The 144,179-nt window shown below is 42.7% G+C and overlaps 5 protein-coding genes and 1 long non-coding RNA gene across 8 annotated transcripts in view; 3 read left to right on the forward strand and 3 right to left on the reverse strand.

Annotated features, from left to right (window-relative positions):
* LOC146368943 (uncharacterized) overlaps positions 1–752 on the reverse strand; it is a 1,228-nt gene extending 476 nt beyond the window's left edge. The window contains exon 1 of the long non-coding RNA XR_014797453.1: positions 439–752. This is a non-coding gene — a long non-coding RNA (uncharacterized LOC146368943). The remainder of the gene's footprint in view (positions 1–438) is intronic.
* A 24,471-nt stretch (positions 753–25,223) lies between these two features.
* Positions 25,224–80,503, forward strand: arhgef39 (Rho guanine nucleotide exchange factor (GEF) 39). Its single transcript, XM_084911029.1, has 12 exons — positions 25,224–25,289; positions 26,525–26,679; positions 31,744–31,838; positions 39,617–39,737; positions 42,338–42,456; positions 50,412–50,482; positions 57,285–57,413; positions 66,236–66,465; positions 72,133–72,221; positions 76,061–76,178; positions 77,797–77,894; positions 78,556–80,503. Exons 2-12 carry the CDS (start codon positions 26,530–26,532, stop codon positions 78,584–78,586), a joined length of 1,251 nt encoding a protein of 416 aa, XP_084767155.1. The 5' UTR covers positions 25,224–25,289; positions 26,525–26,529; the 3' UTR covers positions 78,587–80,503.
* An 800-nt stretch (positions 80,504–81,303) lies between these two features.
* On the reverse strand, positions 81,304–102,983 carry tmem121b (transmembrane protein 121B). Of its 2 annotated transcripts, none has more exons than XM_084911031.1 (2): positions 99,506–102,983; positions 81,304–84,996 (listed from the first exon to the last, which is right to left on the reverse strand). In XM_084911031.1, the coding sequence occupies exon 1, from the start codon at positions 100,813–100,815 to the stop codon at positions 99,637–99,639; it is 1,179 nt and encodes a 392-aa protein (XP_084767157.1). In that variant the 5' UTR covers positions 100,816–102,983; the 3' UTR covers positions 81,304–84,996; positions 99,506–99,636. The 2 variants fall into 2 exon arrangements, with proteins under 2 accessions (XP_084767157.1, XP_084767156.1); XM_084911030.1 differs by having other exon boundaries at positions 81,304–84,999.
* Positions 83,887–92,651, forward strand: il17ra1a (interleukin 17 receptor A1a). 2 transcript variants are annotated; one of them, XM_084911027.1, is made up of 11 exons: positions 83,887–83,979; positions 84,887–84,911; positions 85,248–85,394; positions 85,935–86,056; positions 86,718–86,844; positions 87,277–87,324; positions 87,407–87,564; positions 88,238–88,309; positions 88,448–88,538; positions 89,465–89,569; positions 89,717–92,651. In XM_084911027.1, exons 1-11 carry the CDS (start codon positions 83,887–83,889, stop codon positions 91,108–91,110), a joined length of 2,382 nt encoding a protein of 793 aa, XP_084767153.1. In that variant the 3' UTR covers positions 91,111–92,651. The 2 variants fall into 2 exon arrangements, with proteins under 2 accessions (XP_084767153.1, XP_084767152.1); XM_084911026.1 differs by having other exon boundaries at positions 88,238–88,538.
* Positions 102,984–103,095: 112 nt separating the features above from the next.
* mkrn1 (makorin, ring finger protein, 1) lies at positions 103,096–118,341 on the reverse strand. Its single transcript, XM_084911028.1, has 8 exons — positions 118,143–118,341; positions 117,399–117,530; positions 108,632–108,813; positions 108,078–108,301; positions 106,565–106,779; positions 105,731–105,841; positions 105,158–105,302; positions 103,096–104,692 (listed from the first exon to the last, which is right to left on the reverse strand). Exons 1-8 carry the CDS (start codon positions 118,214–118,216, stop codon positions 104,480–104,482), a joined length of 1,296 nt encoding a protein of 431 aa, XP_084767154.1. The 5' UTR covers positions 118,217–118,341; the 3' UTR covers positions 103,096–104,479.
* A 10,789-nt stretch (positions 118,342–129,130) lies between these two features.
* Positions 129,131–133,869, forward strand: LOC146368948 (toll-like receptor 1). The gene is made up of 2 exons (XM_084910807.1): positions 129,131–129,317; positions 129,603–133,869. Exons 1-2 carry the CDS (start codon positions 129,304–129,306, stop codon positions 132,070–132,072), a joined length of 2,484 nt encoding a protein of 827 aa, XP_084766933.1. The 5' UTR covers positions 129,131–129,303; the 3' UTR covers positions 132,073–133,869.
* Positions 133,870–144,179: the final 10,310 nt, after the last annotated feature.

A 144,179-nucleotide genomic window follows, 5' to 3' on the forward strand; every position in this document is an offset into this window, starting at 1 on the left:
TCAAAATCAAGTACACTGTTGTTTTAACATTGTTCTGTCTCTATGAATTCCATTTGTATTGCTTTACAGCATTACAATCAATTGTATTTATATACCCCTTTTTAAGGCATATGTAATCACATCATGAAATGTTTGTAACGTAAGTAGTTTTAAATAACTTATTTACATGAATTAACCTATAACTGAAATGACAAAGTGCAGAAAAGGCACTGGACAACATTTATGGCTAAAAGAAAAGTGCATCCTCCATTAGTTTTGCGCATTTGTGAAGATGCCCAATCAAATAGACAACAAAATAAAATACGACATTCCATTTCACACACAATTCAAGTACTCCGACTGGTTTTAGCTTTTTTTTTAGACAATACAGAATTCGCACTGTTGCAGTGTAAAATTAGCATAAGTTTTCCTGCTAACTTATCATCTCTAGTAACTCACCGGAATTCCCAAGAAACAAATACACGCTCTGCCTGGTTTTGGTCAGAGTAAAACACATAAAGGCCTCTGAAAAGTACATAACTTTAAGTTAGAGACTGTTGAAAATACTTTATAACACTTATTTTATACCGAAAGACTCACTGTGTAGCTTGTTAATTGCTCTCCGGTGTCTTGCTCCGTTTTGCCTAGCTTAATGCAGCAACGTGCTTTTGTTGCATTCACTGAACTACGGAAAATCAAAGTGTGTTCAAGGGGTGTCGGAAATAATAATACCAGGTAAAAACAAGAAAATACTAGTAACCATGTCTATAGGGGTTACAATAAGATTCAGAGTAAAGTGCTGTAATGGATATTTGCTATAAAGCTGCATTTCAATGAGTAAAACACTCGAGACTAACTCAGTCGCTCTTGTGTTGTTTCATAGCAACTGATGAGAATCATTAATCTGCACTATAGAAACTGAGCTGTTATTTCAATAACCAACAATGAGTATGCTTTGTTAAACTAATTTCATCATTTTATTATGGAATTAGGTAACATAGTATAAAGCCAAATAAAAATTTTCCAAATTTATTATAAAGTTATCTTATTATTTGTTTTGTATCTGATCTACAAAGTAAATTATGTTGGTGCTTTGTTTTATGAACGTCTCATTTTATCTTTCTGATGTAGATATTACTGATAACAGGTGATCAAACTTGCAAGAAACTGAATGTCAAAATAACAATTAAATACATCAATAAATCGATACAGATACTCATCAGTTACAGCTGATGTCAACATGCTTAAATGATTGCATCATACATCACTGCAGGACCCTTTTTGATCTCTGGCCCACTTTAGCTCCTGTTTCTTTGAGCTCCTCCCAAAATAGTCCAATCAGAAACTCACCCGTGGGTGATGGGCCATTTAAAATGACTCATTTTTATCTTTTTAGATACTGGCAGCTACCAGTTATCAGCCTAATTAGTAGGTTTGTTCAAAAACCCGATAACATAATGTGAAGAATTAAATTTTTTTTCTTAAGAATTGACAATTGGGTCTGTGCATTATACTATGTAGCATGATTTCAGGAAAGATCACATTGTTGTTGTTGACATGTTTTGGGCATAAGATACACTATGGCAAACCTCATATCACAAAACAAGCGGCCCAGGGCTGATATCAAGTAAGTCTGATCCCAAAGGGATTTCTAAGGACTAATTCAAATTTTAAAGACTATCAAAATCACAAAATAGCTATAAAACTAGCATTTGTATAATACTGTTGCGATATAATGTGACAGACATAAGCATCAGAGAGCTAGGATTTATTCTTTTTTAGGAACATAAAATTAGCTTGAATCAATAGATTTCAATCAATAGTCCACAACAGCTAACGTTCGTCTCTGGAAAGATGTGGGAAGCAAACAGAAACAGGTGAAGCTGGACAAATGGGCATCATCACTAGGGCACATGTGTACATGGTTACTTTGGGATAAGCACTGTGGAAGCTAAGATTGCTGTCGTAAAAACAACCATAGTGAATTTCAAGGGAGATCAAAGCAGCATTGACAGTCAGAGCAATGGGCACAACAGTTAATGTTAATAGCATTAGATGGCTAATACACCACAAGGTCTTTCATGCAACTTGGCAACATTATCTCCAAACCATAGTATATATGTATGAGATCTCACTACTGTCACAGCTGAAACTCATTTCAATTCAATTTTATTTAAATAGCACTCAATCACAACAGTCACCTCAAGGTGCTTTATAATGTAAGGTCGACCCTACAATAATAGATACAGAGAAAAACCCAACAATCATATGACCCCCTATGAGCAGCACTTTGGCGACAGTGGGAAGGAAAAACTCCCTTTTAACAGGAAGAAACCTCCAGCAGAACCAGGCTCAGGGAGGGGCGGCCATCTGCTGCGACCGGTTGGGGTGAGAGAAGGAAGACAGGATAAAGACATGCTGTGGAAGAGAGACAGAGGTTAATAACAGATATGGTTCAATGCAGAGAGGTCTGTTAACACATAGTGAGTGAGAAAGGTGACTGGAAAGGAAAAACTCAATGCATCATGGGAATCCCCGGCAGCCTACGTCTATTGCAGCATAACTAAGGGAGGATTCAGGGTCACCTGGTCCAGCCCTAACTATATGCTTTAGCTAAAAGGAAAGTTTTAAGCCTAATCTTGAAAGTAGAGATAGTTTCTGTCTCCTGAATCCAAACTGGAAGCTGGTTCCACAGAAGAGGGGCCTGAAAACTGAAGGCTCTGCCTCCCATTCTACTTTTAAATACTCTAGGAACAACAAGTAGGCCTGCAGTGTGAGAGCGAAGTGCTCTAATAGGGTGATATGGTACTACAAGGTCATTAAGATAAGATGGGGCCTGATTATTTAAGACCTTGTATGTGAGGAGCAGGATTTTGAATTCTGGATTTAACAGGAAGCCAATGAAGGGAAGCCAAAACAGGAGAAATCTGCTCTCTTTCTAGTCCCTGTCAGGACTCTTGCTGCAGCATTTTGGATTAACTGAAGGCTTTTCAGTGAGTTTTTTGGACATCCTGATAATAATGAATTACAGTCGTCCAGCCTGGAAGTAATAAATGCATGAACTAGTTTTTCAGCGTCACTCTGAGACAGGATATTTCTAACTTTAGAGATGTTGCACAAATGGAAGAAAGCAGTCCTACATATTTGTTTAATATGTGCGTTGAAGGACATGTCCTGGTCAAAAATGACTCCAAGGTTCCTCACAGCGTTACTGGAGGCCAAGGTAATGCCATCCAGAGGAAGAATCTGCTCTCTTTCTTTTGTTTGTTTCAAAGTTAGGTGGATACAACTGGAAGCTGTTTGCTGATGAACTCACCAATGTGCAGTTAGCCATCACATATTTGCTTCCTAAGGCTGAATCTCTGTTGTCGCTGAATCATTGCACTTACTGCACTAGTGTTGTTCGGCTGCATGTTTTGTGTTGTTTCTCTGGACCACTGGAACATTTTTGCCAAGACTAACAAGTTCTCCTCTGTGCAGACTTCCTCAGCGGGTTCAGAGGATCCCTGTGAGGTAAGGACAACGTTACGTGACTGTGGATTTATCAGGGTTAAACTCTATGAATATCTCTCCCAAGCCAACCACTAGCTCTGTTCTTTTACAACTGCCGAACTCATTTCCACTATGAACCTGTTGAACTTTCATTATTGTGCCGGCCTCCTTCAGCACAGCAGCTGTACTTTCACAGTCATCTGGTAACTGTTCTCTCCTACACAGTGCCTGTCTTATCTCCTTCCTCAAGTACTGTATGTTCAACATTCTTCCTTCTTCAACTTGCACCACTTAATCATTGCCTCTGCCTTCACCTGCTTCCTCTTCTTGATGTCCAAACTCATCCTTCAGACTGCCGTCAGCTGCTGTTACCTGCACTCTACCCTGCCCCCCTTTGCAGACTCTTCCAGACTGCATTGTAAGCTACCTGTGAGCACCTTCCTCTCCTATTATACATCACCCAATTTTCATTGCTCTTTTATGAAATATGTGTTCTCTATAGCAATTTCCATCCTTGTTGTAAAATCTGCTACCATCTGGCCTTCTTAATTTCTCTCCTACCTAACACTTCATTACCTCTGTTCCTTCAAGTACATTTTTACTGAAATATGTTCCAGTCACTCTCTCTCTCCTGCCTCAGGACACTCCACCACATCCTCCAGTTTACTCCTCGATTCCTCTCTCTCTCTCTCTGTCTTTCTTCTTCTTAAAAACTAAAAAACTACACGTGTCATAGCTGCAATATTTCTGTAAAACCCTAAAATGTTATGTACATCAAGGGCAAGACAAAATGAAGCATATTACCAGTGTGCAGGTTGTATAGCAAGTTGCAAGTTTCACTTCAGAAATGTCAAATTTCATGCTGTGTTTACTGCCATCATCAGGCTTGTGTCACTCTATGCAATGACTATTCGGCTCTTTAAGTAAAATGGTAATGCACTGGTTCTTTCACTTTTCTACTCCGATCACTCAAAATGCTTTAGACATCTTGCCTTATTCACCCAAGCCCTTTTTTCTATGTTTCTATGACCTCCTCGACCTTCTACAGCCAACCCATCAAAGAAAGTTTACACACAGCATCATGATTTCTCATCATATTCATATTTATGACTCCACAATTCTTCTAGCAACTTGATATTAAATGTTTTCAGTGCCCATAACGATTAACTATTGAACCCTCTCTTATGGGAATGTTTGAAATGGCAGAAGGTCATATATTCAGATTTCCAGTAAGCATTTTATTTCAGTAAACACTTAATCCATACGTGGATTTGGATTTCTATAGCTCTGGGGAAACTGAGAACTTTAAAATATAACTGTCTCACGTGACGACTACTACATGCTGGTTCTGGACACAGTTTCTGGAAGTATCCTCACTTGCAGAGCAGTCGTTTTACCGACCACTTTAAGACTAAAAGTGTCAGAAAAAGAAATACTACCAAGTACCATGGTATTTCTGATTTTAGGTCTTTACTTTTCCTCAACTGAAAATCTTGTATTTACTCTTTGACTAGAGACAAGCTGGGTGACTTTATTCTGCAGCTGCTCTGATCTCAAATAATAATGAAACCACAGTTTCAGTTAAATCCTTTTCTAATATATGTTAAGATTCCAAATAGATGGAAAAGAGAGTTTCTACTGTTTATAATATTTATAATGCAGAAATAAATTAGTGCTGCTATGAAGTTGAAAATTCCTGCTGCTGCTGAACCTATCTGTGCCTGTAGGTGATAAAATGTGAATCTATCATGTAAAATCTTCTTCAGTACATCGCCTGTACGAAGGTCAGGCAGTAATTGTTGATAACTGAAGCAGAGTGTTGATATAAGAAAACAATGGCAACAAAATCTCACCTTAGAGGGCCCTTCACTCTTAAAACTTCTGACCCACAGCCAACAATCGAAATTGCCAACACACAACATACACACATCCATGTGTGCGTAGATCAGAAAAGGTCAGATGCAGCACTTCCCCAAACCTTTTGTGTGTGTGGGGGGGGGGGCTGCTTTGCCACTGGGAGAGCCGCATGTTGAGGGACTGACAGAATTATGAGGATTCTGCCAGCAGAGAGGTGTGTAACCTTTACTCTCTTGGCCTTGAGGAGTACCACCCTTCTCACCTTAACATTGTTTTAAAGGCCATGTGTACTATTTACACGCTACATTTACCCTTTAGGTTACTGTCTTCTCAGCTGGAGCTATGAACAGCATTTTTATAAGCAACCTGAGAGCCCATATGAAACAGATTAGATGATATATAGTTAAGCATGCTGAAGTACCAAAAAGGAGGAAGGAAAAAAACAACCTTTAAATCAATATGGTGTGATTGAGCATTGTTATTGTCTGTATCTGAGTAAAGACATGCTTGACAGACATTGATATTTATTGAGTCAAAACAACTTTCATTCAGTATGAGTTCAGTTCTGCTGCTGCGTGACTTTTACAAACGCACAGCTAATTACAGTACAACGGAGCATCCCACTGAATTTCTATATGTATAAAAATTGCCCTCTCACTCCTGCAGACGGTCTATCCTTCAAGCTGAGGTCCTCTACCAGAGGCCTGGGAGCTTCAGGACCCTGCAGTATCCTAGCTGTTCCCAGGACTGCGCTCTTCTGTACTAGTACTCCGATTATCACTGGGCCCACTGTTACCTTCACCCTCCACATCTTCTCCAGCTTCTCGTGTTCCTTCTTCCTGATGTTGCTGTCATTGGGAACCGCTACATCGATCACTACGGCCGTCTTCTTCTGTTTGTCTACCACCACTATGTCCGGTTGGTTAGCCATCACCATTTTGTCCGTCTGTATCTGGAAGTCCCACAGGATCTTAGCTCGGTCGTTCTGAACTCTTTGGTTCATCACACAGGATCTTTGTACACCGTCGAGTAGGTGAAAGTTCCACAGTGTGTGGCATCAACTGTCAAACTTGGAGGAGGAAGTGTGGTCTGGGGCTGTTTGCTGGATCCAGGGTCGGTGACTGGTACAGAATGAGAGGCTCCCTAAACCAAAGCAGCTACCACAACATTCTGCAGCACCATGCAGGACCTTCTGGTATGGACCTAGTTGGTCAGGGCTTCGTCCTACAGCAAGATAATGATCCAAAACATAAGACAAAGCTGTGCCAGAACTACCTCAGGAAAAAAGAACAAGATGGTGAGCTTGAAAACACGGAGTGTCCAGCACAGTCTCCAGACTTAAACCCCATCGAGCTGATTTGGGATGAACTGGACAGAAGAGTGAAAGCAAAGCAGCTACAAGGTCCACATTCATGGAACTTCTGCTACAGATATGGGAGAAGATTTGATTTCTGTTGTAGACAGAAGCCACGGCTGTGTTCAGCTGTTATATCTATGAATTGATAAAAAAAAAAAAGAAATAATGGAATCAATTTATAACTCAGTTGCTTATTTGTACTATACTTTAATTTCAGAGTGCAATGAGACATTAAGCTGTGTAACTTTCAACTTTGTGTGTGTGAGAGTGTGTGATTATTTTTGTCCCCAGTAGGAAGTATATTTCTTAGCTGTAATGCATATGTCGTCCAGACTGGCTTGAATTGGCCTATTTCATGAACTTTGTAACACAGATAAAGGGAATTTCTGACAATTCAATTCAATTTTATTTATATAGCGCCAAATCACAACAAAGGTCGCCTCAAGGCGCTTTATATTGTACAGTAGATCCTACAATAATAGATACAGAGAAAATCCCAACAATCATATGACCCCCTATGAGCAAGCACTTTGGCGACAGTGGGGAGGAAAAACTCCCTTTTAACAGGAAGAAACCTCCAGCAGAACCAGGCTCAGGGAGGGGCGGGGCCATCTGCTGTGATTGGTTGGGGTGAGAGAAGGAAGACAGGATAAAGACATGCTGTGGAAGAGAGACAGAGATTAATAACAGATATGGTTCAGTGCAGAGAGGTTTGTTAACACATAGTGAGTGAGAAAGGTGACTGGAAAGGAAAAACTCAATGCATCATGGGAATCCCCGGCAGCCTACGTCTATTGCAGCATAACTAAGGGAGGATTCAGGGTCACCTGGTCCAGCCCTAACTATATGCTTTAGCAAAAAGGAAAGTTTGAAGCCTAATCTTGAAAGTAGAGATAGTGTCTGTCTCCTGAATCCAAACTGGAAGCTGGTTCCACAGAAGAGGGGCCTGAAAACTGAAGGCTCTGCCTCCCATTCTACTTTTAAATACTCTAGGAACAACAAGTAGGCCTGCAGAGCGAGAGCGAAGTGCTCTAATAGGGTGATATGGTACTACAAGGTCATTAAGATAAGATGGGGCCTGATTATTTAAGACCTTGTATGTGAGGAGCAGGATTTTGAATTCTGGATTTAACAGGAAGCCAAAACAGGAGAAATCTGCTCTCTCTTTCTAGTCCCTGTCAGGACTCTTGCTGCAGCATTTTGGATTAACTGAAGACTTTTCAGGGAGTTTTTAGGACTTCCTGATAATAATGAATTACAGTCGTCCAGCCTGGAAGTAATAAATGCATGAACTAGTTTTTCAGCGTCACTCTGAGACAGGATATTTCTAACTTTAGAGATGTTGCACAAATGGAAGAAAGCAGTCTTACATATTTAATATGTGCGTTGAAGGACATGTCCTGGTCAAAAATGACTCCAAGGTTCCTCACAGCGTTACTGGAGGCCAAGGTAATGCCATCCAGAGTATGAATCTGCTTAGATACCATATTTCTAAGATTTTCAGGGCCGAGTACAATAACCTCAGTTTGATCTGAATTAAGAAGCAGAAAGTTAGCGGCCATCCAGGTCTTTATGTCTTTAAGACAAATGGTAGCTCTGCAACTGCTACTGATTATTATGGAGTTCTTTATAAATTTCTTGATTTTGTGTGGGTGTGTGACAAGGGAAATTTACAATCATACATTAAAAGAATTGCCCAAGTACTAAAGGATAAATGAATAATAATACATGAATATTTTTTAAAATATAAATCATAAAGCTAATTTTTGATGCAGTGAGATTTTGCTTCTGGGTTTGCCCCAGATAAGAGCATTTCCTTACATGATATCTTCAGGAAATTATCCACTTTACTCGTCATTACCGCTCTTTCCATGATCTTTAATGAATAGTAAAGCATGTTACATTACATCTTTTACAGACAGGCAAAGTCACGTCATGTCCTATCATACCAGCTCCAGATCAGAATACTTTATTTATCCCAAAGGAAATGATGTTGGTTACAGCTGCTCCAAGACAGTAACTATTTAAATCATACAATATGTTACAGAGTTTACAAATTTAAGAAATAGCACTAATATATACAAATCACTCCATTATACATATCAAGATTATGACAGAGATATTACAGATGGTCATTGATGGGCCACTGCTTTAGTTATATTGAAAGGTCAGTATCAGCAGAGTGATGAATGGCTTCAGCTCTAGTTTAGGTGGCCCTGCCGGTGGCTCTTTTGGAAGAGGAGCTGCATACAGAGTCCAATCCCATCTGTCTGCAGCAGAGTTGAGAGTCAATGCTGGTGCCACAAACAGTCATCCGTGACATTTGCAGTCGGCTATGAGACACAAATCATCCTGTGGGGAATTAGGAGTGTTTTGCATGATTTAATCGATCAAGAGTAGAAAACGAAAAATATCCACAAGGTATAATTATGGGTGTCGTGATTTTCTGTTACCGCATCCAGAATTCACTCAAGTGGGAGAGGGGAGGGGGGTAAACTTAAAGTCTCTCTGCCCATAATGAAACATGAACGATCACGTAGGATGGTCCCAGCTCACACCATGCCCCGAGCCAGTGCCATAGGCAAGGCATTCCTCTGCCTGCTTTCCGTACAACATCCCTCTAGCCAAGAGCCTTTGCCTTTTCAAGTGTGTTACAGAGTGGAAATGTTGAATATGAGCAGGAAGGAGGATTGCACAAACAGATACATGAATCATGGGAGGGGATACACACACCTAATTTAAGAAAAGCTTGGTATTTCATTTATTGCCTATTTTATACTGAGCATATATCACACGTTAACAATTCAACAAATTCTCCTCTCTGACACATTAGATCCAACACGTAGGGGTACATTTTCACATTCATTTTTTTCCTAAAGTATCTTTGCTAACATTAGATCTCAACTTTCTTTTAGTGCCCTCGGGGCTTTTAATTCATAATTTAATCATTAATTCCTCCAAGGTGACAGAGGACTTACACCAGTCTGCGCTTTGCTTTGGTAATGTAATTAGCCATTAAACAGACACTGAGACATTTTAAAGGTGACATGATCTATCTATGTCAGACTTCATCACATCCACCCTCAAGGCGTTCAATCAAATGAGGATATGTCCAAGTCAAATTATACAGATTACCAGTGTAATCACGGGCAGTGTGGTGGTGGCAGTGCTGTCAATCAGCAGTCTGTAATAAAGGCTGTCATCAGGTGGTTATATTAATCTCCAGTTGCTCTTAGAGCACATGAGAACTGAATAAACAGTGCAGCTGTTAATTAAAGCTGTGACATTATATCATAAATACGAGAAACCTAGTTGGGATGAAATAAGCATCATGTAATTATCATAACTAGATTTAATTTCATGCTTTGCAGAAAATGAATTGAAAATGGTGGAAGGTGTGTGTGTGTGTGTGTGTGTGTGTGTGTGTGTGTGTGTGTGTGTGTGTGTGTGTGTGTGTGTGTGTGTGTGTGTGTGTGTGGTCAGGGCCATTACAGTTTACTGAGCTTGTAGCCATCCTCTACCAGTGCTAACAGACAGGAGCCAAATCCAATTTCACCTCTCGTGTCACACGTCCGTCCACTCAGTCATCCTTCAGACTTCTGTCACCCTCTTCATCATCATCCTCACTGCAAATTTACCCATTGTGAATGAGCGGGGATCTCTAGGATGCCCGGGGAGGCACCTGGCAGGCCAGCATCTCCTGGTTTGTCACTTTACCTACAGATGCTCGATTTATTCACCTACACTTCAACGTCAAGGTCTTTGTCTGTGAGTTTAATACACTTTTTAAATGACCACGAGGGTATGTAAATGTGTCAGTATTATAGCTGTTTTTAAAAAAAACTTACCACATTTTGTTTAATTCAGACAAATGATGAGCTTAACCACAAACAGTGAGCAAGAGAAAATGCTCAGATGAAGGCTGATTGCTGATTTGCTTGTGGAGGGGTTAGGCTTCTATGAAGTAGGTTCACAGGTGTGAACAAGCCAAACATCTAAGGAGGCTTTGAAGTACTCCTCAAGGAACCCCAATAATGGCAAGTGGGAGAGGACCACATGAAGAACAGACACGGTGGTCACACTGAGCCAAGAGGTGAAATTTCCTTCCTGTATTGCAGGAGCAAAGGATTAAATTCAATTTTATTTATACACCAAATCACAACAACAGTCACTTCAAGGTGCTTTATATTGTAAGGTAGACCCTGCAATAATACATGCAGAGAAACCCAACAATCATATGACCCCCTATGAGCAGCACTTTGGCGACAGTGGGAAGGAAAAACTCCCTTTTAACAGGAAGAAACCTCCAGCAGAACCAGGCTCAGGGAGGGGCGGGGCCATCTGCTGTGATTGGTTGGGGTGAGAGAAGGAAGACAGGACAAAGACATGCTGTGGAAGAGAGACAGAGGTTAATAACGGATATGATTCAGTGCAGAGAGGTCTGTTAATACATAGTGAGTGAAGAAGAAACACCCAATGCATCATGGGAATCCCCCAGCAGTCTACACCTATTGCAGCATAACTAAGGGAGGATTCAGGGTCACCTGGTCCAGCCCTAACTATATGCTTTAGCAAAAAGGAAAGTTTGAAGCCTAATCTTAACCTCCTATTACCTGCGTCCACATATGAAGACATCACATTTTGGGTTATTTAGACCAAAATACTCAATTTTGCTCTACAAGGGCCTGATATCCACTTTCGAGGACGTTATACTGCTACTGTTCTATCGAAATTTTAAATGAATATCCTCCTATGTGGCTCTCATTTTTCTTAGAAACAAAAATTAAGTAAAAAAATATATATATCTGGTAATTCTTTGTTTTTCCATTCATCAGGTCCCAATCAGCCCAAATATCAAAGAGAAATTAAAAATGCTGTGGAAGAGTTCAGGTCTTAGGAGGTTAAAAGTAGAGATAGTGTCTGTCTGCTGAATCCAAACTGGAAGCTGGTTCCACAGAAGAGGGGCCTGAAAACTGAAGGCTCTGCCTCCCATTCTGACACATCATTGCCAGATGTTTCTACAACTTAACTGGAGTCGACCTGTGAGCACAGTAAATTTATCTGTAAGTGGAAGGTTTGAAACCACCAGGACTCTTCCTACAGCCAACTCTGAGAAGTTGGGATAGAAGGGCCTTTTCATACTCGACCACCTGTTTGACCCGCTGCCCTGTGGTCGGGGCCTCAAGTGAATCAGGTCCCACACCTCCAGACTCACCAACAGCTTCTTCCTCTTGGCCATTTGGACTATTAGCAAACACTATCCCCCCCCAACCACCCCACCAATCTGAGCCATGGTCTGAGTAATGGTCAGATGGTCATTCACAGTGGACATACATGGCTTATTTCACTCCTCTTCCAAACTATCTGTCTACTCGGTCCAAAATGTGTCCTTGATCCAACACAGCTGATTTAAATGGCTAAATGACCTCCTCAGCGTGTCTTGAAGTTCTCCAGAGGCTGGTAATGAACTAATCATGTGATTCAGGTGTGCTGACCCAAGGTGAGATCTCAAACCTGCAGGACACCGGCCCTCAAGCCTGGAGTTGGACACCCCTGTACAGCTGAGTCTTGTTGTCTTTCTCCTCAGTGTGCACGGCACAGTCCAGGAATGGCAAACAGTTATCCTTTGTGTCTTCCCTGTTGAATGTTTCTATCCACTGAGCTGATGTGAGCAGTGAAGGACTCTACTTCTTGGGTTTCGACTTGTCATTATGGGGATATTGTGTGTGAAATTTTCAGGTGAAAAATGAATTTTATCAATTTTTGGATAAGGCTGTGGAAAGGTTCTGAATAAAATGTGGAACAAGGGCTGTGAACACTTTTTGCACTGTATGAATAAGAATTTAATGATGTCAGATCAAATATAATCATTGAGGACAAAGTCTTGTTTTTGTTTGTTTGTTTTCTGTTGAGTTTTTTGTTATTTGCAAAAGTAATGATCAATTTAATTCCCAATGTCCGTTAAAATCAATCAAAAACTTGTTAATAATTAGAATATTTGTAAAAATGACAACTCATGTTTATGTTTTTATTTTCTGTTTTTGCGAGCCTGCAATTTGTTTTTTATTGTGTCGTATTAATCTCCCCTGAAGACGCATTCTCGGAGGAGCCGAACAGATGGAAATCTAGGAGTGTCCTGGAAAAATTCATCATGAAAAATCCATCCGACACCTGTGTAATTTGCCTAATCATCTTTTCCTAATAAGCTCCCTCTATTAATTATGCACGACTTCTACAATGCAGTCAAGATAAAAGTAAATCTGATGACTTAATACCCTTCAAAATAATTACCCACATCCTCCCCTCTTTCACTCTCTCACAGACACCTCCCTCCTCCCATTAGCCCACCACACACCCATCTCTGGGACAGCTTTTGATACCCCAACCCCCACCCTGATTATACCCCCACCCCCCACACCAGCCTTCTCCTTCCTTATTAGACAAAAGGAAATATCACATGTAACGTGTTGTTTGCTTCAGTGTAGAATTCACTACAAAATAAAACTGACTCCAAATCCCAGGATGCTTTAGTCAGCACAAACATTCATCTGCACTTTTGTTTTTTAAATTTGGGATTAAGATGTTCATTTTCCAATTTCTAATTTCTAATGTGTTTTTTGGACTTTTAATTTCTGTTTGTAATTAATAATTAATTACAAATTAATGTGCAGTTTTATTCTTAGTTTGCTTACTGTGAAGTTGTTTTTTATTCTTTGTATTTATCTCTTTTTTACTGGTGTTGATTGTTTAATATTAGCTTGGAGGTTGTTCTCCCCCAACCAGATCCTCAGGGAGCCACAGAAACAGGGGAGACATGATTAGACGATCGTTATCAGCTGTGCCAAGCAGCCTCCACTGGCTCTGCCCTGAACCCACTGCACTCAACCTGGGAAGGTTTCTCGGAGCCATTTCTAAACGACAGCAGATTCCAGATCATCAGTTCAAACAATTGTCCATTTTGCCAAGTTATGTTTTAATTTCCAGTTTTCACCCTCAAATGGGAGGAAACTGGTGAGGGTGCTCAGGAACAACTCTGCAACCACCAAGCTTGAAACAGCCAGAACATCACAGTCCATTTCTGTTTATCTTTACCAGCAGTTTAAGGCACCTGGAAGACAATTGAGTACTGTTGCTGGTTTCTCTAACTTCACGTTTCTCAACACAGATACGTCAGACATGTGAATTTCCCTTTGAGATCAATAAAGCCATTCCTGGCCCGCTCTTGCCGCGCACCCTGTTTGTTATGTTGATGCAGGCTGCTGCTGTCTTAATTTAACTTCATTAAAATAGCTGCTAAGCAGAGTAAGAAGATGTCTTCAAGTGTCACAATTAAAAATCAATTCAGCAGAACAAAGGAGTTGGCTTTTTAAGTCTAAAAATTCTTTTTGCTAAAACATGAAACCCACTTTACAATCAGAGTCTAACAAATATTTCAAAGTCTCTCTTAGAGGTACATAGTATGCAAACTGATCTGTTCTATTCTCACTTTGTTCTAAAAGTTGGGCTCCACATAGTTGAACATGTGTATAACGAACTGTGTTCTGGAGTATGTTGTCCTCACTGGCCCTTTATGACATGCAGAAAACAGCCTGGATCCCTTGACCGCCTTACAAAGCTCATCAGATAATGTTGTTTCAGTTTTTAGGAGTGTAGTGAGCTTATTCAGAGTATATGACTGACCCAACTCGTGTATTTTTTTAAATTTCCTCTACAATGGTCAGGATGGCAGAAGCAGGTCGCAATGAAATACATAACCCCTCAGTGACTTCACTGACTTGGCACAGAAATCAAAAAGGAACATTGTCTTTAGCTGTTCCTGGTGTTTGTTTCACAGTAAAGCTAGCTAAAACCTTCAACCTGCTGCATTAGCATGAACTTTCCAGAAAACTAAACAGGCAAAGCCTGTGACAGAGGAACGCTTTCAACGCAACAAGAAAACTGACCAAGCGAACTATGGTTACAGTTGATATACGTTTCATGTCTAATGATATACTTACATTGAAATAGAAGGTTGTTGGTTCAGTGCAGGGTGCTGCTGGGGTCCCTTGCTGAGCTGAGTCAGTCTGGACCAGTGTTGCCAACTCCTCAGTAAGGAAAGTCACTATTGGTTGTCCTAAAAGTCGCTAGAAGTCGCCAAATGACGAAGACGAATGAATGAAGAGACATAAAGTGAGCTAAAAACGTCCTAAATGCATTTAGAGTTTATTTAGAACTACAAATTAAATTTCTTTTAGCAATTATTGTTTTTTTTAATGTCACAATTCCAACCCTGCTCCTTCATCCGGTCCTAGACCGGCAAAAGTGACTCAAAATAGGCACTCTGGTGGAGTTACTCTGTGTGTGTGTGTTTATAAGTAGTATTAAACCTTGTGACCCACAAAACAACATAACAGTAAAAGAAGAACCGACTGCGTTACAGTCAGTACGGGAGCAGCGGCTTTGCTCATCTGCGATTCATTTGCAGTTTGGATGCAAAGGTGTGAACATCTCCTGCCCTGATAGCAGCGGGGGGATGACTATCCTCCGCCCGTGAGCGCTTTGGCATGGGCGAGGTGCCCACGGCAGCACCCGCTGCTTGTCTGTATCTGGAAGTCCCACAGGATCTTAGCTCGGTCATTCTCCATCACCCCTGGGGGCGTCTCCCATTTTGACCTCGGGACTTCCAGGTTATACTCGGCACAGATGTTCCTGTACACTATGCCGGCCACTTGGTTATGGCGTTCCATGTATGCCCTGCCTGCTAGCATCTTGCACCCTGCTGTTATGTGCTGGATTGTCTCTGGAGCATCTTTACACAGCCTGCACCTGGGGTCTGGCCTGGTGTGATAGACCCCAGCCTCTGCGGATCTTGTGCTCAGAGCTTGTTTTTGTGCTGCCATGATTAGTGCCTCTGTGCTGTCTTTCAGTCCAGCTTTGTCCAGCCACTGGTAGGATTTCTGGATATCAGCCACCTCCTCTATCTGCCCCTGGTACATACCGTGCAGGGGCCTGTCCTTCCATGATGGTTCCTCCTCTCCCTCCTCTTTCTTGGGTTTCTGCTGCCTGAGGTATTCACTGAGCCCTCGGTCAGTTGGGGCCATCTTCCTGATGTATTCATGGATGTTCCTTGTCTCATCATGGACTGTTGTGCTGACACTCACCAGTCCCCGGCCCCCTTCCTTCTACTTAGTGTACAGCCTCAGGGTGCTGGACTTGGGGTGAAGCCCTCCATGCATGGTCAGGAGTTTCCTGGTCTTGATGTCAGTGGCTTCTATCTCCTCCTTTGGCCAGCCTATTACCCCAGCAGGGTACCTGATCACGGGCAGGGCGTAGGTGTTGATAGCCCGGATCTTGTTCTTACCGTTCAGCTGACTCCTCAGGACTTGCCTGAACCCTCTGCAGGTACTTGGTGGTTGCAGCTTTCCTAGCGGCCTCTTCATGGTTCCCATTAAAAGGACCTGTGGGATCCCCAGGTACTTGTAACTGTCCTCTATGTCTGCAATGTTACCTTCTGGTAGTTTGATCCCCTCAGTTCTGACTACCTTCCCTCTTTGTTACCATCCGACTACACTTCTCCAGCCCGAACGACATCCCGATGTCATTGCTGTATATCCTGGTGGTGTGGATCAGTGAATCGATGTCTCGTTCACTCTTGGCATACAGCTTGATGTCATCCATGTACAGGAGGTGGCTGACAACTGCTCCACTCCATAGTCGGTATCCGTAGCCAGTCTTGTCAATTATCTCACTGAGGGGGTTCAGGCCTATGCAGAACAGCAGTGGGGACAGAGCATCTCCTTGGTAGATCCCGCACTTGATGGTGACTTGTGCTATGGGCTTGAGGTTGGCCTCCACTGTTGTCCGCCACATCCCCATTGAGTTCCTGATGAAGGTTCTCAGGGTCCTGTTGATCTTATATAGTTCTAGGCATTCCAGGATCCAGCTGTGGGGCATTGAGTCATAGGCCTTCTTGTAATCAATCCAGGCAGTGCACAGGTTGGTCAGTCTGGTCCTGCAGTCTCGGCTGACTGCTTGGTCTGCGTAGGTGTTTTGCACCTCTGGTATTCTTGCCCATCCCTTTCTGTGCCCCGCTCATGTATTGACCCATGTGCCTGTTCATCTTAGCCGCTATGATGCCTGACAGGAGCTTCCACGTGGCAGGTTATTGGTCGGTAGTTGGAGGGGACCGGTCCCTTCTGCAGGTCCTTGAGGATCAGGACTGTCCGGCCTTCGGTTAGTCATTCTGGGTGTCTCTCGTCAACTAGCAGCTGGTTCATTTGTGCCGCCTGGTGTGGAGTGCGTCCTTCTCCCATATGCTCTTCCAGTATTGTTCTGCCTCCAGCCTTGGTGGTGCTGTTCTCATATTGTTCCCCTGCCACTGAGAGTACACCTTGGTACCTTGGCTGGTTCCGTGGAGAACAGCTGGTTTATTCTCTTGCCTTCTATCTCTCTGGTGTACCTCCTCAAGCGGCTGGCCAAGGCTGTGTCGTTGCTTGGCAGTTTCCAAGGCCTCAGGTATGGACAGCTTCCTGTACTTCTTAGGGACCTTCCTCATCGCACCTTTCTGCAACTCCGATAGTTGGCTAACCTCCCTCCGTGCTACCTTGATCTTAGCCTCTAGCTTCCTTCTCCATGGAGGGTACTGCCCCTTGTGGCTGTTCAACTTGTAGCCAAGCATCTCACTGATCGCTGCTGCCGTATTGCAGATCAGCTTGTTAGTGTCGGTAAGCGTGGCTGTAGGTATCATCCGTAGTGCTGCATTAACATCATCTAGCAGACCTTCTGAGGGTACTTCACGTAATCTTGGTAACCGGCTACGGGGGGTCCAGGTTTCAAGCTTGGCCATGATCCTATCTTTTAGGTCAGTTCCTCTCACACTCAACGATCCTTCTCCTGTCGCACTTGGGGCTTGGTACCCAATCTCGGGTGAGGGTGATGATGATATCTCCCCCCGTGACCTGGCGTCCTGGCTCCCCCTTGCCGTAGCATTTATGTTGAACCTCGTCAATCTGTACCTGTGAGAGCAGTCCCTTCTTTCCAATGTTGGAACACTGAGCTACTAGTTGTTTCACCGTCATTGTGGATGTTGGGTATCAAAGCATCCATAGGTCCCTCATCCTATTCATGTAACCCCTTCCGCCGGGGTTACTTGCGTAGTAGCATTCCAACAACGCCCTGTTTTCGTCTCTTGCCCACCGATGCCTTCTTGTTCCAGTAGCCCACTTCTCGTCAGGGTGCCCTGGTTCCTCAACACCTGACGCGGACCTTGTTGATCCGGGTCCGAGCCGGCATGCCTTCATATTTATCTGTCTCGCTCATGTCTGCGGTAGGCTTGCTTAGCATAGGGGGTCTAGCCTTAGGACCCTTACTGGATACAGAACTTGCGATCCTCTGCTCCAAAGGCGTGTAGTCTAACCACTACGCTATCCAGCTGATATATATATATATATATATATATATATATATATATATATAGAGGTGATGGTTTAGACACGTCTCCAAAACGTGCATATAAATGTGACTTTTTAAAGAAACTGATTATTTTATTAACATTATTTCATTATTTTTTTGTATTTAATTTTGATCAATTAATTTTAATTTCAGCAGGTGGTATCACACTCAAACAGATTGAACACGGACTGAACAGTGGTAGATCCATGATTTAAACCTCGCTATGCCACAATTTTTTTTTTCCATTGTAATTAGCTGCGGTATACTTGGTGAGACTGTAGAACTTACAGAAATATACATATTTTTTTAATTTTTAGTAATTGATTGTATTTACTGTTAAGATAAAAAGTTTTATCAAACAGCCTGAGCTTGTTAACATTAAAACAATTTCACCCTAATTTTCACAATAATTCTAACAATGTTTTGACATTTTGTTAAAATTAAAAGTACAGTATGTTTTGAGTAGTCTAAGTAGCTTGGAAAGAAAAGCGTCTGGACTTCTTTAAGTTGCTTGAAGACGTTTCACATTAATATATTTTCAACATATTAGCAGTGTAAAAATAAAAGCAAAGCACCGTTTTTTAATTTACAGAAATTTAATATACATATTACAATCATTTACTCTTTTTGATTTAATGGTAATTTACCGTTGCCATTTTAGTTATTTACCGTAAGTGTTTTACGTACATTTCAGCGTTCCTGGAGTCCTGGTTGACAAGCTGATACCAGGGCATCATGCAGTAGGCGAGGACACTCTCTGTGGTGCTGCGGTAAAAAGCTACCAACAGTTTCTTATCAGATAGGTCCTCAGCATCCCTAGGAAGTGGAGTTATACGGTCCAGATCAAAATGGCAACAAATCCTATTTGCATGGTTGGATCTTAACAAGGTTGCAGTAGAGCTTCAATATGCTACAAAAAGAAATGGGAATGACACAAAGCATTTTTTTAGTGTGCAATATATTGAAAACAACGCTTAACCTGAAATATATGGAGCGGGTGTGATGCGCTCTTCAGTTTGCTGAGGAAATAGAGTCGCTGTTGGGTTTTACTGACCAGTGATGCCGATTCTTTGACCAGGAGAGATCTTCTGTGCACACCCAGGAGCCTGGTGCTGCGTACCCTCCCCACAGCAGCACCATTGATGGTTTGTGGAGCATGCAGGGTGTGAGCTCTCCTGGTCGGGACAGAGAGCAGCTGCTGTCTGTGTCTGCGCTGCCATCATTCCTTCTCTCACTGAGCGGGTCGTGGTAAAGGGGAAACATGTAAACAAGAGGAGGAGACGAACACACAGCGAGAGAGAGGGACACGAAGGGAGACAAAGACATCACTGAGACACACAAAGGGCCAGGGAGACTTAAACACAGGGGACATGACAGACTCGCACACTGAAGGCACGACGCTATAACCAACATAGCGAGAAAGACACAGACATGGGAGGAAGCTAAACAGACAAGAACGAGATGGGAAAACATAGAGAACTCAAACAGAACAAATACAAGCTTAAACCATATAAACTAGAACATCGTGATACAAAAGGGACATGAAACCCAACATGCTGGGTCAAAAGACCCGGAACCATGACACACTTATAGCCAATTACTTTTGAACAACACTTTGAGGGGTTTTTTTTTTTGTTGTTGTTGTTGTTGTTTTTTTGCTTACTCAAAATAAAATGTGCATAAAGTTCCTGTGTCATGTGTTCTTGTAGAACCAATAACACGTCCACATTTGAACAAACTGGAAAAGATTTGCTAGACAAAGCGATGTTAGACTTCTATTCTAAAGAACTGTGTATTTAAAGAGCTCATCACAGCTCATGAGACTTTACTTTAAAGAGTTATCAGACAATTGCATAAAAGCCCCAAATACAGTACATTTTAATAGCTACAATTATGTACTTGTGAGCTGCCCAGAAGTGTCAACACTTGATGCTATGATTACCGTTTGATAAAAACATTGTTAATTACAACCCAGAAGTTAAGTGAAGAGCTGGCACTGAAGCATTAGGACATAAATTAAGCCTTTGCCCCTCTTCAACAAAGGTAGATAATGGGATTCCACGTCAGCAAACACTAAAGAGATTTTTTTCACATCAAGCACCAGCATCCTGTGGAAAAACTGCTATTGGACAGTAATATCCCTCCAGTTCTCCCTGAAGACATCTCTGTCTAACATTGCTCCTATTTTTATTCAATTTATTTACTTTATGTTGTTGTTGTTTGTTTGTGTTTTCTTTTTGTGCCAGCTCATTTGATATCACTTGGTGTTGCAACCTTGTTTCATATAACATCTTCCAGCTAAGGTAGCCTCACCTCCTGTGCGTTGAATAATTCATGACTTGCAATTCAATACTATTGGATTGGGGAGAAGGGGGACTCAAAAGTTGAATTACAAAGCATCACCATCTTTCATCTCATAAAGTTTTTTAAAATTTTTTTACAAAGTGCAGAGGTCAATTATGAGTCTATAGGCTACAGCAGCTATGAATAACACAAAAACACTCCAAAACCTTGGGAGAGTTCCTCCACTTGGTAGATTATTGATGCTTTTACTTTTTTCCCCGTCCTCAGGTAAAAACCAGCAGAGCCTTTGTCTGTGGTCTCCTGCACGGTTTATGCCTTCATCGCCTCGAGGCAAAAGAAGCCTAATTTGCCCAGGTCTGTTTTGGAGCCAATTATTATAATACCAAATGTGCTGAAAACACAATATAATTTAAAACAATAAAGAGCCTACCAAAATCATGCATTTTATTAATCTCTCCATTAAAGATGCATTTCATCTGTTCAGCAATTTGAAGCATTTTAGCTCACTATCCTATTTTAAGACCACAGTACCTGCAGAACATGAGCATCCTGCGCAAAGTTGCTGGAAGAAAACCATAAAAACCATGGATTGAATGAAAATGACATGAACAATAAAAGTGGAACAGTTTATATAGATTTAAGTGTTATATAAAACAAAAAAGTTCAAATGAATCATTTAAATTTTTGTCCAATGATTTATTCTTATCCTCCTGACTACCAGGAAAAAAAATGTTGTCCAATCAAAAAAAAATTGAAATCCCCCAATGTTTGTAAGGTAATTGGAAGACTGAAATAATTTTTTGGGGAAAAAAAGTTTACATTTTTTAGATATCACATGTCCACTGCAGAGGACATTGGAAGGCCAAACATGTAAAAATGAACTTTGATGGCAAACATTTGCTTCAACTCTTCACCAAGGAGAAGTTTGAACTCAAGGAACTGTAGTGGTTTCTTCCCCCAAAACTGCAAGTCACTGCTATACTGAAGCCACGAGTTGGTGATTGCCAGATCAAAAAGTAGAAAACTGCACATACTGTCAATTTCTGAGTGCGAGAGACCATCCTGTAGAAACTCAACATTCGGCAACAAGGTCCACGTCACCTATGTTGGTAGTGGACTCAGCAATTGCCAGTGGCCTTGGCACATGGACAAACCTTTTGTTTTTCTTAGACCATCTTGTGCGTCTGTCCTGAGGTTGATTGCCATAGGCAGAGGACGCCATGACAACTGGCTTGTTGTCCAACCACTTAATGACAGCAAGTTCAGGTCTGAGTACCATCTCTGATGCTCCTCCTTCTTTCTTCTTCAAGGGCTTATTCCCTATGATCTTCTTCATCAGACAACTCAAGATCTGGGTTTCCCTCATCAAACTGCAATAAATTTCTTTCTGCTTCTAAAAAGGACTCCTTTTCTGGTCATTTAAAAAAACAGAACAAAATGGAGGAAATGACTACAAATGTCCACTACGGAGGACATTTTTTAAACACTTCAATACTATACTAAAATGAAGTTAGAATTAAGCATACTATGTTTTAATGTGTTATTAAGAGACTTATTTAAAATATGTTAACAACATTTATGGCTAAAAATTGCTCAATAAGAAGTTTTATGCACTTACTTTTCTTCTTCCCATAAAATGTGCTTGCAGCGATGGCCGCCATGTTCCTTAATGAAAAAACTAAAGTTCCCAAAGCTCCACCCCTTCACAGTTGGTATCATTGGAAAGCCCTAAATGTCCTCTGTAGATACCAAAAGGAGGCAATTCTGTAGTATGCAGTGCATGGGAGATATTCAGGTTTAGAAAGGTGCTCTACAGAGGACAAATTTGCATCGCTGGTAGTCAGGAGGATAAATTAGTCTTTCTATAGGGAATAGAATAGAATAGAATAGAATAGAATAGAATAGAATAGCTCTTTATTGTCATTGTTACAAAAACAATAAAGGCAGTTTGGCATCTCTCCATGTGTGTGAATGACACAATAGCAAAGGTATTTACACAATAACACAGTTAAATTTACATTTACACAAGAAAGTTATGTACAGGTTATACATACATGCAACTATAATAAATCGTTTTCTGACAGTATCCTCTGGTTATAGTTTTACAGTCATAAGAGAGACCACATGAGTTTCATCTGGATCCAATGTAAGTTTGTGGACCTTGTTGATCAAGTCAGGAGTTTACTTGCATTTTTCCGAGTCACCTTTCGGTGGCCGATGTGTTGAAGTGAGGACCTAAATGCAGACAAACCAGATGAGGAAGTGGGACCTCAACGCAAAGCGAGATGATTTATTGGCTGATACAAAAATAAGACACAAAGGCAGACGGACACTAAAGCAACACTAACATGAACTAAGCTGGAAAAACTAGAAACGTTAAACACTAGGGATAAGAAACAAAAAAATCTGAAACATGGAAAAACCTGAATATGACGTGATGAGGAAACACAGCGAGTGGGAACACGGCGCCAGAACTAACATCACACTATAAACACACACACAGAGGGCAGCTACACGAGGGGAACCTATTAAATACACAGTGAACTAAACAGAGAATACAGGAAACCTAAACTACAAAACTGGACACTATGGAATAAACTAAGATTAACAAAGAGAACCTGAAACATCAATCATAATACAAAATCCCAAAGACACAAGGAACACAAAACGAGAGACCCAGGATCCTGACTCAGGCTAAAACAGCCCAGTTCAGACACAGCTTGACTGATAATCATCATGGGTTAGTTCTTCTCTGACAGCTGCAAAACTCTTACTGTAATATTAAACACACACTATACTGTCTTAATATCGTTTAATATTTTACTGCATCATGTGAAGTACTTTGCTTTTTCTAGAAAAGGCTGCATAAAAACGGCATACAGCCTGCAATGGCTCGAGATTTAATATCCTTTACTTATTGTACATATAACTGTCACTTTATCTCTGTTTTAAATATTGTAAGAACCTGTAGCACTTGTTGTCTTGTTTATAGAGAATAGTGGAAAATGTGATTCAGGCTGTACTTATGAATATTTCAACATCACATGAAGTGTCCTGTGACACTTGAAGATAACGTGACAGCTGAAGAACTTTTCTTTACTACAAACGTATGTAGCAATATCCAGCTGTGTGTGAAAAGTGATGTGATTCAATAAAACCTGTGAACAAAGTGTAATGAAACTTTAAAAGTAAATTCAAAACATAAAGGATGCAGTAGTTGTGATGCAGGGAAGAAGTCTGTTGATATTTTTCAATGAGACAGATGTTTGTGTAGGTTGAGTGATGGTGTCCAAAACATGACCCTTCATGAGATCAGCAAGTGTATTGGTACAGGCCAGGTACACAAAGAAACGTGGAGACAGATTTAAATGCAAAGCTCAAATGAGCAGCATCTGGCTGGACTTCAATGATACCGGACACTAAAAAGCTGAATATCGAATTTATAAAATTAGGAGCTAGATAAAGTCACACCTGTTTTTAGTTTTTAGCTATTTTCCACCGTCGAGGACAAAAAGCTGTCCAGGACCTTAAACATCATGTGTGTTCTCACTAAATGCATAAAAATAAGTTTGCTATGAAAACACTGAATAAAAAAATCGCTAAAAAAGATTCATTTCACAGTTCAGCATTAAACATTACATAAACTATATGCAAAAGTGTGTTTGAATGGCAGAGATTCACAGTGCTGGGAAGGTTACTTTTAAAATGTATTCCACTACAGATTACAGATTACATGCCCCAAAATGTATTTTGTAACGTATTCCGTTACTCAATGAGAGTAATGTATCCTGAATACTTTGGATTACTTAATATATTATCGTGCTTTTTACAACTACATGAATGTCCTATTGCTGTGTGATTCATTACTGAAGGTTACTCTCCATACCAACACCAACTAGATGTTTCAATCTTAATATAAATGAGTAACAGTGGGTGGACATTAGGTAAGGCTGCACTTTTTGCAGCGATCTCGTATAGAAAGCCTGTAACACTCTGCCTATTGCCTTCATATTAAATCATTTAAAAAAATATTTCTTCACGTCATTATGAGATTGAGACACAGGCATTAGAGCCTCTTAATGCGTGTTTTGTTTGGGTTTCCACCGGCGTGGAATTACCAAAAATAGAGAGGGGACAGCCTAACATATGAAACAGGAAAAGACCGCAGTGTAATCCCTTTATTTTAGCAAAGTAACTGTATTCTGAATACCACCTTTTTAAACGGTAACTGTAACGGAATACAGTTACTCATATTTTGTATTTAAATATGTAACGGTATGTACATGTATTCTGTTACTCCCCAACACTGGAGATGCAGAAATGTGTGCATGTAGCACAGAGTCATGGCTCAGTGTGTAAATGAGTCTCACAGGCCTGACTGTGCTGCTCACCACAAACAAGCATAAGCAGACATTTTGGACTTATATTAACTATATTTTTTACAAGTTTTACAGCTTCCTACTCCTCTTTTGACCATTCACGCTACATAAAGTAATTGGGAATAAACAATGAAATGACAGAAAACTTTCTGTTTCTCTTTCTGACATAAAAAAAATAAAAAATAAAAAATAAATAAAAAAAAAATCTTATTTAAACCAAGTGTTAAGCTTGACATATGTTAATATATGTATTTAGTACAGAGTTGACGACCTGTTCTGTTTATTTAAACATCTGTTTTCATTCTGTAAACAGTTGGTTTAACTTTGGAATCGTTAAAACTACTTCCGCTGAGAACGGGGTGCTTCCTGTAGTTCGCTTGTGGAGCAGCCAATCAGCGTGTGGAACAAAGGTCATTGCTCAAACAGACCGGAAAGAGGAAGCAGAATCTCCAAAAGAGCGCCTTGATTGAAAATAGAGACGTTACAGAAAGGTAAGCCTAGTGTCGCTTTACCGTCAAACAAACCATAAAAACAAATGAATCTCTGTAAAGTAATTAACTTCTCATTCAAAGACGTTTTGTTGCGACAATAAATTCGCTGAAAAAAAGTTTTGACAAGTTTTTTCGTCCTTATAACCGGTAGAAACGGTCTCGACAGCTGATGTACATCTCGTTCACGAAATGTTCTAGAAACATCTGAAAGACTGAGTGACAGGAAACAGATGTTGGAGCATTTAGTCAAATGTCAGTAACATCAAACTCAACAGAAAACTTTGTGTTCTGGGATTCATGTAATAACTGAACAACACGAGAAGTATTTACTTGCTTACGTTGAAATGTTACTTCTTTAAGATGTAGAATGGAACTCGCCTTGAGGTGACTGTTGTGATTTGGTGCTGTATAACTAAAATTGAATTGAATTCGGGTGTTTCCAGTCCCATTTTCTACCTGTCTCAGGTAGAAAGTCAAGCATGCATCTAGTTCTGCAGTCTGCTGATTATTCTAAAGAGCTTAAGCTCTTTAATGATACTCCAGCAGATGCTACTGTTGCAAACAGTCAATTTGTGAAATTTCTTCCCTCTGAGATAGTCCATGACCAGGCGATGCTGCAAAGTGGAATCGTTTAGAAGCCGCAGCAGCTCAGCTTTGAAATGGTATACCATGTAAGGTTTCAGGGCAGGTTACTGACTGCTGAGGCACATGGTGCATAAAAGTCATAAATCCTCTATTGATTCAATATCTGCAGCCTCCCAAACATCCTCTGGGATTATTCTCAACACAGTGGGAGTTTCATGGAATGGGCTTCAATGGCCAAGCACCACCTGTAGGAGTTCTGTGTTGGCGGCCTAGTAACTTTATCCATGTAGTGTGTTTTGCTTTCATTTATGGTTCAAGATTGGAACTTGATATTTATCAGACAAAACAACAAAGAATTGTAATAATGTGTCATTCTTGTTTTGCACTTAATTTTAAAGATTGCTTTTCCTCCGAAGCTGAACTCTGCAGATGCGTGTTATGCTTGGAAGTTACCGTTTTCTGAGAGGGCAGAAGCACATGCTCCACCATATCAAACAAATTATTTAAAAAACAAACAAAACTCAATTCATCTGTCCACAAATATTCAGTCATTTAGGAAAGCGTTACATCTTTTACCTCTAGTGGTCTGCTTTCCTTTACTGTGGAAGATAATTCACTTTGGTTGTGTTTCTGTTCTGTCCTTGTCACAGTGAGGATGAGTTTCTTGCCTCGCCCTTTGGATCCTCTTGGGTGCAGCAGTGTCCAGGAGCAGAGGGACTTGTGGCAAAGAAAATTCTGTCGAATAGCCAAAGAAATGGTGCAAACAGAACAACGCTACTGCCAAAAGCTGGAACTGGTCACCACTGTATGTACTACAGCATATTTGACCTATTCATGGTCTTAAAATCATACGACATCATATTTCATAATGTAATATGATTTATGTGTCTGAATACTTAAGTGCTAGTACTAATGTCAGGCTTTTGATGCTAAGGTTACCCACATACTGTTTAACTTTTGTCTTTATTGGATAGTTACAGTGCAGTCAGGAAATGTGAATGACATGCAGTAAAGGTTTTATAGGCCGAGAATTGTCTTGAGGGCTCGTCTCAGGTAATCTATGTGAATTTTGCTTAAACCATTTTCCATTAGCTATCCTGGCTATATTTAGGGTCCGAGCACTAAAAGTGGGGCAGCCCTATTGTGTCTCTATTTACTGTATGATAAATGAAGCTTTATCTGCTCCATTTATTATTTTGGCAAATTAATTGCCTAAACATGGTCAAAAACTCATGAAATTCTGCACACACATCAGGTCTGGTGAAAATGTACAGATCTTATTGGTTTCATGTATGTAAATATAATAATAACCACTGCAGCCAAACAGAGAGCCTGACGAGCCCAGCTGTAAGTAAGCTATTAAGACTCGACTGTACACTGTGTTCGTGTTTTCCTCCGAAACAATAAGTTTTGTTGGAGCAGCCTTTCAACGCCTCTCTCTGTCTCTCGCTAGCAAAGTTGACCCAGACAACAAAGTAAAGCTAGTTTTTGGCTACGAGCCGACACGAACCCAACGTATTAGCCAGAGGTCCCTTTACTACGGTTCAGAGCCGCGGACCTGTTTTATATACGCACGGAATAGTTTTCTATACGAGATCGCTGCAAAAAGTGCAGCCTTACCTAATGTCCACCTACTGTTACTCATTTATATTAAGATTGAAACATGTAGCTGGTGTTGGTGTGGAGAGTAACCTTCAGTAATGAATCACACAGCAATAGGACATTCATGTAGTTGTAAAAAGCATGGTAATATATTAAGTAATCCAAAGTATTCAGAATACGTTACTCTCATTGAGTAACTTAACAGAATACGTTGCAAAATACATGTAATCTGTAATCTGTAGTGGAATACATTTTAAAAGTAACCTTCCAAACACTGCTAGTGAAGCAATTCCGAATAGGTAACTAGTATCTTCTTCAAGGGTTTTTAGCAGCTGTAGCTTGAGGTGGGGATAATGTAAGACAAAGACCCTACACTAATACATATAGGACATCCTGATAATAATGAATTACAGTCGTCCCGCCTGGAAGTAATAAATGCATGAACTAGTTTTTCAGCGTCACTCTGAGACAGGATATTTCTAACTTTAGAGATGTTGCACAAATGGAAGAAAGCAGTCTTACATATTTGTTTAATATGTGCATTGAAGGACATGTCCTGGTCAAAAATGACTCCAAGGTTCCTCACAGTGTTACTGGAGGCCAAGGTAATGCCATCCAGAGGAAGAATCTGGTTAGATACCATATTTCTAAGATTTTCAGGGCCGAGTACAATAACCTCAGTTTTATCTGAATTAAGAAGCAGAAAGTTAGCGGCCATCCAGGTCTTTATGTCTTTAAGACATTCCTGCAGTTTAACTCATTGGTGTGTGTTATCTGGCTTCATGGACAGATAGAGCTGGGTGTCATCTGCATTGCAGTGTAAATGATGCTATGTCTTCTAATGATGCTGCCTAAGGGAAGCATGTATAATGTAAACAGAATTGGTCCTAGCACTGAACCCTGTGGAACTCCATAATTAACCTCAGTGTGTGAAGAGGACTCTCCATTTACATGCACAAACTGGAGTCTATTAGATAGATATGATACAAACCACTGCAGTGCAGTACCTGTAATACCTACAGCATGTTCTAATCGCTCTAATAGGATATTATGGTCGACAGTATCGAACGCTGCACTGAGGTCTAGCAGGACAAGCACAGAGATGAGTCCACTGTCAGAGGCCATAAGAAGATCATTTGTAACCTTCACTAAAGCTGTTTCTGTGCTGTGATGAGCTCTGAAACCTGACTGAAACTCTTCAAATAAACCATTCCTCTGCAGATGATCTGTTAGCTGTTTGACAACTACTCTTTCAAGGATGTTTGATATAAAGGAAGGTTGGAGATTGGCCTATAATTAGCCAAGACTGCTGGGTCTAGAGATGCTTTTTGAGTAAAGGTTTAACTACAGCCAGCTTGAAGGCCTGTGGTACATAGCTGATTATTAGAGATAGGTTGATCATATTTAAGATTGAAGCATTAAACTCATCTAACTTTGAAACTGAACCATCTCCCGTTGATTTTGTTATTACTAGAGCAGGGCGATATGACCAAAAATATTTATCACGCTATACATTTTAAAATTTGCAATAACGATATAACTGACGATATAAGTGACACGAGACAAAATACTTTACAACTCCACAACTTTATTAGTGCAAAAAAACCCATCAATGTATTTTCACTTAAACAATCAGCTGTTTTTTACGTGCATTAAAGTTATAAAAAAATGTAACAGTGCAAATTCCTTCCTGACAGTTTAACCAAAAGGCATTTCCAGTGGAAACTGGCCGACATATCCTCAGCATAACCATGTATAATATCCACAAACCTTAAAAACCCAGCAGTGAGATCTTAAGAGATCCAGCCTACGGCTCTTCAATGGGGCGTCACAGGGTCCCCAGGAAAAAACATTGTAAATGTAAAATAATAAAATAAATATTCTTCTGTAGCAATAACAAAGTATAACATAAATTATTCTGTAGCAATTACACAAGAATATCCAGTAATGTCCCTGCCTACAATTAAACACATTCACTTACTGAAAATCATCTGCTGTGGCAAATGGCTGCAAGCCTTTGACCACAAACTGAGTCACTGCTCGGTGACATTCGTCTATCCTGGCCTGAAAGGAGACGCTACCGGCAGACTGCAGCGAGAACTGCCAGCATCTGAGCCAGACTCTGTCTCTCTCATCATGGTCACCTAAACGCACAGTAATGGCAGGTTTTGTAATAAGGCAAATCGCGCTAACATAATATGCACTGTTAGTTGATTATTTACCTGCCGCATTAACGGGAGAGGACGTGCAAATGTTACCGCTGCTGCTGGGTTGAGATTCACGAGTCCGGAGCGAATTAAAATCACGACATTCATTTAAGGTCATCGCGTGTTTTGTGAGCAAATGCTTTTGCATATTCGTAGTGTTTCCTCCCTTAAATGAAATATCTACTTTGCAAGTATTGCAAGTTGCCCTGTTGTCATCCGTTCTCGTAAAGTAAAACCAAAGTTTTGAGCGTTTGAGCCGCCGTGTTTCCTGCCAGATAAATGACGCCCCGCAACGTGGTGACGTCATTCGGGGCGACTGGAATCGATAAGGGAATCGTTTGCAAAAATGGCAAACAATTCCAAGGAACTGAAACAGTGGGAACCGGTTCTCAACAAGAACCGGTTTTCGATACCAATCCCTAACGGTAATATTATGTTGAAGCACAGTACGTATCACTCCGCGAGGCTCCGCCTACGATGCCGTAATGCTCCGACAATCCATCAAGCGGTGCGGCTTCGTAGCTTAGCAAAGTCGTACTGAAACATTTGACAGATTTTCGAGTGTACCACATAAAATCGTTTCCAGGTCAGTAAACACAACCAGAGTTCATACATAAGGCTCACGGGATTATAAGGGGCTCTGTCGATTTTCAGAAAAATCAAAGGATGATTTTAAGTGTGCCGTATTTTCCAAACAACACGGTGATAACGACGGCCCGCTAGCATGCGCTACCAAAAATAGTGCTTTGTTGTGTATCTGATGGACGAAAGCTAAACCAGTTCCACCACTGAAGCTGCAGCATTTTTACAAACCAGTTCTGGTTCATCTGTTTCATTCAACGATCCACTTTCGCCCTTCTCATTCTCCGTCGCCGCCGGCACGCTTTTTCCGCCGTGTGCGTATGTAAACAAAGGCACTGCGCATGCGCGCTTTACCCATATTCTATCGCCATATTTCATTTTCTTATTGTTGTCCAACATTATACCGGTATCACTGTGAACGGTATGATATGGCCCAGCCCCAGTTATTACCAACCAGCTTCTGTTCAGTAGCTGCTGTTGTGTCCTGATGTCTCCATTCTGTCGCTGCCTGCAGGTGAAGGGGAGAGGGACATTTAGTGAGGGAGAGAGGTGGGGCAGAGGCAAATGTGGACAAGAGAGGGGCGAACTAGCAGCTTCACGCATCGAATTGTAATGTAACATAAACTGTATCGATATAAATGTATTTTGACCCCATCTTAATTTATACTTATTTAGAAAATTCTTTAGTTAGGGCAGTTGAAGTAATGTATAATAAAATGTTTATGGATTTAGTATAAAACATTTCCTATAATTGTCATTGTTGGAGTGGAGCTGAATCAGTCTCTTGGGGAACGTGGGCCTCTGCCCGTGTGTTAGTGGTGCAGTGGGTGGTGAAGATCATCCAGGATGCATAAGGGTTTGATCAGTCACCTCTTCTCCATCGCGCCTTTGAAAGTTGCTCTCTTAGTAACTTGTCATAATTCAAGGAAACAAGAACACTTTGATAGCTTGAGAACCATCTATAAAGATCTGATCGGCTCGTCTGTGGAGGTTGTTCCAGACCCGAGGTGGAATTCATCATATTTTCCTCAAAGAGAGAACAGACTTTTTCTACTCACTGCTGCTGCCCAGTTTCTACACAATTATTCACCCCCCATCCGTTCACTCCAATTAGGAGTCATTTTAGGCCTAATGCACATTCAATTTGCTAATCCCATTTTCACTTCAAATGACTTGAGACCAGCACAGCTGTCGCTTTATTGTCAGTGCTGTGGTACGACAGTGTCCCTCTGCATTTGTGCTTCAAATTGGCTCTTCCAAAATAATCATAGCAGTCAGAAAGTGGCTGTAGGGCAGCAACACCCCAGCCTTATAGTACCTGCTGCTGTTAAATGTCCTGTTTTTCTGTGTAGCTTTACTTTTAGTGTTGTCAGCAATAAAAGCACCTGCTTATCAAAAAAAATCCAATCGGAGACAACCGAGTAACAAATGCTGGAAGATAATGTCCCTTTGTCTCTCTCTGCTCTGTTTCTTTGCAGTTCTTTGTGGACATTTTGAAGGCCAAAGGAACCCTGAGGTCGGACATTAGAGAAGACATTTTCTGTTCAATTAAAGCTATTCTATCAGTAAACCAGTAAGTATTCTCTGAATAATTTAAAGAATATCCATGCTCTGGGGATTGTGGTGAGAGCCTGCGTACAGATAGGCATGCTTAGTTTGTCTGTTCTGCAAGAATGCAGCGTAGATAAACTCTTAGTTTACCAAAGCACAGTCCTTATCTTCACATTAGCAAAGGTTAGTGTTATTGTACTGCAGTGCACAGTAGTTCTCTTCCTCAGTAGATGTATATCACAAATGAACAGCATTATTATTATCGCAGAATATTAATGCACTTTCTCGCTAATGACCAATTCTGAGACAAACTGATCTCACCGCATGTCTAGACATCAATGGATTCGTTTGTGTTGATGCTGTAAAATTCAGATCCTGAGTCCACACAAATGACTTAAAATAAACGGGTTGAGGTTTGAAGTTGGAACATGTGTGCATGTTGAGGCCCTGGACTTAGCTCTGCAATCCATAAATCAATATGGTAGAGAAACGAGCTCAAAATGGGTTTTGGAAGCTGACAGGAAAACTGATATTTTCATTTCAAAGCATTTTAAACTACGACTGGTCCAAATATGGGTCATTCCTACTGTTCCGTGCCATTTTCAGATTGTAATAGCATTTTTAAAAATTCCAATTTTCCATGATTTTGTCACTACATTTAAAAGAAAAGTTGCTATAAAATATATTGGTGAAGCTCATGATATTATGCTGTAACAATGAGAATATTTTCCACACATGGCACAACTTGTTATAGGACAGGGTCATCTCTGTTGCTGTTTTAAATGTTTCAAGAGCTAAACAGTCCCTGCTTTTGATCTGTAAATGTATTTTTAAGAGGGTGTTAATATTTTCTAATAAAAAAGATCAAGATGGTAAACTGGACAGAAGAGTGAAAGGAAAACGGCCTACATGTGCCTCACACTTATGGGAAGAACAATATTTGATTTGCATTGTAGAAAGAATGCCACGGGTGTGTCCAGCTGTTATATCTGCCAAAGGTGGCCACTCTGATGAGTCAGACATTTGGAATGTATTTTGGTCCATAAACTAACTCCATGTTTTACTTTTTTAACTCCAGTTGCTTATTTGTACCATGCTTTCATTTCAGAGTGCAGTGAGACATTAAACTGCATAAATTACAGTAGAAAAACGGGTTGTTCTAAAACATTAGAACGATAGTGTAGATGTATATGAAATAAATAAATAATAAGGCATGGCCTAGCAGTGTGAGTGCGAATGGTTGTCTGTGTCTATGTGTTAGCCCCGCGACAGACTGGCGACCTGTGCAGGGTGTACCTGCCTCTCGCCCTAAGACAGCTGGGATAGGCTCCACCCCCTTGCGACCCTGACAAGGATAAGCAGAAGAGAATGGATGGATAAACTCAAGTATGCTGATAGCTCTCTTTGAAGTCGTATCTGTAATTCATGTTGGCTTATAAGTCTAACGTAGGAAGTGTCCGTGTATTTTCTTATTCATGTGAGAAAGATTGCTCCTAGCCCATAGTTCATTATCAGACTGCACAGAATGGGAAACTGTGGAGTAGGTGCTTCGGAGACCGTTGATTGGGAATTCCATTTCCGAGCTAAATAATGAGTTGTACGAGTTCCCCAAGGCCTCTATCCCCTGCAGACTGACGGGCTTTCTCATTGAGATTGCTGCAATGAAGATTGAGGTATGCATTACACAGTCTGATGTATTGGATAAATGGTTTTGCAGTTCACATACTGTTTATCTTCATTATGAAGTCCTTATTTAATCAGTGATGTGAATATAATGACAAGCTCTCGAGATAAAACGGGCCATGGAGATCCAGTGCCGCAGTGATTCACCACTAGGAAATGATTCAATATGTATGTGAAACTTCAAGTAATGTAATCATCACTCAGTTCAGCAACAGGAAATAGGAATGCAAATGTTACTGTTTTCCTCTAATGTGTAATATGCATTTAGATCCATATATATTTGGGCACTGCCACAAATGTAGTTACTATTACTGCTTACCAAAATAAGAGTGTTGGCTTATTAACGTGCAGACTTATTTATAGTATATTTGTGATTATTTTGTAAAGTTCCAAGATGGCGCCAGCGTTCACGGCAAGCCGTCTCCTCCGCTGTTGTTTGTCGTCCTTCTCTCTATGTGCTGCCCTGATGTCTCCACGTTACTTGCCTATGATCGCCAAACTCTTGAATCTCCGGCCTTTGGACTACCAGACACAAGATTTTAAATGGAGACCTGAGAATCCTCCTCCGCTTTCAAAGGACTTTCCTGATTACCTCCGCCACTTACCATCTACCTTCTCTCAAAGGAAACGTTCACGGAGACGGGGTAAACGTGGCGGCATCCGTGTTCGTATCAAGGCCTTTTTAAAGTCCTATGTTGCGAGAAATGATCGCTATTCTATAAACATCTTGTCATCTATTCCTGCCCTCTGGGACCATGCTAACTTCATCAGTCATCGCTGGATTCGCCCTGTTGGACCTTATGGTTACCTGGACCTCCCAGCTGACCTTCCACCCCCTCGGTGCTGGGTGCGGTCCTCCAGAGGAGGTGCGAATCTCAACCTTCGCCTGCTGCGGCGTTCTCCTACCAGTAACAGTGTGACCACTCTCCGTATGGCCTTGCTAAATACAAGGTCACTGGCGAATAAGACTTTTATTTTACATGATCTTATTCTATCGTCGGGACTGGCGGAAACTTGGCTTCGCCCCGGCGAACTTTTTCCCTTCTCGGAGCTGCTCCCACCTGACTACGCTTTTATTAGCTCACCCCGGACCACTGGAAGAGGTGGAGGGCTAGCTTCAGTCTTTAAAGACAAACTTCGATGTCGGCAGCTGCCACCTGTTCTGTACCCCAGTTTCGAGGTGCAGTTATTGGAAGTGAGCTGTGTCCCCTCCATCCTCTGCGCTGTGGTGTATCGCCCCCCGAAACTTATCAAGGATTTTCTTCCAGAATTTGCTGATCTACTGGGGAGCCTAGTGCCACGTTATGACCGTATACTAATTGTTGGTGACTTCAACATTCATGTTTGCTGTGAGGACAGTTCGCTAGCTAAGGATTTCCTCGCTCTTATTAGCACCCTCAATTTCACCCAGTGGGTAAGTGAACCAACTCACACTAAAGGTCATATACTTGATTTGGTCTTATGGTCTGGATATTTGCATCACGGACATAGAGGACTCTGGGATTTCTGATCACTTTCCGGTTTTGTTTAATACTGTAGCGAGCGCTGTGGACTTGAACAGTGATGGTCCTGTGCGGCAATCGCGCACGATTAACTCCCAGTCGATCGCCCACTTCATTGATGCTTTCCTTGACTCTCCCCTCTCTGATGCTAACTGTAATGGGGTTTTATCAGCCGATGAGCTTGCTAACCTCTTTTATACTACATGCGCTGACATCCTTAACTCTGTGGCACCTCTGAGGATTAAACAACCCTGGCTAAATGATGCTACTCGCGCCCTCAGGCGTGAATGTCGTCGTGCTGAAAGAAAATGGAGGAAAGACAAACTCCACGTCTCCCTGGACATCCTCCATAATTGTTTATCTAAGTATCAAAAGTCTGTTAAAGCTGCCAAATCTGCCTTTTTGTCCAGCATTATTATGACTAATAGCCACAACCCCCGAGCACTTTGTAATACTTTTAACTCTGTGATAAACCCTCGCACTACCACTTATAGGGACGCCTCCCCTGCTCTTTGTGATCAATTCTTAAAGTATTTCTCTGAACAAATCTCAGCTCTAAGGGCTTCTCATCCATCTCATCCATCATCAGTTTTAGACCCAGTTCCAGCCTCTGAATGCTTGGCTGTCTTCCAACAGTTTGAGCCAGTGTCTTATTCTGCTTTAAAAGATATAATTGATCATCTCAAAATCTCTGGTTCCCCGCATGATATTCTTCCTTCTCGTTTCTTTAAGGAAGCTTTACATGTTATTGGTCCTTGTATCTTATCTCTGCTGAATGCATCATTGTCATCAGGTTGTGTACCGTCTGTCTTTAAGCATGCTGTTGTGCAACCTATTATGAAAAAGAAAAATCTTGACCCTAATGGTCTCACTAACTACAGGCCGATCTCCAAACTCCCTTTTATTTCCAAAATATTGGAAAAGGTAGTTCTAAAACAACTTCAGGCCTTTTTAGATGCAAATGGTATTAATGAAAGTTTCAGTCTGGTTTGAAACCTCGCCACAGCACAGAGACAGCCTTACTTAGAGTTTTTAATGATCTTCTTTTAACTGTTGATTCTGGATATTCTGTGGTTTTAGTTTTACTTGACTTGTCTGCTGCTTTTGACACGGTTAACCACAACATTCTTCTATCAAGATTGGAACATGTTGTTGGTCTCAAAGGTACGGTTTATCTTGGTTTAAATCCTACCTCTCAGAGAGGTCGTTCTCTGTTGCTATGGGGCAACGCTCCTCGGCTTCTGCCCCTATTTACTGTGGTGTGCCTCAGGGGTCCGTGCTCGGTCCTGCTCTTTTCTCTTTGTACATGTTGCCCTTGGGATTAATTTTTAGAAAATACAACATCTCCTTTCACTGTTATGCCGATGATATCCAGATTTATTCACCTCTGAAATCCGATGTGTCTGCTTCTTTGCAACCTCTGTTCAACTGTTTGCATGAAGTTAAAATTTGGTTATCACATAATTTTCTTACATTGAACGAGAATAAGACCAAAATCATAGTCTTTGGTAGTCACACTCTGCCCTAGGCCCTCTCGCAGCCATCTCTCGCTCACTGTAAGGAACCTCGGAGTGTTCCTGGATGGCTCTTGTAAACTTGAGAAACACGTCTCCACTGTGGTAAAAAACAGCTTTTGCCAGTTGCGTCAGATATCCAAAGCAAAGCCGTTCCTTCCTTTAAAGGACCTTGAAAAGCTTATCCACGCATTTATCACATCCAGACTGGACTACTGTAACTGCCTCTACTCGGGCCTCCAGCACTCTTCTCTTTACTGGCTTCAGTTAGTTCAAAATGCAGCTGCGCGTCTTTTAACAGGTACGAGAATCTATGGACGCATCACTCCAATTTTAGCCAAACTACATTGGCTCCCTGTTAAATATCGCATAGATTTTAAAATTCTTTTGTTCACTTTTAAAATTCTGAATAATTTAGCGCCCAGTTATCTTTCTGAACTCCTCCACTTATACAATCCCAACAGAGCACTTAGATCGTCCAACCACAGGCTCCTAGCACAACCTAGGTCTCGAATGAAGTCGAGAGGAGACCGGGCCTTTGCAACCGTGGCACCCAGACTCTGGAATAACCTCCCTGTTCATATTCGTACTGCCGAGTCGATCCAGTCGTTTAAATCACGTCTTAAAACTTATCTTTTTACTTTGGCCTTTGATTCTAACTAGTTGGCTGGTCTAGCTTGTTGTGTTGTTACCTATTGTTTGTTGTCCTGTTTTATTGTTTGTTTTAATTGTCTCATGCTTTTACTGACTGTGAAGCACTATGGTCAACATTGTTGTTTTAATATGTGCTATATAAAGAAATTTTGATTTGATTTGTACTCATTCAGATTAGAGGAATCGCTCAGGACTGACGTCTCTATAATATGTAATCCCTGTAATGCCTTTTTAAATGGTCCAAATGTAATTAGACAGTTAAAAACAAACTGCTGTGCAATAATTATTTTGTATGTCTTTGTAGATTAAGCAAGTAAAATGTTGACATTTGCATTGATTTTATGTCTCTTTCCATTAAATTGAAATGACCATAGAAAGTGAGCAGACTTACAAATTCAACAGTGGATCAAATAATGATTTCCCTCACTGTATAGAGCTGTTACTGCTGGTACTGGTGAGGCCAGTCTGGAGTTTTTAAAAATAAACAAGTCAGTAAACTTGTCGGGCCAATAGATGATTCATTTTATTTAATGGCAAAATACTCAGAAACAGCAACTGAAAACAGCTGAAATAAATGTCAAAGCATAATGAAAGGAAGAAAGCTGCTCCTTGGCAATGCCCACATTTGTTTGGTGATGTCCCATCTTCACGTTGTCATTTCCTCCCAGGAATCCATAATAAAATATTTAAAATTATCAGCAGAGAGTAGGAAAATATCTATAAAGGTGGTAATACCTGAAAAGTTTATATGACATTTGGATAAAAGATTTCATTCAACTTAAATGAAGGTGATGGGGCGGTTGGGGAAGGAAGTTGGTGTGCAGCAGTGGTCCAGAATGCTGTGTGGACCAAGCACAAAGCAGAGGTGAGGTTGCCATTAAAGTAGCTGGAGTCTAGGATGGAGCTCAGACACTGTGTGGGTAAAAACGGCTGACATCACATTGTGGTGTTTTTTTTCAGAGCAACAAAATGCTGGTTTAATGCTTTAGTGTTAGCGAACTGTTTATTCCATTTATAGTTTCTCCTGTTTCATCCTGTGTTTTGAGAGTTGCCGTTCATCTGTTGAGCCCTCTCCAAGTAATGGTGACGTGGCCTGAATTGTTTGGGTTCAGTCGTATCATCCACGATGCCGCAACTGCTTGGAATTAATGCGGATGACACGCATGGAATGCTAATGTCATCTCCACCTTGGTGCTGATGGTCGGACAATTTAATTGCTGTGGAAAAAAATGTAAAAAATGCAATCCATAATTTCATATTTATCATAATAGTCTCTGTCAGAAAGGGAAAGAAATGGAAATACATTTTTTCCTGCCCTTTGCTCTCGTTAGAACCCTCTCGGCTTCTCCTGCACCTCCCGATTATGAACAGAGCCTACCTTTGCCGGCAACTTCATTAAAATCTATTTAAATCAACTTCAGCAGTAAAGTGCTCCTTCTCACAGCTTGTATGAGCAGAAGTCTCTGGGAACATCATTAGAGAATGTGTGTGCGTGAATATGTGGTACTTCCTCCAAGTTCAAATAACAAGCTCCTTCACAAGTGTCAACACCCCCAACCAATTGCTTAAGTTCGGCAGGCGTGTTCTTACTACAAAGTAGCCCTGGGTGCTCTGAAGGTACATCTGTCGTCTGGGTCCCAGTAAATACGTCACCCATGGGGGAAGAAACACTACAGAACCTTGACTGCTAAATCTCTCATTAACAGGGAAGCAATCCTCTGAACTCTGCTCAGCCTCCTCGCTTTCTCTAAATGTGTGTGCCTTTGTTGAAAATGATGCTTCAGATGCGATCTAACCTCACATGAGCTCCTTCTCAGGGAGCGTGGCACTGATGCAAAGAAGCAGTGCCGTCTCAGACAATAATGCACAATAACTCAACTTGAGGCTAAATGTTTGCTAGGAGAGTAAACTTTAACACGAACGTCTCAAAGGTCTGTGATGCACAAAAAATGTGCCACGTATATTAAAATAGTTCTTGATACCATGTCCTGTGGATTTGTTAAGGATGTTGTGACTCAGGAGTAACATGCCACACACACGGCTTGCTTGCACTGCCCGCAAAATAAGCGACAATGATCCAGTGAAAGTGACTACCGTAGCATGTTCTAAATATATATATGGGGTCTTTGATTTAACAGACTGGTTTACAAAACCAAAGAAAAAGCAAATATTAAATACACATTTTGCTTTGTACTAATGCAGGATTTAATGTTTGCTAAAATTGATACCATTTGTTATTATACATAAATGTTACGGATCATGTTAGCTGATTAATTGATTTAATTAATTTCAAAGCAAAAAGGGACAAAGAGAACTAGGGAAAGGTTTTTTTAATAACCTGGCTTTTCAAACATTGGCAACAAAAGCATGCAACACATGGGAAAACAACGTGCAATAGATCATGTTTAAACTTGTGTGTGTGTGTGTGTGTTTGTTTCTCCTCTCAGGACTCTACTTATCCATTTGGAGAATGGCTACTTTGGCAAAGGCCTTGACCAGTTCTCCACCCATATGCACCATTACTACACATATGTGGATAACATTTATAAAGCCCAGAAAGTGCTTCAGGTATGAACATTATATTTGAACTTGGTTCAGACTGTTAGTCGATCTTTTTTGTCACTGATGTCAGTTTTTCTGTTTTCATCTATTTACTGATTTCTTGTTACACTGAATAGCAAAGCACAGCAATTTTATCAGATCAAATTTATTATGTAGTTTTACTGTGAACTTCAAGAATGCAAGTTTTTGCAGAATCTAACAATTTTCTACATGTTGATAGATGTAAAGAAACATGCTGCTGCGTCTTCATTCTTTAGCAGTAGCCAAAGTGGATAATCTGTCTCCATCTTAACCGAACATTTGCATCATACCAAACCTTTGCATATGCTCCTTCACTACATCCATGAGTTTTCTCTCTGGTCTGCTCCATAATCAACATCCTTCATTTTTAATCCTTCAACTCAGCCTATAGTCTTTTTGTCAGTGATAGCCTTCTAACCATACACACAGTTAGATCCATATATATTTGGACACTGACATAAGTGGGTTTTTTTGTTTTTTTTTTACCTGTTTACTGAAAAATATTCCAATTATAGTTATACAATGGACATAATGTGCAGACTCTCAGCTTTCATTTGAGGTTTGGCTGAAGATTCAATTGGACGAAGGGTTTAAGAGTTTCAGCTTCTTGACATGTGACATCTAGTTACAAAAGTAATTGGACAATTGAGTCAAAGGCTATTTCATGGGCTGATGTGGGCAATTCCTTTGATATTGATAATTAAGTAGCTAAAGGGCCTGGAGTTGATTTGAGGTGTGATGATTGCATTTGGAAGATTTTGCTGTGCACAGACAATATGCAGTCAAAGGAGCTCTCCACGCAGGTGAAACAAGCCATCCGTAAGCTGCAAAAACAGGAAAAAACGTCAGAGAAATTGCTGCAGTCTTAGGAGTGGCAAAATCTTTAGTCCATCCTGAGGAAAAAGAAAGCATTGGTGACCTCAGCAATGCAAAAAGACCTGGACGTCCACAGGCAACAGTAGTGGATGATCGCAGAATCATGGTGATGAGAAAACCCTTCACACCAGCCAATCGTGAACAACATTCTTGGATAAATATCCAAGTCTACCATAAAGAGAAGACTACTGTTCCACTGAAGGAAAAAGTACCCTAGACCATTATGGCACCCTCTCCACTGTGGGGTGGAAAACACCTCAGGTGGGATCTGCTTGTCATGCTGGTAACGTTGGAAACCATCAGGACCATCGAGGTTACATTTGTTCTCCTCAGAGAATTAAACTTTCTTCCACCTTTCAGTGTCCCATGTTTGGTGCTCTGTAGCAAAGTCCAAACGGTCAGTTCTGTGGCGTTCAAGGAGACGAGACGTTTTTTGTTCTTGAAGCCTTTCAGCCTCAGATGGCGTCTGATGGTTATGGGGCTGCAGTCGGCACCAGTAACAGCATTAATTTGGGTCGAGAATCGTCCAGTGTCGCGGCTGACAGGCAGTTGGATCCTCCGGCTCAGTGCTGGGGACATTTTTTTGGGTCTTCCACTTGAGTTTTTGTTCCATAACCCTCAGGATCATTTAGGAAATATCAAATGACCGTCTTACTGCGTCCCACCTCAGCAGCGATGGCGTGCTGTGAGAGATCCTGCTTATGCAGTTCGACAACCCGACCACGTTCAACAAGGGAAGGTTTGTTTTCCTTTGCCAACAGAGCATCATGACAGTGTGACTGCCTGACAGAAAATGACAATGAATCCACATTTTTGCACAGATTTGGCCTTTTAAAGGCAAGTGGTCCTAAACTTTTGATCTGCTGTAAAACAGCCTGTTTCAGTTTAAGTGTTGTTTTCAATAAATTGCTCAAAAATGTTTAGTCTCACTCCCATTTCTTCTTGTTGCAAGTTGAACTTTGTTAAGCTCCAACCGTGCAAAATAGGATTTTTTTTTGTCATTTTTAAAGTGGTCTTAAACTTTTGATCAGGATTGTATTAATGATTTTGTTTCTCATCTGTTCCTGAGTGTCTTTAGATTGTGGCGTGATTGCTTTTTGATATGTTTTAGCCCACTTTGCATTGTCAGACAGGTTCCATCTAAGTGAGTTCTTGATTTAAGAGGTCTGGCAGTAATCAGGCCCGGGTGTGGCTAGTGAAAATGAACCTAGCTTTCCATAAAATGCGTTTAATCACATGACCACTGCAAGTAAGAATGGGCTCAGAGCTCAGAGCTGACCTCTAACCTCTAACCACTCCTGCCTCGACCTTCTCACTCCTACTGGACACCTTGATACTCTCCTGGTGTCTTCATACATGTCCTCCACCACCCTCATATACTTCTCTGGCACTCAGACTCAGTGAACGCCTTCTGACCTTTTCTATACTGCACACCAATGCTCTGAAAGCAAACCTCACATGTGTAGTACTCTTTCTCAGCATGAAAGCATACTATTACTCGCTGATTGTCATTTCTCTTCTTAACATACCTTCAGCAACCCTTTCCTATATCTTCATTGTATTGCTCATCAATGTTATTCCTCTGTGGTTACTACTGCTCTGCACATCACAATCATGAAATCTGGTCCCAGTACACTTCTTATAAATTCAGAAGCTACGTCTTGTAAATGTCTCTGAATAATCTCCCAGTGTCTTGTGTCCATTTTCAGATGCAGCTTAAGAAAAACAAGGCCTTCAGACGCTTCAAAAAACTGCAGGAATCCCGCCCAGAATTCAACAACCAGAAGCTGGAGGACCTGCTCCAACTCCCCCTGCAGCGGATTGATCAGTGAGATTATATATTATTATGATCTTAATAAGGTTTAAAAAGTGTGGGGACAAAGGGCATCAGCAAATCAGACAAATATGCAGGTGCCAGACCATTTAAGGATTTAAAAACCAATAAAAGGACTTTAAAATGAATCCTAAATTCAATTGGAAGCCAGTGCAGGGAGGCCAGAACCAGAGTAATGTGCTCAAATTTCCTTCTACTAGATAAAAACCGTGCCGCAGCATTCTGGACTAGTTGCAGGCGTGTCAGAGTGCCCGGTCCAACCCCTTTTAAAAGGGAGTTGCAATAATCCAAGCGTGAGGTTATAAAAGCGTGGATACCAGTCTCCAAATCACGCCCTGAAAGAAAAGGTTTAACCTTCGACAGACGCCTGAGATGATAGAAAGATGATTTCACCCCATTCACGTGGCCATCAAGACTAAGTGCGATTTTTAACCCAAGATTGGTAATCGAGCTCTTCAGGTGAGGGGTCAGAGCAGCAAGGTCAACATCAGGGATATCAGAGGAACAATTCGGGCCGAACAGAATTGCTTCCGTTTTACGTTCATTAAAATTTAAAAAGTTTAGAGCCATCCATGACTTTACATCACTGGGGCAATCAAGCAGGAGTCTAATTGGGGAGCTATCAGAATGACTGAAAGGAAAATAAAGCTGGCAATCATCAGCATATAGATGAAATGAGACTTTGTGTTTACGAAAGATCGCACCCAGTGGCAGGAGATGAAAACAGTAATGGCCCAAGAATAGATCCCTGTGGTACACCCCACGGCAGAGGGGCCACAGAGGACGATGACGAGCCCAACTTAACACAGAAGCTCCTGTTTGACAGATATGATTTTATCCACAGGAGTGCAAAGCCAGAAATGCCCACACAAAGCTGTAATCGAGAGATCAGCAGGTCGTGATCCACTGTGTTGAATGCAGCAGTCATATCTAGTAGTATAAGCACTACGTGTTTACCACAGTCTGTCGCTACCAGGATATCGTTCATAACCTTTATGAGAGCTGTCTCTGTGCTATGAAACGGCCTAAAGCCGGACTGAAAAACTTCAAACATTTGAGAGTTGTTTAGATAATCCATCAGCTGAGTGTGAACAACCTTTTCCAAGGTCTTACTCAGAAAAGGAAGTTTAGAGATGGGTCTGCAGTTTGACTGAACTGAAATATCTGAGCCTGGCTTCTTAAGTTAGGGATGAATAACTGCATGCTTAAACTCGCTTGGTACTTGACCTGACAAGAGGCTGGTATTGATTAGGTTCAGAATATGTGGTCCAACAGCAGGAAACACCTTTTTTAGAAAACGGGGACGAACGACATCATTCAGAGAACCACACGGGTTAGCAGTTAACACAAGCTTCTGGAGTTCAGGTAGAACAATTGGTTGGAAAGCAATAAGCAAATTTAAACAGGGAACATGCACAGCCGGGTCAACAGTGGAGGGTCTCAAACTGGCAACCTTATCCACAAAGAAATTAAGAAACCTATTACACATAACCTCAGAAGACTGCAAAAGAACACGATCCTCTGCATTCAGTACAGAATGTATGTTATTATACAGAACACGAGGGTTATGTGAATTAACAGCAATAAGTTGAGAAAAATAGGAGTTTTTGGCGGTCTTTACGGCCCTCTGGTAAGCTTTCCAGCTCGTCTTAAGAGCTTCCAGAGAGACGTAGAGCCTGTCCTTTTTCCATCGCCTTTCACATCTCCTACAGTCTCTTCTAATGGCTCGAGTAAAATCGGTTAGCCAAGGACTGGCCTTGGGTTTACACTGCCTGAGTCTTAGAGGTGCAACAACATCAAGGGCAGATTTACAAACAGAGTCCAGATGAGAGAGTAATCCATCTACGGAGGACGACTCAGAGGGACTGGACACAAGTTGTTCAAATAGTGTTGAAAAACGCTCGGGAGTATCTGAGCCGAAGGCTCGATAGCATCGCATAGGTGCAGCCCGTTTAACAACAGGACTAAGAGGAACAACGACAAATACAATGGGCATATGGTCAGAGAATACAGCATCCTCCACATGTAAGTTACAGACAGGTAACCCATATGATAACACCAAGTCCAATGAAGTCAAAGTGGGAGACGCCCCCAAGGGTGATGGAGAATGACCGAGCTAAGATCCTGTGGGACTTCCAGATACAGACGGACAAAATGGTGATGGCTAACCAACTGGACATAGTGGTGGTAGACAAACAGAAGAAGACGGCCGTAGTGATCGATGTAGCGGTTCCCAATGACAGCAACATCAACACGAGAAGCTGGAGAAATACCAAGAGCTCAGAGAAGAGCTGGAGAAGATGTGGAGGGTGAAGGTAACAGCGGTCCCAGTGGTAATCGGAGCACTTGGTGCGGTGACTCCCAAGCTCAGCGAGTGGCTCCTGTCAGACTTGTCTTGATGTTTTAAAGCAAAATCCTCATCCACACATTTAATGGTGTCAGTGGTCTGTCAATGAAGTTCTCCTGGGGCTCCAGTGGAGCCTTGCAGCCAGACAGCTGACCAATCAAAAGTCACCTTATATGACTAGACTTAAGTTTTAACCTATGTGATACCACCGTAAGTATTTCCAGTTTGTCGAATGATAAACTCCATCTGCTGGAGAGAAGTGCAGATGAAAGTTTGGTCAAAGACTAACCTGGTTAAGTGTTTTCATCTTGCTGCAAAATGAATTTAAAGAATCTGAATAAAGAAGGAAATGGATCTGTGATGAATCACTGAAGGATCTGTTGTTAGAGGAAGAGCAAAAGAATAGAAACACAGTCCACTTCAAATAAAAAAAACAGGCAACAAATTAAATCACTTTCGACGCTCCTCCCCAAATAGACACAAAAAAGTCCTGTCTTCTTGTCTTTTCTTGTAATAACAAATACATTACAGCCATTATTAGCAATGGTCACTGTTAGTAGGAAGTGGAAATGAAAATCTAATTAAACAAACAGTATAACACAAAGGAAACACTAATGAGCATTATTAGGCACATTTCAAATAATGTAAACCGAACACTCTCATTTAGCCATCTTGTCCTGTTCATTAGCAGCAAACCAAAGAAAATATAATGAGACAACAACATAATCCTGACCATTTTCATAGTTCTGACATTCTAATGAAGAATGGAGCTGTATGAAGTGGTAAAGAGATATGCTTTCTGCTCTTGCAGCAGGAGCTGCAAATGGCTTTGCTGATGATAATACACACTTTTTTCTCACTCTGTCTGGCAGACATACCGGGTCATTTGGGCATTTGCACATCAGTAAATATGGAAGACAAATTAAATTTCTAATTATTTTGCATGCATGCATTAAGGGTTTGAATTTGTAATTAAGAGACAAGAGGTGTCAGCAGGCGCCTTTCTGGATGAGTGGACATAACACGGACTTATTGGTGATTACTACACTTTAATAGCTTAAAAGAGAAGAAGCGCTGGTAAATATAGAAGTCTAGAGCATATGCATTGTGTAAATTAGAACTATAAGCGACCTATAATCGACTTTGTCTCATCGTTCCTTTAAAAGGAACTAACAGTGATTTATTCAAAGAGTGAAGGACTTTAAGTGTGAATATTATGAAACCTTTTCGAACTGTCCTCTGAATTATTATTAACTATGTTTCCAAAAAGATCTAAGCAGTGGAGACAAGATGAAATGGCAACAAGTGTGAGCCATCGGTGTACTAATAAAGAGAAATGGCCACATCTGAACCTAACCCAGTTCATTAACCAGGCTAACAAAATCAGTTTCTTTTACTCTAACAAACCAAATTAGTGGTGTATATCCATTTTTTTCTTACTTTGATATTATTCTACTGACATCTAAGTCACCACTGATGACACTAATCCCATGCTACCAAAATATATCATTTTAAGTCTTTTAAAAATATTCTTTCAAGTTGTAGTAATCAGAGGACAAAGAACAATTATTGTAAGTGACATGCATACGAAATAATTTAATATTTTTCAATTGATAAAATTTTAAACATTTTTAAAGATGCATTTCTGACATCAAATAATCTGTCACCTGTGTGGCTTACAGCCCTCACTCTGACAAGCCCAGTACCTGAACTATAGTTGTGCCATATCATATCATCCACAATGATGCCAGGATAAATTCTTACGTAATATCAACGTGTCGTATTCATTGTTAGAGCAACACTGTGCATTTATGTTCCTTTGTGCATACGAGACACACCCAGAATCTAGCAGCTGGTCATGTGAAACCCCTATGCAAGTAAATGACTATCGTTGGAGCGCACTGTAAGATAGGAAAAGCAAATGGTGGATGGAAATTACTGACGTAGTTACATGGTGGAAAAGCAGGATACAGAAAAAGCAAGGTATAGCATCTCAGGCAGAAATAATTGTAATTATATGGAAACATCATGCAGGCTCCTACTAAGTTACTTTAGTTAATTAAATGTTAAGTTACAATATGTCAATAACGGACATAATCTGGACACCGTGTGGTTCGGAGGTAACCCCCGAGCCAGATGGTGGACACCAGAGTTGAAGGGAGCCACCAGGCTGAAGAAGAAGTCCTATCGGGCTTGATTAACCCGTGGGACTTCTGACGCAGCTGATAGGTACCGACAGGCAAAGTGGAACTTGGGCAAAAACTCGGGTGTGGAAGGAGAGGCCACGGAAAGAGACTTTAAGACCTCTAAGAGATTCTCGCAAACTGTCAGGCAACTCAGGAGAGCAAAGCAGCGCTTTTTTTGTATAGTGCAGGTGGAGCGCTGCTGACTTCAACTGAGAACATTATCGGGTGGTGGAAGGAGTAGTTCGAGGACCTCCTTAATCCCACTAGCATGTGTTCTATGGAGGAGGCAGAGTCTGGGGACGAGGGGGACAATTCGTCCATCTTCAGGGGTGAGGTCACTGAGGCAGTTAAACAAATCCTTGGTGACAGGGTCACTGGGGTAGAAGGGGTTCGGCCTGAGTTCTCTTTCCCTCCTACCTTTGTCGACGTGAGGTCATGCTGAGGTACTTGGTGCACAGAGGTTCCCAACTTTCTGCAGAGTCGACTTAATGTGGCGTTCAGATTACCTCAAAAACAGTGTGTAGAGATCTGCTGCCTGAGATTACCCAGCACAATAGAAAGCATTAGATGCAGTGGTGTAAAGCATGGTGCTACTGGACTCTAGAGAAGTGGAGATTTGTTCTCTGGATTGATGAATCACGCTTTTCCATCTGGTTATCTAATAGACGAGTCTGGGTTTGGCGGTTGTAAGGAAAATAGTACTTTTCTAACTGCACTGCGCCAAGTGTAACGTTTAGGGGAGGGGGATTATGGTGTTTAGTTGGCCCCTTATTTCCATTGAAAGGAACTCTTAATGCTTCAGCATACCAAGAAGAGTTTGGGGGATGGCCCCTTCCTGATCCAACATGACTGCATAACAGTGCACAAAGCAAGGTGTGGGCTGCACAGAGTCCTAACCTCAACCCATTTAGAAGACCTCTGGGGTGAATTAGAGCACAGACTGTGAGCCAGGCCGTCTTGTCCAACACCAGTGTCTGACCTCACAAATGCTCTTCCAGAAGGATGTTCGAATATTCCCATGAACACATCCCTGTACCTTGTGGACAGCCTTCCCATAGAGTTGAAGCCCTCTACACTGGATTTCCATGTTTGTTTTCATGTTTCAGTAAATTCCTGAACCCAGTTTTTCAAGCAAAATACTAAGAAATGAGGTATGGTGCTATAGTTTTTCACAGTGCTGTGTTTTTCAAATAGTACTTGCACTATTACACTGCATCGTTGGTGCTCTGTAACATCCCTTATTAAACTCATTCCTCCAAATGGACCAGAAGCAATGATTTGCAGGGTGCTAGCATTACAACTTGCCTCATTCACTGGCACCACTTTGTCTCTATAACAAGCCCAGACTAAAAAAAAAAAGGGAAGACTGCAAAGGCAGAGACGAGCACAGTGGAAATCAATGTCAGCTGTCAATGCACTTCAAGGTCACATCGTCCTAGTAAAAAGGAGCATGGATTTCTTAGGAAAGGGACGCTCTTCACAACTGCTGTCTTAGGCAGAGGCTTAAACTTGATAGAATCTCTATGAATTTGTCTGAACATATTTAAACTGAATTTGAACGTTTTTTGTTTTTAAATTTTGCTTTTGCTATTTTACATTAAGTCAAGTTTAAATAACTTAAAAAACATTCATTTTTTATATATATACATAAAACCCAAATTAAAAATGTTTAAGAGATAGTTATACTACTTTATATTGCTGGTGATTTTCCTTTGATTCTGAATAATTTAATCTTTAGCCAATCAGGGAAAAAACCCCTAAGCATGTGGCTTATTATTACTCGTTTGTTTTTAGAGGCATCCTTGACCTATGAGTCAGAATCTGAATCACCTTTATTGCCAAGTTGGCACACACACAATTTGTTGTTGAATAATTATAATTTTTGTTGGTGTGGTCCTGTGTCAGTTTAGCTTTTTGAAAAAAAGACAACACTCTTAAGTGGTGGACTGGAATTGCACTGGGGTCTCCTATGGTCAGGCACCTACAGTGGAAAGTTGCCAGTATTTAAAATATGTGCAGTCACCTTTCAGTATTATCTGGGGGTAAACAAAATACAGCTGACAGCAAAAATCTGACCTGCACTCACGTGTTCTCTAAAGTGAGCCAGATATCACCATAAATATATACAAACGAGCACCTGGGATTATTCCGGATTAGCGTCGTGCCACATCATACCATTCTTTATAAAACTGTTAAAATGTTTAGGTGATTCAGAAAGTGTCATGTCATCCCGTTAGTGATCACATACGTTAGTTCTGTAGCGCACACAATGAGACCAGGCATGTCTAACAGCCCGCCGGTCTCGATGATGATTTACTACCTAAAAAGTGAGCAGCTTTAACAACCTGCAACAAAGCATGAATACTGTTTTGTATGAAACACAAAATAATTCAATCATTTCTCTCTTTTCTCTACATTGTAGGGTTTTTACCTTGTAATGTAAAGTGCCTTGAGGCAACTGTTGTTATGATTTGGTGCTTTAACCTCCTGAGAACTGAGGATAAAAATTTTCTTTCAGTTTACCTTTTTTTGTCCACTACAGAGGACATAATGAATAGGCTGGATCTCAAGAGGATATAAATTGAATAAGAACGTCCCCAGGACAGTCTCCAGGAGAGAGGCCATTAACAAGAGGAGAGCTAGACTGGGCTGTAGAAGGGCATCAACCCGGCAGCACGACTCGTATGTGCTCCTGTGTGCGAGGAGAAACCAGGGGTGGCTTTTATAGCCTCAAAATTATATCACATTATTTAAAAAATTGCATTGCTTATATTTATGACAACATAGAAAAATACTGAACATGTTATCTGTGACTGTAGCTTGCATGCACCGACATTTATTACTGCAACCAAAATAAGTAAAGTTTATTTATTAAGCGCTCTAATTCTCTATAGGTTTCTTTTGTTCACGTGTGTCTTTAATAAAATTAAAGTTGCAGTGTAAACTGTGCAACTGCATCGACTTATTGTTCCAGGTTTTATTCACACATACAGAAAATGCCATTTAGTTGTTTTTGGGGGGCTTTAATTCAAACATCATTTCTAATCTGCACCTGGAGTAAAAGTCAGGATTTATAGTCGGTATTTCATTTGTTCACCATGAGAAGGATACGATCAAACCAGTGCAGCTCTCCATCTCATCAAGGTACTGCTGTATCTGTCTGTCGTCATCTCGGGCAAAAATACTTCAAAGTAAAACTCGATCTTTCCATCTGAAGTAGTCGGGACAGTTTCACATTTCTTTGGCTCGTTAGGCTTTTTTGACACTGCTGCTGTTTGAATGTAACCAGTCCACAATTACAGAGCCAAGAGTATCCTGTTCAACAGTGGCTATAACTCTGAGAATGGGGGAAACTACGTGACCGTTTCTATTGTCAGGTAATATTGTGACCTTATTTCTTTTCTGTCTTCTCACAGGTATAAACATTTCCTGCAGGATCTGACAGCCAACATCAGTGGAGACCATCCAGAATATGAACAGCTTTTAAGTAAGTGTCTTTGCTGCCGTCTGCAGTAATTAGAGCAGGGCGATATGACCAAAAATATTTATCACCATATACATTTGAAAATTTGCGATAACGATATAACTGACGATATAACTGACACGAGACAAAATACTTTACAACTCCTCAACTTAATTAGTGCAAAAAAACCATCAATGTATTTTCACTTAAACAAGCAGCTGTTTTTTTTATGTGCATTAAAGTTATATAAAAATGTAACAGTGCAAATGCAAATTCCTCGCTGACAGTTTAACCAAAAGGCATTTCCAGTGGAAACTGGCCGACATATCCTCAGCATAACCATGTATAATATCCACAACACTTAAAAAGAGGTTATACACACACAGTACGGTAATATTATGTTGAAGCACAGTACGTATCACTCCGCGAGGCTCCGCCTACGATAGCCGTAATGCTCTGACAATCCATCAAGCGGTGCGGCTTCGTAGCTTAGCAAAGTCGTACTGAAACATTTAACAGATTTTCGAGTGTACCACATAAAATCGTTTCCAGGTCAGTAAACACAACCAGAGTTCATACATAAGGCACACGGGATTATAAGGGGCTCTGTCGATTTTCAGAAAAATCAAAGGCTTGATTTTAAGTGTGCCGTATTTTCCAAACAACACGGTGATAACGACGGCCCGCTAGCATGCGCTACCAAAAATAGTGCTTTGTTGTGTATCTGACGGACGAAAGCTAAACCAGTTCCACCACTGAAGCTGCAACATTTTACAAACCAGTTCTGGTTCATCTGTTTCATTCAACGATCCACTTTCGCCCTTCTCATTCTCCGTCGCCGGCATGCTTTTTCAGCCGTGTGCGTATGTAAACAAAGACACTGCACATGCGCGTTTTACCCATATTCTATCGCCATATTTCATTTTCTTATCGTTGTCCAACATTATACTCGTATCACCGTGAACAGTATGATATGGCCCAGCCCCAGTTATTACCAACCAGCTTCTGTTCAGTAGCTGCTGTTGTGTCCTTATGTCTCCATTCTGTCCATTCTGATATGGCCCAGCCCCAGTAGTAATGTTGTCTACAGGTCGACTGTGATTTTTTGTTATAGAACGATGTGTACAAGCTGTAGAAGAAGGTTAATATTACTGAAAAATGTCTTTCTGTTTCACAGTGTGAACGTCGTTAGTTTGTCAAACACAAAAGCTCACTCTCACTGCGATTTACATGTGACGAAGCACTTTCTAGCATGTAAAGCTAGTTTCCCATCAGCAGGAAAACAGACTGAGGAGAAAAACCCGAAACAAAACAACCTGTTAAAAACCTTCATCATAGCAGACTGGCTTGTATTCACAGACAGCCCTCATTATTTTATCTGAGCAAAAATAAGAGCAGTGTTTAGCTTTCATTTGTGTTTTTTTTGTCGTAGCGCTCGACTAGAAGAGAAATAAAAGGCAAAGCTTGGTATTTGTGTAAGTTCTAGTTTGATGTGGATTTTGACTTAATTAATTGGGAACGGATCAGAGGATATTAAGGGGCGAGCTTTATTAATAAATAAAATCTTCAACATCAACACGAATCTCGATAATGACTATTTTCTATCGTCAAATAAACAGCAAATCTGACTCAAGTGCGAATATACACAAAGAATTATTTATGTGTATCAATTAAAATCCCATTGCTGGGGTGCTGCCTTTGCTTACAAATTAAAACAGCCTCCGACTCTAAGATGAGGGAACATATCTAACTTTACCGCACCGTGACTTTTTCCTCTTCTCATTAGAGATCTGTTTTTAAACTGCGTGTGTGTGTGTGTGTGTGTGTGCGTGTGTGTGTGCGCGTGTGTGTGTCAGCCTGCCTGGATTGTAAAGGGAATTGTTTAAAAAAAGAATCTCAAATAAATTGTGTTGTATGAAATTAAGCAGACTAACAAATATCACACGAGACTTTGTTGTTCATTTCTTGTGTCCATTTGCTTTTCCTGTTCTTTGTTACTTTTTCCTGTGGTGCTCCAGTGTCTGACTCGTATAGTAACCAAGTCTGACCTGACTAGCAGCAGCTCTCCAATCCTCCTGTTGTGGTCAAACACTATCTAAAGAGAAAATAAGCAGAATAAAGAGCTGTGAGGAGTGTGGATGTCTTTAGAGTGTCTAATTCATGTATTATTAATGCATCGTCCAGAACTCAGCACAAGAACATGCTAATTAGTAGGTGTTGTTATTCTAAAGCAGGAAATGAAAAAGATTCCAAACATGCACAACAAAGAGAAAACATCTACACGGATGCCTTGTTTGGTTTATACTTTAATTGTTGTGAAGTTAAGTGAGCCAATTAGGCTGTGATTATTTCAGTGTAGACAAGTTGCCCTGAGGATCAGGTTCATCTGCTGAGGTTCAGTGTTCATAATGAAAGCAGCAAAGTTGAGCTTGAAATAAAAATCCATCTGTTTGTTGTTATTTTGGACATGCTGATGATGTGGTTCTAAATGTTTGCAGCAATTATTATAGCTGGCACACAGTAATTGGATGCTTCTGTCTGTTTTGATGATTCGCTTATTTGTTCTGGGGCAAATATTTTAAAGCTTTGCACAGGAAAGTAAAACAAGTTTTTTTTGTTTCTTTTTAACATGCAAGTCAGTTTGTGATGATACGCTCATCCTGGTCATGGACATAACTAAGGTTTAGACATGAGGTCCAATGAGGTCGAGGTTTTTTCTTTCAGTGTATCATATTTAATGTGTATTTCTGTGTTTTAATGAAAAAAAGAAATGGTGATGCTCATGAAAACAGAACAGCTGTTTAATGTTATTGTACACATACAATACAACTGTAGGCGCACCAACGATGTTTCCTGCACATATGTAAATAGTAACACAACTGACAGACAAGAGGCTGACACGCACAGCAGAGATGTTCGAAGGGGCAGGTTCAAAGTTCAAAGTTAAAAAGGTGCACGCAGAACCAGGCTGTGCTCTTTTTAACCCAGCTGTGTGACAGATCCACTGCCTCACACAGCTGCTTCTGTCTGAGGGTGTGCCTGTGTCCAGCCTGTCAAACCTGGCGTAGAAGGTGTTAGGCTGTCTGGGAGGGGGACATCTCAGGTGTCTGTGGTAGTTGTGGTTCTCCTGTAGTTTGTGAAAGATTTGATTCCCAGACTAGACTTTTGCACCTTCAGGTCAGGTGTAAACACACCTGACTGTGAAGGGCTTTGTCTGGAGCCTTTTGTCATAAACTGAGGCGGATCACTAGGTGATCAGACTTTTCAAAGTGTCTTTGGTTCAGCTGAAAAGGTATTTCTGATGTTGCTGGTAGAGCAGGGCGACCAAAAGTATTTATCACCATATACATTTGAAAATTTGCGATAACGATATAATTGATGTGAGACAAAACACTTTACAACTCCTCAACTTTATTAGTGCAAAAACCCCCATCAATGTATTTTCACTTAAACAAGCAGCTGTTTTTTATGTGCATTAAAGTTATATAAAAATGTAACAGTGCAAAAGCAAATTCCTCGCTGACAGTTTAACCAAAAGGCATTTCCAGTGGAAACTGGCCGACATATCCTCAGCATAACCATGTATAACATCCACAACACTTAAAAAGAGGTTATACACACACAATACGGTAACATTATGTTGAAGCACAGTACGTATCACTCCGCGAGGCTCCTGCCTACAATAGCCGTAACGCTCCGACAATCCATCAAGCGGTGCGGCTTCGTAGCTTAGCAAAGTCGTACAGAAACAGATTTTCGTGTACCACATAAACTCGTTTCCAGGTCAGTAAACACAACCAGAGTTCATACATAAGGCCCACGGGATTATAAGGGGCTCTGTCGACTTTCAGAAAAATCAAAGGATTGATTTTAAGTGCGCCGTATTTTCCAAACAACACGGTGATAACGACGGCCCGCTAGCATGCGCTACCAAAAATAGTGCTTTGTTGTGTATCTGACGGACGAAAGCTAAACCAGTTCCACACCACTGAAGCTGCAGCATTTTACAAACCAGTTCTGGTTCATCTGTTTCATTCAACGATCCACTTTCGCCCTTCTCATTCTGCGTCGCCGCCATGCTTTTTCAGCCATGTGCGTATGTAAACAAAGGCTCTGCACATGCGCGTTTTACCCATATTCTATCGCCATATTTCATTTTCTTATCGTTACCCAATACCGGTATCACTGTGAACGGTATGATATGGCCCAGCCCTGGTTGCTGGAGCAGTGGTCCAGTGTTTATTTCTCCTGGTGGGGAAGGTCACAAACTAATGCGGTTTGGGCATGTTTTTCCCAAGATTGCAGTGGTTAAAATCTCCCAGAATGATAACAGCGGCATCACGATATGTGTTTTCATATTCATTAATCCTGGTGTTGGCCAGAGGGGCGGATGGCGCGATATGGCAGCCTGGCTTCTGTCAGTCTGCCCCAGGGCAGCTGTGGCTACAACTGTAGCTGCCTCCACCAGTGTGTGAATGTGAGAGTGAATGAATAGTGGCATTGTAAAGCGCTTTATAAATGCAATCCATTATTATTATTATTATTATTATTATTATTATTATTATTATTATTATTATTATTATTATTATTAATCATGTCATGTAGCTCCTTTAATGCAGCCTCCTCCTCAGTGGAGGGAGGTATGTACACAACACTCACAACACTCACAGTGATGCATTGCAATTCTCTGGGCAGGTACAATGGCATTAGCTTCAGGGTCAAATGATGATACAGTCAGTACACCATGATTGTTTGAGGAGGGCAGCTGTTCTTCCACCGGGAGTCTTACCGTCTTACCGCTATCCGCAGCACATCGGTCCTTCCTGAAGACTGTGTAGCCGTCTGTTGTTAGTGCCTCGTCGGGTGTCCTTTCCCTCGTCGGGTGTCCTTTCCCCCAGCCAGGTTTCGCAGAAACACAATATGGAGCAATCCTGAATCTCCTTCTGTGTAGAAATCCAGGCCTGGAGTCGTCCATTTTATTTTCCAGGAACTGAACAGTATGACCGGGAGGGTTAGCCTTTCGTTGCTAACCAAAGGGCGGAGCTTCTGGTCAGCTGCTCCCCGACTGCCTCGCCTCTGCTTCGGCCTGTTCCTAGGAGGGCTCCCTGTCAGGGGCCGGCCTAGCGTCGAGTCAGTACAGCCTGAAAGCTCAGGGTAGGATTCCAGGAAGGACTGCGCTCTCTCAGTTGTAATAAGGTCGTGCGATCATAGCGAACTTTTGTATAGTGTGTCTTAACACTATACAAGAGTTGGAGGTTCGTCTTGTAATCGGAAGGTTGCCGGTTCGAGCCCCGGCTCCAAGAGTGTCGGTCGTTGTGTCCTTGGGCAAGACACTTCACCCGTTGCCTACTGGTGGTGGTCAGAGGGCCCGGTGGCGCCAGTGTCCGGCAGCCTCGCCTCTGTCAGTGCGCCCCAGGGCGGCTGTGGCTACAATGTAGCTGCCATCACCAGTGAGTGAATGTGTGGATGACTGTAGTGTGAAGCGCTTTGGGGTCCTTAGGGACCAAGTAAAGTGCTATACAAATGCAGGCCATTTACCATTTAACTCGGTACAAAAAAAAGTAACTTGACTCGGAGAGCTCCACAATGTCGCCCTCTGGGGGGCACCACTTTGGTTAATCTATCAAGAAAAACGTCTCTCTTCCCCCGCTCTCTCCGATGAGCTGACCGCCAAGAGGGGAGTTATACTGGGTGGTTCAATTCCCTGGAATTGTTAGCCTGTTTGCCCATTGATTCATCTTATTGATTCCACTTGAACTACAATCAGCTGATTTCAGTTTGTGTGCCAGTGCAGTAAAATAGTCGTGCAATCTAGAACCTGGACATGGACATGCTTTTATTTTCATTGCACAAATGGATAAGAGCGCAATGTTACATTGGAAGCTGCATCAGGATAGAAACATCTGCATTATACTGCAAGCAAACCTTTGGCTCGTTGCAAGTATCTGCACAGACAGCCTGCTAACACTAAGCTAGCCAAGAATGTTAAAGCTGAGTGCTGAACCCGGCCCAGCAGCCACAGCCTGACCTTCAGCAGCGATGAGCCTCCATCTCTACCTGTTCATATTTTCCCAACAACTGTGGCAATTCTAATAAAATCTACTCGTGCAAATTCTCAAGTCTGGACTGTCAAAATGAAAGTAAGCATTGCTTTATGAACTCATAGTGTTAAATTTGAACATGTTGTCTGTTTTTTTCAGTTGATTTCTTTTTTTGGGAGTATGCAGGTCAGGTGTTATGACTGGGAAATACTTCTATAGGTGTATTATATATGTGCATTTATTAACAGCCAACAGTATGTTTTAAAGTGTTACAGTACCGAACATAGCTGTTAATAGTCAAACTCTTGGATGTGCACATTTCTGACAAAATTCATATTCAAACAGGCTCACACAAAATGAGATGTTCAGTATGAGTTCCCTTTTACTTATTATTTTCTGTGAGGAACCCCACAAATCACCATACTTCATCATATTATTATTATTATAATTATTATTGTGCTTTATGAGCCAAAATGGTCACTCTGGTGTTCTCGCCTGCCACTAAGACTTCCATCTTTTTGAAACACTGTAATAAAAAACATTGTGCTGCAGTCATTTTCACACTAATAGCTTTTATTCGTCACTGTTCTTTACAACCATCATTGTAATATTTGCAAATATACCAATGAATGTTTTTGCTGTTCTTTGTCAGTCTTTAGATTTATTTTCCAGACCATGACACATGCGCTACAAATTAATACGCTGTGACTTTGTTTTTACTTTTTTTAGCCAGACATATTATATTATATAAAGCAGTTACACTGAAAAAACTGTTTGTGTTGTAGGAGCAGTGACTGTTGTGTGTGAGGTGTCCCAGCGTATTGACGACAATACCCGGCACCATGAGAACCACTTGGAGCTTTGCCGTGTGCAGAAACTGCTGAAAGGGAGAAAGATGAAGGTGTTGGCTCCAGGTTAGATCCTCTCATTAAATATTCTTTTGATCTCCTTCAAGAACTACCTCTATACATCTTCTCTGTTGCTGCATCTATTGCATGCATGCATCTATGCCTTCTGGGACACACTGGGGGAGAGAGGAAAACCAGACCAGCACACATAAACTGAAGGGGAAGTGAGGTCATTAAGAAGAAACTCATCCATAGTGTTCAAAATTCATAAATAGTAGAGCATTATTTAGAAGTGTGCAACAAGTCCAATCGTGAGATTTCCTCATACTAAGTATTCTACAGCTGTTTGTGGAAAACTGGGAAAGACGGCAACTCGGCCACAAAGGCCGTGTAAGATCACGGCGTCAGAGAAGGCTGCGGCACATTGAGTAGAGGTCACTAAGTTTCAATAAAGTCAGTCACTACAGACCTCCAAACTCCATGTGACCTCTTGGTTTCCATGGCTGAGCAGCTGCATCCAAGCCTTCACTAACCACGATGCAAAGCGTCGTGTGTGGTGGCACGCCGCCACTGGAAGTGGAAGTGGAGATGTGGTCTCTGTGACAGTGTTTCTTTGCCCGGAGATCCGATGGATGAGTCTTGGTTTAGCAGTTGTCAGGGGAATGGTGCTGCCTGCACTGTGCCCAGGATGGTGGAGGTGGGATTTTAGTCTGAGGCCCCTTAGTTCCAGTGACAGGAACTCGTAATGCTGGAGCAAAGACATTTTGGACCATTTCATGCTCCCAACTTTGTGGGGACAATTTTAAGGATGGCCCCTTCCTGAGCTTGGTGTGGAAGATCTTGACCAGCCGGAGTCCTTACCCACAGCCTCCTTCATCAGTTTTTGACCTCACAAGTGCTTCTGGAATAATGGTCAACCTTCACGGGTCGCCTTCACAGAAGAGTTGAAGCTGTGGGCCGGCATATTAAACTCTACGGATTAAAGCAAATAATCAGTATAGTGTATGCTACACATCATATCAATAGTAATTAGTGAATCATCAGGTTGTGTTCTGTTATTTCCCCACGGCCCTGTGCTTCCAGCCACTCCACGCCCTGCTGGTTTTTGTCCTGGATGTCGCTCTGCTCGCCCTGCCACTGTCCCCCACGACCAGTCATCTCGTGGACTCAAAGTTAAAAAGGAAGCCAAAATGTGTTGTCTGTGGGAGTGTGTGCTGGATTTGAGGAAATACATGTATGCATGATGTCCTGAGTCTGTGTTTGTGTGCTTGGATATGAAGGCGTGTTTTCCGTGAGTATGTGTGGCTGTTTGTGTTGTACAGGCTGGAAGTGGCGGCTGAATAGCAGCTCTTCTTTCTAAGGCCGATGTGGGCATTAGTTTCAAAAGCTTTCTCTCATCCAAGTTCTCAGGCCCTCAAAACTCTGCTGTCAGCCTCCTTTCCAGCCAATAAAGCTCTGGTCCCACCAGGCAGACTTCAGAGCTGCAGGAGTACCACCTCACCCCGCAACCCCACACCGACTCATTCTCCTTCCTCCCCACCAATGCCACCTCTAATGTGGGTAAAAGAAAAGCTGCCTTTGACAGATGAGAAGCATTGGAGCCCCTCAAACATATTAAGTAGCTCTGTAGGAGATGGGGGTGGGGGGGTGTTTGTGCGCCACAAAGCCTGAATCAATGGGACATCAGTGCAGCAGGCAGCAGCCTCTTTCCCTGGGAGGCCACAGTTTTATGTCTGCCTGTCTGTTCCTTTATTTTAAAACAAAGATGTCTCACATTTTATATCGTGCTTCACATGGATTCTCCCCTTGTGTCCTTTATGTCATTGATAGTTTCACACAAGTTTCCTTATGCATCATCTACCATTTCTCAGTCTGTTTTTTCTAATCACATTACATTATGATTAATACAAGCTTCAATAAATAGAAAGTAGAAAAGTTATTCTGTACTGAATTGTCTTTAGAGTGCAAAAATCATACATTTCTTTTATATTGAGTTCAATATAACAGCTATTACGTTATATTATACACAGATATTCTAACAAGAAGAGGATTTTTTAATCTCTCAGTTGATGATTAGTTGAACTCAATGGGGAGTCGAGTCAAAGTTAAATCATTTATGTGAAAAACAGTGAACGCTCATCTCTGAACCAAGGAGAAGGCTAGATGACATATTTTAACGTCTTACGATGCTGCAGCCATCCCCCGCTCTCTGTGAACGGGACTTGTGGCTGTTGATCATGGCAATGACATTTTGCATATTATTGATCATGAAACTGACCTCATGGCTCATTGTTGGTCAGTGTTTTAGGCATGCAGATATACCGTGTAAAAGGTTAAGACAAACTGCAGCCAGCTGAGACTGACGAAGTCACTTAAGAGAGTGATGAAATAGTTCTAGCACAGAAAATGCTGTCCATGTCTGCATGTGAGCACGAGTGGTTGTCTGTCTCCTGTTGGACACAAAGAAAATGAGTGGATGGGTGTTAAAAATATGATTTTTCTGCTCATTCTTTATCAATATCCATTGTTATACAAAAATACATGTTATGAATTATATCTGCGATTTGATTGATTACTTTGATATTTTACTGACTTGACAGCTGTAGTATTGTTCAATCTTTCTACTCTTGCATTCAACAATTCAGTAGATGTCAGTGGAGCTTAGTACAACGCCCCCAACACTGGCCATTCCCAAACAATGAGGATGAAGTACCTGCGGACTCGACACACCCACCAACACTAACCCTGACTTGCCCTCAGTCTGCTCGACCTGTTATTCTCCTGGCCTCGGACACATCCGATGAACAGGATGCTAGGGTTGGGCGATTGGACAAATTTATCAGCTATTGATGATAGGCTGAGGCTTTCATCGATCGTTTTTACAAGGGCTAATAATGACGGAGCTAATAGAAGCAGTCAACAGAAAATAATATTAGCGCTGTTTTAACAGCACCCTCTTTCATCTGCGAGCAAGTGCCCCCTCCTCAGAGTGCGCCCAAGTGCCTGCTGCAGAAGCTGGTGATAGCCTAGCATACTCAGCCGGATGGTGGACACGTACATGCTCATGCAAGTTAGCCGTGTTTGAGTCCTTTGCTTGACTACACGTCTGCACAAGCGGCACACCGCTTTGGTTACATCCTCAGGTTTACCTCTTTCATCGTGTTTACAGCCAAAGAAATCCCAAATTGGCGACTTTTTTTTTTTTTTTTTTTTTTTTTTTTAAGTGCTGTCAGCATCAACGCGCCGTCATCAAGACTAACGCGATTAACAATGAACCCATCTGTGCGCAGACTGAGTCAAAATCCCTGAAATGTCTGTCAATGCATTTCGACAGTTTGTCCAAAGTTTGTTACTCTGCGCTCCAGATGAGTCGGCACGTTAAAGATCTTAATTGCATTTAAGCTGCATAAACGCTGACAGCGTTTTGTTTGTTTTTGTTTGTTTTTGTTTGTTTGTTTTTTGTGGGGAAATTAGTTCGTCCATGTTCGGACTCCTTCTGTGTTGTAATCGCGCAAATCAGTCCGTGCATGATCACATTGCCCCGCCCATCAAAAAGTCTGCGAATGAGCGAGTATACCGCCCATCGTCGATTACTGGACTGACGATTGTCGGTTGGAAAATATTTACACATCGCCCGACCCTACAGGATACAGTTTCAGCATGGGGGACACTGGTTACACATGACTACCTAAGCAAGAACACTGACATGTTATGCATTTACTAAGTTGTGCTAAAAGCTTCATAACAGGGTGTGACTACGAAATGGCAAAAAGAATAATCTCATGACCAGTTCTAATTTTAGGTGAAACAGGTCGACTTCTTCAATTCAATTTTTTAATATAGCGCCAAGTCACAACAACAGTCACCTCAGTGCTTTGTTTTCAGATCCTACAATAATACTTTGAACACTAAAAGTCAGGCCGAGCCAAGCTGGGCCAAGTGGCTGCTTGTGGAAAAGACGCGTTAGAACAGGTGCGGGAAGGACAACTGCCAGGAAGACTCCACCCCAAGGTGGGGCGAGAATGTCAAGCCAGCCTGGCAGATCGATCCGCGAATGATTATGATTGATGATTATAAGGGACAAAGAAGAAAAACCAAGAACAACAAACCGCAGCCCCAAAATGCCGAACCCTGCCAATTCTCTGCTTATGGCTGCTGGAAAATAGACCTGTACCGTCCACTTTACCACATGGAGAAAGAGTCCAGCATCTGTGAGTTCATTTATTTTAGAGAGCTGAGGCGAAGAATGAGTGAAGAATGAGTCTATTTTGCTGATACACATTAAAGGGATTATTTGCACTCGAACAAATATTTTGGGAGAAAGACCTGGGCTGGTTTGATATGTGGGTTTTTATTTTTCCCTTCAGAGCACGTTTGTTCTTGTCCTTCTTTGCTCTTTCTTCTTAGATTGTTTTCTGAGTGAATGCTGCTAAAGTCAGTTATTGTTTTTGTAATCAGCTGTTTCAGTTTGTTATAATTCTGCTGATTTTCTTTGTTAAACTTATTAAAATGATTCTATTGTTTTCACTTTATCTTATGTATAAGATTTTATTTAAATTAGATTTAATCTCCAGGCTTCACACAACAGTGTCATAGCATGTGTCTTGACTGTTTTTCTGTTTGAGAGGCATTTTAAAAGCAATTTGATCCCCACTCGGCCCAGCCACTTAATCTCACTGGACTTGTCTGTAGCTGAAAATGTCCTCTCCGAGCCCCAGAGGCACAGCTTCGGCCACTCGGGCTCACTGCAATCACAGGCTATTTGCTCGGGCAATTACAAAAACGCCCTGGACTCAGGATAAATTTTAATCTTATATATCCAAATGTCAGCCCTGCTTGCTTATTAGCTATCAGCATCCTGCTGCCAATCACAGTGAAAGAGATGAGTTTTCCTCAGCGACCACACCGGAATACTAGAAATTACTTCTTCTTGTTGTAGAAGGCAAAATATTGTTGTAGTTTTCTTTCTAAGATTATGGGGTCTTTACACTACAATATAAAGTGCCTTGAATTTCAATTTCAGTTTATCTACTTAAGAGGGACAATGCAGTTTAACATGGTTCCAATAGCATGAAATTGATGTGCTGCACAGAGTTTGAGGCTTCAGGTGACGGTTGTTGTGATTGGCACTATATACATACAGTTGAATCGAAATGGGGATAACTGTTCACAGTGTTCAAAGATAGCCATGGGTAGGGATGGGTACCGGTATCTGGTGCCATGATGGCACCGGTTCTGACATAAACGGTAGTAACCAGACCGAAAAGCAGCGCACATTTCGGTGCTTTATTTCGGTGCTTTTTTTTCCTGAGCTGTGATACACTTTGGATTCCAGCCAATCGTTTTACGTTTCCGAGGATAGTAGGCGGGCCCAGGTACGTACGTTCTTTTAGAGCAGAGCTACAGATTAAAAATGCCCAAGGAGGACCGGTCAAAGTCTGGCTGTAGCTGTAGTATCAGCAGCCTGCAACAAGTGCTTTAAGCTGATACTGTGATACTGTCAAAGGAGGTAACACCTCGAATCCGATGAAACACCTGGCGACGCATAGCGTTTTTTTTAAAAGCCGAAAAATGCGCCGTATTTGATAGCTTGCTGCGAGACCTCACACCGAGCACATCTACTGCGGGTGTGGTGCCTGTTATCGGACCCGGAGTTAGCAACATCCCCCAAAAACCCGAAGAGGAGAGTCCTGGCCCCTAGCCCTGCCAGTGTAGCAGAAATGATGAGGATGATGATGCAGCAGCAGCCGTTCTTCTCTGCGTGAGTAGCTTAATGTTGTTCGTGTGTAATTTACGTTGAGTAGGCTAACCACGTTATTACATTAATGCATGTAAGGTGAACTAGCAAACATCATCATAGCTACATGCGGCTGCCTTCTTGTTTGATGGCAGATGCTCCCTTCACCCTGGCCAAAAAGGCTAAAATGACCAAAGAAAAATGGAAAACAGCTGAACATGAGAGGTTTTTGGACAAAGTTTGTGTTTTTTCCATTGTTTAAGCTGCTTCCAGCCAAGAGCGATACCATATATGCCCCATAGCTGCAGAAAAGGCTAACATTGTTATCTTTTTACAAAAAAAACAGCTGAACATGAGAGGTTTTTGGACAAAGTTTGTGTTCTCCATTCTTTAAGCACCGGTTTGAGCACCGTTTAAGCACCGGCACCGTTTCAAAAGTACCGGTTTGGCACCGGTATCGGATAAAACCTAAACGATACCCATCCCTAGCCATGGGTCAAAATTAACTGGCAAATCACTAAATGTTTGACAAATTAGTATTTATTATTATTTTTATTATTAAAAGTAGTCAGAGCAGTCTTAATGGATGTCACAGAGTAAAACCAGTGGTGGGCAATTATTTTTCCAAGTGGCCATATGAGAAACTGGGCCTGTTATGAACAGCTGCACCAATAAATACTAATAAACTCCTCCTGGTAACACAATGAGCCAATGAAGCTGTGAAATAGACTCAGTAAAAACATTTCTTTTTACTATTTTCAGCATTTTATCAGGATCAACATTCTGAAAAACAATTGGAAACTAAATGTGGATGTGAGAAGTCTGAAAGTGTTTTTGCTGTCTTGCTTGTAGTTTAGCTTCTTCATCAGCAGCTTTTCAGTTTATTTGGTTTTTAGGAAGAAATAGTCTGCTTTACCTTTGAGTTTATTACAGGTTCAGTGTCTGAGGTGGAAATAAAGAGGATGACACCGAGAGAGGATCTGTATGTGGACTCGTTCACCCCTGAGAATATTTGTGAATCCAAATAGTGCCAACATCTCAGTAACACTACTACTACTCTACTGCAGTAGAGTTCAAAATGCAAAAACTCTGTGATTGTGCGCTCGTGCTCTAATGACGTTTACTGTTTGGTTAGATTCTAGAACTGATTTGTAGAAGAGCTCCTGGCGTGTGATGCAAAGCAGAAATACCGATTTGAGTTCTGGGCTTATATGAGTCACTTTATCTGGCATCCAATTCAATTTTATTTCTACAGCACCAAATCACAACAACAGCACCTCAAGGTGCTTCTGCTGTAAGGCAGACCCTACAATAATACACATTATATGACCCCCTATGAGCAGCACTTTGGCAACAGTGGGAAGGAAAAACTCCCTTTTAACAGGAAGAAACCTCTGGCAGAACCAGGCTCAGGGAGGGGCGGGGCCATCTGCTGCGACTGGTTGGGGCCGAGCACATGGCCCCGCCCCTCCCGTCCAACATGTTTTTCCATTACAGATTTGGACGCCCATGATTGTAACACCTTAGTGTATATTAGAATGGCAAAGGCCACCAAAGTATCCTCTGATGGAGAGTTTTTAAGAATACTTTACTGGTTTTTGTTATTTTATGTGGAATCACAAAGTTGGTTTTGACTTCATCGCTGGGTCTGCAATGCTTGGTAAGCAAAGGTTCAGATGTCTGTTCTCGGTCTGCGTTAGTCAGCTTTGTGTATTTCGCTGCATGTTTAGTTTCATAATGGCGATTCAGATTTCTTGTGCGCTGTCCATCTCTTTAGCTGGTTGACCCCAGGTGTTTAAACTGGTCTAGTTTCTCTGCCTCTGTTCCTTGCATGCCTGTTGTTAAACCCGTCTCCCCCGTTCACACACATACTCTGTCTTGCTGCTTCTGACTTTCATTCCTCTTCTCTTCAGAGCAAACCTCCACATCTTCAGGCGCTCTTCAATCTGCTCCCTACAGTCTCATCTGCAGTTGTCATAGGCCACTAAGACTCCTGCCTGACCTCATCTGCCAGTCCGTGCATCACCACTGCAAACAGACCCAGAGTAGATCCCTGATGTAATCTCGCCCCACGTTGAACCCGGCTGTCTCAACTCCTCCTTGAGCTTTTGCCATTTAATCCTCGACTCCGCCTTCTCTTCCTCTTCTTGATTTCTTCAGTCATCCTAAAAACGTCCAGTGCTGTCTACCTGCCACCACTTTCTAGTCTTATATCTCTCTCAGTTTGGCCTTTCTGCATAAGATATAATCCACCTTTGTGCACCTCCCTTTGCTGTTATATGTCACCTATGTTCTTCCCGCTTCTTAAAATGTCTTGACCACAAGTATTTCCATCCTTTTCAAAAATCCATTACCATGTAATCCATGTCCTTGTCCTGTATTTCTCTCCTTAGCACCGTGGCCACCCAACGCCTCATTATCACCTCTGTTCCCTTTATCTATATGTCCACTGAAGTCTGCTACTCTGACAGCCAGCCTGAGAGCCACATACACTGACAACATTCAAAATCAGCTTTGATTTCCACCTTCAAAGTGATCCTGACTAACGCTTTCTTCACTTTGCCAAAACTATTTGCATACTGTTCTTTTAAGATTAACCCTACACGTGCTATCTGCACCATGCTGGAACAGCTTGAATCCACCTCGCTTCCATGTAGTCTCCTGCATGCACATATGTCTGCCTTCTTTCTCTCCGTCTTGTAGGCAGGCTTTAAAGTCCCTACTCGCACCTCCACACTCCTGCATTTCTTCTCTCCTGCTGCCTCCTGACTCACCTTTCCCCCTGCCTCTTTCTTTGTCTTTGGCCAGCGGTAACAAAGTTTCAGCACCCTGCTGGCCAACAGCACCCGGGCCCTGACAGATCCGCTCATTCTGGATGAATGTGATGTAACCCTCCCAATTTATCCAGCCTTGAGACCTGCACTAAGAGTATGCTGGCATGTGGCCCTCTTATGGCTCTGTTAATGAATACATGTTTATCTTTAAAGTTCGCATTGACCCCGTGCAAACTGGTCACGGACAACCAAAGGGCCAAATGTGGCCTGCAGGCTGTCCAGTGTCCACGTCTGGACTAAATACATATTGAGTATCTAATGATGGATGTATATATGTGTATAATATTGTTTTCTGTTTGTTCTTACTCCTGTCACAGGGAGGTGGTACATCTGCGAGGGCTGGCTGAAGGTGGTCCCACCAAAGGGTGCAGAGGCCAAGCCTAAGATGTTCTTCCTGTTCTCCGACATGCTGCTACAGGTCAAGCGTTGCAGCTCCCTGCATTCCACCAGTGGACAGAAGTTTACTGCCGAGCATGCCTATCCACTGCAGGACTGCACCGTAGAGAAGGTGTTTGGCCACACAAGGAGCCAGGGAGGCCTGCTCAGTGTAAGTGTCTGCCAGCTACTAGTCCCTGAAAAACCAGCAGAGAGGGCTCAGCCTCAACGGTTGTATGAACGGTGTCTTCTTGCAGTTAGAGCTGTAAGGATTATGGAAAATGACACAACGTTTTTAATGTTGCCTGTTTACATTATTACAATTAAGATGAGATTGAAGTTCAGACTTTCAGCTTTAATTCAAGGCTTTAACAAAAACTATAACCTTACCTGTTCAGGTATTACAGTCATCACATATTACAGATACAGTCCCCATTTTTCAAAACACTAGTTTTTAACAAGGTATAAAGCGATGATATTAATATGAACCATTCCCCCATTATTATGTAAATCCTCACTGTGCTGTCATCACGATGGTGGCTGTGAGCGTTATGGAAACATCGTTCTTCTTGTAGAGTTGAGCTCTGTGTGTTTCTAACGAACCAACAAAAGTGCCCTGCACTCTTTCCATCTTCCAAATGTTGGAAAAAGCTGAACTGTCTGTTTTCTTGGGCAGGTGGGGAGACATCTGTTCACTGATTTCAGGCTACACATGAGTGACTCTTTAGCGGAGCATTATTTAATTTCCACTTTTGACGTATGTAGCTTTGATTTGTCTTACTTAAAGTTCCTCGATGATTAGTGGTATAACGTGTAAAAATAAGAAGTTTCCTGAATGTTTTCAAGCCTCGCTCCATTAAATGTCATTTAGTCCTGCGTGTTGGAGGAGACCTGTGCTCCTCCTCTTCCTCTCCTCCCTAATCACCTCTAATCCTTGTTGAAGTAGCCCAAAAGTTGAACTTTGAATGTGTTTCTCCGCTCGGTCCATCCATCTTGCAGGTCTCTGTACAGCTGCTTGCTGACAAATTGTGTCTAAATGATGTAGCTGCTGTCATGAAACATTCAAAGGAAGGAGTTGCGCGTCATTGAGCAAGGAACCAAAGCGTTTATGCAGCGAGTGTTTAGTGCCAGTGCTGCATGGTATCAATATTCATTTCAGCTGATAGGCTCTCGCTCAAAGAGCTCTTTATGCAGCGCTGCTAATGTGCTTCCCTGTGATCCAGAGCAGCCACGTCTGATGGTTGTGCTGTCCACTGCTGTCTGCTCAGCTTGTTAGAAGCATTTTTGCATGTTTTCTGTCAGTAAAGCTCATTTGTCACAGAACTGGTAGCATACAGTTGGCTAATAGATCTACAACATAGAAACCAATAAAACCCGACCGGAGACGTCAAACGTAAGTCCACGGGCTGGATGTGGATACAGTTATATCCGGCCGCGAGATGATTTCACACAGCAGTTAGTAATGGGCCGTCGGTACGTGGAAGTCAAACCTTCAGCCCTGTGGGACTTTATTTTAATGGTCACGCCACGCGGCCAATCGCAGACTGGGATCATACCATTATGTCAAAGAAGGAAAGGGGTCAGACGTTCCAAAGACAGCAGGTGCAGTGGTACAGGCCAGGTACGCAGAGAGACGCCGAGCCGGATTTAAATGCAAACCTCAAACGAGCAGCGTCTGGCTGCATTTCAATGATACTGGAGCCTGAAAGGATGAGTGCAGAATGTATAAAAGTAGGAGCTGGATAAACCCGTGATACACGTTTTACTTTTAGCCATTTTCCACCGTGGAGGACAAAAAGTTCCACATCTGTACAGACCTCATGTGTTCTTGAAAGAGACTCAAATGTACAGTTAAGTACTGAATATTACATAAAATAAACTAAATACAGTTTAAAAAACGTGTAACTTTCTGTCATTTTACACATTTATTTCTCACGTCCAAAGAGTCGTGCAGACAGCTTCTCTGTTTGTCACAGCAGGGGGGGGGAGATATCCTCTTTGGTTATCTTTGTTATCTGTTATCATGTGATCATGTGATCATCCACTTTCCATTGTTTACTGCAACAGCTACACCCTTCTTGCACATGTTCTTTTTCAGCTATTTATTAATAAGTGACTTTTATGTTAATGTTTGTTTGTAATGGAGCACTGTAATGAAAAATCATTTCCCCTGGGGATCAATAAAGTATTCTGATTCTGATCGTATCAGTAAAGGTGCGGGGCATCTCAGGTTTTATTTATTTATAGAGTAATTGGAGCTGTTGTCAGGGCTCAGCCAGCAGGCCATCAGGTTTTAAACTGAGTGTATCAAATGTTAAAAATGGGAAAACATCCGTCAAACACAACAAGACGGGCAAAAAGTCTGTAGGATTTCATGTACAGATGATTAACTATGAGATATGTCCGCACCTTTCATGCTTCATTCATCACGTGGATCAGCAGACATTTTCATAGGTTGGTTAAAAAATGCATTTACTTTTATTAATAAACGTTTACGTTTTAAAATGATTAATAAACACTTATTTTACATCAAAGAGGTCTGGCAAACGAGTTTATATCATAAACACGATCCAATGAAAAATAAAAAGGAAAATAACCAGTCGGGTGATTCTGATCAATATCACTGAGTTCTCATTGGCTCCTCTCTGAGAGTCACCAGCATAGCAGGACACACAGTAACTGGTTACTTTGTGGTCAAACGTTTGTGCACGTTGGAGCTGTTTTTACAGAGAAACCTTCTCTTAAAAGTAATGCAGTAGAAAGTAATGAGTTACACTACTTTTACCTAAAATACGTTGTCTAATAATTACAGTTTTTATGTAACAGTTCAGCTTTTCAGTGAAGCCTGCAGCTTTACAACAATATGAACCTGTAGGCTACAGAATCCGTGTCCTAATGAGGACACACGTGATCTTTTTCTCAGTATTTAGGTGTGAACACAAAGCCGACCGCACACAGAGACTAAAGTGATGCCACAGTGATTCTACTTGAGCAATAAGAACAGGAGGCTGCAGCCTGACTGCTCGCCTGTTTCACTGTTGGAGGTCTGCATTCAGCTTCAACATCACTCTGGATTCTTGGTTTGTGCAAAGCACTGAAGTTGTGTTCGTTGTGTGTTCGTTGTGTGTTCGTTGTGTGTTCGTTGTGTGTGCGCTTGTGCAATAAAAATAAAAGTTTGGTCCATATTCACGCTGCCATATTTTAGACTGCGTGACTATTTTCTTCCAGCAAACAAACTGAAATCAGCACAAGTGCAGCTGGAATCAATGAGCTAAATTGATAGGCTAAGGCGAGCAGGCTAACGATTCCAACTTGATGGCCTACTGGGAACCAGTTCTCAGTTCCATCCCGACTAACCAGACTGTGTAAAAGTACACAGCAGCGCTCAGTTAGTCGGCAGCATGAAGCGTTGTATTTGGATGTGTTGTTTGAGGACGTTGAGCCAGTTCATTCGTCTTCTCAGAAATCCTGATTCAGTGACGTCTAGAAAGAAAACAGCGTTTTTTCTAAATACTACTTTAATGCTCATTACTTGTAGTTTTTTGTGAAAGTGTGCAGTGAAAATGATCAAATATTCACACAGAGCAGAGTTGCAGTGATGTGACGGCTGTGTGACGGCTTGTCATGACCATGACTTCACAGTTAAAAGCCCTGAGAATGAAAATCATCCTTCAACAGACTAATGAAAAGGAAACTGATGGAGAGATTACACTCACAGCTGTGTTACAGGGAGTGCGTGTGTGTTTTAAGGACTGAGGAGTGCAGTGATGGGCGCCTGCTGTTACCTCAGTTGCTGGATCAGATTAAGCTACAGATCCATCTCCTCTGGGCCTCCAGTAAATACGTCTTCCTCCAGCCTGTCGCCGCGCTGTGACCGTCCCGTTGCATGTTATCTAATGGCAGAAATGGCATTTCATTAGCCTCTTATACCACGGAGGCCCAAACGCATACTCGATAGCATTACGCGTAATTCCTCATAAGGACACATTATTGATCCCTACGTGAACTCGAGGAAAAAGACTGTCAGCACACCGGGGCCCTCCTTATACGGGGCCATGAAGTATTAAAGTCAAATTAAATTTGACAGCTGTAAATGTCATGGCAATCTATATGCTAAGTATCGGAAAAAACAAAAAAACCTAAAACGTTTTATTAAAATTTCCAGTGCCCCCTCCCCCGTTGGGTGTTATTTGTGGCTCGACGTCCATTTTTCTCTTCGTTTTGTGTCTTTTCCTTCCGAATATGTCGGCTTTCTGTATCCTCTCCCCTCTGCTCCCTTCCTACTGCTAATATCCTCTCATTACTTGAATATTTTCCCACATCCCTGACAGATTCTCTTTGATGTATAAATAATCAAGCTAAATTATGTGCAGTGATGAGGCGCTGCTGTATTATACAAAGTCATTTCTACCTAAGAGGGTCAGATTTCCTGACAAATTCCTAATTACGACATCTCAACAGAAGTGGAATCTATTTGTGCAGAAGCAACCACCCCTCCCTAAGCAGTGAGTGCCTAATATCATGCAGCACTTAGTCCGGCCCCTTTCACTGAACTTGGTGCTTTTGATGATGGTGCGTTTGAAGTCTTAATGTCTAATAAGAGACTACCGTCATTGTCTGATGAGCTGTAATCTCCTCCGTACTGGCTAAAGTTGGATATATCAGAGCTCAACAAGCTGCTAGTCTCTGCAGATAAATGTTAAAGGCTCTTTAAGGTGTAATTGTGATCTTTAAACAGTTTTCCTGATGTAACTGTGCTGCTCTGAAAGCACCTTTTGTTTGGGCTTAGATTTGCTCAGCATGTACATCCTGAAGCTGGACTGAGTAACGTGAACAAGAGAACTGATAACTGACTCATATAAAGTCCCGTCAATACAGAACAGAGAAGACCAAAAGAGATATGAAGACACCGTCCAGAACAGTGCAGTTTTCTCTAAATTGGTTGTTAGATTTTGTTAGTTTAATTGATGCCTGGATTTTATGTTCAGTCAGGATTTAAAAGCAGCAGTTTTCTTTGTGTGGAGCTGATCTGGAGACACAGTTTTAGCTGGTTTGTGTTGACCCCTATAGCTTTTATTGTGCAACTGCAGCCCAGTGTGCAGCTTTTATGGTTCATCTGCCCGCAGCAAGTCTGTAATGCAAGAACTGCTGTGATTGTACACAGTGCTGTGGAGTGACATCATTCTCTGATTTGTTCCAGAAAAGATTTTAATCTGGGACAAACTTCACGAACTGTTAAAGTTGGTGAAATCGAAAAAGGTTTCCAAAAATACCAGCACAGTTTTTCTTGCAATGCATTATTGTTCCATTGTTTTACATTTCAGGGTTTTTGCTGTAAACTGGTTCTGATTGACCGCACGTACAACTTATTACATCGTGACTGAGAAGAAGTTCTTATCACATGCAGCTCGTCTTCATCAAGTATTAGAACCAGCTGGCAGCACATTAGGACCAACAGCTACTGTAAACCCATGCCTTGCTCAACAGCACAATGACGGGCAGCGGTTCGTCCTTCTTCCCATTTCATCAGGATCTGATTTAGTTTTATCTGAACTGGTTCCCAGTCAGATTTTGAAGTCATCGTTGGATTTGAGGCTCGTAGTTGGTGTATTGTAAAGAGTAAAGCCACCGAGGTAGAGTAGGTCACCTGCTGATTGGCAGGTCGATCCCCGTCTGGTTCAGTCTGCATAGCATTAACCCCACGTTGCTCTCTGAACGTGAGACAGAAAAAAAAGTGCCTATGTGAGCGGGTGAATGAGGCGAGTTGTACAGTTGCTTGTGTAGAGGAGAAAAGCACCATATAAGACCCGTCCATTTACCATATTTCATCTCTTCACAGCTGACCTTCCCCAGAGCCAATCTGCTACTGATGTCCAGCAACCAGGAGAACCTCAACAACTGGTACCAAAGCCTGAGTTCAGCTATCAGGTAAACTGAGACAGATATCTGCTCTGTGTTTGTGCGTCTGACCTGCAAGAATCCTCGTGGACCTGCAAGTTGCCCTGATATAAGTAACATTAACCATGACAGCCCTGCTCTAGAGCAGCGGTCTCCAACCTTTTTTGCGCCACGGACCGGTTTATGCCCGACAATATTTTCACGGACCGGCCTTTAAGGTGTCGCAGATAAATACAACATAATAAAAAAAGAAGATTTATTCATAACACACGTGAAAAGACCGATAAAAACGATAACAAAATAACGCTGAAAACCAATAAAACCCTGAAAACCATACATTTCACACCTGAGCCTCAACTCTCGCGGCCCGGTACCAAACCACTCACGGACCGGTACCGGTCCGAGGCCCGGTACCAAACCACTCACGGACCGGTACCGGTCCGAGGCCCGGGGGTTGGGGACCGCTGATCTAGATTGAAGCGAAACCCGGCTCTTACATTTAACACAAAATCTTGCAGTCTGTCCTTTGAATGTCTGTTTAAAAATATGAGTAGTTTTCATAACTGCTCCTAGTCACAGTTTATCAGAGGAACTTCAGTTAAATGTAGCACAGTTGCACTTCGGTATATAATGAGCAGATAACATTTGATTGTACAGGTGTGGGACGATTCTTTAACACAAGCTGTTTTGGTACCTCAGGCCTGCCCGGCTTCAGACAGCGTCTTGGCATTAATCAGTCAGACCTTAGTAATTCTACTCCCAGCCTACCTGGCCCCAGCTCCCTAGAGGAGGACTTGGGTCAGCCCTGCTATATGGAGACACTGGATATGGTGAGGGCCCTGACCTCGGTGTGCCCAGCCAGGCTAATTAGTTTATCACTTTGTCAGTTAGGAGAGAGGGGAGGCTGTCAAAGAGCTCAGACCAGGCAGCAGATGGGGGCCTAGACAGGCTGTCAGCTCTAAACTCCAGGCAGTGTAATTAGCTGTGGGGGAAGACGGAGGAGAGGACAGGCTGAGAGGACCAGGGGTCAACAGCACTCACACCACTGGGGAGTAGTGTAAGGCTGAAGGGTGTGTGTGCTTGTCCATACTTAACTGAATTATTGATTTAATAAAGACTGCAGGGTATCGTGACTGACATCTCCGAGGCTTTTGGATATCGCTCTAAGTGATGACCAAAAAAGTGTTTAATGCTGTTAGTTTTGTGTTTATTTTTAATTCATTCATTTTCATTTTCATTTTTCTGTTTCTGATGGAAAACACCACATTTCCGCTCATACTGCTTAGCTGTGATTTCATGATTTTAATCACTAGAAGCTGTAGAAAAGATTTTTTTGTGTGTATCTAATTTTTCTTTTTATCAACAGCTAATAAAACACACCATGTTTTGCTGTCCTGATGGCTGTTACACACCTAGCCCCTTAATGCTAACCATGACAAGTAGTTCACTCACCCTTGAGCTAGCTCAGACTTAAATCTAATTTCTGGCTTAAAACAGGACTTAACCCAATAGTCTGAGCCACTCTAGATTTTTGACTACGGTGCAGTCAAGGTTAATGTCCTCACTACGTATTTAAAACCTGACCAAGCGCACAGTCACATTTGTGTAGCTTCTTAGAAGGCTTAACCTAAAACACTGTGACAAAGTGCGTAATCCTTAGGCTGATGTCACAACTGGAAAGATTTGCTTGCCCCGTAGGGATGTATAATGCATCATCCCAAGGGTGAACTCAATTACTACCATTACTACTAATTGCAAGGTCAGTGGTTCAGTCACTGGCTCCTCCACTTCACATGTTGAAGTGTCCTAGAGCGAGATACTTGACCCTAAGTTGGCCCTGAAACGTCTGTTTGGAGTATGTGTGCTGCAATGTGAGGGACAGTGTAACAGAGACACTTTTCCATGCAGCGATGCTGATGGATGTCAGTGTTCCTGATCACGCTTTATGAGAAACTTGATTATGTTTGTGGTCTGAGGCATATTTAGTGACCACTGATCCTGTTTTTTATATTTACAACACGAGTTCCCGGTGATGATTTCACAAGGTCATTTTACGTATTTTAAAGTTTGCAGGTGAAATCAGCTGAGAGGAGAAGGGCTTCTTTCAGAGTTCTGTATGAACTGATAACGTTCTGAGACCAAAGACTACGACTAAAATATTTATGTCGTTTTCAGGTCTTTGTCATATACAGGAACAATGGCACATTACTACCAGTGCTGAATCCTTTGGCTCAGACCTGCTAGTAATTGTCATTGTTACCTGTTAATCTGATGAGTAAGAGGGGAGCAAACCACTAGTTACAGATAAAATGATACCACTGAGGACCAGTCAACCAGAGAATATAAAGTACAATGGTGTGGTAATGGTTTCCAGTTGGTAATAGATCTTGGTGTCCCGTGATAAGCAGAATCCAGACGATGGAGCGAACGAGCAGAAGCGTTCATTTAATTACATCCAGGATTCACCTCAAAGACAAACACGATTGATTTTGGAAAAAGAAGCCCAACTTCAGTCACTGTGTGGCTTAAAGGAAAGTTTACCATCAATCACAATACCTGAATATCTGGATGAGGCCACAGTTTCAATAGAAAGAGAAGGAAGTACTGCCGACACCCTCTTCCTGTTTGAGACCAACGTGACCTTTATTTTTTTCTGCATTTAAAATCACGTTGAGCCGACCCAGCTGTGACTGTATGCAATCAAAAGCTAGCTGTTGGAAAACCACGTCAATTGTACGAGCACCACAGTATAATAATAATAATTGTGTCATCTGTGTAATACTGGAGAGATGCTTTTAGATTTTGTCCCAAGCCATGAAGATAAATAGTGTAGGCCCCAGGAGAGAACCCTGCAGCGCTCCGTTAGTGTTACTGAGTTAAATAAGAAGACGAAACAACAAAACATTTGTTGAAACAATGAGCGTTTCACTTTCGTCTGACACAGGACTCTTTGTCTTCTTCTTTGATTCCTAGCTGGCGTTAGGCCTGGATCCTAAGCCCAGACGCCGCAGTGGGTGCCAATGGTTGTTGAATTTCCTTCACAACTCGTTTCCATGCATGGAGATCGTTGGCGATTGTCCTGGCCTTGTCGAGATTTATTCTGCGATTTCTGATGTTACCTTCGACCTGTTTTAGCCATGTTTTTCTTCGGCGCCGTTCGTTGGATTCTCCGCCGTGCGGGACGTTTATGCCAGAGAAGTTGGTGTCGTAGTCGGCTCGCGTCCATTCGACACACATGGCCAAACCATCGCAATCGGCGTTTTTGAATTCCTCGATTGGCAGTTGGTTGTCACGTCTCCGTCAGATGTCCTCATATCGAAGGCGGTCTCGAAGTGATTCTCGTAATATCTGCCGAAGGCAACGCATCTGGAAAACTTGTTGAGGTCTGCTTTAAGCAATGTCCACGTTTCTGATCCATAGAGTAGAATCGGCAGGATCAACGTCTGGAAAAGGCGGATTTTGGTCGAGGTGGAAATATTGGTTCACTTCCACAAGCACCACTTTAAAAAAGCGGAAGTTGACCTATTCGAGTGTGCATCTCCGCCATGGACGCGACTTTCTTCTGCTCGATCAGTGAGTCCAGCTATTTGAACGGCTAAACTTGCTCTATCTGGATGTCGTCAGGTGGACAATGAAAACATAGTCAGTCGGTGTTGGAAACAGACTTTCTCACCTGGTCCTTTTCATGTCGGACAGTCAGAACTGAACCAGGGGCTTCTTAGTGAGGGGGGACAAATCATCAGAACCAGAGTGTTGCATGGAAAAAAGACCACAGTGTCAAACTGGTTGTAAACTGTTTACTGGATGCCATTAAATGGTGCAATTAAAAAATTGAATTAGTAAGTTGCTGCCTGTTTTGTTTTGTACAGGAAGCAGAATTCTAAGCAGACGGCGATCTATCAAAGAGACGAGCTGTGCCGCAGACCTCTGCGCTCTGCCGCCGATCGCCACAACACTGCCAACGCCGCCAGCAGAAAGAGAAACATGGTGAGTGTGTCTTTAAGCTGCCAAAGAGATTTTTAGGTCACTTTAACTGTTGTGTGATCTTTGTGGTGGGAGAGCATTGATCATGTGTTCTGCTGCTCTGCCTTAGATATTAGTTCTGTCTTTACTTTCTATGAATGCTACTTGAAGAAAGTCAAACTCCATCATTTTAATTTCTGTGGTTGACCAGCAGTGGATACTTAGTGGTAACATGCTTGTATACTGAGAGCAAAACTGGTGGATTGGTCACAGTCCCCACGGCATTATCATCACAGGCTCAAGACAGCCTCGCATCAAGTCTTTGTTGTTGGTCTCTGTGCTTAACGGTTTTTGTGTCCAGCTTGGATTCGCAGTCTTCCTGCCGTGTCAGATACAGCCTCAGACGGGGCTGAGACGTTTATACGTGGCTGAGTCTAAATGAACGAGTCTTAAATCTTTTCTGAATTTTACCAACAGTTTACACATTTATGACAACCAGATAGAAATGTTGATGAAGCTCACATCATGAACAGGCACAAGAAAAATGGTATAAATGTTTGGGAATGAGCTGGTGTTCTGCATGAATCTGTCATAAAACTTGATCTTATCTCCTTATAACAGATATTTACTGAATCAGGCAGATTTAAAGAACCCCACTGATGTCATTCCACAGCGTCTCTGCACGGTCATCGGCTTTAATGGCAACGAGTAGTAAACAGCATTTAGGACATGAAGTTTGGCCGATGCATTTAAAGCTGTTGGTAATTCTCAGCATTTACTTGCTGCCCCTTTAAATAAATGAACAGTCACAGCAGTGACAATCACAGTCATGCCTGCCTCTGATCTTAGTACGTCCCCTTTGTCATTTATTTGAATACGTTTAAAATGAATCATTAAACCTTACATGCATGTGCACCAATCACCACACATCACGTCCACGCCCACACGGCGTTTTGAAGCAAGTGTAACACTGCCAGCTTCTCACAGATGTGAGTCCACTATGGAAAAGAATGAAAGAGAAGGAATGTGAAACTATAAAAGTCAACGTTTTTGCGAAGGAGGGGCCGTCTCTTGGTGACACGCTGCAACTGAGTGTAAGCGGCGTGTATACAGTGGAAACGCCCAGCGGCTGGGATCTGACCCACAGCTGGCCCACACCTGACCCACAGCTGGCCCACAGCTGACCCACAGCTGGCAGGAGCGGCAGCTCTAAGTGGACGTATACGAAGCAGAATTTCTTTGATGTTTAGTCTCTTAACTCGTCTACCTCGTCCAGCATCTACTGAGCTCTGCCGACTGCCACATTGACATCATCATCATCATCATCATTGATTATTATGGGAATTCATTTTACGTTTAACAATGACAAACCACAGCATCCCCGTATCATGATGTTTTCACTAATATGTTTTTGGTTAACTGTGTTGTTCAAAATAAAACATGAATAAAATGTGACTACTTTTAAAGTTTAAATATTAATCCTGATATTTTCAAATGGTGATGATTAATTAATAAATGAGTGATATTTCTTTTTAAGCTCAAATCTTGATTGCTGCCTGTTTAGTCATTTTTACATTACACAAGTTTGCAGCTACAAATTTAAGCTCCTGTCTTCTGTTTGTTCCTCTGCTGCTTATTTCAGCTCACTGCTGAGATCAGTGAGCTTCCTCAGGAGCCTCCAGTTGAGCAGGAGTACAGCGCCCCCAAGAGGATGAAGCCATCTGATGCTTCAGAGGAGAGGTGGGATGGTTTTTTTCAGTAGTACACGGACGACGACGACACTTTTATCTGTACACACCGCCTCAGTAGCTTTTACAACAAAATATCAATATGATTGAAAAGCAGACTTTCAGTTTTATTTCAGTGTTTTGAACAAAAGTGTAATTACACTAATTTAGTATTTACAGACTGATGGAAAGGCGAGGCGAGGCCTGTTCCCTTGTTATTCCATGAGAAGTGGCGTGGATGTGAGGCAGGCCATGACCGGCTGAAAACTCCAAATAAATCCAGAGAAAGGAAAATGTTACAAATCTGTTACATTCATAAACAGGAGACTGCAGCACACAAAGGACCCGATGCACACAGCTTCCAGTTTTACAACCATTTATTTTCAATGTTTTACTTCATTCAGGTCAGTTTTATTTTTATAGATATATATATTGCCTCAATGCGCTGTATATTATAACGTAAAGACCCCACAATAATACAAAGAAAACAGAGAAAAACCCCAACAATCATATGACACCGTGTGATCATATGTAACCACAGCCAGCTTGGAGGCCTGTGGTACACAGCTGATTATCACAGATAGATGGATCATATTTAAAATTGTTATATAGAAGTAAAATAATGTCATTATGTGTGACTGAATGTGACTTGAAAACGTTTGTGTGTTGAGCAGTGCAGAGACTTCCAGCTGTGTGATCCTCTGATGGAACTCTGAGATGAACCAAACCCTGACTGGGAGTTTCAATAAGGACCTTTGCTGTTTTGACACGTCTGCGCTCCATAGCACCGTTTTTTCCTTTATCATGAAATCAGAAGAGCTTTATATTATTACTAAAGAGCAGCTTCTGCTACTACCCATCTCGTGCAATACAAACTATAATGACCTGCTGCTATCGGGCTACAGCAAACATTCATCGCTTTGCAGAATGATATTGCAGCAACTTTTCTCCTGTATGTTTTACTCTTTTACATTTATAATCACCCCGTAGTGTTGTGCAGAAATACAACAACACACATGGCAAAAGGACAGTGGTGGTTGGTCGGTGTCAGCGTTCGTAGTGAAAGTGTGAGACAGCAACGCAGAGTCATTTATGTCTGATTCAGCCTGAACGTCAGCTTGACCGGGACGAACCGCCATCAGTGTGCGCTGTCGTCAGGCAGATTATTGTTACTGCATCTAAGCTGTGATTTGTATGAAACTATGAAATGGCCAATGTGAAATCAATCAATCAGATAACAGCACCAAAGGGAGACAATAACGACAGTTTAAATATTTAGCAGTTTATTAGTCATTTGTGGATTTTTGTTAATTGTTAATTATAATAATGAATGACGTTGCTTCTTGTTTTATTTGAAAGTGTCCATTGCTTCATAATTATGTGCAGATATGTATGTCTGGAGCTCGAGTCCATAATCTTAGTGAAGCCTTAGTTATTCACACTAATCAGAGCAAAAGATTCAGTCAACACACCGATGCATTACACACTGAGGTTACGTCATTTGCTTCTCATGATACTTGTTGATTGAATCAATCAATCAATCAATCAATTGACTGATTCACATATGTGTAGTGGATATTTAAATGATTTGCATATTGGATGAATTGCTTTGATTGTAAACTGAATATTTGCATTTAATGATCTGCAACAATGATGTAACTGTTTTCATCCAGTGTCCAAAAACGTATCCAGGGACAGTCCCTGTGATGTTGGCTCCAGGAAATGTGAGGACGGTAACTGTCTGCCTCCCACTTCTAAACTAAACTGTTTCCAACCTGCTTACACATCTATATAACAAGTCAACTGTCTTTTATTTTGTAATTACGTTGTGTTATATGTATTCTCTGTTACGCCATTTAATCATCTCATAGCGACAAATCAAAAAGTATGAATTTATAGTTGGACTTTTTTAACACCTCTCACGTTTTAGACTTTTAATGCGTTTGCTTTAAAATTTAAAGATGTTTGTAGAAGTGGATCATTTCACAATAAAACACTGAAAGACATTTTTGTGTTTGCTGTCGTGATCTTCATCGTCAACATCACAAAAATGAAGGTAATGATTATGGAGAATGACATGTATGGCGAGCAAAGTCTTGCACGGTGCAGGACATCACTCCCCTCTGCTGGATAGAATTGGTACTGCATGTACAAAGTAAACTCTGGCTTGAAGAGCAGCGGATCACTTTGTGTGAGCTAGAAGTCATATGTAACCCTCTCAAAGGGTTTGTAATCCTTCATCATTCATCCTTTGCTGATGAAGCACTCAGCACAGCCCTGACTGTGTGATTGAGCCTTTCCCACCATAACGCAGAGCAGCAGGAGTGTCTGTTGTCTAACCTGAAATGGGATACTTGGTCTCTTCTAGCAATCAGTCTGCACAATGCATGGATACAAGAACTGGTATTCAATGAATAAGTGCGTTCGAATGCTCTGCTTTACTGGACATACAAGTGAAAATAACCTTTAACAAACCTGCAACTCATCTTTACCTCAAATGGGCCAAAGACATCAACAGCCACATCTGTAAACAGGGAGAGATCTGTTTACAGATGTGGACCATCTACAAGTAACACAGGGAGAAATCATTTTCCTGGCAGCAGAATTTGCACTAATGAGCCAATAATGTTGGCAAAGTGGAGACAGAGTGGTTCCTCCCACAGCGTCCTAATTGCTCAGGAAAAGCACAATAGATGCACTGAAGTCATGAATGTAATGCTTCACCCACAACTCACTCTATGTGAGCAACAGAGATTTGGTCAACTCTAATGGTGGGGTCACTGGTCCCCAGTTCATAGCCTTCTCTTAGTGGTCCATGAGTGCTCAGGCCCCTCACCATTGCTCCTGTGGTTTTATTACCTTTGAAATGTTAGTTCCAAATAACAGCTCCACCTTAGCAGCAGTGACTGCAATTTCTACAGAGTGTGGCCAAGCACTCAAGTCTTGTGTTGTTATTGTGAGACATCGGCATCCTGCACTGTGTGTACACTTCGGGCAATTCAAAATATGTGTTGCTGTGAAGTGCAGCTGCTTCCCATCCAGAAATGTGACTCTGCAAACGTTTCCTGGTTCACTGTTCTTGACTCGTGCGGCGTTTTCCTTTCACCTCATGAGTCACTCAGTGCAAAATGTGTCTGTCCAGGGTCTAAAAATGTGAAGGTCTTTACAGTTTTGCTGACTTTTTTAGCCTCGGTTTGTACAGGTACAACTGACAAAATGCAGCCTCGTGTTCTGGCACCTACATGGACACAAGTTGTAGAAGAAACTGTACGACTATTCTCTGATGTTTCTTCTTGTATGTCTGACTTATTCTCTTTCTCTTTTGAGTGAATATGGAGAATTTTAGCAGGTTACACAACTCGTAAGACAGACGACCACGACAGTCTTTATTTATACAGATATAAATATCCAAGACAAACACCTTTCTCCTTCAGTCGGGCTTTTCTCTGTGCAGTTCGAGACGTGTCCAGTTTATTTCACTTACTTGGCTTCTCAGGCAGGAGTGGAAACAGTACACTTTCTTTCAGTGAAATCAACAACATCATCGAAACGTGTTTGACGATGATATTTTTCCTGTCTCATACACAGTGTTTCACCATTTCTTCCATACTGGATGCAATATTCATTTCTGACAGGAAACCAGTGTCCTCAGTGACATTACAGCAAACACATATCCTCAGCCTTACCTGTCAGCTGGCCTGTCTGTTGTGGCACAACTCACCCCAACTTATGAATACTTTAAACATATTATTAGAAAGAGAAATAGACCATCATGCCATGGAGTTATAATAGTGAGGACAGGCAGGGCTGCCGCTCACTCGGACAGAGCAGTGAAGAAGGGGAAGTCCGCTGGTCAGGTGGGAGGAAGATGAACATGTGCAGGATGACATGAAAATGACAGACAGAGGAAAAAAAGATAGATGGAAAAGAAACGAGGATCTCAGAGATCTGGACCTGCCAATCAAAGAGCTGACAGCACATATAAAGGCACCAGCATCCTTTGTGTTCATCACTTTGAGCAAACTCAAAAGCCAGTTTATGGTATTTAAGCACATACAAAGGAATGACACTGATGTCTCTGCAAGCTGGATCAAAGAGGCACATGCAGGCTGGGTTAAGTGTGCATTTATTAAGAAAAAGTAATAGGAAACATTAATAAATATTTCAGTGGGATGTTATGAACTAGGTCACATCTGTGAAGACAATTACAGCTAATTTCATTTTCTTGTGAATTTAAATTTGTTCCGAACGTGTGCTCATGTGGCGCAAAAGGCTTGAATCAAATTACCTTTGATGTTGTAAATTATCTTTAAATAAACCTTAGAGAAGTAATTTTGGATTCAATTTGTCCAGCTTTTATACAGCATTACTGTTTATGACATCAAAATATACTGTTTTACTTTAATAATCAATTGTACAGTTTACCCAAAGGTATTCTCTCCAAAAAAGACCTTTTTGTTTCAGAACGTTAAATTTTTTAAATACTGTATTTCACATCCAAACTGATCGTTCCCACAGATTCCTGAATATATGAACATATTTAGTTGGAAGCATTACTGTCATGTTCTCGCTTTAAAGTAAAACTGGCACATGTCACCCCTCTCTCCCCTACTGGCCTCCTTACACTAGCTTCCGGTCTATTTCAGGATCCAGTTTAAAATGGTATTATCTGTTTTTAAGAGTATCAATGATTTGATGCCAGAACCCTATAATCCTACCAGAGCACTGCGGACTATGAACCAGCTGCTCCCGGAGACGCTGAGATCCGGGCTTAAAAGCAGAGGCGATGGAGTCTTTTCAGTGGAGGCTCCTGATTTAAATTTTAAGCTGTTCCAAAGATCTGCCCAGTCTCCTAAAAAACAAAAAAAAAACCCTATTTGTTCTTGCTTTCAGGTCTGGTTGAGACCTCGGCTTTTATTATGCTGTTTTCTATAGTGTATATTTTGTACAGCTTGTACAAAGTTGATTTAAAAACGTGCTAAATAAAGGAACCTTGATCCAGCTCTCTGGTGGTGAATGTACCTCAGCGCAGCTCACCGATGACGAGCATCATTGAGGGGGACGTCAGCCCACCCTGTGGAGTCGGTTCACTGTCCAGCTGATGGCTTACTAATTTGTTCCTGTTAGATTGCTCTCGTCGCAGGATGTGTAAACACGGCCCTGCGGGATTTAATTATTGTGGCATCTGCGTCAAAATCTTTGCGTAAGCCGGCCTATTTCTCTCGGCTGTGCGGATCAGTTCACGATTTAATTCTGGCTGTTTGTTCTCGTCTGCTGTGAGCAGCCGACACAATACTGAGTTACATTAAAATGTGACGGTGCACGTTACACCTTCGTGTTCCCGCCCCCGACACCGCGAACTTCAAGGCCCTTCCCACGACGCTGCTTTGAGCCTTTGTGAGTAACGACAGTAACGAAGCCTCAGAACGAGGAAGAGAACGGAAAATTGATGTTTCGTTCACTGTCAGTGAGAAAAATGGGAGAACCAGGTACCCTTTGTGGGAGGCTGAATTCTTTACACTAGAAACATCTATGAACGTTGCTCACTGATGCTGTTCTATCATTTACTGCTGTCTCTGTATTGCACAGTGTTAATGTGCAAGATCAAGTTTAATGTAAATGTTGAGGCGTTTCTTAAAATTGAACGAGTGTGATGGGCTCAGTCATTTAAAAATCCCGATCATAGCCTCGGCTTTAGAAGGTATCGTTCACCGTGCGTGATTCGGAAAAAACGAATAGACGAATCATCTGAAGTGTTTCTTGAATTATCCATCCATCCATTATTTCATATTCAATCTCGTCAGTCAACAGAATAGTAGTCTAAATTCCCACGGGTCCTGAAGGTAGCATTTAGTAACTTACTGTAAATTGAGCAGGTTATGTCACATCGAGCAGGAAGTTTTCCAGCCCAGCGCCAGTTACACCCTGTCGGGGGTTTTCGCTTCACTGTCGACAGAGAAGTGTGTCTCTGAATGAGCGGACTGTTGTTCCTTTGAAAGGTGAAAATGAGCCTCCATCGAGCGCTGCTGCTGTTAACGTGTGTGTCGCTGTCGACCACGCTCAGGATTTTATCCGGACGTCTCAAGTGCTCTCGACAGGTGAGAAAGGTTTTACAGTAGAGCGTGGTTGGCTCCAAGTTTCTCGAACACAACAGATACTTCCTGTTCCCGTTCCAGTTTGTATACGTTATGAAAATAATTTTAGACAAACTTGAAAAGAAACTTTGTTTGAATTTTCCTGGTGGAGAAAGAAAGTTTGTCTTTTTAAAGAATTCGATATTTCTGTCTTCTTTACATGAGATTATTGTTCCTTACATAGTTTTGAGCTACATTTTGTCTAAGGCCAATTTTTCTCTAAACAAGGATTTTAAAATAAAACTATGAGCACTGTTCGTAATTCATTTACCTGAGTGTCTTACTTAGAGTGTAGTCCTCGTACCTGTTTGATGATTTCACTTGATTCTATAACAAGTGAAGGCGCAGTCACAGGACTGAGCTATGTAATGATCAATGTTTAAGTAACGTCGTGTTTAAACTTTTGTGGATCTTTTTTTCTTTTCTTTAGTGTTTGTGTAGCGAAGAACAGTGTTACAGTTTAGCTGGTTACAGTTTAGCTGGTTACAGTTTAGCTGGTAACAGCCCACAATGCTAATGATTGACAGCTGTTCAACGTTCTAGTTGAGGGCTGTTTATCAGATAAGCAGTGTTCCTGTGTCGGTGTATGAGGCACAGCGTTGTACAGCTCTAATATCTATCAACTTAAAATAGAACATCCGGGCATTCAAACTGCTGTTTGCTGAATGAATATTGTAACAGTTGTTGTAAACATTACGTTCATGTGACTCCTCTTCAAATAAAAAAAAGAAAGAGAGTAAAGTCCCTACAGGTGCACTGATAGGACCTTAAATAGGCTCCTACAGAGGAGCCGATGGAAAGCATTTTATAATACTGAATACTACACGTCTCCTTACTGATGTTCTCTTTTTGTCCATCTTTTCCTCTCCAGGATTTGAATTGTGAAGTTCGTGAAAGTGAGTGGATTTTTGCTCTTCAGTCTTCCTCTCGCTGCTGTTGCTCAGATTTCCTGGTTTGACCCTGGTTCAGACAGCGCAGCCACTGCTGACAGAGAAAGACAACAAGAATTTGGAAAACAATCAAACAAAAAGATTTTCTTTAAATGCACCAATATTACATTTGGGAAGAGTCATTTGTGATGTCGTGCTGTAATATACCAGGAAGTAACAAACACAGTGTTGGAACAGAGCAACAAAAAGAGAGACGAACAATTAACACAATCGCTTAAACTAAAAACCTTTGCTAATGGGACAATGACACTGGCTGTTCTCTGTGTGCGTGTGTGTTTGCAGCTAACTGTCTGGACAAACGGTGGCTGAAAGTTCATGATTACACTCCCAGCAATCCAGAGGACCTGCAGGTGTCAGTGGACGTCAGGCCAGATGAGGCAGGACTCCTGCAGCCAGTGCTAGAGGCTAGTTGGAAGTTAAAGGATGATGGTGAGTAAGTCTGAGGGGATGATCACGTACAACAGTACATACTGTCCACCAGAGACATGAAAACCCTCAGATCCATCAGTTTTTCAACAATCCCTGATTTTAAAACTGATGATGATGATGCAGTCAGGACAGTTATTTATAACGTGGGTGTTTTTTCATTTTCCATCTTTATTTATAAAGCACTTTAACATAAAACCAGAGTTCACAAAGTGCTGTACATATACAAATAGCATAAACAACAACAACAACAAAATAAATAAATAAAACGTGTTAAAAAGTCAAATTGAGTCAACCCCTTGAAAGATTTTTATCACACCTTGTTTCACAAATAGTAAAAACAAATCTGATAAGATATCAGGAAACAAACTGTTAAATGAAAACTTATTGGAAAAGCAAAAGAAGACTAATGATAAAAATGCGCGTTTGCACACTCTTGGCGTTTACTCCAGGTTAAGATAATGTGGGCGTGTTTTTGTTTGTTTCTCACTGCCTCGTGTTTCTCGGCATTACCTGAATATTTTCTGCTATATTCACCTCCAGGTAGTATCCATTTCCTAAACGCCACCGAGCTTCATGTTCTGGTGGAATCCACCAATCAGAACCTGTGTGTTCGATATTCTTTCAAAAAAGAACTCGCGATGAGAAGTCCATCAAGAGAAAAGGTGAGTGTGGTTTTCAGTATTGTTATTTGTAGATGTAACTGTATCCCTGCAGTTAGCAACATTTAATGCAGACAAAGCTTCAACTTCAATGAATGATTGTTTACTGAGCTCTGACCAAATGATTTCTGAATAAAAGTCAACTACAAAGGATAAACGTACACGGAGAACATGATGGTTGTTTTCAATGCAAACTTTTAACCTGTAAAGGAACTGCTGATATAACTACTGCGCACCGCAGCATCATCCCTGTGCTGACGCTGTCTGTCTGGATCCTCTCTCCTCCACTATCATAACAACACATTTGATCGGTTGCAATGATGGAGAAAATTTACCAAAGTTTAGCAAAGCTCTTAGCTAAAGTTCATTAAACTGAACATGTCTTTTTTCATCATTACAAATAATACAAAAAATATCCAATAAATCAATATTATTAAAAATGAGCGAGGATTTCTGTACTGTGAAGTACTGCGTTATTTTAAGCAGCCATTGGCAGAAAACTACCACACAGGTCCATATACATTTTTTTCATGTCACTGATTATACCCGTCATGCTCAGAACATCCCACTGTGTGAGTGAGGTTCGATCAAACATGCACCAGCATGTCCAGCAGTGGCATTCATACTGGTGCTCCTGACGCTCAGCGTTGTTCTTGGCTTTCAGTGGTCATTCTCAGCTGATATGCTGGTGTTGGATCCGGGGCAGAGCTACCAGGTCTCTGTCTTCAACATACCCAAACCAGAACTGCACCACAGCAGCTACGACATCAGGGAAAAAGTCCGAGTTCCTGGTGAGTTGAATTCAGAACCAGTGTTTGGTTGTTCCTGTTTGTTTTTCTTGGAGTAGTTTGGGATTATCTGTTTATTCATTTTTGTTCAGATTTTTTCTTGTTGTTATTTTGTGAACTTATACAATCATTCGAATGATTAACTGGAATATACTGGACTAAATACTTATCAGAGGCCCCAGCTGTGTGTGCAGTCACACACCCTCTCCTTTCCATAAATCACACACAGCCGCAGATATCCTGAAGACACTTGAATGTACAAGGTGTTTGAGACAAAGGGATGTGATCCTTTTTCGTTTTCATCATAAAGATCTTTTCAAATACAGAATTCATACAGAAATATGTCCCATGGCAGGTTTAGATGTGAGATGACTCGTGAAGCTCTTAGACGATCTTCTATGATTGATTTTATGAAACTGTTTTTGGTTTACTCAGGTTGTGAAGATCCAAAAATGATGAATACACAGTTCTGCATAGAGAGAGGTACGTCACTGACAGAACCTCTAAATCCCCGTGAGAGTAAGTAAATCTTATAAAGCACGTCTGTCCTGTCGTCTGCTAACAGGAAGTCTGTGGCAGCCTAACATCAGTCTGAGTCAGGTCACTGTAGCTGATGGAAACTCTGCTCTGGCTGTCAGCTTCAGCCCTGACAGCCTGTGTGAGAAGTACATGGTTATTGTTGATGGCTGCTCGTCTAAACAGGATAAACACAGTTTAAATAAGGTAAGGATTAATAATGTGGATTATGAAATATTAGGTCTCTCTCCTCCAAGCCTCTGTTAGTACATGACTTAATAATTGATCAACAAATCGATACAGAAACCTGGTATAAATAAAATTGAATTCAATCATCCTACATATTCAAATTTGTTTTTTATTTAAAGAGTTCATTTCAACATTACTGTCATCACAGTGGCCTATATTTTGTACCTTAACCTAGTTTTTACACATTTTTTCAGTACAGGAAACTTCGTTCTGCCTCTCTCTGCAATTTATTTTGCTTTTTTTTGCTGCTCACTTGTAGAAAAGGCTGCTTATCGTGTGTAAACTACAGTCATATATAGATGTTACCTTGTAAAGCACGACTGATGAAATAATTGCCAGACAATTATAATTTATTGTAAACTGGAGTATTTATTGAATCATGTAGCCATTTATTACAAAAAGAGATTTAAGATTAATTTGCATATGTAGGTTTTAGGTTGATGTACTGTATCAAATATACGCTCCAGACTTGGCGTTACGAGGTTCATGCATGTGCACTTCCAAAAAGACGAAGCTGAACATGAAAATATAACAGAATTTTATTTGGTGAATTAAACATCTAAATCTTCAAATGACTAGAACGTTGTTCTTACTGTGTTGTTTATTAAATGTTGGTCAAACTCGTTTTCAGGCGAATCAGACCCTGAGTGTAACATTCAGCCTGGATAGTTGGCCAAGATCGTGCTGCCAGTTTGATGTTCAGGTAAAACTTTTCAAGCCTGTTCTGCACAGTGATGTTAGTTTAATCATATTTATTATTATTTTAATTCTGATAATACTTCACCATTCTGTAGGATCCCACTTGACCTGGGTGCACAAGTTCATTTTGTCTTTATTGCAGATTAAACCTTATTTCTCACAATGTGGTGAAGACTGTACCCGTCGAAGGAAAACTCAGAATATTTGCCCCAGTGTGACGAAAGGTCCTGCAGGTCAGTATCACGTTTGAGTCAGAGGGTGGCTGAATGCTCTGTCAGATGAATACTTTATAAAGTAATGATAAAGTCGGTGGTTTGATTCCCAGCATTTTCCTGTCCTTGTACACTAGTGAACATTATGACACCGTAAACATTGTTTCGCTTCAGCCCACACGAGGGTTCAGCTTCTGCGCGTATCCACCCCGCACACATGTGGAGTGCCATTTAGGCTGCTTTAGCTCACCCACAGTTGCTCACTCTACAGCCCACCTCCTCCTTTCATGATGTGCTGCATCTGTTCTCACTGATGCTTGCTCTGGTCTTGCTACTGTTGCTACTATTATAGTTCAAACCAGCTGTGTATCAATGACTGGGTTTAACAGCCATTTAATTTTGACTTAAATGTAACCAAATAGTTTGGTTTTGGAACAAAGTAACTGAGAAAATTGCTCAGATACCCAAAATAAATGTTTCTAGGTGGAGCAGGTCATTGACTAATTGGAAGGGTTTTAGTTCCACCCTGGCTGCTCCAGTCAGTTTCTTTCTTCTGCATCTGTCGGAGTACGAATGTTACATGGAAAGCACTTAAACATAGAAAAAAGTGCTTGTATGAAGAGGTGAATGAGGCAAGATGTGTAAAGGTATTGAGAGCTAGGGCAGGGTAAAAAAGTGCTACGTAAGAAGCAGTCATCATCATCACACCAGGTAGTGGGTGGGATCTATTTGGGGGACAAGTGAAGAGTTTGTCCTCATAGTTGATGTGTTAGCAGCAGGAAACATTGGCAAGTATAATGATCTGAGTTCCAGGGTGGCCGAGGCTCACTGAAGCACACGGGGAGCGAAGGCTAGCCTGTGTAGTCCGATCTAACAGACCAGTTACTGCAGCTCAGGTATCTGTTCACTCTGTTGGTGTCACATTGAATTATTTTTGCTTCTTACAGCATTCCCAGCAGATAATGCCCCTCACTACGGGTTAGTTTCCCTGGGAGTGGTGTTGATGTGTATACTGATGGCAGCTGTTATGTTTGCCATCTGCAGGAAGCCAGGTTAGTCTCCTTTAAGTTCTATATCAAGTTCTAACTTCAAAGGTTTTGATTGGAGACGTGGCTCTCCATCGATTTGTGCACGAATGTTATGGTTTAACTTTGCTCTTCGGTTGCTGATGATCCTCTCGTGGTCTCTTCTACTTTCAGGGAAAACTAATGTCAGTGCAGGACCAAAGGGAGCTCAGGAAGTGCAGCCAGTCAAACAAAAGCCCAAAGTATTGGTCATCTACTCACAAGACCACCATCTGTACAGGGACATCGTGCTGAAACTCTGCACCTTCCTCCAGACAAAGTGTGGCACTAAGGTGTTAGTAGACCTGCTCGACTCCACCTCGGTAGGCATGGTGGGTCGTCTGCGCTGGCTCGAGTGGCAGCGGCAGCAGCTGAAAGATCCCTCGGACAAAATTCTCGTGCTGTGCTCACGAGGCGTCCAGGCAAAGTGGAAGGCCATGTGCGGTCAGGGACGAGTGACTTTGAAGGAAGACCTCCTATCGCCCACAGACGACATGCTCACTCCTTTTCTCAACCTCTTTCTGCCAGAAATGCACCAGGCAGGCACGCTGGGCAAGTACTTGGTAGCTTATTTTGATGACATCAGCAGCGAAAAAGACGTGCCGTCGGTTTTCGACATTGCGGTGAAATACAGGCTGATGAAGCACTTTGAAGAGCTGTTCTTCCGCATCTTAGACATCGAAAAGTATCAGCCAGGGCAGGTGAAGCACATTGAGGGAATCGGGGCAGATGAATATTTCAACTGTCCCTCTGGTAGAGCTCTGAGGACGGCCATTGAAACCTTCCAGGCCTACCAGTTTGAAAATCCCGACTGGTTCGAGAAGCAGTGTGTGGTTAGTGAAGAGGAGGTCCTAAATGACGCCAACATGCTTATTGAACAGCTGCATATTCCTCCTGTCCTTGAATGTGTCCCTCTAATCAGAGATGAGTTTCCTGTCTATGCTCGTGACGTGGAAATCAATGAAAACAGCAACAGCATTCATATTCTCACCCCTGAACTGAACCCGGAGAGTCAGCTGTCCTCAGTAATAGAACTTATACCTGCAGTCAATCCAACAGACAGACATTCATCTGGCCTGGAGAACGTGCTGACGGAGTCTGTCTACGTAGCTGAGCCAGTTTTAAACAATCCACCGCCACCCAGACAGAACTGGATCTCCCTTGTGGATGAACCTTTTAGTCACATTCCCACTGAAGATAATGAGGAGGATTCCTTGATATCTCTGAACCAAGCTTATTTGGACCAAAGAAGCCAAGCTCCGCCGAACTCCCTGGACTTTAATTCTCTAGAATCGTCGTGTACAAGTGTTCCCAGGCAGCATTTCCCCCCCTCTGGAATGGATAACTCTGAGCATGTGCAGATAGAGGAGAACGAGGCTCAGGAGCCAAAAGGACCAAGCAGTGGCTCCGATCAAGGCTACAGCTCAAAAAACTCCTCCCAGCACGAATGTCCATCTAAAGACGAGTCACTGGTGGCTTTGGCAAAGCTGCAGAAGGAGCTGTTTGAAGAATTTGACATTACAGTGTGACATATATTTGATGATATTTCTTACTGGCAACATGATGTTGCTGTGGCAGACTGTTCATGTCGGCTTCTTCTTTGGTGTTAATCATTCACAGGGGAGTTTGCAAACCAGTGACTGCCCAGGTGCAGCTGATCCCAGGGAAGGCCAGAAAGTTCCACATTTAAAAGTTGGCAATAAGCAAAAGACCCTTGACCAGTAATGTGCTTGTGTATTATTACAAATGCTTTAATGGACTAGGATATTTAAAAGTCTTTAAAGTTGCAAATAACTGTTTATGTTGTGTGACTGTAGCAGGAGGATGAACGGAAGGACGATACATTCATGAACCATAAACGTAGGAGTTGTGTCTTTTTCAAAGATAAAGAACATTGATTACTGAGAGTTTGGTACCTTAAGAAAAATCCTAAATGCATTTAATGTGATGTTTTTAAAGCTGTACTGCAGCTGAAAACAGCTGCGTCATTAATCATTACAGCATTGTAGCGTGACTGTTAGCGATCACAGTGTATTTATACTTGTGTTACTCTAAAACTTGTGTTGTTAATTGTTGACAGGCCAGACAGTTGTCGTGGGAACATGAGCGGGTGATATTGTAGAAAACAGTTACAGCATGAATTTAACAAAATATTTGCATTTGGTTTAAATGAATTTGTAATAGCTTTTTTTGCTCACTATACAGGTGTGATTGTGTTGCTTACAGGAAGTAGACTTTGTTTCATTTCCCTGCCTGCACAGACTCTTTGTTTGTCAGCTCGTCTCCTCGGACATGTGGCCTAAAAGCTGCATGTTGAAAAGGCCAGAGAGGAAGCAGGGCTACATTTAAGAGCCTCTGGAAAATCACTAAACATGTATATATGCCTATATATAGGTGTGAATGTGAGTGCGAATGGTTGTCTGGGTGTTGGCCCTGCGACACACTGGCGACCTGTCCAGGGTGGACCCCGCCTCTCACCCTAAGACAGCTGGGGTAGGCTCCAGCACCCCCACGACCCTGAAAAGGATCAGGGATGGATGGATGGATGCATACAAGAATAAAAGTTTAATGGCGAATCAGTGTGTGAGGGAGGGGCTTGGATAAGCTCCCTCTCAGGCGTAACTGAACACACGCCTACCTGACGCCTAAATCAGGCAAACAAGAAGTGATTTAAGTTGGAGGCAAATTAATATTATCAATGAATATTTTCAGATGATCAGAGTCTTGTATTTGTTCCCTTGACAAAGGGTCATTTTTCCATTTCCAGTCTAATGGCGAGTGCACTCATGTACAAGGTAGTTAACTGTAATGTGACGTGATGCTGCTTAGCTAGTGTTCACACGTGTCCAGCACAGCTATGAATGACGAGCACTTTTCATCATGAAGCTTCAGTCTTTGTTCTGAAGGACCTGAAAATTAAATCTGACGTTTCACTTTTTTCCTCCTGTTTGCTGTACAGATGTTATTTGTATGCTTGATGCTTCGTACATTTGTGTTACATTTTCAATCATCATCTTCTGTCAGAACATAATCCACAATAAAAAAAACACTCTGTTGTTTTTAATTGAAAGTCCTCTGATTTATTTCAGGTTTCGACCGCGTGACTCTGTCTTACACATAGAGTTGGCTACATAGATTGGATTATATCAGTACAGATATACAGCACACAATTTTATAGTACAGGTAAGGTCACCTCTGTAAAACTCATCAACATCTGTGTAAACAACTTAGAAGAAAAGGAAAGCTTGTATACAGGAGTGTTAAAATCACACACACTGTTTTTCACACGGGCTAAAGAAGAAGAAGAAATCATTTCGATTTGTGTGGCATGACCGGCTCCTCTGAATCTCCATGTCTGTTAAAGCCTTTGGTAGTTTCAGTAAAACTGTGCACTGTGCTTGTTCATGCAGGTAAAGACCCACTACACGTCAGCTTAGTTTAACCTAGATATGGTCCTGCTAAGCATTAGTCTCAAGCTTCATGTGCAAATCCCCTCAAAAACTGTGAGGGAGCATTTCCAACAACACTGTATACATATGCAAGTGTTTCAGAGATTACTGGCACAAGGAAATAATACAAAAATAGTATAAAATATATCATTTAGGGTACTATGGTAAACTATGATAAGCAGCAAACAAATAAAAGAAACAAAGCCAAGGCAACAACATGTCTGTCATTTTATGAATATCTATAAACACCAATGAACACTCATTAAAAAGCAATAATAATGAAAAGAAATAATCAACGATTTGACCAAAAGTTCACTTTTTTCTGCTAAACATGAAACTTCTCTCTCAGTTGCAGATAGCTGAATGTGTACATGTGTACTCAGCCAACAGGACTTCAGCTGTGCAGACGCAGCAATCACAGACTGATCCTGGTACAGTGCAGCCAGTTTCTGCTCCATTTACACTCATGTGTTTAACTGGAATCAGTTTAACGGGATGAATGTCCTCTTCTCTCCTCACAGAACGATTGGTTACATTGTAACCCAAGTTCCCTTAGTAAAGCGACTATCTCTCCACCTTCTTTATCCCACATATATGTATGTATAAGATGCAGCTTAAGTCAGTGCAGCTGTATAGTGTAGTGGTGAGACTGCAGGGGGCTGGGAAGCTCATCTTGGAACCGGAAGGTTGCCGGTTCGATCCCCTGCTCTGTCTGTCCTGGTCATTGTGTCCTTGGGGAAGACACTTCACCTACTGGTGTTGGCCAGAGGGGCTGATGGCGCAATATGGCAACCTCACTTCTGTGGCTACAACTGTAGCTGCCTCCACCAGTGTGTGGATGAATAGTGGAATTGTAAAGTGCTTTGAGGATCTCAAAAAGCGCTATATAAATGCAATCCATTATTATTACACACCTTTGGAGTGGGAGTTGCAAGTTTGATTCCCACCTGGTACCCAGTAAGGGATTTCTACCTCATCATCTTCACGGACCTGAATGGTTCGTGGTTGTGGGCCTGGGACCAAGAAGGTTTACCCTCACAACAGTGGTCCACTAGCCTTTGCTTCATTATTCACAAAGACTCCACCATTTACAGGTGCTAAAATGGCTCATGGAAGGCCATCGGCACAGTCCAAATCCCACAGAGGGACAGCTGGTCACCAGATGGTGTAGGGAACATGGTAAAGCGTGACCCTATGAGGTCCCTTAAGAAAAAGTGTGACAAGAATCCTATGGCAGTTTTTGTAGGGAGCAACACAGATTGCCTTGGCTGCCACTAGTACCGAGCTGAAGGGAACCTAAAAGCCTAACTAGCATTTCCTGCAGAAACAAAGGATTGTCACAGGCCACGACGTCCCATCCTTCTTGGGATGGGAAGCTCCGAGTGCACTCAGTGTGGTGGTTGCGTATCAGCCTTGCTTGCCAGGAGAGAAGGCTGTCAGGGAGCAGAGATCTGGCAGATCTGACAGGCACCCTCTCTACTTTAAAGGACAGGCTTTAAGGTGACCCCAAACCCTGCTGCAATAGGCCAAGGCTGCTGGGGCTTCCCATGATGCAATGTTTCTTTTCATGTTTAATACACCACTCTGCGTTTAATCATTAGTTATTTTTCATCTCTGGCTCTCTTCCACGTGGGTGTATCTGTTTTCCTGTGCACCTCCCTCACCCTGGTTCTGCTGGAGGGTTAGTCCCCTTTAACTTGTTGTGTATTATTGGTCTTTATCTTACAATATAAAGAACATCCTAAGGCAACACTTGTTGTTAATTTGGCGCCATATAAATACAGTTGAACTGAACTCAATTAGATGTGTCAGATCCAGCCTGTCTTATTCCTTCACGGGGGAGGAGTAAGAGAGACCCTGAGTGGAGATAAATTCAGAGCCAGAGTGGAGGCCACTGGTAAAGTCTATGTGTACCCTACTCTCTCTGGATGCTCTGCCTTAGACAATGTCATACCATGTACCACATATAATATAATAACACAGCCTCAACATCAGCATCTGGAATATGTAAGGCAGAGAGATAGTCTCGACACAAACACAACAGAAAACTGCTTTTAAGGGTTCGTGCAACAACATTACACAAGTTTCAGTTTAAATCACTTCCTAACACTGGAGCAGAGCTGAGACACTGAGAAGAACGAGCCACACAATGTGGACATTTTCTGCAATTTTTTGCATATTTAACACATTTTAAAGTGTTTGTCAGTAAAACCATCTTTTAAGCAAGTGCACATTTTGAACTTCCTCCAGACAATCAGTGCTGCAACGTGAAAGTTAAAAGGCTTTAAACTCCTTCATACAGCTTTAGCTTTAGCAGTGAGCACACCATCGTTTGTGACAGGTATATGACAGGTGCATCATTATCAGTCTGCTTTGCAATATGTTCTTTGTCCTTCAGCCTGTAAAGAGCTGGACAGCGCTGAGGTAACACGCTGCTGGACATGTAGACGTGTCAGTATTGTTTCACTCAAATTTCCTTCATCTGCTGTGAGAAGGTTGAATAAAATCTTTTGTGTTCTCAATGAAACTAAAAATCTTAACTATAGTAAACATATAGATATATTTAATCAAAGTGCATTAGAAACAAGCATTTCTTGACAAAACATTTTTCTAATCTGTACTGAAATTATGAAAAAAAGCAAAGCATGTTTGCTGCCTGCCAAATGAAACAAACAGGTTATAATTCTGTTACGTCCCCGACGCCGCCGCCGCCGCCGCCTTTCCTCAACAATCATCTACGCTGCACACACTGGTCACGAACACACCGACACTCGTCGTCATTAAATTATTCTCGAGTTCACTCATCTCCAAAGCAATAGGCACTAAATCATGTTCAGATTACTCAGACTTGGATATTGCACACATAATAAATACTCTACCAGACGTGATTGCAAAATACAGAACAACGAGCTCATAAAGGAGGAGAGAGACAAAGTCAGTCAGTAATACCACCGAATGTAAAAGTGTCCTATTAATGTAAAGTCCTATTATTAGGGTTATTATTATTATCATTATTATCATTATTATTATTATTTGCATAGTTAACACACTTAAATGTTTCAGCTCATTAAACAAATCTTAATATTAGATAAAGATCACCTGAGTAAATACAAAATGCAGTTTTTTAAAGATAATTTCACTGATTAAGTGAAAAGAGAAATCAAAGGTCCTCCTTTGCCCCCCAAATAAGCGATTGTTTCACCCTCAGCAGCAAGAACTGCAATCGTGTAATTGGAATAAAACAAAGGCTCATGCTACATTTATCAAAAACATCAATAAAATAAAGACTTTGGGGATAATATTCTGTGAACCTGTGAGACATTTGAAGCTTCTCGTTAAATTTGGCCGAACATTAACACACTTGTTTAAAAGAATAGCAGCAGTGAGACGTGCTGGAGGTAGTGTGGTGTTCTGGGTTTCAGCACCTGGATGACTTCAGATAATTCAACCCAGCAAAGAGTGTAATAGACACACTGCTCCACCCTGTGGATGCCGTCAAAGACTTTCAGTGTGGCTGAAACAAACTTCTTCAAACCGTGGGTGCTGTTGCAAACACCTGATTGCAGTTTTTGCTGCCAAGGGCGGCACAACGAGTTATTAGGTTGTATTTAATCTGATTATCTTTATCTAATATTACAATCTGTTTAATGGTCTGAAATGTTTAAGTGTGATAAATATGCCAAAAACAATGAAGATATCAGGAAGGGGGTAATTACTTTATCATGATACCTGTGCCCTCCCCAGCATCACCTGGATGCAGACTGTCTCCCACCTCAGGTCTCATCTATGTAAAATGATATATACACTCTGAAAACCATGAATTTTTAATGCAAATTCAGTTCATTTATATACACATACGTGTTCGTGTTGTTTAAAGCTTCTTACCGACTCTGTGTATCAGGTACAGAAGCTTGTGGCCTTTGAACAGAGAGCAAAGGAAACGCTGACGTCCAGAACATTTTTCTTTTCTCAGGTTCTGGAATCTTCCAGCCAGAGAATAATTTAACAAACAGAGCTAGAAATTCAAAAATGACCAAACATGTGTTTAGCCTTCACATAGAAAGCTGAAGGCTAAACTCCAACCACTGCATTATGGTTTTTAGCTATCGCCTGCTATTTCGTAACGCACTGAGAGGCACTTACACCAAAATGCTCCACAGCTGATAGTGAGAGAAGCTAAAATCAGATTGAAGGAATATTGATGAGCACAGCCAAAGCTGTAATAATGTGGCTAAATTCGATATTACTGCTATATACTGAAAAAAATTTAATCACTATTTTTCTCCTTTAATTGGATTTTGTGGAGAAACCAGTTTCAGTATGTTAGAAACAGACGTGCTCAGTGTGCTGAGCTTTCTGGGCTAAAACTTTAAATGATGAAGAAATAATGTAGCCATTGATTTGATGGGTTTTTGTTTACTTAGTTTTGTTTGTTTGTTTATTGGAGAACTTGAACTCTGCCCGTTTGTGACCAAGAGAACTGCAGAGTCAGAACTCAGAGTGAAAGAAGAATTAAAAGAGGATCATACTGACAGAAGCCTCGGGGGGGTCGTGGCACTGTAGGGATGGGGGTCGTGGCACTGCTGGTTTGTAAGCAACTTACACACAAGTCTACTCTACTTTCAGTACGATTAACGACCAGCAGACATCACTGTCATTGATAGAAAACACTAATGTACATTAGGTGGAGCAGAGCCCGGCGTTAGGACTTAAATCTGGAGTTTTCAAATTGCAGTTTGATCTCAGCACCGTCCAGCTGCTGTCCCTCTGAGGTCATAGGCTGAACACACACTGCAGTGTTGTGAGTCTCCTGCAGGTGTCTGACTGTAGCACCTGTTGGCTGGTCTGAAGAGGGCTCATTGTAAGGCTGGTACAGGTGACACCAGGCATGTCCAGAAACTGGAAAATCCTCTTACGTTGAGCGCCGTCTGCCCCAAACGCAGAAAGCTCGTCGAGTTTAGCTGCTATCACAGGCAGGTACGCGACATCATTTCCACATTCCAACATAAATGGGAACACGCTGTTCTGAAAATAACGTCATCCTGTAAAGTAATAAGTCATTTGTGTAAAACGGTAAATGGGCCGTTTCTTATATCGTGTTTTTCTCCTCCGTCTGAGCAACATCGTGTGTGACATCACCACCACCTGCAATATGGCCGTGGATTCAACAGAACTGCTCACACTTGTATTGAAAGCAGACAAACCTTCGTGTACAGCAGTGTGAAAAAGTATTTGTTAAAGTATTTCCTTGTTTCTTTTTTGTTTGCATATTTGTCACGTTTACCTGTTTCAGGTCAGACCTGTTCAATCAAAAAATCCATTACACAGAACGCGTCTGACAAAGTGAAGCAGGCTACAAGAAAAGCATCAGGACACAGGTGAAAGAAGGACGCTTGACAGGGTTACAATGCCGTGTCAAAGGCGTTGGGAAACCATAACGCCATCCACCAAGAAAACTTGGAACAGTGGTGAACCTTCCCGGGAATGCTCAGCTCTACAGTGGTTTTATGCAGCAGGACACCAGCAAGTCCACCTCTAAATGGTAAAAAACATGAAGATTTTTTGAATGGCCGAGTCAAAGTCCTGATGGAAAAGTTGCTCCACAGTGAAGTTAAACTCACTGGCAGTTATTGCAAACACTTGATTTCAGTTGTTGCTGCCAAGAGTGGCACAACCAGTTATTAGCTTTAGGGGGGCAGTCCCCTTTTCACACAGGTGCAGGTAGGTTTAACTTTTTCCAACAACAAATAAAATCATCATTCCTCATATAAAAGTACGTTTTGTATTTAGACGGGTTATTTTTAAATCATATTAGAATCAGAAAGTCTGATGATCTGAAACAGAGAAGTGTGACAAACATGCGAACAGCGACAAAAAAAGAAATCAGGGTCAGATACTGTTTCACAGCTCTGCATGTGATTAATCACAAAGTCGTTTGGTAGTAAGCATCATCGATTAATAACAAAGGCCAAATGTGGTCCCTGCGGTTTAATTAGTGAGTCGAGCCTGTCTTGTAGTCTGACACAGCGCTTGGTGACCCTGGAGCTGCTACACGGCAGATTTTTTAATTTTGGAAATAAAGATTTCAAATCACAGTCACTGAAATAATCAGATCATCATTAAGATCATTACGTAGCTGCCTTTGGGCCCACTAACACAGAAAGACCTGAATTAGCACATTAGGCCTCCACAGCCTCCAGTTGATGGAACTTCTGCTTTTACCCCATTTTCTTGTCTTCCCACGAATGACACCTCTGTTAGTGGTAACACAGAGACGAGCCTCTTCAAGGCCCTTTAATAATACTTTAGTTTATGCTTAGATGCAGCTGGGAGGCCCAACAGGAGCTCACCACAGGAGATAAGATTTCGTTTTTTCAGTCTGATTAGAAAATTGGTTTTGTTTTTTGTCTATTATTTAGCAGCTAAATGCCATCATCTCTACTGCTTATTTTATTGTTGCCTGCATGTCTGTTACCTGCTTTGCTTATCGCGTGGACGTGAATCCAAAAGCCAGCATCCCGAGGCAGACACTCGGTGGTATTTGGGATTTTCCAGGTTCCAGCTATGTCTGTCCTGCCGTCACAGGCAGAGACGGCCGCCACGGCTCTAGGACTGAGCCACAGCCAGAGTATTGACATACCCGTGCGGACACATGTCGTTCTCGGACACGCAGTGGGAGAACTGGGCCGGGTTGCTGCCGCCAGCCAGCCTGCGGACCCCCCGGAACGCCACACACTGCTCCAGCAGCTCCAGTAGCTTACAGGCCAAGAAGAAGATGTTTTTGAACATGAACACCGACACCGGCATCTTGTAGATGTAGACCTGGAAACACCTGACCACCAGCAGGGGCGCATTAACCACCAGGCCCGTGGAGAAACGGGCCCAAAGCCACCTGCAGCGCAGCTCGGACGCCGTGAGCTCATACAGCCAGACCACCGGCACGGCCAGGGCCACAAAGTACACCGAGATCACGGTGTATTTAAGATAAAGCGTGGGGATCTCGTTCCTTAGCAGCATCTCCACAAGCGTGAAGCTGTCCAGCAGGTCCAGGCAGGTGCCCATGAAGCAGCTCTGGGAGTGGTGCCGCGTCGAACCGTTCAGGTCCTCGATGATGGAGTTGATGAGGCAGAAGAGCAGCGGCGCAGACAGCAGCATGACGATTTTGAAGCCGGTCGCTCCGAACGGGACCTTTAACGTGATCAGCTCCAGGATGGAGGTCTCCAGGATGAGCACCACCTTAGGGGTGCAGGCGATGACGTAGATGAGCCATGCAAGGTAGGCGTAGGTGAACTCTCCGAGGTTGCAGCCGAAAATGGAGCTTTTCTGGTGAAAGCCGCAGGCCCGCTCCCTCTTACTCCGCGCGTTCTTCATGAAGAAAATCCCCCAGCCCGAAATCACCACGAGGTCCGTGGCTATCCACGAGCACCAGTACAGGTCCGTGAAGATGATGAGGTAGAAATCCAGAACGCCGCCCTGGAAGATGAGGAGGAGGAAGCACAGCGCCTTGTACAGCATGCTCCTCTTGGATTTGTGCGCCAGCAGGGGAGCGGTCTGCACGAACTCCCCTGATGTCATGATGCTGGCGGCGGCTGCGGATGAGGTGACCAGGGCCTGGATGCTGCCGCTGTCCTCCGGGATGATGCTGCCGCTGGTGGTCTGGGTGTCGCGCCTCCTGCTTAGCTGCCCGTCTTCGGAGGAAAATGAGATGGGAGAGTTGGGGCAATCGCTCGCTTCGGGTGGGAAATAATCGGCCTTCGGATTGTCTTTTGCAGTTTCAGTGACCATTGTATTTGCGCTGTCGCCTCCCTCTCAACTGTTTTCTTCCCTCTAGCTGCTTTAAAGGTGGAGAGAAACAGCCAGGCGCAAAGAAAGGCACGGACTTGTGGAACGGATTCCACCTCCCTCTGCTTTTGCGCTCATTTCCATTCGTTTCTCACACATTTTCACGTCTAAGAATGTAAAAATAGTGGTTTGCTGTTGAAGAGGCTTTGATTGCGGTGTAGTTGCTGTTAGTTTCGGTTTATTAGATCATGTGCTGCCGTTGGGTCAGATCAGGCTTCAATGATCGCCCGAGCCCAGTCCCCTCTCCATCAGGTGCACGCGCGTAAGAGCAAAACTGAAAACGAATCCTTTTTAAAGACCAGAGACCTCTTTAATCCGAATGGAGGATTTCAGGTCACGCCTACATTTTGGAGCATTAACAAACAGACATATTCCGAGCAAACAGGACTGGAGTTCCTCCTAAAGCAACAGTCCGTGTCAAGCCGCCCATCACGGCCGGATCTGGCGTACGGGGGCTGTCATAATTGACCACAAACAGTATAGGGCACTGGCCCACTCCGCTACGTTTTACCATTTAATCCGAGCTGCAGAGGAATGGCTATGGACGAACCAAAGAAGCGCAAGGGGGGCGCAAAGGAGCCGAGATGTTAATGAAGAAGAACGTTTGTCACAGCTCTGTCTTCTTTACTGGTTTATGGTCTTCTGTGAATAAACAGTATATCTCATAAAACCCTCAAAAGACTCTCCAGCAGCGTTTCTTTGACTCCACTTTCACTTCACGGTGGGGTTTGTGACACTGTGGATGAATCCCTGACAGAGCAGATCAGTTCTTTGGTTTCTCTCTTTCTTGTATACAAAATATATTAAATTGTGAACAAACGGAGTTAAATTCAGATCTAAACATTCATGTAAAGATGCAAAAAAACCCAGATTTTTTTTTTTTTTTTTACTGTTGATATTAGATTTCATTTTAAATTTTCATCAGCTTAGTTTTTTCTTCTGTTCAAATATGAAGTTGATTGAACTTAAATCAACCAAAGGTTCATTCGTCTGATTCCTCTTTCAGGTGTTTATTAAGGGGAAATAAATCCAAACCTACCTGGCCCTGTGTGGAAAACCTAAACCTATTAACTGGTTGTGCCACTCTCTGCAGCACAAGTCAAGTGTTTGCAATAACCAGCAATGAGTTTTCTTCACTGTGGAGGAACTTTGGGCCTCTCTGCTTTCAGCTGCCTCTCTCTGCTCGCAGAATTGTTGTAATTAGGTGATGCCACAGCGTCTCAGTTGGATTCAGCTCAGGACTTTGACCAGGCCACTCCAAAGTCTTCATTTCTGTTTTTCTTAAGCCAATCAGAGGACGACTCCCTGCTGTGGTTTGGATCATTGTCCTGTTGCAGAACACAAGCGCGCTTCAGCTTGAGGTTGCACAAAGATGTTGGGACACTTTCCTTCAGGATGTTTTGGTCGACGGCAGAATTCGTGGCTCCATTTCCCACAGAACAGCATCAGGCCATCACACTATCACCACCGTGTTTTACTGTTGGCATGATCTTCCTTTGCTTCCAAAAAGTTGAACTGTTGTCTGTCAGCCCACAGAGTATCTCGGGGGTCATCAGGATGACCTTTACGTTCCTGTTGCTCAGCAGTGGTTTTTATCTTGGGGCTCTGTCATGCAGGACACTTTGTCCAGTTTCTTATGATGGAGCCATGAACACTGCCTTTAACTGAGGCCTGCAGTTCTGTGGATGTTGTTCTGGGGTGTTTTGTGACCTCTTGGATGAGTCGATGCTGCGCGCTGTAATTTTGGTCAGCCAGCCAAAAAGTAAAAAATAAAAAAAAGCTTTCCTAAATAAAGGTTTTGTAGGACTTTGGGAGGGGCAAGGTTACGAAACGATCGATACGCAACCACAACAGCACATGAAAAGAAGTCTGTGGACACCCCCAGTTTGAATCTCCACACAAAAAGGGCCATACGAGTTTGACCAGCAGCTGGTTTACACATTTAGCACCATCGGAAATATTCATTAGAATTTCAAGAACATTTTTAAATGTCTCGCAGCTGAAGGAATTCTTCACCGAAGGCTGTTCAAGAACTCCAGCAAGCAGAGACGTCAGGCACAGACTGGAGGACAATTATCCAAAACACATGAAAGTAAAGCTAAATGAGAGTTGTTGTTGTTTTATATCGCACAAAAGTGACAAAGGCTGAAATCTGTTCTTAAAAAACAGCTACTAATCAGAATCAGAGTGAAGCTGATCCATGAACGAGGTCGACACAGCAGGGAGTTTTTAAACTTTAATGTCAAGTTAAGATGGATGGCTGTGGAACATTGAAAACACTCATTTCAGTATAAACATATGCATTCCAGTGGCATTCAACAAGTCAGCACCAGCTGTCAGGAGTGTGTGGGTCAGCGTCTCAGCTTCAAGGCTTACTGAAGTCCGTTTGAGCTCAAGCAGTGACTTTGGAGCTGGTTCTGGGGAGGGCTTGCTCTGTGGTACCTCGAGTCCCCGGGGTTGGGGTTAGAGGCTGGTAGTTTCAAAAGTGTCCATGCTTACATCATTTATCTGACCGATACTGCAGCTGGCACATGTACGGGGCAAATATTCTCCTCATGTCCAAATACAGGCGATCACCCACAGACCGCTCCGTTGGGTGCACGGGGTTAGCAGATGCTTCGGTTATTGAGCAGCTCACGAACTCTGTCCACTAGTGGCTTCGACACATTTGCATTTTGTTCAGTAGTACTGCTGTAACAGTGAGAATCACACTGATGTGTCAGAGAGATCTGAGCTCAACGTCTCAGGTGAGAAACAGGTGACACGGAGACTCAGGAGGAGGGTTTCCTGAAGAACGCCCGACGCCCAAACCTTTGTTCAGCTGCCATCAGTCACAATGGGGACCTCATTTGTTCCATACAACAAACTCCTTTGTTTGCTGTGAGCTTTTGGAGCTGTTCAATAAGTGAAGCCTGACGGTAACAAAGACGCCCGTCCTGCATCAGGGCACTTTAGTCCATCGTTTGGATTTTCTACAGTTTATGTTGAGGTATAAAATGCTTTAATGGCGTGAACTGTAGGAAATATGTCGCGGTGGAAGATGTCGTCATTACAGCTAATTTATTAACCATCTGCACAATATATTTGCTGTCATCAGCGTTCATAAACAAAAAGATTCGGATCTTCAAAAACCATCTATAAAATCTTACAACACGGCCTCACGATTACAGTAAATGGTGCCGAGTAAGCTCGAGTGCATCTGTAAAGTCTCAGGATTATGTACAAACACCTGGCTAGATAAGAAGTCAAACCCTCGCCCACAAATAAACTTGACAATTTTTATTATTTGAAGAAAGTTATAAGCTTTGTTAAATTTTATACCGAGTTCTTTTATCATTTCCTTTTAACATGAACCACACGAGAAAGACTCACAAGAATAAATGTCTAGAAAATGTTTAGCACGAGTGCACTGACTTGTTGGTTTTTCCTTTTTTTTGTTTTTTAAATATTTTAGAAGTTCATTATTAATGGCCTGCTTAAAGGCACTGCCACAATACAGGGGTGGAGGGAAAGCTACTGTCCATCACTCGCACAAGACAGTCCATTCTAGTGTCTAGTATATACGGGGAGGTGAGGGGTGGATGTAGGGCGTCGGCGGTTGGGGCTGCTATAGGTAAATCTCATAGAAATCGTCCAGCTCCTCGTGAAACAAGTCCCACTCGTCCTCTGAATCAGTCACCTCGTCGTCGGTTCCCGCGGCGAGCAGCATGAGGAGCATGTCGCTCAGCTCGAACGTTACCATCTCCTCGTCCTCGTTGTCGAAGGAGTCGGTGCTTTCCCGCTCGTCGAGGATGTCCCACAGCGGCGTTCGCCTCGAGTTCTGAAAGGAACCGGAAGAAAACACACAAACGAAACACATTTGTGCTTTTAACCATGTGGACACAGTGTAGCCACGTTTTCGTGTTTTTACTTCACGGCTGCTTCTAATGTTTCCTGCACCATCGTTGCCTTCCAGCTACACCTCGAGTCAACCCTTCCTTTTACTTTTAAGACAGTGGTTGTAGCGTATGAACACTAACTGAGCCGGTGCGTCTTATAGCTGTGACGGTGTTCTGTGTTCACTCTTGGCCGTCTCGTGACCTTTCACACTCCTACGAGCTGAAATTGAGCTGGGAGGAGTTGCTAATCCAATGCTGAAGGTTTTTCTTCCCTCTACAACACACCTGCTGCTCGTGCCCCATCTCCCCCACCCCCCCACGCCACTCACTTGCAGTGGGTGTCCACAGCAGAAGATAAACACACTCTCCTGTCCGGCTATGATATGAAAAAGTTCAGAAAAAGTTACCCGGTTCCTGCTGTTGGATCCAGTCTGTCTTCGCTGAGGCTGAGCTTCCTCCAGCCGCCCGTCAGGAAAGGCGTGCTTGTAGAAGCAGTTTGAGCCAAAGGGGCACGTTCCACGACCCTCGTCAAAGTATCGGCATGGTTTACTTCTGGAGAAGGCAAAGAGGAAACCAGACAATAAAGATGCCGTCTCGAGAGCTCACACCAGGAAAGCTAATCCTCGCTGACAGATGTGTTTCAGTTTCCGATCACGACTCCCCACACTGTGCGCTCACCATCCCACTGCTGTGACTCTGATCACAGCTTCCTATTCAAAAATCTTCTTCCTGCAGGAGTTAACTTGCTGTCATCGGCCAGCTGCAGAGGCTTAGTTATAAAACCTGCCTTTTAAAGCTTCAGCTTCAGTCCTGCTCCTACTGCATTCTCGTTTAGTTTAGTCAAACTACAGATCAACAACAACTTTGTGTCACTGTTTTCCACACTACACAATATGTTGTGTATACATGAGATGGTGTGACGCCTTGTTGCAGCAGCGATGCTCTTTAGTGAGTGTGTGGGCGTGTCATGCAAACCCTACCCCATGCCGTCTTTGTATTTCTGGATGAGTTTCTGCTTGTCGTCCTTATCTTCCACCCAGTACTCACTTGGGATGACAAAATTGGATGTGATTCGACACTCTGGACAAGACCTGCCCCAAAAAAGAAAAAGAAAGTCTTTTTGTTTTGACCCAGTCTCATATTTGTTGGGGTCATTATCTGACAATATGAAATGGCTTTAAGTGACTATTGTTGTGATTATTATTTATATAAATAAAAGGCACCTGAATAAAACACAGCAAGTTCCTCTAACAACCAAGCAAGCACTCACACTAGAACAGCTGGGGATCAAACCATCATCCTGTTGGTTCAGACAACCTGCTCCACCCCTGAGAGCAGGGTTAGCAGTCAAAGACCTCGGCTAGTGTCGTACTGAAAGAGCTGATGTGTGTTTTCTTGACAGATCTGCGATGAACCTGATGTTTTCTATAAGCATCGTTTTGCCTATAAATATTTTTGCATTCCACTTTCTGCAGCTACAGATATTCAAGGAGCCTTTAAAAGAGTGGACACTCGGGTGTGTGAGCTGGCTGTAGCTCAGGAGGTGGAGCAGCTCATCTCGGTTTGATCCCTGGCTGCTGGCAAAAATCCTCACGTTCCCATCCTTGCTAGTATGAATGAGCGAACGAGGCAAGTTGTATAAAATGCTTTGAGCGCTCATGTAGAGGAGAAAAGCGCCTAAAGAACCATTTACAAAGGCTGGAACTGTCCACCCTGACCAGCCGTGAAACAACAAGCTCTGATGTCCTGCAGACTCTTACTCCACGCCCACACCTGTCACTTCCACTTTGTCAACAACAGACTGAAGCACTTACTTGATGATTTTGCTCTCAAACTGCTTGGCACTCCTCCACTTGCGAATGCACTTCAGACAGTAGCAGTGGTTGCAGTTGGAGAGGATGCCAAAGCGGCGCTCGCTAAGGTTGACCTTCTCAAACACCACCTCCATGCACACGCCGCACATCATGTCCTTGCTGCGCTGGATGGCAAATGATATCTCCATGTCTTTCTCATGGGCTTCAATGCATGCCTAAAACAGGGAATGACCTTCAGTAAGCTGAGGAATCAACACAGAGGCCTTCACTGCATGCAGAACATTTCTGGGTTTAATCAGCTTCTTGCAAATTGGGCGGTGTTGTTTTGTCAGACTGCATTCAGGCAGGAGTAACACTGACAGATCCAGAGGACGGGTTGAAGAATCTTAAAAAGAAATCCACGGCTGCATTTACACACACTCATGGGCACGAATGTGTGAGTCTGGGATTTTAATGATTTCTCTGAACTGTTCGTTTTCCAGGGTGGAGGGGACCAACTGGAAACAAGCTCACATACATATATGCCCACCGATAGTTAGTGAAATGTCCCCTTTAAAGCCCACCACAGAACCAGAGCTTATCTTTATGTTTTTACATGCTGCCATTTTTGGGAGCATTTCAAGCTACCATACATCAATACATGTCCCAGATTTTAATAATATGTTTTCATTAAGCCCGTAGTAACGACATAAATTGCAAAAAAGTGCAATAAACTACAAAAAAATTGAAAATCTTTTTTTTGCAGATATTTCTAGTTAGAGAAACGTCAGAGGGACGTCCCTCAAAACTGTTACGCAAAAAAGTCGCACAAAATAGTTTCCAAGCGCAGGAAATTTATTGTGAGTGTCTTCATAGTTTCATTTTTGGGATACACTAATTTTTATCAACTGCAGGAAAAATGAAAATAAATATTGTTTTGCACAATTTGCAAAAAAAAACAAAAACAGCATCAAAATAAAGGATTTCCAACAGTGCAGCTTCAGCTCTAAGCCTCCCAGAAACCACACACAGAGGCACAAAGTCTTTTAAAAACACCCTGTAGGGAAAAAAAACTACGTTTCCCACGAAAAATGACACTTCCGGTTTTTGCAGGTAATGGCAGACGTGATAGTTCGCGCTGACATTTATTCTAACGTAGGAAGTGCTATGAACAGCTGATCAGATCAGATGTTTCTGGATTATAATGTTTTTGTTGTTGTCAGCGCTTTTTACACGAGTTTTGCAAAGCCGTTTGTGGAAGGAAACTGCGACCCAGGACAAGCTGAATCCATCTTACACAAGTACAACTCCTCCAGTTTCACATGCAAAAACAATAATAATAATTGCAGCCTATGTGGTTGCAATTCCACCAGGATTTTAAAATCGTTACGTAAAATGGGGCATGCACGCTCCGATGGCCTTAAAGGTTTAAGTAAGATGCATCTCAAAGGTTTTTGGTTTGTGCAATAAAATGATTGCAGAAAGATGGTGATGGAATTTGTGAGCCACCAGCAGGCTGTGCTGTAACGGTTACCTTGGTATGCTCTGAGCGCTGAGTGTTGTCAGAGGGGTGGAGCACCTGGAGGCCACACATGTCACACACATCGCCATGGAGATAAGCACAGTTGATTCCATAGCGGCACTCTCCGACAGCAGCATACGGACAGAGCTGCTTCCTCAAATCTTCGTTGTCCAGCGCAGGATCACGGTCAAGCTCCTCAATGAGAGGGACTGTGCTCTCCACAGTCGCTGGCTCAGCTGCACACACACAGACACACACACACACACACTTAACAACTGAAGTTCCTCTGTGTTTTCAGATGGAGCACAGCATCATTAAAGTGGAGCATTTTGAGCTTCACATTCTTTGCTCATGTAGTTTTGCATGTTCATAGTTGTTCCTGGAGCTCAACCCTCACAGGCTGACAGGCTGGCAGGCTGGGCGCCGCACACATTATTTGGGTTTAAATGTCAGGAAAACAAAACATCGATGTGACAGCATGTGTGCATAATTAAGATGTTTCCCCCATAACAGCAAAAGCATCAGCATTAGTAGGCATCGTGATGTTATCAATCCTGACTGCTCACCACGTCCACAGTAGGGCTGTCCTGGAACAAACTCTGCAGCATTGACCCAGTCAGGCACCACTGGTCCAGGCGTCGGCCCACTGGGCTCAGGATCTGCTGGACTGGGCAGCGAGACGGAGGCGAGCGGCAGCGTCTGGGAGGCTGGCAGTTCCTCGTTCTTTACTGGTTTAGAGTGTTCAAACCTGAAGAACAACAACGTCACACCAGGACTGTTACAATGTAGCAGTATACAAACATCGCTTCTTGTTACATTAATCAGAAAGTTCAGTCCTGGCTCCTCGTAGTATGGACAAGACTCTAAACTCCAACTTGTTCCTGATGCATTCATCTAAGGGTGGAGCACCCACTCTGAGTCTGGGACAAGTCGCTGCGCCAAGTGGAGGAGCTTAATAACAATACACCAGGTTTAGTCATTCACATAATTAAATTCAGGTGTTCCATCACGTCTGGAGGCACAGGTGTATAAAATCGAGCAGCCAGGCCTGCAAACTGCTTCCACAAACCTCTGTGAAAGAACGGGTCGCTTTCAGGAGCTCCGTGAATTCTAGCACGGTACCGTGATGGGAGGTCACCTGTGCAAGAGTCTAATCCGCAAATTTCCTCATTACTACAGTGGTATTATTACAACGTGGACGCGATTGGGAATGACAGCAACTCAGCCACAAAGTGGTCGGTAGGGCTACAACTAAAATGATTTTGGTTGCCGACTAATCTGCCGATTTGTCTTTGATTAGTCAATGATTATTTCATTCTCTCTCATCTCCGCTTCCTGTGGACAAACCTGCTGTTCTAGGATCCAGTACCTCACCTGCTCCGCCCACCTGTGAGGATCAGCCTGTCGTCTCGTCCCACAGCAAATTAGATAATCATCCAGGAAACATCAATTTGAAAATAACCAAAGGTATTTTAAATATTACTTAATGGGATAGTCAGAATAAAAAAATATCAAGTTATACAAATTAAAGTGCTAGTAATATGAATAAAAAAGGTGCAAACAGGAACTAAAACGGCTTCTGTCCAAAAGGTTTTCCAGTCCAAAACAACAAGTTTCCAAAGTTCAGGAATCTCGATTGCAGTGGAGAAGCTCTGGAGTGAGGCTCGCTCTTATCTTTGAGGTGATGTTCCCAGCTGCTGCTGATAAAGATGCTCTGTCACGACTTCAGCCATTTGAGATGTGCATGAGCCTCTTTACAGGACAAACTCATCTAGAGCAGGGCGATATGACCAAAAATATTTATCACCATATACATTTGAAAATTTGCGATAACGATATAACTGACGATATAATTGACACGAGACAAAATACTTTACAACTCCTCAACTTTATTAGTGCAAAAAAAAAAAAATCTATGTATTTTCACTTAAACAAGCAGCTGTTTTAAGTGCATTAAAGTTATATAAAAAAATTAACAGTGCAAATGCAAATTCCTTGCTGACAGAAATTGGCCGACATATCCTCAGCAAATCAAGTCACTTTTATTGTCACATCACATGTGCAGGTACACTGGTACATGCGAGTGAAATTCTTGTGTGCGAGCTTCACAAGCAACAGAGGTGTGCAAAAATACAATAACGTAAAACAAGCAAAATATAAGAATGGCTAAATCTGAGACTAATAAATATATGTACAATATATAAGAGTATATGCATTACTGGATGTGTATACTAAATGTGTTTTCCTACGTGTGTGTGTGTACATCTTTTACAAATTAAATAGAGTAAACAATAACATAAAATATATAAAAATATACAGAGTTGGTTGAGACATGTGCAAAACAGTGGCATTAATGTACAGTATGTAGTGCATAATGTTGAAGTTCCAGTAGTGAAGGTGAGGTGTCTATGACGTGTTCAGCAGTCTGATGGCCTGGTGGAAAAAGCTGTCTCTCAGTCTGCTGGTTCGGGACCGGATGCTGCAGAACCTCCTTCCTGATGGAAGTAGTCTGAACAGTTTATGGCTGGGGTGACTGGAGTCCTTGATGATCCTCCCCGCTTTCCTCAGGCACCGCTTCCTGTAGATGTCTTGGAGGGAGGGAAGCTCACCTCCAATTAGCCGTTCAGAGCACCGCACTACTCTCTGGAGAGCTTTGCTGTTGTAAGCGGTGCTGTTGCCGTACCAGGTGGTGATGCATCCACTGAGGATGCTCTCAATGGCACAGCGATAGAAGGTCCTGAGGATGCGGGGGCTCATGCCGAATCTTTTCAGTCTCCTGAGAAAGAAGAGGCTCTGCTGCACCTTCTTCACTGTTTTGTTTGTGTGTCCTAACCACCTAAGATCCTCAGCCAGATGCACACCAAGGAAGCGGAAGCTGCTCACTCTCTCCACAGCAGCGCCGTTGATGGTGATGGGGGTGTGTGCTTCTCTGCACCTCCGGAAGTCCACTATCAACTCCTTTGTCTTTGTGACGTTGAGGGTGAGATGGTTGTCTTGACACCAGTGGGTCAGGGCGCTGACCTCCTCCCTGTAGGCCGTCTCGTCACCGTTGGTGATAAGACCCACCACTGTAGTGTCGTCCACAAACTTCACAATGATGTTGGAGTTTCTAGTGGCCGTGCAGTCGTAGGTGTAGAGTGAGTACAGGAGAGGGCTCAGTACACACCCCTGTGGAGCACCAGTGTTCAGTGTGATGGGGGATGAGGTGATGCTGCCCAGTCTGACCACTTGGCGTCTGTCAGACAGGAAGTTAAGGATCCAGCTGCAGAGGGAGCTGCTGAGTCCTAGATCCTGCAGTTTCCTGTCCAGCTTCGAGGGAACGATGGTATTGAATGCTGAGCTGTAATCTACAAACAGCATCCTCACATACGTGTCTCTCTTCTCCAGGTGTGACAGGGCAGTATGTAGTGTCAGGGCTATGGCATCATCGGTGGACCCGTTGTGGTGGTATGCGAACTGTAGAGGGTCCAGTGAGTCAGGTAGTGCAGAGCAGATGAAGTCCCTGACCAGCTTCTCGAAGCATTTGCTCACGATGGGGGTCAGGGCTACAGGTCGCCAGTCGTTCAATGAGGAGATGGTGGAGGATTTGGGTGCAGGGACGATGGTGGCCATGTTGAAGCAGGCTGGGACTACAGACAGGGAGAGGGAAAGGTTGAAGATGTGTGTGAACACTCCAGCCAGCTGAGCCGCGCATGACTTGAGGACGCGGCCGGGAATCCCGTCCGGACCAGTAGCTTTGCGCGCGTTCACCTTCCTGAAGCATTTCCGCACATCCTCCTCAGACACAGTGTGCGCACTGACGTCATCCGCGGTGCGCACACTGTCCGGTCTCGTGGTGTTCGCTGTGTCGTATCTAGCGTAGAATACGTTTAGATGCTCACACAGAGAGGCCGTGGTCTGCGGTGTGCTGGGTTTCCCTCTAAAGTCTGCGATTGTGTCCCTGCCACATACTCCGAGGGTTGTCAAACTGTTGCTCCACCCTGTCCCTGTACTCACGTTTGGCTGCTTTGATCGTCTTCCGGACTTGGTAATGTGCGTGTTTGTAGTCCGATGTGTTCGCGGAGGCAAAGGCGGTGCTCCGTGCCACCAGCGCCGTGTGAACATCTGTTAATCCAGGGTTTTTGATTTGGGAAGGATTTAACTGTTCTGGATGGAACGACATCTTCCACGCATTTCCTGATGAATCCACAGACTGAGTCCGTGTACTCGTCGATGTCTTTAGCAGCCACGTGAAACATTTCCCAGTCCGCGTGATCAAAACAGTCCCGCGGCGTAGACTCCGATTGGTCCGTCCAATGGTGCACCGCCCTCATGGTTGGAGCTTCCTGTTTCAGCTTCTGCCTGTAGGCGGGCAGGAGCAGGATGGAGCGGTGATCTGATTGGCCGAATGGGGCGCGGGGGAGGGCTTTGTACGCATCCCGGAAAGAGGTGTAGCAGTGGTCAAGTAGCCGGTCTCCACGAGTGTTGAAATGGATGTGTTGGTGGAGTTTTGGTGAAACTTTCTTCAGGTTTCCTTTGTTAAAGTCCCCAGCTGTGATAAACGCCGCCTCTGGGTGTGCGGTTTCCTCACTGCTGATCGCGCTGTACAGTTCCCTGAGTGCTCGGTCAGTGTCGGCTTGTGGGGGAATGTAAACAGCCGTAATAATCACTGCTGTGAATTCCCTCGGTAGCCAGAATGGCCGGCACTTAATCATCAGGTACTCCAGGTCCGGTGAGCAGAAGGATTTGACCAGGTGCAGGTTCGCATAATCCCACCAGCTGTTGTTGATCATGAAACACACCACCGCCTCTGCTTTTCCCAGTAAGATCCTGTGACCTGAGAACCCCGGTAGTTGTATTGTGGAGTCCGGTACCTTGTCCGATAGCCAGGTTTCTGTGAGGCAGATCACGCAGCAGCCCCGCATCTCTCGCTGGAATGAGATCCGTGCCCGAAGCTCGCACAGCTTGTTCTCCAGAGACTGCACATTAGCCAGTAATAAACTGGATAACGGTGGTCTGTTAGTGCGCCGTCTCAGTCGAACCAGAACGCCAGATCTTCTCCCTCTGCGTCGGCGTTTGCGGCCTCCAGGGCCAGAGAACAAAGGCGTCTCAGGTGAGATGAATGGGGGGGGGTCTGCAAACGGAGGGTCCGTGTTGCAAAACTTGAACTCCGCAAAGTGATGGGAAAGTCCGTCTTTTATGTCCAGTAAGGTTTGTCGGTCGTACACAAGGAGACATGTGCTACTCGTGAAAAAATAAAGGAAAAGTAAAATTAAACACAAAAAACAGCTGCTGCTTGGGGGAGCTCGCGACGAGGCTGCCATACTCGGCACCATGCATTATATGCATGTATGCAGCATAACCATGTATAATATCCACAAAACTTAAGAGGTTATACACACAATACGGTAATATTATGTTGAAGCACAGTACGTATCACTCCGCGAGGCTCTTGGTCTTCAGATTAACCCAAGAACTGTGTGCAGAGTTTCATGGAAAGGGGCTGATAGGGCGAGCAACAGCATCAAGCCTCACATTACAAGTGCAATGCAGTGGTGTAAAACACGCATTTCCACGTGTGGAGAAGTGTTCTCCGCAGTGAGGAATGGTAAGGGGTTGTTTTTCAAGAGTTGGGCTTGGTCCCTCAGTGACAGGAACTCTGGACAATTTCATGCTCCTAACTTTGCAGGAACAGTTTGGAGATGAGCCCTTTATGTTCCAACATGACTGTGCACGAAGAACGCTCCATAAAGACATGGATGAACGAGTTTGGTGCAGAAGAACTTGACTGGCCTGCACAGAAACCTGACCTCAACCCGATAAAACACCTTTGCAATGAATTAAAAAGCGCAGACTGCGATCCAGGCCTTCTCGTCAAACATCAGTGTCTGACCTCGCTTCTGGAAGAACAGTCAAAAATTGTTGCTGTTATGGTTGCAAAGGGAGGGCTGACATTAAAGCCTATAGATTAAGAACAGGATGTCAGTGAAGGAGACAAGTGAATCCTTTTGGCAGTATAGTTTATCTCATTCTCCCATCCTGGTCACACGTGGTGGGACAATAGACTTGACAAACTGGGACTGTCTGCAGAAAACCCACAAAATTGGGTTTTATCTGCCGGACATGTTTGGTCCCTTATCTCAAGAATCACTGAAACTTGTTCACGCTGCTGCCCGCCTGCTACTCCATCAGCCTTTTACAACAGGAGTAACAATGTTAGGATGCCGTCAACCTAGATACCCAAAATCCTATTTTCTTCACAATAGAATATAGAAGAAATATCACATTTTTAAATTGAGCAATGAACAGTAATAATTGTTTAAATTTGATGGCAGCAACACAGAATCAGACTCTTAATGTCGTTGCAGCAGTAAAAGACTGAAGAACTAAACTCAGGAGGAATTCTCTCAGTGCAAAAAACGAGCGTCCAATTAAGTTAACAAAAAGAAAAAAGTTAAATGGGCTGATTCTTGTACAGCACTTTACTCTCCCGGAGCTTCATGCAACATCCCACACTCACCCGTTCACACAAGCACTTTCTTCTATGCTTTAAGTGCTTTCTAGCTAACATTCACACATTCACACTCTGATGGAGGCAACGGAGAGCAACTTGGGGTTAATATCTAACAAAGGCTATTTGGCATATAGACTGGGGGAGCCAGGGATTGAACCACCAACCTTCCATCAGTAGATGACCTGCTCTACCTCCTTAGATGCAGTGGCAGCAGCTGGCTGGCAAACACAATCCTATTTTGCACTAGTCCCCATTAATGCAAATACCAACGGAGTAAACATTGTACATAAAAGGTTAAATTGGATATGATTGTCTTTAACTTAGCAGCATCCAGGATGGTGATGGCTGAGGGATAAGAGCTCTCATGAAGGATTTTATTCATGTTCTTGAGATAATCTGAGCTTTGTGGTTCTTTAACCTCCTGGCGTCCACATATGTGGACATCACATTTTGGGTTGTCTAGACCAAAATACTAAATTTTGCTCTGCCAGGGCCTGATATGCACTTACATACTGCCACTGTTCTATCGAAATTTTAAACGAATATGAGGCTCTCATTTTTCTTAGATACAAAAACCAGGTTAAAAAAAAAAAAATAAAAATCTGGTAATTCTTGGTTTTTACATTCATCGGGTCCCAATATGTCCAAATATCAAAGAGAAATTTAAAATGTATGCCATGGAAGAGCTCAGGTCTCAGGAGGTTAAGTAAGGGGAGCCAGCAGCCAGCTATCCACTGGGCGACATATGTAAGCTGTGGAGCCCTTTCTCCTGTGCAGCTGGAGCTCCATGCACAGAGACAGTAGGTATACTCTCTACTGTGCACCCAAAGATTTGCCTCCCTGTAACATTATCTAGCCTTTGCAAGAGCAAGAAGTAAAACTGCAGAGAGCGACTTCTACAGCGAGATCTAAAACTCTTCATTACATTATTGCTTCATTATAACTGGGACAGAGATCACATGGTAAACATGACTTTGAATGAAAGCAGCCAAATTTCAGGTAAGGCTATTTGTAAACCTTTAGATCTCACACACACTTTTCATTCCATAATTTGTTGGCGTTAAAACGTCCCTGTGGCTCTCCTTTGACCTGTGTTCAGAATTGCATAAACTCAGTCCTACCTGTGCTATCTCTGAACAACTGCATGCATCAGGTACAAATCGTGCACCGTGACTCAATGTGAGCTCAATATGGCATCATCGTGCTTTTCTGGTGCTTTCGTAATCATTTACTGAGTAAATCTTAATTACCAGCACATTTGCTGCTTTTGTTACTTTATGCATCTTTTTCTCCCCTTGATGGTTTTTTCTCCTTTCTGTTAGACTAGCTCAGAGCACAACCAGACTATTCCTAGACTGTGGAGTGTTGAATAAGTGGGGAGGGCGCTGTGCTGAGGCAATGCATAAAGAAATGAGAGGAGGGAGCTGCAGCACAGTGAACCTGGAGAACCCAGCAACAGAGAGAAACAGAGACACAGAGATGGAGCATTATGCAATTGCCATGCAGGCTGCAGTGCACCCTGTCTGGCCCTGGGGGCCGCAGAAGAGAAAGCAGCAGAGAGACAGACACAGTGAAAGAACAAAACAGAGTGCATCACAATAGATAGAGCCCAGGGAATTCAACCTTAATAAACCCCCACAGCGAGAGTCTTTCTCTGGACTCTCAATGCAGGGTGCGAAGGCCTGTGGAGCCTCCAAAATAACGAGAGCACCTCCATGGTGCAGCTCAATCACAGGTATGGATGAATGCGACTTAACAACAACACACACACACAACAGTAACTCAGTACTACATGGCAAACTGAGGATTTCATAAAGGCAAAAATGCTATTAAAGAAAGATGCGAGTATGTGTGAAACTGCTGTGTCCCTGCTGCTGCTGGGGTCCTCAGACTGACTCACCAGCTCAGAGGATCTAACTGGAGCAGACACTGGCTCTACAAGGCGGCTGGGAGCCTAATCCACTTTTCAAAAACACCTCTGCATGTTTGAGCCTCGTTAGTATGTATACATGTTGTTTATTAATATAATACAAACATGCTGTGTACTAAAACAAAGCAGGGCTGAAACAATCTTCATCTTGTTAACAAAGGTTTTGATCTGTACAACTGTATTTTCATTAAAACTGAGAAGAACAGAAGAAAAGTGCCTGGAAACATTTTTATATTGTTGTACATTTTATATTTAGCTGCTAAACCGATGAAGAGCCGCTCACCTCTTTCATTCTTTCTGCAACAGTAACAATAATTAATAACTTATTTAATCTAAAGAAATTAGAACGCTGGGAATTGAAAAATTCACCATCTTCTTTGGTCAATATAAATAATCGAATGCTTGTACGTACTTATGTATAAATAAAAAAATATTCACTAACATTTAAATTAAAACAGAACCGCCACAAGTCCTTCTACAAGATAAACTCCAAACAAGTCATACTCTGTCAGATTTTAATTAAATTTGTCCATGCATGTTCTGAAACTGTCATCCTACTAAGAGTCCCACCGTGTAAAATACACAGCACGACCCAGGCAGTCATTTTAAATACAAGAGTTCATCCAGTAGAGTAAAACAGCAGGTCCTCGTGTGTGATTCTGACCCCACATAAAGCTGCCACACACACACAGACCAACAACATGTTGACATTAAGGCGCAGTCTCGGGTGTCACATCTACTTGAGGGGGACACTTCTGAGAAGCCCTGCTAGCAAACCCGCTATGCTGCCACTTTTAGAAAGCAGCTCAGCTCTCAGCTGAAAACACGTTACAGGGCCGCTGCGTCGCAGCACGAACATGCAAGCTCAGTTTCGCTCACATTCCTGCTCTGGTGTCAGTTCAGTCTTTACCTGCAACGGTCCCCAAACGCGCAGTTTCCCTTCTGAAAGAATTTGCAAATCATGCTGGCAGGTTTGCTGCTGGTCAGGTCATGGGAATATCGACAGTTCTCCCCTTCTTTGCACAGACCGTGCATGAAATATCTGGAAATACAAAAGGAAATCAAAGTTTACTTAACACATGAAACAGCGTGTTTCCTTTTAGAGCCCAAAAAAGCAGCCAGCCAGTCACTTGGATGTAGGCAAATCAAATGCGTGTCGATGTCATCTTGTACTTTCATACTCATAACGCCATCGCGGTCATGTTTAAGGGACCGCGGCGCTAGCTTGGTCCGGATGTGAACCTAGCAGATGATATGACACCGAAAGGCAACAACTAGTTAAAGCCGCTGGTTTAAACGCAGATTAGTTTGTTGGTTTTAATGTGAAACTAGTGAGAACTGCTAGCTGAGACTAGCTTCAGAGCTTTCGTCGAGGGGCTGCTGTGTGACACTAGCTTTACAGTTCAGCGTTGCCGATCCGATTGTTGAAAGCGTAGCTAGCAAGACGGCGGCTAAACTAGCACACCAGGCTGCTGTGTGACCACAACACAGCGAACATGACAACATTACAGCTAGCTCCGCGAACAGCTGAGCGGACCCTTGAAAGACATTCCCGTCAATCACTCACAAGCTGCCCTAGCAGCGTTATTCTGGCGTCAAACGGCACGGTGTGCGATCGCCGTCTGAATGTGCTAGTTCTATTGTCTTGTCCTACCTGCAGGTTACGTGTTTTGTCCAACCGCCTGTTACTGCTGAAGCCGCCGTTGACGCTGCTGCTGCCTCCGCCATTGCTGTTTATGTTGAGAAGCTACAGCCGGATGTTCCGGACAGTTTCGCTCGAGCTCGGCATCTTTCGATTGTGGACAATTTAAGGCGAAGTTCACCGAAAACCCGTCTCCGTGCAGACCGCCGTCCACTACGCGGCACCGTTGGCACACTGTGAGGAGCAGACCCGCAATGGGTTAGATGTTCAACCTTGTAAATAATCTGGATCAGTCGAAGCGAGCGTCATTTCTATTAATCATGAAGATGAACCAGGCTCGCAAAGTTCCATCAAATATGTGTATGTCTGATATCATTTAATTTAACTGCAAAAGTTTTAGAAGTTTTTTATTGAAAATTATGCAGAAAATTATGCAGTTTAATTTGTCATTGCCCTCTGAAATGAAAACATGGTACAAATACGCAAAACAAAAAAAAAAGAAATCATGAAATCAACTTATGGACCAAAATAACTTTTGACTCATCAAAGTAGCCCCCTTTGGCAGATACCAGAATCAGAATCGACACTCCACATCAGTTGGTGGCGCTAATGCACCATTTTGCTGTTTGCCAACCGCCAATAAACAATATAAAGAAGAAGAAACCTTATTAATCCCAGAGGGAAATTTAGTTGTCATAGCAGGAAACGTACAACGAACATCAAGCGCTGTCTGTGAAGGTTCTCAGTCACATAAAATGAGCGTAGAAACAGATTTATTGATAGATAAATATAGAGATATAGGTATGAATGTAAATATAAAAGGACAAATATATGTTGTGGTGTACAAAGTGACAGGATGCACTGAAGTGTGATTCATTCTGTTCTACATGTGTGGACTGGGGGGAAGGTCATGGTTTATTGTCCACAGCAGATCTCACAGCTGAACACACCCGTGGCTCTTTCTACAACAGAAATCACCTTTGTCACCGTTCAAGCTTTCATGATCAAAATGCTCACGTTTTGGTCACAATTAGCTTCACTGAAAAAAAAAAGCTGAAGAACACAAGTTCAGATTTCTTTATGTTGTCATGGTCTTTTTTAAACTTGGACATAGATGTAAATCATTTAGATGTTAACACAGCACGTCCAGCACGGCACGGCCGCCACAGCACGGCCCATCCAGCACACCGTGACAGTACTAAAGGATAATAAACATCACTCTCCTCATATTCTGATTCTGTCTTCATTGTGTTTTAATAAAGAGAAATTTATTTTGCTGATTTGTGTTAGTTTTGCCAGACAACTGAAAGTGTGTGGACTCATCACATAGCAGGGCTCTAGAGTGCGACCAACTTGGTCACAAATGCCACCAAATTGTTCAATGGTGCGACCAAATGTTCGAGTGTAGTAAAAAAAAAGAACTACGCAACTCTGAAAGTCTCCGTGTGGTCAACAGCAGACACCTATCGACCCCTATCGTGGTCTAAACCAATCAAAGATGGTCTCTGATTGGCCGTGGTCCAGTTGAAAGTGCAGGCAGATAGAGAGGTGAGGAGCTTGAATGAAGCCATATCGATTCATTAAATCCTGACTTTTAAATATAAATGTATTTGGCCAGAAACGGCAGAATCTCAGGTTAAAGCTCACAAAACTATTTCAACAAACGGTAAATGAGAGCAGGTACACGGATTCTGCACAAAGACGTAAACACACAGCGCTGACCCGACGCATCAGAATCAGCTTTCTCTTTCTCGGCTTTCTCACGACGCCCGTACACGGACACGCCGCCGGGGCTGAAAGCCGACAGCTCGCTGATTCTGATGCGTCGGGTCCGCGCTGTCTTTACGTCTTTTTGCTTCTGAGCAGCAGGTTTTGTCTCTCTCCCACCAAAATTCACTGAACCAGCAGCAAACTACGCTTCACATTTGATAAACGTCGTCATGAATTCCCTCTGACCTTTGCATTTTTGTCTGTGAAGGTTCTCAGTTATTCAGGTCATCCTAGTCTAAGGAGCTTGGAAAGAAAATGCGTCTGGACTTCTTTCCAAGAGGTCCAGACGCATTTTTGCTTCCACCACGATAAAGATCACACTTCATGCACAGCTGTCTCTCTCTCTCTCTGTACCTCAAGAACAGTTTCACATCTCAAATCTCTGTTTTCTGTATTATTCATTTGCTTATTACCCACCAGTCTACCATTGTTTTTTTTTAAATATATACTTAAATGTCCTTGGACAGGAAGGCCTAATTTCTGCTGTTCAATACTGAAGAAATTTACACTTTTTAAAATGATGCAAAATTGCAGAATATTTTTAAGCTTATCTGCTATAAAAAGCCAGGCCAGGAAAATCTCCTTCATGTTTTTCTGTGGTTTATTCTCAGTTACTTTGACACAAAGGCATCAGCTGTGATGTTCACATCTCTGATAAAGTCTAGTGTCAGTACTGATAAATGATCAGAATTATATTTCTGACTGTCTGAGGCAAAATTTAATCGAATCGGGACCTCGTGAATCAAAATCGAATGGATTATAGAAATCAGTGATAATACCCAGCCCTGGTGAGCAGCCTGGGCCCGACAGAGGTGGATGTAGCTGTGGGTGATGAGAAAAGATGAAAAGAACGATTAATAACTTTTTTGTTAAGTTAAGGCCTGATCCATCTGAAATTCATAGCCAGCTCTGACACGGAGCCATCAACCTCTGAACGCTGAAAAAGCAGCAGTGTATCCAGGAAACACATTGTATGCAGTGATAAATGCCCAAGTGTCCCCTCTCCCCCTGCCTTTCAGCGGCAGGCAGCAGCAAGCAGGTCGTCAGAGGCCGATGTGATGATTAAGTTTAACATTACCCACAATATTACCAAAGAGTGACAAAGCACTTTAAGCACAAGCACAAGATTGTTAGTTAATCATTTACAAATCAATATTGTCTTTATGGACAGCAATTTTCCCCACAGAAAAGTGCACATGTAAAACTGCGGTGTTAAGCGATGTGGTTGAAAAATTTGGGTGCGCCTAACTTTTGTGCTGGTGCGCCTAAGAAAAAAAAGTTAGGCGCACCAGTGCAACCGTAGCAAAAAGTTAGTCAAGCCCTGCAATGAACAGAGTAAGTGGTAAAGCATCACCCAGTTACAAGAATCAGATTCATTCATTCTTTTAAGGACATTCTTACCCTGTGAAACTTTATTCTTCATTTCCCCTTTCTCTACTTTCATTTTCTTGGAATTAGAGAGGAAGTGTTTTAAAAGTGTACAGTTACCATTAATGTGCTGTTCGTAAGTTTCTAGGTAATTTTTCGTAAGGTTGCAAGGCTAAGAAAAGTGTCATTTTTAGTTGTGTTATTATGCAGTGTTTCTGATAATTCCACTTCTGTCACTGTAGAGAAGAATATATATATTTATATATACAATATATTTGTTTCAGCCATCCAATGAACAGAGACAGTTCAACACCAAACCTCTGCAGGTCGCTGCAAAAACACAACAGCTTGCATCAGGTTTCAGCTTTAAAACTGCGCAGCAGCTTCATTTGCCCACACAGTTCTCTCTGTAGACCAACTGGATGTATTCACTGTCACTGTAAAGACTGTCAGTGGGAAGCTGAACAATTAAGCTCTCAGCCACAAACTACAAACAGCAGAGTTTCTATGTGACCGTGAGGTGAGACCGCCACAAGAGGAAAACTAAACCTGGTGCGTCAGTGTAAACAACATTACTGAAGAAGAGATTTTCCTCTTCTCCAACTAGACAAATCTGGACTAAAAAAATCATAACAATCATAAAAATAGAAATCTTTGAAATGTCCATACCACTAATACAATCATCAACCTTTTTGGTGGTTTGAGAACATTTGATAATGTAGAAAACAAAATACAGCTGAGGTTGATGGGAACAGCACGAGTCTGCATGCATTTGGCTACAAACCACTTCATAGGGCAAATTAAGGATTTGGCTCAGTTTATTTTTATAGAGTCAATTCAAAACAGTCATCGCCTCGAGACATTTGATGTGTGGAGGTGATACGCAGGACTAAAATACTGCTCACGTAAATGCAAAATGTGTCGTTGTGTCTAATAATTATGGACAAAATTACTTCTTAATTGTCAGGATCCGAACAGTACGGAGTTCACAGGTGTTTAATACAAAAATATGAAAGATTATTAACGAAGCCAAAAACTTAAACTGGCAGACCAATAAAAGAGGTCGACTCAATAAACTAAACTCAAGATAACAACTAAGAAAACCTCAAACAAACATGACTGACCTGCTGACACATGAGGGAACTTAAATACTGGCTTAGCTAAACCAAATGACACTAATCGCCTGAGCCAAGGTGTGTAACTGGGTGTGGGTCCCAATCAGCCAGAGTTTCGGGTGTGTTCATTGTGAAACCTGGCCCCACCTTACCAGCGAGGGAGGATAAGAAGGACAGACGCAACAACATTGTCATCCCCTATGTAGCCGGTGTATCAGAAAAACTTAGGAGAGTTTTCTCCAAGCATGACATCCCGGTGCATTTCAGACCCAGCAACACGCTCAGACAAAAACTGGTTCACCCGAAAGACAAAACGCCAAAACACAGACTTAACAATGTGGTGTATGCTGTACAGTGCAGCGAGGAATGCCCAGACCTCTACATTGGAGAGACCAAACAGCCACTTCACAAGCGCATGGCACAACACAGAAGAGCCACCTCCACAGGACAAGACTCAGCAGTCCATCTGCATCTTAAGGATAAAGGTCACTCTTTCGAGGATGCCAATGTTCACATTTTGGACAGAGAGGACAGATGGTTTGAAAGAGGAGTGAAAGAAGCCATCTATGTCCACTGTGAGCGACCATCTTTGAACAGAGGCGGGGGTTTACGACACCAACTCTCTGCCATCTATAATCCAGTTTTGAGATCCCTTCCCAGACGCCTTAACGCCCACTCACATCCTGGGCCATCTGACCTCAGGAATTCGCATGATAAGGTGGGGCCAGGTTTCACAATGAACACACCCGAAACTCTGGCTGATTGGGACCCACACCCAGTTTCACACCTTGGCTCAGGCGATTAGAGGATCATCAGGGGGTCCTTTTGTCCCTCTGTGGGGGGAAACTCCCACTAGGTTTATATCTGGGACTCTCCACCATTTGACCTTAGAACTGAAGAAGCTTCTCGGATGAGAGGTGAAACGTCTTCAAGTAACTTAAAGAAGTCCAGACGCTTTTCTTTGCAAGCTCCTTTGACCCCCACATATAAGCTTAAAAACACTACAAAAGACCAAGGATAAAGGAGGATTAGAACTACCTAACTTTCAGCACTACTTCTTAGCCAACAGGCTTCAGTTTATCTCAGGATGGCTAAAACATACCTTCTTAGGCGAACCTTGGCTAGATGTAGAACAAGCACTTTGCAATAATCTCTTGCTGGGCAGCTTAGATAATGTCACTACAGAAAAGAATATAGCCCATATGGTTTTCACTGCCCTATGCATAGCCAAGAAAACAGTCGTCATGAACTGGAAAAATAAAAATAATCTTAATTCTAACCAATATAGAAATTATCTAATAGATTATATTAGTCTTGATACAGCCTCTGCCACCACATCAGATCAATTGCTCTGGGCTCCTTTGATCAGCTCCATCACCTAGTGGGGGTGGGGTGTCGTAGTTTGGTCCCACCTTCGCTGTTGTGATTGGTGTGGAGGTAGGGACAGGCTTGGGGCGTCGGGGGATTACCTAGGAGCGTCTTCTTTGGATGGCTCAACCCAGGGTTGTGGTCATGACCTGTTACGGGCTCTGGTGGCTCTTAGATGATGGTTTCCTTGTTGCTGCGTGCAGCGGAGATGGGGGAGGGTCTGTGCTGATGGACGTGGGTTACTGACCTGGTAGCCTGGCTGCCCCTGGGTGGGTTCGGGGCAGGCGTGGGATTCTGGGGGTGCTCCGTCTCCGGGCTGGGGCTCTGGCTGGGCCTTATGGGCTTGGGGCCTGGTTGGTGTGTCGCCGAGGTTGTGGGCGGATGGGTGCATGGGGGCTCAGCCCTGGCGTGGGGGACCTCTGGTGCATCGAGCCAACTGGGGGCTCTTCAACTGGTGGGGAGGCTGTTACATCATTGCAGAAGTTCTCTGGTCTCCAGGAGTTCACTCTGCAGGTGGGGGAGAGATTATAGGAGAGGTGGAGAAAGAACTCAGCTTGGGTGTCTATTGTCTTGTGTCGTCTGGGAGATGAGTGAATGTTGGGGGGGTGGAGTTTTCTCTGTGGTGGGGTCGGGCGGTGCTGCTGCTGTGGGCCCCAGTCCGGATGGGCCTGGGCCCCCTTGCCCTGGTGGGTTCCAGAGTGTGGGGGTGCCTACTGGGGTCAGCGGGGGAGCTGGCCCCAGGGAGGGGCCCCTTGCCCCTCCCTTCCTTCCCTCCCCATTCCCAGCTGCCTCCCTCTTCCCGCTCCACCACAATCACCCACACATGCAGGGCCTTGGGGTGCAGGAGTGTCACCAGGAGGCATTCCCCCCTCTGTCCCCTTCTGGCCGCCTGTGTCCCAATTTTATTCAACAACTTAGACATTCAAATTACTCACACTCTCATAACACATACATATAGGACCTTGGGGGTGGGCATTAGGGGTGGGTTTTGATTATCTATTTATCGATTAAAATCGATTCTAGCTCGGATAATGTGATATCGATTCATTAAAATAATATAAATTTATTTTGGCCAAAATGCGACAATCTCAGGTTAAACCTCACAAAATTTCAACAACCACCAAACAGCTAAAACAGTATATGAGCGGGCGGAGGGAGGTTTGGAGTCTTCACACACCCCCGTTCTCTGTTGCCCGTTGGGGCAGGGTGAAGGAGTTGGCCGTCCGATTGGGGTCTGGAATGTGGGGCCTCCCTGCTGCTGCGGATTTGGGAGCAGTCTGCTTGTCTCCACCCCAGGGAAAAGGGTGACACCTCCTGGGTCTGGGTGCTCCCCCTACCACTCCCCCTGCCAGTGGCTGATGCCCTCAGACATCGGTGCATTGGTGGTTCTTGGTGTCCAGGGCTGCGTGCTCAAGTACACACCGGCTCAATCCTGGTGGCTGCTTGTCAGGGCCTGGCGCCTAAGGCTCGGTCGGGCCCCTTCGGGGGGTGGGGTGCCCTCAGCCTCTGGGCCTGGGGCTGGGTCCACTCTGGCACAGCTGGCTGCCGGTGGAACTCACGGGCACGTCACTGCAACCCCCTCTGGCTTCTGACCCCTCACCTGGGACTCTCCTCAGCTCTTTCTGGGATAGTGGCACGGCTGCCCCTCTGTTGGTCTTCCTTGGTCTCTTGTGCTCTGAGGGCCTCTGGATGTCTGGAGCCTGGATCTCCTCCATACCTGCTTCATGCCCTGGAGGACGGGGCTGTGCCCCCCCCCACACCCTCTAACAGATCATGACATGAAGGAACCTTTTAAATACAAGCGCGTTCATGCTCACACGTGTACACACGGGTACTCACACAGAAAAACTACACCCTTTTTGGCTGCTACCTCAAAGCACACTGTGCGCTGTCGATCCTACATGCTGCACAATAATATTCAATATTTAGTATTTACTGTTATATTCCCATAGATCATTGCGATGATGTTGTTTAATATATTGCTCTCTTTTTTGCTTTTTTTTCCTCTCGACAGGTGATGCAGGTGATTGATATATGTATGTATGTTTTGTCCCCCCCACCTCTTGCGCGATCGTGGCTCAAGAGTTGGGAGTTCGTCTTGTAATCGGAAGGTTGCCGGTTCGAGCCCCGGCTTGGACAGTCTCGGTCGTTGTGTCCTTGGGCAAGACACTTCACCCGTTGCCTACTGGTGGTGGTCAGAGGGCCCGGTGGCGCCAGTGTCCGGCAGCCTCGCCTCTGTCAGTGCGGCCCAGGGTGGCTGTGGCTACAATGTAGCTGCCATCACCAGTGTGTGAATGGGTGGATGACTGAATGTAGTGTAAAGCGCTTTGGGGTCCTTAGGGACTAGTAAAGCGCCATACAAATACAGGCCATTTACCGTTTTTTGTTTTGTGCGCTTTATCACCGTTCCTCTTCCCCGCTGTTTTTCTTTCCCTCCCTCTCTTTCTTTCTCCCTTTTCCCAGTCATGTCTGTCCCATATGTAACAACTGAAAATAAAATAAAATAAACAATAAAAACAAAGGTCAATCAAATGGCCGGCAAGGCCGGGATGGTCCACTTGGTAAAGTATATCTGTTGGGCATCTTTCTTTGCCTTTAGACAATAATTCTGATGACAAAAGATCCAAACGGGACAGGCGAAAAAAAAGAAAAAAATGAAACAGCCGAAAACGCTTACGTTCCAGTCCTGTGCATGCGTGAAGCGCAAGAAGATTCAGCCTGCCTCATTTCTGTCTGCCGTTTATTTACTTTCCGGTTCGTTGAAATGTCGGGGCAAAATGTCGAGGAAAAGCACCGAGTTTTTTAAATGGACTAACAATGAGGTGGAGCCGTTGCTGCGAGTAAAACAAAAGTACAAAGTTGCAAAAGCGAGTGAGAATTAAAGAATTTGAAGAAAAGCTATCTGGAGCACGTACAGACTGATATTAATCTTTAACAGGGCTGTCAAAACTGAGAGCAAACAAAACAACTGCTGTATAATGCCCTTTGCTATCTTTGGTTAATTGGTCACATGACTGCATCACATGACTAAAATATGTCATCGTTTTCGAAAGTCTCCGTTTTCGCTGTCCACACTGCGACGCAAACGCACCGTCTTCAAATGTATTTGTTTTCGACGCTGCGTTTTTCCTTCAGGGAAAACGTCGTCTCAGTGTGGACAGGAGGCCAAAACGGAGAGAAAACGATGTGTTTTTAAACGAAAACGCATTAGTGTGGACGTAGCCTTTATCTGTGTGTGTGTGTGTGTGTGTGTGAACAGAGAGAGAGAGGTGAAAACACAGCGTCCCTGCAGTGTGAGCCGTAACACTGTCCCTGATGTTGTTGAGACTGTTGTGTTTGACACACCTGAGCAGACTTCTTGTGTTGTGTGTCCATGAGAGCAGCACATCTTAATTCACAAAGATCTCATATTAAACACTTAATCATATGTCCACAGTGGACAATGTAAGTATGAGAGTGGCTAACCTGTTTGTGTCACGCAGGAGAAAACAGACTCAGGCGCAGACCAGCTGAACTAGAATAGCAATCACAAGTTTATTTACAAAACACCACGTGAAAGTATATAAAGTGTACAGGGCAGTGATATTCAATGGTCCAAGGGAAAAGGGGAGAAAGTCCAAAACATGCTCCGCTCGTTCACTCTCACTCCACTCCACGCCACTCAGGGAAACAGATCAGGATTATGGACGAGTCCGAGAACCTATGCACAGGATAGCATAAACTGCGGTTAGCAAAAACAGAGAAATCACACGAGAAACAGGGTTGGAGCTGTACTGACAGAGTAACTCGTCAGTACTGCTATTTAAGCTGAGGGCTCAGCTTAAATAGCCCAGAAGTCCAGGTAAACAGGTAGATTCACGGCAGGTGCGTGGGCCAAGGGCGGGAGCCCAGCTGAGCTCCGCCCAGGCAGACAGGTGAGAGACAGGAGAGAGAAAGAGACACAAACTAAAAACAACATGTGGCCTGGAACCTAGGTCCACCAAGGAGACAGAGACCATGACAGTTTGAGTGCTGCCTCTGAACAATACACTTCTCAAATTGTTCACCACTTTTCACCAGACTAGCCAGAAACCCGGTCAGAGTGTTAGGAGTCTGCGTAGGAGCATGAAGCTCATTTCCACTGTGTTCACAGTCTTATTCTTTGTGTCACTACCCAAAGCTTATGACCAAAGGATAGGCTAAGAAGTCACCACAGCTGACTGGTACAGTGCCAGTATCACTGCTGATCAACCTCCTGTTTCACTCTGCATACTCGTAGAAGAAGGCCAGAAAATTACAGGTAATGATTAATTGCAGAGTGGTTTAAATGTATGGTGAGTGAAAAAGAAACAGAGCATCAAACGGCCCCAAGCACCTCGGTCTATCGTCGCGTAGCTGAGGGAGGATCCAGGGTCACCTGACCCACTGCAACTATCTGCTTTATCATAAAGGAAAGCAGTCTGTTGCTGAAGACTGACGAGTATAAAATAGCATTTTTGCACCAACAGGGTGATTCTCAAAGTGCTGTTGGCCAAAAACTTGGTAGATCTCGGCGTGGTGTGCAGTGTGCTGGTAATAAACTGGGGAAACAGGACAAGTAAACGTCTAAAGAAGAAGTGGTGGGCTTTAAAAAATATCTGCAGCATTTAAAAATTGTGTCCATAAGAAATAGAAAAAAAACGGAAGAAGTGAAGAGTTAAAACATCTTAAAGAAGTCCAGTCACTTTCTCTCCAAGCTCCTTAGACTGTAATGTATGTACGGAGGTAGTCAAGAGTGTCTATGGCTGTTTGTACAGCACAGTGCTTTTCAGCCAGCAGTGTTGGGTATTCTGTCAAAATGTGAGGAAATGTAGTTGCAGAGAAGTCAGATTTTGACTGACTACACAATACTGTCTATAAACCATTGGTTGGCAACAGCTTCTTCTTTCAACGTGACAATGATTGGAATCAAAGCTGTATAGGAAACCACACACTGGAACTAATCAAGGACTCTTCCCAGAGCCCAGAGCTCAAAAGTATGTAAGCGGTGTAGGATATGGAACAAAATGCATCCAGCATCTAAAGAAGAGCTTAGACGTGTCCTTTCAGAAGGCTGGAGAACTGTTCTCAAAGAAATTACAAAAATTTTGCCCAGAAGATTTCAGGCTGTATTGAAGAATAAAGGGAGTCAAATATATCAAACTTTAAACTTTAAATATATCAAATAATGTCAAGTTCATAAGAACTGTAAAAAGTCTGTTTTTGCCTTTTAAACTGTGCTTCCATATATGGTTGGACATGTTGTAATAAACTGCTGCACCCATTTTTCATTTTCCTAGCAAAATATGAGGAAATGAAATTATACTTGAGACTTTTGCATAGTATTGGAAAGACCCTCTGAGGAAATACTTTTTTCTCCTGTCAGTTGCGTAAGCTTTAGACATAACATTTGCTTTCTCAGTGGAAAGTCACGGAAAGGAACCAGAGAGAAAGAGGAATTTAAAAGAGGAAAAAGAGGAACAGTTTCTTCTAAGAGCAGGATAAAAGTACTCACACCGCTCAGACCTGAATTTGTCATAGTCGAAGCTGAAGCTATGTCTCCACAAAGGTAACGTACATGTTCATCTCTGGTACATCTATTTTTCTATTTTATTGTACAGCTTTGAAACTGAATACAATGATTTTCAGATCAGTCAAATTCTCTGTTTGATGCTGGAATCATATTCAAAATATTTTATTATGGCCGTATACTTTACTGTGAACTTTAAATGGTGTGCATTCTACTTTTATTTACATTTCAGGCGGTGCTATTTTTTGGTTGTGCTAAGATATTCCTGCACAGTAAATGGTCGTGTCTTTGAATGACTTCTCTTATTCATGTTGGTGTTTTCAGCACATCTGTGGCTGTTTTGATTGGGACCGTAGTCATCGTGTCCCTAATGAGACCGGACTGCACAGCTGTTAGGGAAAATAACGAAGGATTCAAACTATGCGTCACATCAATGCGAGGTGTCAAAGACCTCTCACATCAAAATATCACCAGTGTTCCATCAAGTCTTTCCAACGAAACACAGTATTTGGACATCTCCTACAACGTCATCCGAACGCTGGAAGGAACTGAGTTTTCTGGACTATCCCAGCTTTGTTTTTTGAAAGCAGCTCACTGCGGACTTCGGGAGATTTCAGCCACAGTGTTCACCCAAACACCAGCACTCAAAATTCTCAACATATCTAACAATGACTTAGCGTTCATCCCTGACATTTCCTTGAAACAGCTGAAAATTCTTGATCTGGCCAACAACCTGTATACCAGCTATGAATTACCGGCATCCTTTCAGAACCTCACAAAGCTAGACTTCCTGTCACTGGGTAGTACAGCTGCTCTGTCAGTGAGCTACGGTGACTTTGATGCCCTGATGAATGTTTCTGTTCAGCATCTGGCTTTGGGAGCAGGAACTCACTGGCAAAAGTATGAATCTGGTTCTCTTGCAAAAGTCAAGTCTCTCAAAAAACTGTCCCTCTTTGCATCTTTTTGTGGAACCTTTGGGATGTTTGAGAACCTCCTTGTGGACTTGAATGTGACACAAGCAAAAATGTTGCGATTCATCTCTCTATTTCCAGACAGCTGTAATGTGAGCGACAACCCCTTTAAGAACCTGAGAACAATGCCTTTTATACAGAATCTCACCTTAGAAAACACCTGGATAAACAGCACGTTTATGGTGGTGTTTATGAAGAACGTGTGGCTTTCCCCTCTCCACGAGCTCTCATTTGTCAACATCACTTACAATGAGGATACACCAGATGGCTTTCATTTACCACCCATTAATCACACAATCAATCTTTCCTCAGTTATCTTTAATGGTGTGAATCATTATCAATACAGATATCCCACGATAAACATGAGCTTTGAGGCCTTCTCCAGACTGACCTATTTAAAGTTCTCTGGGACTGGAATGAATATTTTACCCTGCAAAGTCATGACTGCCCTGCCATCACTGGAGATTCTTGATCTGTCAGATAACCTGCTGACAGAGTCGGGCTTCTGGTGGACTCCGTGTTCACACAGCTCTGTTTTTCCCAAACTGCGGAAGCTGTCTTTAAGCAGGAACCGCTTCAGCAGTCTTTCCTTTATCTCTCAGAAGACACATCAGATGAACTCACTAGAATCTCTGGATCTCAGCTTCAACTCCATCCACTTGGATGGGGACTGCTATTGGCCTGCTCAGCTGACTGAGCTTAGCCTTGGAAACAACAACCTGGGCAACAGTGTCTTTGCATATCTGTCATCAGACTTTGAGAAGATTGACTTGTCAAAGACAGGAATAACGTCCATAATGCAAAAGGATCTGACTCGCTTTTCCAAGCTGACACATCTTACACTTAGCTCCAACAGCATCCAGGTTATCCCGGTAGATCTTAGTGTCCCAGCTCTGCTAAGTCTTCACATAGACCAGAATGCTATCACATCTATATCGAGAGAGGTCTTGGCAGGGCTTCCCAGGCTTCAGAAACTCAAAGCTGGAGGCAATCCGTTTGTCTGCTCGTGTGACTCCTATTGGTTCATCACTGCTTTCAACAAGTCCTTGTTAATGGACTGGCCCTTAGATTATACATGTAACACACCACTGTCATTTGCAGGTCTGCCATTGTCAGAGTACAAACCCAGTAAGCTGTCGTGTGAGATGTGGCTTCAAGCTGCAGTTGCGCTGCTCGTGCTAATAGTTATATCTGCAGCCGTAGGTCTGGTTTTTCATAAATGTGATGGAGCATGGTATACAAAGATGTTATGGGTCTGGATCCGGATGAAAAGGAGAGGCAAGAAACGTTCCAATATTTTGAACAATGCATCATTTAGTTATCATGCGTTCATTTCCTACAGTAATCAAGATTCTGACTGGGTGGACACCCACCTGGTTCCCACTTTGGAAGGTGCTGGATTTTCCCTATGTGTCCATGAGAGAGACTTTGTCCCTGGAGAGTGGATCATAGACAACATCATCAACTGTGTTGAGTCCAGCTACAAGACGCTGTTTGTCCTCTCCAAACACTTTGTGCAAAGCGAATGGTGCAACTACGAGCTCTTCTTCGCTCAGCACCGAGCCATCAGTGTCCATCGGGACTCACTGGTCTTCATATTATTGGAGCCCATTCCGACAGACTCTCTTCCTAAGAAGTATTTGAGACTCAGAAGTTTGCTGAGGCAGCAGACATACCTTGAGTGGCCAAAAGATGACAGGAAGCAGCAGACTTTCTGGGCAAGCCTGAAATCCACGCTGCATATTGCAGACAAATCTGTTGTTCTGAAAGACATTGCACTGGCCATTTCAGATACAGTACCTCTGGTTGCAGACCAAATGTAAGTCACGAAACAATTTTATTCAAGCATGAAATGTGCACACACTAATGTGCACAATGAAACAGGTTTGGGTTGATGATAAAAAATGATTTTTGTCAATGAAAAAAATGAAAACAAACCATTATAAATATAATCAATAACTGGTCAATATTAAATCTGAAATATTTCAGTATTTTGATGATCCATTGTATTTTGCATGCAGAGAAATGTGGTGTCTGTTCTGATGTGGCTTTGTCTTTGTGTCTCCATCTACTGTTTTTAATGACACTTTGCAACACACAGCAAGGAATGATGATGCTGTACAGCACAGGTGACATATTTGTCCATATAGCACCAAATCACAGTCATCTCAAGATGGTTTGTATTCTAAAGTAGAGACACTACAATAATACAAAGAAAACCCCAACAATTGGTGACAGTGGGAAGGAAAAACTCCCTTTTAACAGGAAGAACCCTTTAGCAAAAACAGGCTCTGGGAGGGGCAAATATCGGGGTTAGGAGAGGAAGACAGGACAAAGACACAGTGTGAAAGAGAGGCAGAGATTAATAATAACTAACGATTAAATGCAGAGAGGCGTATAAATACACAGTGAGTGAAAAAGAAACGAGGGCTTTTTCTGTGTCATGTCTTTGCTCTCAGTTTACGTTGGCAGTCGTTACTCATCATTGCCATTGTACAAACTGCAGAAACGACTCTAACCACAATGACTTTAGAAGACTGAATTTTGTCCGTGTGAATAAATATATGTTCTTTCCACTTTTTGATTGGTTATATAATGCTAGGTACAACTGCTGTTATGTAGTCACTAACTAGGTGTTTTATAGAAACTGTCATCAGTAGATTATTATTTTATCTTTTCTATCTTTTAGTTTGTTTGTTTGTTAAATAAACATTTTATTAAAAATGTATGAGTTTTCATATTTTGGCAAAGCCCTCCTCTGAGAACTCAATACTATTCTTTTGATGCATGCTGTGTAAAATAGTGTTTTGGGACATAAGTTACGATAAAATAAGACTTTATTGATCCCACGACGGGGAAATGTTTGCATTACCTAAGCTCAGGTACAGATATCAGAAGGAAATACAAAAATACAAATAAGTACAACCAATGAAAAAAAGGTAAGATAATACACTATATACAACGGTAACATACTGGTTGTCAGTATCTTATAAAGGTGAGAAAAAACAAACATCTATTCCCTAAAGACAACTGCGCTTGAGCCCCAGCAGCTCAGCAGCTCTGTGTTGCAAAGTGAACACTGAGACATCTCCATTAGCATCATGTAGAGAAATCTTCATGTACAGCAGGGTCTGCCCTCGACTGTTTGGATTTGGGATTCTTACAACACTGCCACAAAATAACCTAACAGCGTAAAATTACAGTAGGCAATAAAGATGCATGATTGTTCAGCCGAAGCAACATCCAGAACTGCATGACCTCAGACATCTATATACCAGTATGTGAGGGAACACGAGCTACGCTGTGACAGACTGCTCCGGAGCACAAAGGTTACAGGCTACCCTCTGCTGACTTCAGGCAGGACTGACAGTAGCCAGTGGCTTTCCAGGATGGAAGCTATTTGGAACAGCTGCCTTAAAAGCTGCATTTACTTATCACCCATCTCAGATTTGTGTTGACACTCATCCTCCTCAACAGAGAGGTGTCCACAGGCAAGCCTCAGTGATGCTTTTTCTGGCCAAAGTGGCCTTAAAGTTTTCCAATTTGTTCAGTTTCTTAGTACAGTGTTTAAGGAGTTCATTAATTTAATTATAAAAAATAAAAATCCTCTCTCGCCTCTGCAGGTGGTCTATCCTTCAAGCTGAGGTCCTCTACCAGAGGCCTGGGAGCTTGAGGGTCCTGCAGTATCTTAGCTGTTCCCAGGACTGCGCTCTTCTGGACAGAGATCTCTGATGTTGTTCCTGGGATCTGCTGGAGCCACTCGCCTAGCTTGGGAGTCACCGCACCAAGTGCTCCGATTACCACCGTCACCTTCACCCTCCACATCTTCTCCAGCTCTTCTCTGAGCCCTTGGTATTTCTCCAGCTTCTCGTGTTCCTTCTTCCTGATGTTGCTGTCATTCGGAACCGCTACATCGATCACTACGTCCGTCTTCTTCTGTTTGTCTACCACCACTATGTCCGGTTGGTTAGCCACCACCATTTTGTCCGTCTGTATCTGGAAGTCCCACAGGATCTTAGCTCGGTCATTCTCCACCAGCCTTGGGGGCGTCTCCCATTTTGACCTCGGGACTTCCAGGTTATACTCGGCACAGATGTTTCTGTACACTATGCCGGCCACTTGGTTATGGCGTTCCATGTATGCCCTGCCTGCTAGCATCTTGGCAGGGTACCTGATCACGGACAGGGCGTAGGTGTTGATAGCCTGGATCTTGTTCTTACCATTCAGCTAACTTCTCAGAACTTGCCTGACCCTCTGCAGGTACTTGGTGGTTGCAGCTTTTCTAGCAGCCTGTCTTGATAAACTGAGCAGATATTTGAGGTTTACACAGCTACATTCTTGCCTGAAAATATGTTAAACGTTTATTTTGTGACCCAGAAAGAATAATAAGAGTAACATTAAAACTAACTAGCTGCCGCCATTGTTGGAAACTGAGCTGGGCCACACTATGAATTCTGGGATAGGTTGGGCCACAAAGGACACACCTGACCCATCCTTCAAATCTGGGGAAAATGAAGGATGCATTTGTTGGAGTCTTCAAATTTGGACAGCCTTCGTCGTGTCGCTGTAACGCAATCGGCCTACGGATGCGGGCACAGGAGGATACGGTTCGCGAATTTGGACACAGCTACGATACTGGACACAGCTTCTTCTTCTTCGGGGTTTAACGGCAGCTGGCATCCTTGTACATGCAGTGCTGCCATCTTCTGTTTCAGTCCGTTATTACACTCTTAAATCCTACTACTTATTCCTGCGTCTTTTGGGATCTTACAAAGCTTCAAACGACGCGTCGACTATTAAATTAGTCGTCGACGTAATCGTGACTAGTCGAGTAATTGTGGCAGCCCTACTCTCATCCGTCTTCATAGCAGTCAAAGCATGCGACTGAAGTTCCCACTCTGGTGAAAAATAATACGCTGTTACCCCAAGGTAGCTGCGATTACTTAGAGAAATCCAGTAGTCTCCGGTGAGTGCAACCGTGTTGGTCTGCCCCAAAGCCTCCTCGACTTTGGCTTTCTCATTTTCATACAAGTTGTGTATCTTGGTTACAGTGGTGGCTCTTGAAGGCAATTTATACATGCAGTCGTTGGATTCTATGCAAATTATTTCAAGTAGCCCCTCATCCTCCACAATGTTAATCAGCCTGCCAGCTGTAGACACCCATTTTGCTGTGGCTGTATATATATATATATATATATATATATATATATATATATATGATTAAAAAAAACTATATATATGATAAACATAAATAAGAAATACATGTAACATGTAACTGTAATGAGGAAGATATAAAGAGGAAGAATACGTGTAGACTATTAATCATCAAATAGTGGAAAGGGGGGTGGGACTAAATAAGCTTATGCTTCGTCCTACTCCATTTTGAACATGTAAGTTATTTATAATTATTATTGTTTTGTTTTCCTTTTGTTTTGCTTTGTTTTTTGTCTCTTTTTTTCTCTGTTGATGTTGTTGTTGTTGTACTTTTGTAACATGTTAGAAATAAAGATTCAATACAAACAAAAAGAAAATACACATAGAATAGAATTCATGTCACAAGTACAGATATGTATATGAAGGTATGTTATGAATATGCTATAACTATAAGTATGTACAGGCTATGAACAGGATATAATTATGAAAACTATACAGAAATATGAAATCTAATGGATTCTAATTGTTGTTACGCTTTACAGGTGAGACAGATAGTGTCACGACTGGGGCAGCAGCCGTGTGATGTGTGGAAAAGGACTCGAATGCAGCACTACATGAGATGCAGGGTGATTATTATAGAAGACAGAAGACAAAGTGGGGATGGCAAAACAGAACTAAGGATAAACTAAACTATAGAACGGCAAACCTGAAACACGAGAGGAGGACTGCAGGGACAGCACACGGTGGAGCCACCGAGAGGTTCACGGAGCAATGCAGAGTACGCAATAACACAGGGTGACACAGAGGATGAATACAGACGACGCGACAAGGAACACAGGCAGACACACACTATAAACACACAGGGACACTGGGAAATCACACACAGGTGGGAGACACAGCTGGACCTGATTAGCCTGACGAGACAGGGGAACACCAGGGACCAACAGAGGGAGCACCAACCCAGAAACCCAGCATTCAAAACCCCAAAACACAAATAATAATAACAATAAACTCAAAACACTGGGTCAAAGACCCAGGACCATGAAAGACAGAGCACTGCCATGAAACTAATAAAACTCAATTCATAATTCTTAACTTCATTACATGATTTTTTACATTTCTTTGTGGACATATGCTCATTTGGACCACTTGGTGGCAGCACTGCACGCAGGAACACCATCATATGAACGTCCAGTCTCTTTTTTACCACTTGGTCCACTCTGCTGTGAAGAAGTGGAAATAATCTGTTTGTAAATCCTATGATGAATAATTATTTTACTTATTAAAAACACCTCCATAAATGATCTCACTCCAGTCCACATTACATCAGATAAGACCCTCATGCTGCTTTATTTTTTATTTTATTTTATTTTATTTTATTTTTTTTGTTGTCCCGTTTGTATCTTTAGCCATCAGAATTGTTGTCTTAAGGCCAAGAAAGATGCCAAGCGGATTTATTTTACCAAGTGGATCATCATGGCCTTGCCATATTGGTCCATTTGATTGACCTTTATTATAATTATGTATTTATTTTATTTTCGGTTGCTACAAACGGGACAGACATCACTGGGGGATAGGACAGGGAGAAAGAATGAAAGAAAGAGAGGGCGAGAAAGAAAAACAGAGGGGAGAAGAGACGGTGAGAAAGGGGGGAAGAAAGAAAGAAAAACAAACAAAACACCTGGATCACCTGTATGGAGAAAAAAAAACAGAAGAGAAAGCAAACAAAAAAAACAGCAACATAATAAAAAACAGCACCATCACAATAAACTAGCTAGCAGTAGATAACAGTAGATACTAAATATTAAACGCTATTGTGCAGCACGCAAGATAGACAGCGCACAATGTGCTTTGAGGCAGCAGCCAAGAAAGGTGTAGTCCGCGTCTGTGAACACCCGTGTGCACACCTGTGTGCACACCTGTGTGTACATCTGCATCTCGATCTGCTAGGGAGTGTGGGGAGCCATAGCCCCGTCCCCCAGGGTATGAAGCAGGTATGGAGGAGATCCAGGCCCCAGACATCCAGAGGCCCCAGAGTACGAGGACCCGAGGAGGACCACCAAAGGGGGGGGAACCGTGCCACCCTCCTGGGAAGAGCTGAGTAGAGCCCCAAACGAGAGGTCACCCAGCAGCTACGGAGCAGAGGCCAGAGGGGGTTGCAGTGGCGTGCCCGCGGGCTCTGCCGGCAGCCAGCTGTGCCAGAGAGGACCGAGCTTCAGGCCCAGAAGCCTGAGGGCATCCTACCCCCCGGAAGGGGCCCAGCCGGGCCACAGGCGCCAGGCCCCGCCAATCGGCCACCAGGAGTGAGCCGGTACATACATGAGCGCCCAGCCCCAGTCGACAAGAACCACCAACACACCAACATCTGAGGGCATCAGCCACCGGCAGGGAGTGTGGTGAGGGGAGATAGGCCTCCGTACTTTGGAGGGCCTGAGATCTAAGACCCAACCTGACATATAGACACAGACGAACAGGTGCACGCGGACACAAATGTGCATTCCCACCCCCATATACACAACCAAATACTCGGCACTCACCCAACGTGTAGACAGACACAAATAGACACTGCACAGACAGTCGCACTCCCCAAACATACTCTATATCCCAGGTCCGGGTACCCTGCCCCCAGAGGGGCAAGCCGCACCTAAACCCAGGAGATGTAACCCTTCTCTCTGGGGTGGAGGCAAGCAGGCCACCTCCTTATCTGCAGTAGCAGGGAGGCCCCGCATCCCAGACCCCAATCTGACGGCCAGCACCTCCTCCCAGCCCCCCAGCCCTGACGGCTAACAGAACCGGGGTGAGTGAAGACCCCAAACCTCCCTACGCCCGCTCATATGTAGTGTTGCTGTGTGCTGTTCTAAAGTGCATTTAAAACACAGGAGAGCATCCCTCATGCTGCTTTAAACTTTAAACTTTTCAATTCATTACAGATACCGTGTTGCCCAATTAAATCTCTTAACGCCACCAGCTCTTCCCATACCTTCTCTGTGCACTCACACAGGTTGTAGAACTGAGTTTAGTGCAGATGAAGTGGTGAAAAGCTGAGACAGAAAAATAAAAATACACTGAAAATAAAAGCAGCAAAATGAGTCAAAATTAGCAGACAAGTTAGTTGTTGGAGCTGCTGTTGCTGCACAGTCAACAGTAGTAACAGCTAGTAACGAGTCCTCACGGGCACAGGAGGCTGTGACTCCACAGAGAAGTGCAGGAGGAGAAGCAAAAGTGAAAGGTGAAATTAACTAGGTAAGAAAAATAGATGGAGGGACGACCACGTCCATGAGCCACTGCTCAAAGCTAAAGTGTATTTTTTGCCACATGCTGCAGTGCAGTGCAACTAAGAATTACTAAGAACTAACCCAATAACAACTGTACAAACCTGATTAAAAAGAAAAACTATTTTAAAATATTCCCCACTCGCCCCTGCAGGTGGTCAATCCTTCAAGCTCGGGTCCTCTACCAGAGGCCTGGGAGCTTGAGGGTCCTGCAGTATCTTAGCTGTTCCCAGGACTGCGCTCTTCTGGACAGAGATCTCCGATGTTGTTCCCGGGATCTGCTGGAGCCACTCGCCTAGTTTGGGAGTCACCGCACCGAGTGCTCCAATTACCACTGGGACCACCGTCACCTTCACCCTCCACATCTTCTCCAGCTCTTCTCTGAGCCCTTCGTATTTCTCCAGCTTCTCGTGTTGATGTTGCTGTCATTGGGAACCGCTACATCGATCACTACGGCCGTCTTCTTCTGCTTCTCTACCACCACTATGTCCGGTTGGTTAGCCATCACCATTTTGTCCGTCTGTATCTGGAAGTCCCACAGGATCTTAGCTCGGTCGTTCTCCACCAGCCTTGGGGGCGTCTCCCATTTTGACCTCGGGACTTCCAGGTTATACTCGGCACAGATGTTCCTGTACACTATGCCGCCCACTTGGTTATGGCGTTCCATGTATGCCCTGCCTGCTAGCATCTTGCACCCTGCTGTTATGGATTGTCTCAGGGGCGTCTTTACGCAGCCTGCACCTGGGGTCTGGCCTGCTGTGATGGACTCCAGCCTCTATGGATCTTTGGTCATATTTCTCTTTAAATCTTAAAAAAAGATTTAGAAAGAATGTTAGGAAAGCCTTGCATTACAGATGGTCTTGAACACCCCATGCCCGACTTTTAAACTCACCCCTGCCTGCTGCATATATACTCAACTGAATTAATTTGTATTTATATAGATCTAAGCAGCAATCACCTAAAGGTGCTTTATATTTAAGATAAAGACTGTAAAATAAAGAGAACCCCAACAATCAAGCAAGTGAGCACTTGGCGACACTGGGAGGGAAAAACTCTCTTTTAACAGGTAGAAACCTCTGGAAGAACCAAGTTTAGGGACCCGCCGCCATCTCTTGTGACTAGTTGGGGGTGAGAGTATAAGGGTATATTTGGAATATATTCCTCAAACTGTACACAACAGTATGGCGATTACATCACACGTCCCAAGAATAATGTGATCTGAGTAAGACCTGAGATCTGATTTGTATCCTGAGTCCAGGATTATACTCACCATTTGCAGTGCACTCAGTCTTGTTCTTATTACATTATTTCATAGTCTGTTCCTTGCAGCTGGTATATTTTCTGCTGTGGCTCAAAAGTAGATCCGTGGAGCTGAAATCATTGAGGTCTGAGACACTGCAGAGAGCAGACCTCACGAGAGCCCGTTTCCATGGCTCTATGCATAATAAATACTGACAGTATGATTCATTAACCTCCATAACTACAACATCACTGAGGAACAGAACAGACTATGGAAATCATTTACTTTAACATATGAAGAGACGTCTTTACCATGTACGTTTTGTCTAAGAGAGCTTCTACTTACATTCAGCTTTTTAATTAATTACTGTGAAGGAATAACCCCAAAAATGAGCAATACAAAGCAATCCTCCATCAGTATTCCCCTGTTATCCTCACTTAGCCCTCATCAAGGCCCTTTCTTCGTTTTACTCAGGCTGTCATTCAGAGATGCATCACTGGCATTAACATCACCACCTATGTTGCCATTTGCATCCACAGACAAACAAGAGCCACAATGTTTAATTCATGAGACTTCAAAATCACTCTTAAGTTGTCAAATGCCACTCCTTTTATAGGAATGAATTATTCAGCACTGCATTAGGTGATGTGTTTTATGAGTGATGATTGGAAGAATGAGACTCATCTTCTTTAACTAATATCCTATAACAATTATAAAAACATTATATAAGACCACAGGCTGCAAACGAGATCGCTGCAGAAATGTGGACAGCTACAAACTGGGAGAGCAGAGCTGCATGGTCCGAATCATTTCTGTATGATCCATGAGAAAGCAGATTACTCTGTTTGCAAGCCGATACCATCGTCTTATTTAGATTTTACAGCATTTCTAGTAGATAATTGCCGAAGGAATAAGTTACGGTTTGGGACGGCCTCAGAGGCCAGGCAGATCCTCGTGTACTAATGAGAGGTTAATGAATTGAAAAAGGCAGAGTGGGGCACGAAGACAAGAACAAACAGATTTTAGTGCAGGGGGTTTATATAACCAGAGAACCTGGAAGACGAGTCTGTGAGGTCTGATCCAACTCCTGAAGTTTACATGAATAATCTCCAATTCACAAGCTGAGACCACACACTCGTTTAGACTCGACAGCACTTCTGGTAGATAATGGATGAATTGAGGCTGCAGCTGGGGAAGTAGTGCATGACTGTTCATTTGTTCAAAGGCCCTCCGGTTGTGAATCAGAGTAAACAGAGTGTCACTGGTATTTAAGGTTAACTGTGTTTTACTTTAACTGAGTTGATCAGTTTACATGTTCCACTTTCTGTGTTTCACATATTTCATCTGCAGATTAACTATTTTCACAGAATAGTCAGCTGTTTAGCATCTGCTGCTGATTTAGGAAACACACCCAGGTTAACCCGTGAAAGTCACAGTTTAATGTGGGCGGCTGCCGGCTCAATATAACATAATGCCATTGCTATATTCTGCAAAAAGATAAGCAAATTTATCATCTTTCCTCAGCTCAGAGCTCAGTGAAGGATTCTCCTTCTTGGGTTTTCCTTTTGACCCAGGTGTCATCACTGTACCAGTGGCCAGGTGCTGTCCCTAGGCCTCACAGTGGGTTGACCCGAAACTGTGGCTGATTGTGACCCACACCCGTTTTCACACCTTGGCTTGTGTGATTAGGTAGAGGATCAATAGGGGGTCCATGACCCTCTTGGGGGGACACTCCCATAGGACGTCAAATCTGGGACTCGCCACCACTCACCGGTCTTAGAACTGAAGAAGCTTCTCAGATGAAACGTCTTCGAGGAGTCCAGACGCTTTTCTTTTCCAGCTCCTTAGACAATTCTGGAGAAGGTATAATCAGATACCATGTCTCCTATGGACTTTTCAATGTCTACAGTCTCAGACGAACACTGAGACTCAGACTAAGGAACATGAACTTGACACTGGGACTTGGACTCAACAGACATGGAGACATGACAGACTGGGGAGAGAAGGGACAAAACACAGGAAGATGAATACGGGAACAGGAAGGGAGAGAACAGACGGACAGGACTGCTAACGTATTCACAGAGACAGAACATAACCGGGGGAAAGAAGGTAAACACGGGGACACTGATGACAGGACACAGAGACGAGAAAGAGAAAGACTGGACCCTAAAGGGAACTAACATAAAAAACAAGAAATCAAGAAGAAACTCAGAAGCACGAGAGGGAACCATACTAAGGAACTAGAACAGGGGTGGGCAATCTCAGTCCACGAGGGCCGGTGTCCCTGCAGGTTTTAGATCTCACCTTGGGTCAACACACCTGAGTCACATGATTAGTTCGTTACCAGGCCTCTGGAGAACTTCAGGACATGTGGAGGAGCTAATTTAGCCATTTAAATCGGCTGTGTTGGTTCGAGGACACATCTAAAACCTGCAGGACACCGGCCCTCATGGACTGAGATTGCCCACCCCTGAACTAGAACAAGAATATTTTATTTCAAAGAAATAACCAACCAGTCCAGAACAAAACTCAGATGCTTGCATGCTATAGTTACTGCTGACTTACGTTTCTAAAAATGAAAGCACAAAACAAATATTCTACAGTTACTTACAGCTGCTGAAACATTTTACATCTGTTGTCTTCTCAGTTTGTAAGTAAATTACTGGAAATGTGAGAGAAAATATCCTATTATTGTTTGCACTCCTCAGTAAAAGGAGCCAGTTGGTGGTTCATTTATCTGATTAGGATGCATCCTGATCAGGAGCTGGACATTGTCACGGTCCTGCCTCATGCAACCCAGTGTTTTGAGTTTCATTGTATTTTGTTATTCATTTATGTTCTAGTTTCATTTTTAGCTTATCTAGTTAATTTGTCTTATGTCTTGGTTGCTGTTATGGTTCATTGTTCATTAGATTCCCCTTGTGTCTTCACCCCTGTGTTTAAGTTCATGTGTTTCATGTCTGCATCCTGTTATGTTTCCTGTTTTATTTTGAAGAGGTCTGGTGTCCCATGTTCACTGTGTTTAGTTTTACTTGCCCTGTGGTGCCATCATGTTCATTCCAGGCAGCTGTTTCCTCGTGTGTTTCACGTCCCCTGATCACCTCCTCAGTATATTTAGTCTGTGTGTTTTCAGTCACTCCTTGTCTGCTATGTTCATGTCATGTTTCTAGGTTTGTCATGCATGCCAGGGCTTCATGTTCACATTCAGGGTTTTTTCATGTTTTAATATTAGTTCACCCATTTCAGGTTATTGTTTAGTTTCACCTTGGCCTTAAATAAACGGCTCGTCCATAATGTGTGTGCAGTTGGATCCTCCTCACTCCACAGTCAGCTTCAGCCAGACTGACCGAGTAAGAAAATCCAAAACAGAGCATCGTTTGCAACTATCATTAAACTGCCTTATTTTCACACACAGCTCGCTCTTCCCCACAATGGATTAAGTCATTGTTTAGTTAAGTGTGTTTCTGTTAGAGGAGTTAACCTGTGGAATAGTTATGACAGTAATTTAAAAAGTTTTTTCCTTGTTTAAAAACATGTTTAAAAATAGAGTATTAGAAAAATATATAAATCAAGAATGAAAAGAGCAAAAATAATAATACTGAAACTCTTGATTGTTTTGCTTTGATGTAGTTAATTATCTAAGGTGGAAAGTTTTTTGTTTCTTTGTTTGTTTTTGCTTTGTTTTATTCTTCGCTTCGAGCCCTGTGTACAGGAGCTGCATGCAAAAAAATCTTTTGTTAAAAGGGTTGGCGTAATAAGCAAATGCTTCAGCCAATACCTTTTGATTAGCCTTGTCTCGTGCTTTCTTGCTTTGTGGTAGATCTTTGTTCTGTATTCATTGAGATATTTGAATGCTAATCAATAAAATCAAATAAAAAAAAAATCAAAGTTTAGCTACATTGTTAGGGTCAATAAAATATCAGGCTTTGGGTTTAAATGGACCTTTATGTAATGTAAATTTTCCGAAACGTTTTTTTTTTTCTTGGTTCAATGAGTGACAAATTCCAATACGACGACTTTTAAGATGACAATAGTGTCTCAAAGTGGACGTGAATGGGAAAATCCACCTGTTAGCTCTAATGTTTGGGTTTGTAAAACACTTTATGAATGAGACGGGTTTGGACTAACAAGAAGTGTTGGTCAAGTTACTTGAAAAAAGTAATTAGTAACTAATTACTGGTAATGTCACCTGACTCAGAAAGTTCTCCTCCACACAGCCCTCATTTATAAACTTCCTTACAAACCTGAACTTTAGGGCTAACGG

Source organism: Perissodus microlepis, chromosome 17 (genome assembly GCF_051167445.1).
Source record: "Perissodus microlepis isolate ML-2025 ecotype Zambia chromosome 17, ASM5116744v1, whole genome shotgun sequence".
Classification (NCBI taxonomy): domain Eukaryota; kingdom Metazoa; phylum Chordata; class Actinopteri; order Cichliformes; family Cichlidae; genus Perissodus; species Perissodus microlepis.

What these genes read in the sequence shown, in the direction of transcription:
- mkrn1 (XM_084911028.1), bottom strand. Translation starts at nt 118,216, where the DNA reads ATGGCGGAGGCAGCAGCAGCGTCAACGGCGGCTTCAGCAGTAACAGGC. An exon ending in ACAAAACACGTAACCTGCAG is followed by an intron (nt 117,531 to 118,142) that starts GTAGGACAAGAC and finishes TTGTATTTCCAG; the next exon opens with ATATTTCATGCACGGTCTGT. An exon ending in AGCGCTCAGAGCATACCAAG is followed by an intron (nt 106,780 to 108,077) that starts GTAACCGTTACA and finishes TCCCTGTTTTAG; the next exon opens with GCATGCATTGAAGCCCATGA.
- tmem121b (XM_084911031.1), bottom strand. Translation starts at nt 100,815, where the DNA reads ATGGTCACTGAAACTGCAAAAGACAATCCGAAGGCCGATTATTTCCCA.
- il17ra1a (XM_084911026.1), top strand. Translation starts at nt 83,887, where the DNA reads ATGAGCCTCCATCGAGCGCTGCTGCTGTTAACGTGTGTGTCGCTGTCG. An exon ending in TTGGAAGTTAAAGGATGATG is followed by an intron (nt 85,395 to 85,934) that starts GTGAGTAAGTCT and finishes ATTCACCTCCAG; the next exon opens with GTAGTATCCATTTCCTAAAC. An exon ending in ATAAACACAGTTTAAATAAG is followed by an intron (nt 87,565 to 88,237) that starts GTAAGGATTAAT and finishes ACTCGTTTTCAG; the next exon opens with GCGAATCAGACCCTGAGTGT.
- arhgef39 (XM_084911029.1), top strand. Translation starts at nt 26,530, where the DNA reads ATGAGTTTCTTGCCTCGCCCTTTGGATCCTCTTGGGTGCAGCAGTGTC. An exon ending in AGCTGGAACTGGTCACCACT is followed by an intron (nt 26,680 to 31,743) that starts GTATGTACTACA and finishes GTTTCTTTGCAG; the next exon opens with TTCTTTGTGGACATTTTGAA. An exon ending in GATGAAGGTGTTGGCTCCAG is followed by an intron (nt 57,414 to 66,235) that starts GTTAGATCCTCT and finishes CTCCTGTCACAG; the next exon opens with GGAGGTGGTACATCTGCGAG.